This window comes from Triturus cristatus, chromosome 4_2, assembly GCF_964204655.1.
Source record: "Triturus cristatus chromosome 4_2, aTriCri1.1, whole genome shotgun sequence".
Lineage (NCBI taxonomy): Eukaryota > Metazoa > Chordata > Amphibia > Caudata > Salamandridae > Triturus > Triturus cristatus.
In genome coordinates, this window is record NC_140586.1 from 52,136,065 (window position 1) to 52,280,243 (window position 144,179).

A 144,179-nucleotide genomic window follows, 5' to 3' on the forward strand; every position below is an offset into this window, starting at 1 on the left:
TCTAACACAAATCACTGAGGAGGAACGAGAGGGGATTTTGTCTGCCAAGGAATTGATTTCCACTGCTGAGATAACTGGCAATTCTTCCTCACTTGGGGGCATATCAACATAATTATCGCTAAGCGCACTTAGCGCTAGGATAATTATCGCCGGCTAGCGTTGATTTTTATCGCTGAGATAGCGTGCTATTAGCAACGCTTATCTCAATAGCGATAAAAATCCTCACGCTAGGTGGCTAACGTGAGATTATCGCTGGAAACCCAGCGATAATCTCACGTTAGCTTGTTGATAGGGACAGACAAACTTAGCCATGATATCCTCCTTCCATAGGATATCATGGCTAAGTCAGAAAAATACCAGATGTAAAAAAGCAGCGTTAACCGCGGTTAGCGCTGCTTTTTTTGTCTCTAACAGGGTTAGCGATATTCTTGATAATAGGAGAAATGTCGCTTAGCGACATTTCTCCTATTATTTTACTCTGGAACGCCCCCTTTGCATCTCATTAGAGATGCAAGGGGAAGCGTAGAGTTAAAGGGTGCTAACATGCAAATTTGCATGTTAGCACCCTGTTGTTGATAGGGTGCTAGTTTTATCTCTGCTTTTTTGGCTTTTAAAGCCAAAAAAGCAGAGATAAAGCCCTTGTTGATATGCCCCTTGGGTCTTCCTCTGCAACCATCTCCACTCAGGCAGTCGGGCCTCTTATAGTAAGGGGGTCACTGTCGGTCTGGAAACTGAGAGGAGGGGTTTGCAGAATAAAGGCCTTTAGCTGATGTGGTTCATAGGTCTCTAAAACCTTCAAGTTTAAAAGCCTACGCTAGACATTGGACTACCAAGAGGGCTTCTGTTTCTAGTCGCTTTGTCCAACTTCCACTTGGGTCTTTTTGAATATATTTAAACATTACAGACTTCAAGGCATTGAGGCAAATGGAAAAAACTTTGGTATATTGAGGTAATACATCTCATTCCATGATAAGTTTCTTCTGTGCTGTCATTTAATTATATTAAATCACATAGGGCCTTATTACGATGAGGCCCAGAAAGCCTGTGACAGCAGGTCGGAGGCTTTCCGAGCCTCATCGCGGTTTCAATTCCGACCGCCTAATTACAATCTAGGTGGTCGGACTTGAAACCGTCTGGTCATTCCGGCTGGATTCCGATGGGCTCAAGGAGCCCGTCGGCCAGTCGTAGACCGACCCGTAATCCCTATGGAGGTGCCTGCCACGTGGTGCAGGGATTAACACAATCTCCCATTTCTCTAAGGGAGATTGTGCTATGGCCCGTTTACAGCAGCAGCACAAGTTCCCATAGAGAAATGGGAGTTTGAGACCGCACCATGTGCAGTTGCATTGTAATTGCGGTGTTGAGATCGGCGACTGTGACAGTGTTGGTTGGAGGCAACTCCGACCAACATTGTAATCAAGCCCATAGTGTTGAATAATGAAATCATTTATGTTCTGTTGATCATTTAATATTCCTTATTTGCCAAAGACCGGTCTTGCTTGACTGTGCCTCAAAAGTAGTGACCAAATTACTTACAAGTAATCTTCATTGTTATTAGTTCTGATGTCATCACCCAGTCATTATGCCTCGACCAGCCCACTACCACCCCCTTCAATTATCTGATCTTTATCTAAGCGTGGGTATGGCCAGGTAATGCTCAGAACATCTAGCCTATTATAGCGCCCAGCTGGCGTGGATGGGGCTTGAATTTGCAGCATTTCCTGGATTTTCCTGTTCCATGGTGGCATCCACCAAGTCTAAAGTATTAACTAGTATGAGGACACCTGTACTAAGAGTGGTGATTATCAATAAGTAATCGGGGCATTTCCCCGTTTATGGTATGCTGGTCTGGTGATGAACGGGACAGACAAAATGACAAACAAGAGGTGTTTTTTGGCTTTGTCAATTTATTTAAAAATCACAGCTATGTCTCCTTCATTTTACTTTATGCATTTGTTATTCTCTGGCTAAATTTCCTGAAGTAATTCATTAAACGCTGGTGAAAAATCTGAGAAGTGTGTCCCTCTACTTCGAAGGACACAGGGAAACATGGTACGGGAGATGAGAATAAGGTACCAGCAAGGTGGGCAAAAGAGAGAGCAGGGAAGGTACTAAAAAGGGGGTAAAGTATATGGCATAGGGGGATAGACACATAGAGATGGTACAGGAGGGAGTAAAGGAGTTAACATATGCGGTGTGATGAGGCACATGGGTGGAGAGGACACATAAGCAAAGGGTTAGTTGATCGTCAATAACAGGCTGGGGGACGGGAAAGGGAGGTTCCCCGTCCCTAGTGCATTAATCATGTTTGCAGCATTAAATATGATTAGATAGGAATTGAGGTATATCCCAGACTACAGCACGAGAAGACAAGTATATATATATATATATATATATTAATGATGCCCTGGCATAAGTAGTTTTTATTTCCTTTCCCAAGATACTTTGCAGTTATAGAAAGTGGCAACATGTACTACTGGAAGCACAGCATAAAGGTCATATTTTGACTATCCCAGAACGCACTGGAGAATTAAAGGCTTTGCATCGTGCAAAATGCACTTGGGCTAGCAAAGGGCCTCATGCATTAGAATACCATAGGTTAAGCAAAAATCTGAATACCCTGAGACAGACTGTGATTAGGTATGTTTATCAGGTGGTTAGGAAAATGCATCTTGTATACCAACATTCCATGAGAACAGCGGAAAAAGTCTGCAACTTATGGAATGTTAAAGGTTCAAGGAAATGGATTTTGAATGACTGTAGGCCAGATGTACGAAGCTTAGTGTTTGCGATTACCAAATTGCAAATGTTTGCAATTTGCTATTTGGTTATCGCAAACACGAAAATGTGCAAGTGTGTTTTACACTTTCTGTGATTCCCAGTTTGTGATGATTGCTTTTATATAAAGTACTCTTTTTTGTTTTAAATGCAGCCCGTTTTCCTTAAAGGAAAATGGCATGCAATAAAAAAAAAATATGTTTTCTGTTTCATTTTTTAAGACACAGCAGTGGTTGTGGGACTACTGCCTGCTCTAAAAATTTATATTTTTTTCATTCTCATACAGGACGTGGTCCCAAGGGGGCCCCCATCCCTTTTGCAAATGGCTTACCACCAATTTCGAGTTAGTGGTAAAATGCGAATGTTTAGCGACGGCATTTTGGTCTCAAAGCATTTGTACATACCAATACAAATCTGTATTAGAAAGTGATGTCCAAAACACCCCCTTCCAAATACCGATTCGAAATCCCAAATTGCAATTAGGTAACAGGTTACCGAATCGCAATTTGAGCTTTGTAAATTTGAAACTGCCTTTTTGCATTCTCAAACTGCCTGATTCTGCAAATCGGGCAATTTGCAAACGCAAAAAATCTTTGTATATCTGGCCGTGAATTTTTGGGGAATAGGGAAAATGCATGGACTTCCCAGACAGCCGTTAGGTAATGAAGCATGTTTCCACATTCCCGAAGGCCACTGAGCTAAGGACATGACCTGGTGTATCCCAGAAAGCTCTATGCTCAGGGACATTGTTCACCAGTAAAGCAATCTAAATGTCCAAGGATATAACTGGTGTATAAAACTTTCCATCATATCACAGCATACCCTAGATAAACATAAAGACATGGAAACATGTTCATTAGGAAAATGTACTCTCTATTCCTGAGGTTAGGGAAAAGCCCTGCATACTTATAAAGCCATGGGTATAGGGGAAGGGGCTTGAGCACCCCAGAATTCCCAGAATGCATTGGACCTTTGCAGTGGATACAGGTTCTCATGAAAAATGCATTGTGAATAGCAAAAACAGGTTTAAGGAGGATAGTCTTGACTTTAAAGAAAGGTCATACTGTGCAGAATCTAGTTATCTGATGATGTTGAGGCTGTCGAGGTGCCTTGCGATTGGGCTCTATTCAATGTTGAGCTCTCTCTAGGAACCCTGCATGCAGACAATGGCAGGAGGGCAAGGTTAGCCTCCAGCTCTCTTCTGATGTTTTAGAAAGATGAGGAGTCTTGTCTGTGTGCCTTGACGGCATGGCAGTTCTCCGCCTTCATACTGAGGTGATTTGAGGATTCTAGCGAGTAGGCCATGCCAGAGGGCCAAACCCCAGGCCAGCAGTTCTCATGCGATGTCAATGCACCTCTCGATTAGTCTGTCACTGCAGAGATGTTTTCCGCGTGGGCCATACAGATGATGGTATGGTGTTCACAGCTCTTTAAAGGGGCAAAGGCTTTGTAATCATAGAGCAGATAAACACCGGCTGATCGTCTGTGGTCCTCAATCATCTCAGCCTAACCCAGGGGCAGCAAGCCAAGACTCCAAGGGGCACGGGCGTAACTATCATGCAGCCTGAGAGAAGAGATCGAGTGGTGGGCTGCTGAAAGGAAGTCTCCCTCCTTCTCCTGATTACAGGTCCCAAGAGAGCAGGGAGTGTTTGTCCTGGGTGGGAGCGACAGGAACCCCCTAGTCCTCCTCGTCTTGTGACTGCTGACTGGAAACCATTCCTGCTTCCCAACGCTGCACCAAGGCACTCTTCTGGCGCACCGTGCTAGAAGTCCTGCCCTCCTGCAAGAGGGAAGAAGTGACAATGAGGGGGGGCTTGTTAAAAGAACAACAACCAGAACACTGTCAAGAAACCAGATCAACTACTCAAGAACAAGAGATCTGAAATGGGAAGGGTCAAGAGAGAGAAGCAACAAACAAACCATTGAGATGAAACTAGACCAAACATCCAAGAACATGAGATGTGATAGTGAGATGGACTCATAAGGGAAAGTAATAAACAGAACATTGAGAAAAAAACGGATCACATATCCACGAACAGGAGTTGTGAAATGAGAGTGACCTTTGGAGAGAAGCAAAAACAAAATACTGACAACCTGAACCACGCATACAAGAACAGAAGATGTGAAATGAAAGTGCCCATGAGTGAAAAGTAACAGACAGAACACCAAGAACACCAAGAAGAAATTAGATCAAATATCCAAAAACAGGAGAAATAAAGAGGCATCAAGAAAAGCAACCCACATGGAACACCGATAAGAAATATGGCAAACTGTCCAGAAGCAAGAACCATGGAAAATGAGCCCAAGAGAACATTTAGAATAAGAAAGGTAACCAATGAACCAACAGCAGGAGATGTGAAACGAGAGGGCCCAGAAGAGAGATGCAATCAACAAACAGTGATAATAAACCAGACGGAATATGCAAGAACAGGGAGGGGTGAAGTGAGAGGAGCGTACATAGAGAAGAGAAATAGAATACTGATAAGAAACTAAACCAAATACTGAAGAACAGGTGATGTGAAAGAGGGGAGAGATGCATCACAGAAAGAACACTCATAAGAAACTAGACCTAATATCCAACAATAAGAGATGTTAAAACAGAGAGGAACCAAGGAAAGGACATAACAGGCAAAGAACAGACATTAAAAAAACACTAAGATCCAAAAACATGACGTGACACCAGAGGGGTTCATGGAGAGAAACAGCAAACAGACCACTGAGAAGAAACAAGACCAAATATCCAAGAACAGGAAATATTTAAAATAGAGGGGCAGAGTGAGAGATGCAATAATCATAGAACATCGATAATAAACCAGAACGTGAGAGGCGACAGTGAAAGGGTTCATGGTGAAAAGCAACAAACAGACTAGTGAGAAGAAACCAGACAAAAAATCTAAGACCAAGAGAGATGTGCAACAAGAAGAGCAAAGGGAGAGAAGCAACAAAAATAGAATACTGAAAGGAAAGCAGATCAAACATCTTAGAAAATGAGATGTGAAGTGAGAGGGGCTTGAGGAGGAGGCAATAAACATGGAACGCCTAGAGGAAATCAGATCAAATATCCAAGAATCTAATGTGACGGATCGATAGGACTTATGGGGAGAACCAACAACCAAACCATTGAGAAGATACAAGATGCAATATCTAAGAACTGGAGAGTGAAATGATAAGGGTGCAGCAAGAGGTGCAACAAACAGACCATTGAGAGGAAGCAAGACCAAATAGCCAAGAACGGTAGAGATATGAAATGTGAGGGGCGAAGCGACATACACAACAAACATAGAAGATAAAGAGGAAACTTGGCCAAATGTCCAAAAACATAAGATATTATTGCGAGAGGGTACCTCGAGAGAAACAGCATATAGAACATTGAGAACCGGGGCCAAATATTCAAGAGCAGGAGATGTGAAATGAGAGGGGCCAAGGGAGAGAAGTAACAAACAGAATATTGAGATTAAAGCAGATCAACTATCAAAGAAAAGGAGATGCAACAGTAAAAGAGGCTCACGGAGAGAAACAACAAACAAAAAACATTGAGAAGGAATTAGGCCAAATATCTGAGAACAGAAGATGTGAAGTGAGGAGAGGTCACAGAATGAAGCAACAAGCTTACAACACTAAGAAGAAACCAGAACAAATATACAAGACCAGGAGATGTGACGAAAGAGGGGCTGATGGACAGTACCGAAAAATAGACTACTACAAAAAAACTAGAACACATACCCAAGACCAGGAGCTGCTAAATGTGAGGGGTCAAGGAAGAGATGCAACTAACATAGACGACTGCAAGAAAACCATACCAGCTATTCTAGAACAGGAAATGTGAAAAGAGGGGGGCCCCAAGAGAGAAGCAACAAACAGAATGTTGTAAAATAAGACCAGATATCACAAAGCAAGAGAAAATGAAATTAGGCAATATTTCAAAGGCGATAAGGCAATGGGGCAAGGAGCACAGGAGGAGAAGCAGCAAATCTAGAAAATTCAGAAACCCCCAGACAAACTATGCAGAAACAGAAGATATGAGTAGAGTGAACCCCACAGAGAAAAGCCACATACCGAAAATTGAAGATAAATCAGGCAAAATATTCCAAAACAGCAGATTTCAAGTGAGAGCAGCCCGGAGGAAAAAACAATAGAAATCATTTTCAGAAGGAAGCCCAAATATCATATAATAGCAGCAGATGGAATGTGACATGATCTGTGGTCCCTAGAACATGCAGCTGCTGCCGCTGTTCATCGCCTGACGGCCAGTGCAAGCAGGGTCCTGTACATAAGTTAGTCTTTCTTTACATTTTATCCATGTCCTAGGACTACTTTCCCAAATTCTGGTCTCCCACCATCCCTGCACTTCTGCCTCATGGGTTTAGCCCTTAGTGTGGTCTTAAGTTCAAGGTAATGGATTCAAGACAAAGACAGTTGGGGTTTGTCACCAGGCCACCTTAGTAGAACGGTTATCCATAAACTCTGTTGAACATAACAGCCCTATTAGGCAAACACAGGGCTCCAGAACACCTTTTAAGTGATTGGTCCTTATTTGCTACAGTGACCATCCCTATCAATTTGGAGACTTCGCCTACAGTGGTCAGACAGTGGCATGAGGATATCTCCAAGGGCCGCAGTGAGGGATGTTCTCGGGTGCAGGTGTGAGAAACATGAGGGGTCCCTAGAGTCAGGAGTAAGGCACATGCTTAGATTTCTACAGGCAAAAGTGAGGGGCATCTCCAGGGATATTAATGAGGGAGATCAGTGCTGTCACAGGCGTAAAGGGTGATTAACAATCCCAGATACCTATAGAATGAAATTTTGAACATGACCTGGACTTAAAAGGCAAGAGAGAGGCACAGGACTAGGCAAAGAGGGAAGAGCAATATCCCTAGATCCCTGGGGGCAGAATCAAAGGGTATCCCATGATCACCCAGGGCAAAAAACAAGGACCTGAGGGGTAAATCTTAAAAACATGCCCAGCCCAAAGGACAGGATTGAGAGAAATCCCAAAGGTCAAATAATATCTCGAGGTGGCAGGAACTGTTGCTGCTTCATTACAGATTTCTATAGACAAGGCGGCCAGCCTAGGACCAGGAAAGCCGCATCCGTTCATTATCGCCGCTAACTATGTAAATGAGCTTCATTTAGATCAGTTGTATGCAAATGGAATAGCACTCGTTACAACCCATGCGTTATGTACGCATGCCATTACAACACAAGTCGTTACGACGTCTCGTTGTTAATCGCATGCCCTTACAACGCAAGTCGTTACAACAACTTGCTGTAGGGGGGGCGCTGGAGTTTGGAATAGTATAATTTACTATTCCAACTCCAGGTTGTGCAACAGTAGGGAATGTGTTGGAGTGAAAATCTAACAAATCCAACACCTTGTGCCCCCTACAGCAAGTCGTTGTAACGACTTACGTTGTAATGGCATGCGATGTAACAACGCGTCATTTTAACGACTTGCGTTGTAATGGCATGCGATGTATCACATGCGTTGTAAATGATGTTTCTCATGCAAATGTAGGCTATGTGGCTATCTTGGGGGACATCTTCAAAATTATGGGGACCCTGGGTCAAACCTATTTTGAGGGCCTCTGTTCCCAACAAATTTGAATTTATGATACATTTACAGCTAAATCATACCTAATTATCGAATCTTAAAACTAGGCAATAGTAAAAGAAAGAAGACAAATGAGAGGCAATCGCTTATTTAAAATAAGCACCTGTACACTTAAACATCCCTCCTTTTCTCGAGTTGCCCTTGGACTGCCTTGATCCACATGCAGCACACAGATTGGCATGGAAGTACACCATGGGGCAGCCCTGTACGAGGCAGTGGTATACTTGCCAACATTCTATGACCAAAAGAGGTAGAGGTAGTTATTATAGCTCGACTATTCAGATAAATTAATGAGAGGCCCTGTCCTGACCAAACAACAAGGGACCCCCTTGAAAGGTGGGACCCTAGGGCAGAGCCTTCTTTGCCCATCCGTTAAAATGTCTCTGGATATCTTCATAATTTGGCATGGACCTTGCCCTGAAGCTACGTTGGAGATCCCTGCCAGAGACATTTTTGTCTGATGAGGAGGTCAAAGGTCTCCAAGAGAAAGAAGAAATGCAGCATGGAATGGGCCATTGATGGAAAGTCCTCCTCTGTCTCACCTCCCAACCGTTCCACAGGTGACTTAGCACCATACATACCTGTTCAACCTCACTTCCAGCGCTTCTTGGTGGCCACATCACTTCCAACTTCCCAGAATATGGCCGTTCTAGAGAGAGAGAAGAGGTGGTCAGTGGAACTTCGTTTTAAGATCACCCCGCCTCGCCCCCCCCAACACAGACATACACACCCTAATTAGAAACATGCGTGAAGGTAATTTGTAGCAGCAACACAAAGCGGCCTTAAAGTAGGAAAATTGTTGTTTCAGAAGAAGCAATTCAGACCCAGCAAGAAGGTCTTTGGTTCTGAGAATATTCAAGCTTAACCACTAGGTATCAATTAAGCCATATATCCTATTTGCAGTTGCCTACAGCTCTAGGAAATGTTGGGCATTGTCCGGTGCTTAATTTGAGCTGGGGGTTACAGAGTGGGTCCACCAGCACTCATTATTGGGGGCCAGCACTTATATTTGCTCAACAGACTTGGTTCCAGAGCAACTGAATGGATAACATAAAAATTGATAAGAAGGAGGAAGAGAACGATGGAAAAACTGTGACAACGTGAGAAGGCAGGGATGAAAAACAAACTGCAAGAGTGAGATGAAGGTACATGCAGTGTCTAGTGGTGGATTACAGAAGCAAGAGATGGAATCAAGACTACGTAGCCTTGATATTTCGCATCCCAACCCTCGATAGTGCAAGGGGCTGATTCTGAGCAAAACATTGGGCCCGACACTTATTACTTTACAAATTAGGCACTGGCATCATCTACTTAAACGCACCACCCAACCATGAGTCCCTGCATGCCCTCAAGCTTAGGAACAGAGAAGACTGATGGGGGATTCCACATCAGCAGACTTCTTTGGCTGATTTAAAATCTATATACAAACCTCACAAATTATCTATCATGGATGAATGCAGAAGACTTACATTGGAATATTTACTTCCCTGCCTGCCTCCATAACTCTCAAATGTAACCTGGCTAAATCAGCTCAAAGAAAAAAATAATATTATCAGTCTGAATGGCAGGTTAGGACACACCTAGTCATATATCTGCTCCAGCAACAAGAAGTTGCCCAGGCAACGCAGCATAGCCTGGGAGTTTGCAGATCTTTCTTTTAGTAAAATGGGAAGCTGTGGCTAGATAACACTTTGCTGGGGAGCCCCATTGTTGTTTATACCACCATGTCAATAATTCTACTGCTCTGATAGATGAGGCTAAAGTTTGAAATGACCCATTGACATTGATTAGTTAGATGTAGAAAAAGCGTTTGATAGGGTTTTGTGGTAGGTTCTGTGTTTTTTCATTAATTTCTAAGCAATTTGGTAAAATCCCTTGCTTTGGATTAGGCCTTTTATACAACTTCATAGGTGACGATAATGTGACAGTCTGAGTGATCCGGGCTTCTAATGGCTGGAAGAAGCCCAGAACTCCAACATTCCATTGTTGTCCTTCACAGCTGTTGCTGTGAGCAAAGGCCTCATGGACCCTGAGGGGATTTCAGTCTCCTTGGGCAATGTGAGGAATTTGTTTTACTTGTTAGAACATTCTGTCCTTTAGTGGCGGAATGTTCTAATAGCTTCATAGCCCTCCGTAGATGGGCTATACTGGCGTTAAAGCCCGCTCCCTTGTTAAAGGCCCTCGCCTTCGGCTTGGGCCTTTAACGCTGGAGTGTGCCTTTAATGGCCGGTATAGCCAGCTACGGCGGGCTATAAGGCTATATTAGAACATTGGAATGTTGGAAGCTCCATTGAAAACAATGGAGTAGCTCCGGGCTTATAATGGCTGGTAGAAGCCCAGAGCTCCAGCATTCCAATGCTTCTTTGTTCACAGCTCTGGCTGTGAACAAAGGCTTCAGGGAGCCTGAGGGAATTTGAATCCCCTCGTGCTCCCTAAAGCCTTTGTTTTATTTGTTAGAACATTCTGCCCTCTAGTGGCAGAAAGTTCTAATAGCCTTATAGCCCTTCGTAGCTGGGCTATACCGGGTATTAAAGTCCCACTGCCTTGTTAAAGTCCCTCGCCTTCGACTCGGGCCTTTAATGCTGCAGCGGGCCTTTAATAGCCGGTATAGCGGGCTATAAGGCTATATTAAATGTGGTATTTGTAACAGATTCCCTTTTACATCCTGTATAATTGTGCACCAGTGGCTGGTGTCCTAACGATTTTAAAGACATTGTTTTCAATCATAGCATTCTAAACCAAGTGTTTTGTGAAAATATTGTAATTTATAAACTAACTTTAAGATGGCTATGGCTTCAATAATTTAAAAAGAGAGGAGATATTTCTGTGAGGGCGTTTCAGAGGCTCTACATAACAAGTTTAAATCACGAGTGATTCTGGCAGGCAGTGTATAATGGGTTTAGGCCTTTGTTGCTCAGAAGGGTGGGTCTCTTAGGGTTTAGATGGAACGATAGGTTGATCGAATTGCCATACATAACTATAAACCACTGTCGTACAATGTGGGGCTTGTTGACAAACATTGTACAACATTCTCTCCAACTGGGAGAAGCACTGTTCTAAAAATAACTGTTCTTTTCAAGTTATTGGCCTTATGTAATGCTATTGCCATGTATACACAAACTAGGTTTTTGTAGTGCTTGGTGGTAGCTTTTTATAACTTTATACAGAAGTATGAAAACTCTAGGTAGGCACTACTCTGTTTGGTACACCTAGTAATACTGGGAGATGGGCACCAGCTGGGTTAAATTTGCTTTATTAGAACCTTAGAAAGTTGCGAGCTCCATTGAAGAAAATGGAGCAGCTCCAGGCTTATAATGGCTGCTATAAACCTGGAGTTTATAGACCTTTTGCCTCGGGCTTTACCGAATGTTAAACGCCCTCGTCCTCGTTATAGGCCCAAGCCACTCCAGTATAACCCTCGTCCGCGGGCTTTGAGGCTATATTATGCAGCCTTGGGTTTCAATGTAACTGGATTGGTGAATTCCAATGTTCCGGGCTGTTCTTTCTTTGCCTTGTACAAGGGACTGCACATTCCAGTGTATTGCTTGTACACTGGCCCAGATCGCTGTACTGGGGTGAATGTATGACATTGTTCTGCATTCTGTCCATCAATAGTTCTTTTTGCAATTGTCACCCCGAGTGGGACGGGTATGCTCAGACGTGAGTCCCGTGCTCTCCATGCTACTGAAATCAAGCTATCCTGGCTGAAGAGGGGTGAAACCCTGACACCGATCCTAGGATGCTTGTTTCCAGTCTAGGGAGGACTTGGCCTGGCAGTTCGGGCTGGACTGTTCCCATTGGGCACAGGGGCTGATTTGCATATGGCTGGGTCCAAACTGGATTGGCATGGTGAGCAAAAAAACGATGGATTTAGGCCCAGATCTCTGTACTGGGGTGAATGTATGACATTGTTCTGCAGTCTATCAATAGTTCTTTTTGCAATTATTCACTGGCCTAAGGAATTTATTAAGGGGGATAAGTTAAAAATACAACGGAAAATATATATAATTTGGAAATGCGTGTAGCAGCTGTGGCAAACTCTACTTCCACTGTGCTAGCTTCTCTCAGGGAGAATTTGGTTCCTATCTGAAACCCTCAGAGGTACAGGGTTCAAGTACTGGAAGTTTCTGTCTATTCAAACTTTAGATAATTAATTCCACAACCGCCTACCAAAACATTTGGGTAATTATGCATCTTTTTCTTGGCATACGAGGGCAGTGAGTGGTTTTTGGACAGCCATTCCTCACTGATATCCCATTGCCTTGGATAGGAATGCATTCCAGTTAGCCACTATTCTGGGATAATACTGGTAAATGAGAGTACCCACACCGAATACTACCCAGTAATGTCTGACTGCTGCAGGACCTGGCGAAGAGGTCTTGCATTTGTGGCAGTGATGGGGTTCTAATCCATGCCTTTGAAGAGATTGAAGTAAGCTGTGTCTGCTCACCATGGCTACCCTTGGAAAGCCAATTGTAAACAAGCATTGGCATAGCCAATAGGTCTCGCCTTTGGGACCTCATAAGTGTTTAGCCATGCAACAGTTGCATAACTAAATACTTATAAGGTCCCAAAAGCGAGACGTAGTGGCTATGCAAAGCGGCCGTGAAAGTGAAAGTAATCGCGGTAAAGCGTGGCGCGCGCGCACATGCACAGTAGCTCTAGGCTGGCCTGGTAGCACTTTTTGGAGCCCTCTCAATAAGTCTCGCCAGACCAGCGCATGCGCTGGTTCAGGCAAGACCTGAAAAGGGAGACACTAGAATATGCAGTCAGGGTACAATATTACGACATGAACTTGGACATCAGTGGAAAGTGGCCGTACCCAGTGTGCAAAAGATAGTCCCCAGTAAGGACAGACTGCCCCAGAATATGGACAAAAAGCCTCAGCTTGTAAGGTCGATTCAATTACTGACTTTTGAAGGTACATAATGACACCCAATAAAGCCTAGTCTTTGTACTGTGGGAGACCATTTAAGAGATGCCTGACACCAGACACGCTGGGGGTCAGTATCAGTAATAGTGGGACATTCATCAGTAATTGACCTTAAGATGCTATGTGAAGCCACGAAAAGTCCTTGGGCAAATGTGTTTAAGAATGACAGGACAGCGAATGAAGCTGGATCTAGTAACAGGACCCACAAGTAAAGAACTGTTTAACTCGATTTTTCCCCACTCCTCTCCCGAAACAGTCATCTTTGCACATCCCCAGTTCCCTCCATTTTTCCCCCATTCACCCACCCCATACAAAGTTCGAGTGCCCAACATCTGAACTCCAGAAGATGGAGTTTGAGACACAGATAGTTCAGAGACACTCTGAGGTGCAGCATAAGCAGAGAGAGAGGAAAACACCTTTCAAGAAGGAGATACAGCATGTAATGGACCCAAAAGGCTGTTGAAGTAAGAGAAGGTAGTTAGTGCCCAGAAACTACAGGAGATGGAGCTAAGAAAGGCTTACGCTGCAAGTCTTGCATCAGGTAATGTCAGCCCCTCCACCCCAGTATCACAAAGGACCTGGAGGAGAACAACTCTGCTGGAGTAGGCAGTGGCGTTACAATAGCCCCTGCAGCCTCCGTGGTGCAGGCGGCCCGAGCTCCAGGAGGCCCCCTTCGGCAGTGTGTACGGGCGTGCCCGAGAGCTTGTGAATGGGCCTGGAGCATGGGAGGCCACCTTCATGTTCTTTGCAGGGGAGGCCCTCAAGTTTTTGTTACGCCCCTAGGAGCATGTATGGTGTTTGGTGAACAAAAGGCAGTGACTTTACTGAGTCAACTTTTTCTCAGATGGATGTAGGCCAATCTACAGTTAAAAAGGGTGACCAAGTGAAGTTGCACTGCATGGCGGATACGTTTATCAGTGGGTTTGGGATTAGCCCAACCCTGTAGAGTAGGAACTTTTTAAATGCGAACAAAAGAGGAGTCCCTTTGTAGATTTGCAGTTATTGGGTTGAACAGAACTTTGATGTATAGGTGTCTGGGAGAAAGACAACCACTTCTGATTCATTGTGCAACCTTTTGGACAAGGAACATGACTTGGATGATTGCTCTGTGAAGCAGAGAATATTTCTCTAGATCATATTTAGCAGATACCATGAAATGGTTACAGTGTGGATAATTCTCGAGCAAACTGGCAATGAAACAGTCAGAAGCAGACTAAGCCAGGTGGGGAGAAAATTGCCTGCAACATGGTCAGAAGCCTTTACACTATGGCCATGTTCATTCTCAGGGCTCCCAGCAGGGACATATGTCCAAGGGCAATTAGTTATTTTATCAAGACCAGAAAAGCAACAGAAGCAAAAATGTCCATCCAAACTCTTGGTTGGTTACTCTGCCTGGTGTGAAAAAAGCCACATTAACCCCTTCCCCACTCATGACGGAACCACTCCGTCATGAGCCACGGTCGCCGTGTGCTCATGACGGAGTGGTTCCGTCATGCTGCGGCCGTTGGCGGCCGCGCTGCCCACGCGGCGCTAATTCCCCGCCTGTGCGGGCGATTAGCGCAGTGGGCGGAGTCATGATGGAACCACTCCGTCATGAGCACAGCTCAACCGCGGCTCATGACGGAGTGGTTCCGTCATGAGCACCGCACCACCGTGCTGCCCCCAAACCCCCCCCCAGCGCTGCGGCGGAATTCCCGGGGCTCTCACGGTGCTTTTTCAGTATGTTTATTTGTGAAGAAGAGAGATTCGCCAGTGTCTCTGTGGAGGCGGACACGGTATCCCAGTTACATGCCTGGGAGACATTCTATGCAATTCTGCTGCATGTACCATCAAACGCTCTTCAGTGCCTCCACTTTTTCTTTCTAGAAATAAAGGCAGGCCTCAACTCAAAAGCAACAGAATTCCAACCTGCTTTTTCCCACAGGATAGGAGCTCACCAGTGTCCCAATTGAGGCAGCGTTGGTGCTTCTTGCTGCCAGGGAGGCAGAGCACCCAGTTTTCTTGTGTTTGAGCCCTTCAGTACTTCCACACTATTTGTTTGGGTGGTTAAATCTCTGCTGATGGAGATACCAGAGCCAGCTGCATCCTTCCATTGGATCCTTAGGTCAGAGATCTGATTGAGAAGGTCAAGGTGGGTGTGTGGGGTTGGACCTCAGTATAGACCCTGCTGTAGGATATTCTTGAGTTGGAGGTTGTGGATGTGATTCTGCTCGTTCCTTGACAAGCCGACTTGGAGCATCTCAGGTGGAACTCCCACAAAGAGCAGTGACTCAAACACGGTCCATGTGGGCTCAGTACCTGCACTGGGGCAGACCCCAGAGCTAACTGCACCTACCAGAGAGGAGTGTGATCACCCTGCAGGAGACCAGATGATGTCAGTGAGACCGAGAGAACTACAGTTGTTGACTGTGGAGTTTTGTGGAGCTCAGGCAGGGTATAGTATTCTAAATGTACAGTGAAGAGTGGCAGAAGGGATGTGCAAAAGAGTTACTCTTCAAGGTGGCATGGGAAGAGGGACTGCTTTACATTGAGTCATTTGATTCTAAACCTGGTACCCAGGGCCGAACTGGCCGTAACAGGCATCAGGCGTTTCCCCGGTGGGCTGGAGGTCATGGGGCTGATTTTCACCGACCAGGGCCGCTCTTATTAAGGCTTGGACTGGACACAGTGATTCCAAGAACCAGTGCAATTAAAATACAAGCCTCAGAGAAGCCGAGCAGAGCTGCCTGAGACTGACTGCACTGGGTCGCTCTTGCAGACAGTCAGTGCAGTGCTCAGTCATTGAGAAGCACTGAGGGCGAGGCTTGGTGTCTGGCATTGCCACCTAGCTTCAGTTTGAGGTCAGTCCTCATGCCTTCACAGAGGAAAATATTGCTTTTGTAACGTGCAGGTAAGGAGATTGTCCTGCATATTTTTTTTAAATTAAAATAAAGTATCCATTTAAAATGTGAAGCCTTGTGTTCACTGCACTGTTTGAGAAAACTCTGCTCTCTAAATGAGCCAAGTGCACATTTAAGTAAACTCTGCTCCAATGTGTGTTTGTTTTTCCATAATTTCCTGTATTCAAAGGCAAGAGAAGGCGCCACTCCTCTCACACAGGCAAATCATCCCCAGTCCCTTGTGCACAGATTAAGGGAGAGGAAAACAGAGGAGAGAACATAAACGGGTAGATGGAAAACAGAGAGGAGGTAGGGTGAGAAAGGGGTACTAAGGAAGAGCAGAAGAGTGAAGTTAGAGAGGGAAGGTAGGGAGAAAAAGGGTGAGAAAGAAAGAAGGAACGGAGATGAAGAAAGCAAAGGCGAAGAGAGGATTACTCAGGAGAGGGAAAGAGGAAAGACAGTGAGGGAAGCTAGGCAAAGGAGATGGGTAGAGAAAAAGGGGAGATGGAAGATTGAAGAAATAACAAGGGAGATAGACGAACAGTTAAAGTACGATGGGGAGCATAATTGATGAGGGGAGAGGGGGTAATCATGTAGACGTTATAGTAGGATTTGCAGGATTAAGAGAAAGAATAAGCAGGCAGAAGAAAGGATTAGTGAGGGGGAAAAGATGAGAAAAATTGTAGTATATAAGGAATAATGTGTTACAAAATGCACACTTTTTTCCCAATTTAAAAAAAAAAAGAGTGGCAAACCCCTCATACCTGCCATGCAGTGGCCATGGTCTCACACTTCCCTTCGCTCTATGTCTATGGAGTGAGGGGGCTTGTCTGACAAAGTTTGCTAGGGCTGCTTTTGGCTCTCAGTCCTGCCCTGCTGGTACCAGACGGGCTGCTTGTCCCCCCACCCATGGAAACCTTCTTTTGCAGTTGGCACATGAGGTAGTCTTGTAAGAGCACCATGGTGTAAAAGAAAACCGCGGGAATGCCTGTATGTCCCCTTCTAATGTCCTGCCATGGAAGCAGAGAGAGAAGATTTCCACTCCTCCCCAAGTTGCCATCTAAGTGGTACCCCTTTTACCATTTCATCATATTTATTCTGTTGGACCATCCTGGTACTTCAAGGCAGAAAGTCCATTCTTGGCATGGATTGCACTGCGAGGCAGTGTGAGGCTGTCTCATTTGTAAGTACTACTGCCCCTGTTTTTGCAGTGGCATTCATTGTGATCTTCTCTCGCGTCTTTCACGCCTCAAGATGCAATCTTTGAGGGACATTGACCTTCATGGAGGCTATGTAGGATGAATGTGTGGTAAATTATCATTACTCCACTTCATACCACTTCCAAACCAGTTGGCTGGCAGAGCGTTTCAACAAAATGCCGCAAAGCCTGATGGGTGAATTGGATAAACCACTGCGGTGAAGGTGGGGCATCATCCCATTATGTATGTTGTTGGTCTACCAAGAGAGAGCAGTGGGGTGCAACTCATTTTAACGTCAGTTTGGTCACCCTGTTTTGGCACTATAGTGAAAGAGGATTGAGAATAGAACGGATGACACCACACTCATAAAATGGTCAAATATGTGCTGATTCTCAGGAGGAGGATGGTCTAAATTAGGAATCAGGAAGTGAAGGATACATTTCATCCCATTCAAGAACTGCCGAAGGGCTATTATTACCACATGCCAAGCCTTCCTGATTACCTAGAGGCTCAGGAAGTTCTGGTCCTCGATCTGATAAGTGCTGGGGCCCTGAAAAGCAAATTAAACTGGTCATACCAGTCGACAAAGAGCAGAAGCAACATAAACAATTTGGTTGCCACTAGGGAACACACCAGGGTGTTAAATGGTAGGCAAATCAAGGTATATATCTAGAAGGAGTGCACAGCAGCAGTATCTGTGTGCACTGATCAGTCTGAGAAACTGAGTGAGCCTCTCCATAACAGCATGCTACATGGAGCCGAAAAGTTATAGAGGTGTGTAAAATTATGTTTTTTTTCTGGGAAATTTCACAAAATTTCACGAAAATACCTCCACTTACAAAAAAATGTTGCTTTTTTTCAAAATGTGGCTTGCTGGTATTTGACTTTTTCAGATGAAGACATAATTTGACTAAAGAAGTAATGAGATATCGACAGGAGACAGGTTTAAGTAGAAAATGTTTCTTAGCTAGTCTTTTTCAGCACGACCCACTCACCCAATACCCTCCTTTAGCCTCATTGCTGCAGGTGAAACCTTCCTCCTAGTTCTTACTTTCCCTAGTCTCAAGGTTGCTACCCTCAGAGATTACCTGAGAGAGGACCTGGGCCACAGCCCACAAGGCAACCACAGACAACGCAGTACCTAAGATGGACTCTCGCCTACCCTTCACTGTTGCTCATGGTCTGTGCCAACCGCAACTGCTTCTTGCCCTTACCCAGGTTTCATTCTGCCCCATCAATAAAAACTGGGACGCAAACCACTGCCCTCTTACGCCTCTTGGTCAACCTCCATACTACCAGGGGGAGCTATGGAGCGGAACACCCACTTCCTGCCTCTCCAGGGTCACACCTTACCTTCTTCATGGAACCACATCACTCTTTCCTGAGAGGCCAGGCTCTGAAGCCATCCTTACAGCACCTAAAAGAACCCTAGTTTGCATAGGGGCGCTAAATTACACTATGCTGCCATGCCACTATGGCTCCAGATCTTCACATGAAGGCCAAAAACCATGGGCTTTATTTACTAAAGTTTGCATTGGCGGGCGCATAACACAATGCAATAAAGCAAGTAGGCCTTTAAAAGGTAAGTAGATTGACACTAACTTTTGTGTTGCCTTTCAGCCTGCGAGCGCCCTTGCAAAACATTAATAAAAGAGGGTCCTTGCATCCACTCTCGGGCTTTCATTTTTACAAATTATAGTTATCAGGCATCTGATGACTACAATTTCCAGCAATACATTTTTTTAATAAACAACCAGGACAGGAAACACAGTGTTCCTCTCTACAGAGAGGCCATGTTCTACAGGAGGTTTGAGGCAAATTAAAAAATTGTTCAATCCACCCGTTCTCCCGAAAACCGATAATGTCAAAACATAGCGTTCACTGGTTAATATGTCGGATAATAATGGTTGAAATATTTTGTATAACTTGTGCAATTAACGTTCGTTTGAACAGCATGTAAAGACTGAGAGAGTAACCAAGAAGACGGACATGTCCTTTCTGTCCATGGGGGCTTTGCACCTGCCAGTCCAGGATATTTTACCCAATAGTTTGTTGCACTCTGGGACTTGTAGTTTTATAATTAACATAAAACTAGGCCCCAATTTTATAAACATTCTGTTGACTGAAATTTCAGGTCAAGCTGAAGGTGTCAAACATGAAATGGAGCCCTGTGACAAAAATGCATTCGGATTTCAGCAGGGCTGTGAGCTAAGTGAGTCGTGTCACCACAGCTGCCAGTGACACATTTCAATGGTTTCACCTTCAGAAAGATCTTGCTTTTGGTACCGGGACTTGTAGTATTGCATTTCCATATAGGCTGTACGGCTCCTCCTTGTGCCCACACAGATCCAGACAATGTATCTCAGTAGCCACTGAATACTGCATATACCATGCTGACACACCTAGGGGTGAGCAACACGTACATACCCCTCCGGAAGGTCTGCATCATTGGCTACTAGCCCCAAGTGATATGTTGCACATTTAGCCAGTCCTGTTTTTTGTCAATAGGTCTTTCCATGCTGGGGTATGAAACCTATACAGGTAACAGTGAAACTACATGTCCCATAATGCAACGAGCTGTTGGCTGAAACCCAGGGCTAGATGAAAGTCTGACATATAACATGGAACCGCTTGCCAGAACAGCAGATGGGATATTTACGAGCAATAAAAAGGAGATTAAATGCAGATGCTAGGAAGCAGAGGCCGATCTCAAAAACAGGAAGGATAGCGGGAGCTTGGGGCAGCTGTTAATAAGGAAGGAGAGGGGAAATGTCAGCGTGTAAACCTCCCGACATATTATTCGCACGTTGCATCATTCCCTCACCTGGCACCTTACTCCAGGACCAAGCCCACACCTTAAAGTATTGCACTCGCTTAGTCCTCGATTTATTTAGCTCCTCGTTCACAGAATCACTAATTAAGGTGCTCACACATGCACTCGTCCACCCATTCAGTTACGCTAAAACTCATACATACTCATTCAGTCACTCTCTTGTTCACTCAGGCATTCATTCACTCAGACATTCATGCCTACCTTCATACACTTGCTCACTAACTCAGTGACTGAATCGCAATCACATATGCTATCTCACTCACCCACTCATGCACATTTTCTCGCTCCCTTATCCACTTAGACATATACTGAATACCTCTCCTGCTCAGTGAGTACTCAGGCTCTCAGCCGCTTTCCTGCTTAGCCACTAACTCACCTAGGGGCATATCAACAAGGGCTTTATCTCTGCTTTTTTGGCTTTAAAAGCCAAAAAAGCAGAGATAAAACTAGCACCCTATCAACAACAGGGTGCTAACATGCAAATTGGCATGTTAGCACCCTTTTACTCTACGCTTCCCCTTGCATCTCTAATGAGATGCAAAGGAGGCGTTCCAGAGTAAAATATTAGGAGAATATTATCAAGAATATCGCTAACCCTGTTAGAGACAAAAAAGCAGCGCTAACCTCGGTTAACGCTGCTTTTTTACGTCTCGTATTTTCTTACTTAGCCATGATATCCTATGGAAGGAGGATATCATGGCTAAATTTGTCTGTCCCTATCAACAATCTAACGTGAGATTATCGCTGGGTTTCCAGCGATAATCTCACGTTAGCCACTTAGCGTGAGGATTTTTATCGCTATTGAGATAAGCGTTGCTAATAGCACGCTATCTCAGCGCTAAAAATCCACGCTAGCTGGCGATAATTGTCCTAGCGCTAAGTGCGCTTAGCGATAATTATCGCCGGTTGTTGTTGATATGCCCCTCAGTCTCTTACATTTCACTCATGCATGGAATCACTCGCTCTATCATCTCTTGTTTTTGTCACTCATACACTCCCTTTTTCACTCACTGAAGCATGCCCATACTCTTCTTCCAGTCTCTGACTGAATCACACACTCATTCACTGAGGCACCTACTCACCCAGGCATACTCGCACTGCCCACTTGCTCGTGCTCCCCGTCCTTCAGTCACTCGCCATGCTCCAGACTGCAGTGAGACTCGTTCTCACCTCACACATACCCACCTGCTTGTCCTGAGCTTGATTCGGGTTCAGCGAAGGGCTCATGGTCCGGACTGGGGGTGCCCTCAGTGACCTGCCCTCCATACAAGGTTCGCCGCAGCCTCCGCAGTTCACTCTCTCGCTCTTGCACCTCACGGATCTCCTGTTCCAGCAGTGACTGAGGGCTCTTGGACCTCAGTCGGAAGAAGGGGTTCTCTTGGACCATTTGATCCGCCCTGGGTGACGGGGGATTCAGTGAACTCCCAGTGGAGAGACTGGATGGGCCCAAATTGGCTGAGTTTTGGCTAGCGTTGTCTGAAATGCTGGCAATTCCATACTGAGTGCTGTTGAGCGAGTTTTGAGGCACATTGGTGGAACCTAAACGAGGGCCACTAGTGGAAACTGTGTGGGTCCCCGGCAGACCATTGGTCATTCTCTGGGACTCAATGGCCTGTGTGGGCCCCATGCTGCTTCCTTGCCCTTGGGTTTGGTGGTCCTTCCCTGAAGATGCTTGGTGCAGAAGCATATTGTAGTCCAAGATGATCACGTTGCTGCCGTTGGCCTCGGCATAGGAAGGGCCTTTCTTCTCCCAGTTGACCTGCTGTTGAACCATGGCCGCTGGAGCTACACCCTGGCGAGGTGTAGGCTCAGTCCCTCTGCCCGAAGCTCGGTTGGCTGGCTCGGCCTCCCCATATGATGGACGGTTGAGCTTCTTGAGCGAAGCTAGGTCCACAGCAGACGTTTCTGCCTTCTGCTCAAAGACCATCTTCTTCTGGTGAAGCTCCTGCGCTAGGCCACGGTCATAGGCACCCATCACCTTGCCAAGCTGCATCAGGTCCTCTTCCCGTTGACTCTCCAGGCGGATCTCGCGCTGCATCTGCGCACCAGCACGCTGGCGCTCCTTCTCCTTGGGTAGTAGTGTGTCAGCTGGCACCCGGTTTAGTATGGGCTTCATCTTCACCTCTACGTACTGTTGGTGGTCGGCTGTTGGGTTCATGCCACGCTCCTTGCGTAGCATCTCCTCACGCTCAGCATGGCGGCGGATCTCCCGCTCAATGGGTGTCTCGTTGGATGGTTCAACATCCATCTCCAGGGTGCTTCCAGGTGAGAAGTCTGCTGACACCCCACTGTCGCTCATGTTGTCGTCTTGTTCCACCTCCATTGGACCTTTCGTTTTGTGACTGGCAAGTACCTGGGCTACAGATGAAGCAGCAGGGACCTTAGGATTGGTGGGAGCGGTGGCGTCCTCAGCGGTGGCGCAAGCAGTTATGGTCTCAGCTTTACCAGAAGAGTCAGCATTAATAAACTCACCAGTGGGTGGGACTGAGATGCCTGAAGATGCTGAGGGACCAGAGGTGTCCTGTAGGGTGGCTGCAGGAGTGATTTCCTGGCTTGTGTTTATTGTTCCCAAGCTCTGGCCTGTATTGGTAGGTTCACTGCCTGCCTTTGTCAATTCAGCCCCTATCTCTTGACTTGGGGTCGTTCGTTCCCCGACCTCTTGTGGTTTTGCGTGGTTTTCGATCTCGTGGTTTGTTGTTGTAACGCTGATCTCTTGGCTTGTTGTCGTTGGTGCTCCAGGCTCGTGTCTTTCTGCTGGAGTTCCGCTCTCCGGACTTGCCGCCGCCGCTTCCTTCTCTCGGTCTGCCGCTGGAGGCCCGGCTTCTTGGCTCGCTGCTGGTGCTCCGTGGGCCGCCTCCGGTGCCCTCTCTGGCTGCCGGCTCTGATTTGCGGGCTCTGCCGGCGGTCCTCGCCCTAGCAGCTGGGATTCCTGTGGGCTGGCCGGTCGCGCCACCACGCCCTGCTCTCTATTATCTTGCCTCGCTCCACCTGTTGAACTAACATCCAGCCCTGCTGTCACCGCGCCACCCCGAGCCCCGTCATCGCTGCCAGGTAGTGTGGTGCATGTTGTTGCCCCGGGAGACGGGGCCTGTGCACTCGAGGGAAAGGCCGTGCCCTCCCCCTGCTGGAGACACGGTGCATCAGCTGGACTCGCCTCTGTGTGCAAGGCGGCTTCGCCCTGGGCACTCCCAGCCGTGTCGTCCTCAGTGACCCCAGGGCACATGTGGCTGGTATCCGAAGACACCTCACGCTGTGTGTCGTCATAGCAGCTAATGAGGGAATTTCGGAGTTGGGTGATGTCACTTGAATCGATGCTTTCATATGAGTGCCCCCTTTCGATGTTGTCATGGGAAGGGATGCTTGAGGCCACATGTCCATCTCGCTGTGTGTCGTCATGGGACCCGGTGCTTGGATTCGGAAGTTCTTGTTGTGTGGCGTCGTAGCAGCCAGGGCTTGCATGTGGGTGAACTTCTGTTTGCGTGTCGTCAAGGGACGCTGTGTTTGATTCTTGGGGTATCTCTTGTGTGTTGTCATAGCAGCCAAAGCTTGCAACCGGGTGCCCCTCCCGTTTGGTGCCATCCTGATGTTCGTGTGTAGCATGTGGGGGTCCCTCTCGATGGGTATCATCTTGGGATGTGTGGTTAGGGTCTTGGTTCCCCTCCCCAGCATCACAGGAGTTGTCTGGGCCTCCAAAATGTTCTCCAAGGTATCGTGCCCCCTCCGATCCACAGATGACCCCAGGTAGGGTCTTTTCCTGGCCTCCAGAGCATAGAGTCTTGGACAGGGTACCTCTGGGCTCACTTTCTGCCCCTGCCTGTTCAGGGGCCATACTCTCAGCAAAGGTTTCCTTCTTGGGGAAGTGGCTGGCATGGCCTGCTGAGGGCATCTCGCCAGAACATATTTCTTGTATTGGGTGTGTGTCCATGCTAGCAGTGTCAGAGTTGGACGTCTGCGCAGTTAATGAGGCCATTGGAGAGCCAAAGGGGGTGACAGGTGGCTCAGACAGGCAACAGGCAGGCACTTGGGGTCACAGGCACTTGGCAGGTGGTACTGGCAGGTGACCGTTGTCTCAGACAGGAAGAAGGGGGTGCCTGGCGAAACAGATGGGTGACAGGCGGGCAACAGGTACCTCAGGCAGGTGACAGGTGTCAGACGCAGGTGAGAAGTGACTCCGATGGATAACAGGTAAGCCGGTCAGGTTTAAGGTGAATCCAGCAGGCGACAAGTGGAAGAAGGGCTGAAATGAGAAGATTAATACAATGAGAGATTGAAAACCATGAGATGGCGAGCACAGGGCGTGGTATGGCTCAGTGCTAATACTTTAGGGCCCACCTCAAATTAGGACATAGAGAGTCTTCAGAAGGCAAGACAGAGGGCAGAGGAGTCATTCGAGGCTCGAGACAAAGGAAAGCGAGGACCTTCAGGAATCAAGCCAGAGCCTAGAAGGGTCTCCCTCAGATTACAACAGGGGCCATCAGGGTGCCTCAGAATCAAGACAGAAGGCAGCATGCTTTTTTTCAGAAAAGTCCAACATAAATGCAACACAATCAACTGGTTCTTCACAGGAAAACAAGATCAGGCTTCAAGTAGGAATCGAGCTACGATCCTGCCCCCATCCCAACACAACAACCTCAAGCAGACCACCTTCCAACCTCTTCCAGGCGCTGGCATTGGTACATGCTTCAAGGCAGCAACCTACCGTCATCGATAGGAAAGGCCCTCCTGGAGAAGCACAGCCACCTATAACATTGCCAGCTCCTCCCTCACCCAGGACGTTGTCCCAACACTCTCAAAGCTGGACCTGACCCGACTGCTCCAGAAGAAACCAACGTTGGACCTTGACAACCTCATCAACTACAGGCGTGATATGCACCAGTCGTTCATCAGAAAGGAAATCGAGAAAACTGGGTCCACCCTGCTGCAGATAAAACAACCTCTAAGCGCCTCCTGCTTGTAGTGACCACCTCACCACAAGTCATTACAATTCCTGATCGTTTCACCTGCAAATCATTGCTTTTCAGTGTGGGTCCATCTTAACAGAAGCAAAACAAGACTACAGCACCCACAATGCATTATGATGTTTCAAGACTGAAAGCAACGCGGTAATGACCTGGAAGGAGGTGGCCACCCTACTCCTGCACTACAATGTAGGTTGATGTCTCCGACAGAACTGAATTGGAAGCTCGTATCTGAAACTAAACCCATCAAATCTGCATGCCTCCTCTTAACAAATGTCAACAGACAAACCCACATCCGTCCAGGACTGCCTAGAGGGCATGCCACTGGAACATGGATCCGCATGAAGTTTGGGTCGGTGACAGATTTCCAAGACACCCACTTCAGAACAATTGACATATAATGACTCCAAATGGAACTCATTTAAATAGTGCACATACCGAAATTCTGCCTTGGCCCTGGCCCTCTTGAACCTAATCTGGGCGCCAAAAGCTAAATAGATTCACACCTAAGCTCACCGGTGGTGATAAATAACTTGCTTTCACCTTCTACATCAGAAAATAAAGGCAACATGGTACAAGCAGTCACTAATGAAAAAAATTAACCACCCTACCACTAATGAAAAAAAAAAGAACCCTCTACCACCCTAAAGTCAACTTCACAGCTACACCCATAGCCCTAGTTTCTAGGGTTTCTAAAAGAAGGTTCAGAGGGTCTCTTCCTGGACAAAAATGCCTTAAATCAGTTTTGAGAGAGGCTGTTCTCGAGGTATTGAACCTTTTATACCTCATTTTTTATGCACTGCTTCTATGTGAGACGTGCCTCCTCCATTTTATTTATTCAAAGAAATCCTTCTTCATGCTGGATGCTAATTTTCAAAAATCATTCTTTATTGATATATTTTCTTATAAATCCAATATCCAGAGTATAAAACCAAATTCATGAAAAGATCCTGCACAGCCGACACGTGTTTCGCCCTACAATGTCAGTCAGACCAAGGCTTTTTCAAGGCTTTCATAACAGCGATATCATCATGTTCTAGTCATATCTGTTGATTCACGATATCATCTCCATTCAAATTTAGATGCGGTCTGTACAGTGGCAATAATAGTGTGTACGTTCACGAGCAGTATATACTGGATTTTATACTCTGGATATTGGATTTATAAGAAAATATATCAATAGAGAATGATTTTTGAAAATTACCATATAGCATGAGGAATGATTTCTTTGAATAAATAAAATGGAGGAGGCACGTCTCACATAGAAGCAGTACACCCTTAGCCCTAGTCTGCTTGCAGAGAATGAACGCAACACCCAAGTACCTTTCTCTCTGGCCCGATACAGAGCATCCACTGCCTGTCTTGTGTGCCTACTCTCACCCCGTAGAGTCTGCGCTGGCTGAACCTGAAAAGCACATCATCTTCACAACCTGCTGCATCACCTACAAATCAGCAGGTATTAGCACCTCAGCATGCCTGGCTGAAAAATAAAACAATACAAGCAGTCAGTATAACACAAGGACCAAGGACTTTGCTAAGCTTGAAATAAAGAAGTGCAAACAAGAAAAAAACAGTACAGGCAAAACCATTAGGACTGGTGTTGGCTAACAGATTAGATTTGTCAATGCTTGTTTTGTCATAATTTTTTGTGAAACTGTATTACTGGGGGAGATGCTAGCCCTCGTCAATTTTAAGAAAACATTGACTAAAAGCAAAAATATTTTTTGGTCTCAAAAAGCATACATTTTTTGGGAGACTTTTATAAAACGCGAACGCAACCCAAAGGTATCAGAGCGCTTTACATGAGCACCAGTTGCCTAACAGATGGACACATTATTTTTTTTAGGCAACAGGGAGATTATGTGATTTGCCCAGAATCACAGGACGTTGAGCATCCCTGCCGCGACTCGAACGCGGCTCCCCAGCTTCATGTTGACTGCTCTAGCCATTAGGCCACATTGACATAGTAATCTCTGGACCTGAGGGGACTACTTTCTGTAGGGAATCTGCTCCTTGTGAAAGAGCAGAATGCTGTCACTGAGGAGAGGATGTGACGTAACAGCCTGAGTGCCAACTTCAGAGCCAGTGGGAACCAGGTTCGAGTCTCGGTGCCTGTGTCAACATCCTGTGATTCTGGGAAAATCACTTAATCTCTCTGTGCACAAATCCTGGATTTATTTATTTTATTTACTCACAGTGAAGGTAGCCAATAGGTGACATGGGCTGACTAGATGCCCCATGCTGTCAACTGTAGTGGTTGAATGGAAAACGTGAATGACACATAAACACACCATGGATGAAAAGAGCTGCCTGAAAATCTCTATCGGTTGGTTTTACAATATATATATATATATATATATATATATATATATATATATATATATATAGTGAAAAAACCATAGGTTTCACACACGTTATAGTTAGCGGACATTTTACTCATAAAAAACCAATGAAATTCCCCCGTTATAGTTAGTGCAGGCAACTATAACTCACGCGACCGCAATCCTCTGCTAATGACATATGTGTCTTTATGAAAAAAAAATATTTGTAATATATGTATAGCTAAAATTTAATGGAAGAAGACATGGGCAAATAAGTGTCTAAATACAGTATTAGCATCAGCAGAGGATTGCGGTCGCCTTTTGCACACGGGGGGGGGGGGAATGTGGATTTTGTTTTATTTTATTTAATTTTTTACCGTAGGCGTACGGTAAGCGTAATCGGCGTTTTTTCGAAAAAAAAACATATAAATTTTTTGGCCTTGGAGGGCCTTCTGGCAAACCATAACCAAGGCTGGGTGGTTAGGAGCTGTCTAGCCTGCCCCCTTTTTATGATATCCAACTTTGTTTTTCCTCCACCCCTCCGAGTGCGAGAGAGAAAATGGCGGCCGACACTTCCTGGTTTCGACCGATTCGAATGTTTACTAAGATCTATCAGCCAATCAGAATCGCGCTCGCGCACGGCACCGTACGCGTACGGTAAGCTTACGGTGCGCGCTCGGAGCGCGCTTACAGATATATATGTTGATTTAAATGCTATTTTCTCAGGAACTACTGAACAGATTTACACCAGACCTACAAAAGGCACTTTCGGGCTGTAGCTGTGTCTAAAGGTCCTATGGAAAAATGCAGGGGGGAAAACGCGTTTTGGGACCCCCCTTTTTTCTCAGCCCCCGCTTGACGAATCCCCCCGAGACTTTCAGGGTAGGAGCGGAGCGTAGCGCCCCATTAGTTTTGAAAATTTCGCGAGGATTCGTCGACCGGCGCCAAAGTTATTCCAAATAGAATGTTGCGGATTTCCTATGGAAACAGGGTCCTAACTATAACTACCTACTGGCGACCGCCAGTAGGTAATATATATATATATATATATATATATATATATGTATTAATATAGATAGATAGATAGATAGATAGATAGATAGATAGGGGGAACAACCTTTACAACGCAACTTTTACAACGCACTACACTTACAACGCATTTTTTACAACGCAAAATCCATTACAACGCATTCCATTACAACGCATGACACTACAACGCATTTTTAAAAAACTACCTTTACAACGCATTCCATTACAACGCATACTACCTTTACAACGCATACCATTACAACGCATAATATTACACTACACTATCCAACACTTACTCTACTGTTGCACCCCCTGGAGTTAGAATAGTAATTTTTACCCCTATACTATCCAACACTTACCCTACTGTTGCACCCCCTGGAGTTAGAATAGTAATTTTTACCCCTATACTATCCAACACTTACCCTACTGTTGCACCCCCTGGAGTTAGAATAGTAATTTTTACCCCTATACTATCCAACACTTACCCTACTGTTGCACCCCCTGGAGTTAGAATAGTAATTTTTACCCCTATACTATCCAACACTTACCCTACTGTTGCACCCCCTGGAGTTAGAATAGTAATTGTTACCACTATACTATCCAACACTTACCCTACTGTTGCACCCCCTGGAGTTAGAATAGTAATTTTACCCCTATACTATCCAACACTTACCCTACTGTTGCACCCCCTGGAGTTAGAATAGTAATTTTTACCCCTATACTATCCAACACTTACCCTACTGTTGCACCCCCTGGAGTTAGAATAGTAATTTTTACCCCTATACTATCCAACACTTACCCTACTGTTGCACCCCCTGGAGTTAGAATAGTAATTTTTACCCCTATACTATCCAACACTTACCCTACTGTTGCACCCCCTGGAGTTAGAAAAGTAATTTTTACCCCTATACTATCTAATGCTTACCTTAAATGCAATTTAATATTATGCGATGTAATGGTATGTGTTGTAAAGGTAGTATGCGTTGTAATGGAATGCGTTTTAAAGGTAGTTTTTAAAAATGCGTTGTAGTGTCATGCGTTGTAATGCAATGCGTTGTAATGGATTTTGCGTTGTAAAAAATGCGTTGTAAGTGCATGCGTTGTAAAAGTGTGCGTTGTAACGACATACATCCGATAGATAGATAGATAGATCGGGACCATATTTAATTTAAACGGCGCTCCTTTTCCAAGGGACTATACTATGTGCAACCAAGTCAAATTTTGGGAAATTCTATATAACTGTGTAAAATAACTGATATAATATTGAGTGGGCAAGAGGTAGGTGGTTTATAGTCTATTTATTTACAGCATATTTTGCACTCTTTTTGATTGATGGGTATCCATAATCTTTGCACTAAGCACTAGCACTTTGTTCTGTACGTGGTTCTGGGTTTTGTACATGATGGCATGTATATTTAGTGAGTGACAGACGTTTTGATAATAAGATTATACAAAGTTGATTTTAAGTTAGAATTATAAACATGGCACTTTAGAGATACCTAGGCACTAGCACTTTAGTCCATGAGCCCTCCAGTATTGGTTAAACCCATTACCCTTAAGAAATTTGTCTTATCATTTGCACTTTATATCATCACTATCTGCCACAAATTGTAAGTTCTAAAGGGTTAATCCGTTTGGATAGATATGCACTTGCACTTTACTTTGTGAGGCACCATTGATATTGCGGGGTGATCAGAAAAGATTTTTTTGAGTGCCTCTGTATGAGTGAAAACATTCTTTCCACTTTTGATATTTATCTCCGGTCCGCATTTTAGTTGGTAGATGCAAGACTTTGCAAATTTCACACTTGTGAAAAGTAACTGAAGAGGCAGTAATGATCAAAAGCATTTAATAGACTGTTTGTGGCAATCAAATATTAAGCTTTGATGTACAATGGATTTAATCATGGACTCGCTTTTCAAATGCAGTGCAAGTGGTTGTCTCGATATGACACGAGCAACTGATAGAAAGAAAAGGATTATATATAAATGAGAAACAAAAAAAGCAAAAAGATGTAAAAACAGTAAAAATGTAACATTTAAAAGGCTTGAAAAGAAACAGTAATGTTATTGATTTGTTGAATGTATGCAGTGATACACATTACGCTCTTTTAGTATGCTGCTTCTGTCTATGACACCATGTGACCCAGTACTCCCTATGAAGGGAGGAGAAAATTTGAGCTCTTTGTGTGAGCAAGGCAGATGATCCTGTCGAAACAAAAGAAACTTGAATTAACTTGAGTCAGCAGTGTCGGTGTCCGGTTTCTTCAGAGGACCCGGTGGTGGTTTGGATATCTATCTATCTATCTATCTATCTATCTATCTATCTATCTATCTATCTATCTATCTATCTATCTATCTATCTATCTATCTATCTATCTATCTATCTATCTATCTATCTATCTATCTATCTATCTATCTATCTATCTATCTATCTATCTATCTATCTATCTATCTATCTATCTATCTATCTATCTATCTCTATATATATATATATTCACTTAAAAAACCATAGGTTTCACACACATTATAGTTAGGAATTAGCATTTAAAAAACCTTGCAAATTCACTTAAAAAACCATAGGTTTAACACATGTTATAGTTAGCTGGACATTTCACTCGTAAAAAACCATTGAAATTCCCCCGTTATAGTTAGTTCAGATAACTATAACTCGCGCGCCCGCAATCCACTGCTCATGACGTCACATATTACATCACTCATTACATGGTCAGTGGCATCACTGATGACATCATCCTTGTGATAGAGTGGCGGTCGCGCGAGTTATAGTTATCTGAACTAACTATAACGGGGGAATTTCAATGGTTTTTTACGAGTGAAATGTCCAGCTAACTATAACATGTGTGAAACCTATGGTTTTTTAAGTGAATTTGCAAGGTTTTTTAAATGCTAATTCCTAACTATAACGTGTGTGAAACCTATGGTTTCTTAAGTGAATTTGTAAGGTTTTTTAAATGCTAAGTTATGTATGTTTTATTATATTTTTTATATATTTATTTTACAAAAAACTACCTATGTATATAGTTATAGATTTACTGTATCCTGTAATATGGAATGGCTCGTTGAAAATGTTTATTTTTTTAAGGTTTTTCACCGTGCGCGCACGGTGCATGCATGGTGCGCGCACCCTGCGATTTTTTGAAAAAAAAATAAAATGTTTTTTTCATCCTTCGGGGTCAAAGGCTAGGGGTCAGGAACTCTCTACCCTGCCCCCTTTTCACGTTCTCCACCTTTCTTTTTCACTGTCACACACAAAACACAGAAAATGGCGGCCGACACTTCCTGATTTCGACCGATTCGAACGTTGACTGACATGTAACCACCAATCAGAATTACGCTCGCGCACGTTAGGGTGCGCGCACGGTGTGCGCACGGTGCGCGCTTATAGATATTTATGTACTTTTAACTGCAATTTTCTCAGGAACTACTGAACAGATTGACACCATATATGCAAAAGGCACATGCCTGACCTGAGGACTACCTCTTTGCCAAATTTCAAGTAATTCTGTTCAGCCTTCGGGCTGTACCATCGACTAAAGGTCCTATGGGAAAATGCATGGGGAAAACGCATTTGGGACCCCCCTTTTTTCTCAGCCCCCGCTTTACGAATCACCCCGAGACTTTCAGGGTAGGAGCTGAGCGGAGCGCCCCATTAGTTTTGAAAATTTCGCGAGGATTCGTCAACCGACGCCAAAGTTATTCAAAATAGAATTTTCAGATTTCCTATGGAAACTCGGTCCTAACTATAACTATCTACTGGCGACTGCCAGTAGATAATATATATATATATATATTCACAGAAAAAAACATAGGTTTCAGGGGTGTTATAGTTAGCTGTCCATTTCACTCGTACAAAACCATAGAAGTCCTCCGTTATAGTTAGTTCTGCTAACTATAACTCGCGCGCCCGCAATGCACTGCTGATGATGTCACATATTGCATCATTCATGACATGTCATTTGAGATGTTATCAGTGATGTCATCAGTGATGTCACTGACCATGTCATGAATGATGCAATATGTGACATCATCAGCAGTGCATTGCGGGCGCGCGAGTTATAGTTAGCAGAACTAACTATAACGGAGGAATTTCTATGGTTTTGTACGAGTGAAATGGCCAGCTAACTATAACACCCCTTAAACCTATGGTTTATTCTGTGAATTTCTAAGGTTTTTAAATGCTAATTTCTAACTATAACGTCTCTGAAACCTATGGTTTTTTCAGTGAATTTCAAAGCTTTTTTAAATGCTAATTTCTAACTATAACGTCTCTAAAACCTATTTATTTTTCCAGTGAATTTGAAAGCTTTTTTAAATGCTAATTTGTAAGTGTGATAGTAGTTATACCTATTTTTTTTGGTACTGATTTTCTACAGTTTTTTAACTGTTTATTTATTAATATTTTATTCATTAAATAACATTATATATTTTTCAGAAAATTGCAAAAAAAGATTTTTTTTAATTCAAACTGAAATATTGATTAATTTTCTTGTTTTCATTTTGTATTTTAATATATTTATATTATTTTAATTTATTTTTTTTAAATAAAATTTTTTTCCGGAGTCGCGCACTCAAAGCGTACACATCACGGTGGGTGTGCGCATTCTAGCCGCCATTTTAGAAAAGTCGTGAAGGATCCGCGTACGGTGTGCGACGGCTGCGTGTTTTTCAGTTACATCATATACATTTAATATTACGTGATGTGCGCGATTGGCATGCGACCAGTCTGCGACTCCTGCTCCCGCGCATTTGCAACACATGCCCATTACTGTACGAGATGGTTGCGCAGGTGCGGGTCCCGCATGACGTCATATACGTGCTGGGGCGCGTTGTGTGCGCGACTCCCGCAAAAACATTGTATGCTCCAAAATTATATGCATGTGTCTTTAACATACATATTAGGGCAAGAGATTATCTAAGATATTCATAAAAATAATATATTTGTACTTATAATAAACTTATGTTATTTTTAAAATATATTTTCGCGAAGTCGGGTGTGTGCATCATGAGTGCAGAGAACCAGGTCAGCAGAGCTGCTGTAGAGCCAGAGAAACCAGGTCAGCAGAGCCGTTGTAGAGCCAGAGAACCAGGTCAGCAGAGGTGCTCTAGAGCTTAAGAAGCAGGTCAGCAGAGCTGCTCTAGAACCAGAGACCCAGGTCAGCAGAGCTGCTCTAGAGCCAGCGACCCAGTCAGCAGAGCTGCTCTAGAGGCCGAGAACCAGGTCAGCAGAGCTGCTGTAGAGCCAGAGAAACCAGGTCAGCAGAGCCGCTTTAGAGGGAGAGAACCAGGTCAGCAGAACTGCTTTAGAGCCATAGAACCAGGTCAGCAGAGCTGCTCTAGAGCCAGAGAACCAGGTCAGCAGAGCTGCTTTAGAGCCATAGAACCAGGTCAGCAGAGCTGCTCTAGAGGCAGAGAACCAGGTCAGCAGAACTGCTTTAGAGCCAGAGAACCAGGTGAGCAGAGCTCTTTAGAGGGAGAGAACCAGGTCAGCAGAGCTGCTTTAGAGCCAGAGAACCAGGTCAGCAGAGCTGCTCTAGAGCCAGAGAACCAGGTCAGCAGAGCTGCTTTAGAGCCAGAGAACCAGGTCAGTAGAGCTGATTTAGAGGGAGAGAACCAGGTCAGCAGACCTGCTTTAGAGCCATAGAACCAGGTCAGCAGAGCTGCTCTAGAGGCAGAGAACCAGGTCAGTAGAGCTGATTTAGAGGGAGAGAACCATGTAAGCAGAGCTGCTTTAGAGCCAGAGAACCAGGTCAGCAGAGCTGCTCTAGAGCCAGAGAACCAGGTCAGCAGAGCTGCTTTAGAGGGAGAGAACCAGGTCAGCAAAGCTACTTTAGAGCCAGAGAACCCGGTCAGCAGAGCTGCTGTAGCTGACACTGACTGACTGACACTGACTGATTGACACTGACTGACACTGATTGACTGACACTGACTGACACTAACACTGACTGATACTGATTGACTTAAACTAACTGACTGGCACTGATTGACTGACACTGATTGACTGACACTGACTGACTGACTGACACTGACTGACACTGATTGACTGATACTGACTGACTGACTGACATTGATTGACTGACACTGACAGACACTGGTTGACTGACAGTGACTGACTGAGTGACACTGACTGACTGACACTGACTGACACTGACTGACTACTCTCTACTACTCTACTACTCACTCTCTACTACTCTCTACTATTCTCTCTCTACTACTCACTCTCTACTACTCACTCTACTACTCACTCTACTACAAACTCTCTGCTACTCTACTACTCTCTACTACTCACTCTCTACTACTCACTCTCTACTACTCTCTACTTCTCACTCTCTGCTACTCACTCTCTACTACTCACTCTCTACTACTCACTCTCTACTACTCTCTACTACTCACTCTCTTCTACTCTCTCTCTACTACTCACTCTCTACTATTCACTCTCTACTACTCACTCTCTAATACTCTCTACTACTCACTCTACTACTCTCTACTACTCACAACCACTCACTCTCTACTACTCTGCTGCTCACTCTTTACTACTCTCTTTCTACTACTCACTCTCTACTACTCTACTACTCTACTACTCACTCTCTACTACTCTCTACTACTCACTCTCTACTACTCACTCGCTACTACTCTCTACTACTCACTCTCTACTACTCTCTACTACTACTCTCTACTATTCACTCTCTACTACTCTCTACTACTCACTCTACTACTCTCTACTACTCCCTACCACTCACTCTCTACTACTCTCTCTCTACTACTCACTCTCTACTACTCTCTACTACTCACTCTCTACTACTCCCTCTCTACTACTCCCTCTCTACTATTCGCTCTCTACTACTCACTCTCTACTACTCGCTCTCTACTACTCTCTCTCTACTACTCACTCTCTACTATTCACTCTCTACTACTCCCTCTCCACTACTCGCTCTCTACTACTCTCTCTCTACTACTCACTCTCTACTACTCTACTACTCTCTAATACTCTCTCTACTTCTCACTCTCTACTACTCACTCTCTACTACTCACTCTCTACTACTCTACTACTCTCTACTACTCTCTCTACTACTCACTCTCTACTACTCTCTCTCCACTACTCTCTACTACACACTCTCTACTACTCACTCTGTACTACTCACTCTCTACTACTCTCTACTACTCACTCTCCACTACTCACTCTCTACTACTCGCTCTCTACTACTCTCTACTACTCACCCTACTACTCACTCTCTACTTCTCTACTACTCTCTACTAGTCTCTCTACTACTCACTCTCTACTACTCACTGTCTACTACTCACTGTCTACTACTCTCTACTACTCACTCTCTACTACACACTCTCTACTACTTGCTTTCTACTACTCGATCTCTACTACTTTCTACTAATCACTCTACAACTCACTCTCTTCTACTCCCTACTACTCACTCTACTTCTCACTCTCTACTACTCTCTACTACTCACTCTCTACTACTCTCATTCTACTACTCTCTACTACTCTCTACTACTCACTCTACTACTCACTCTCTACTACTCTCTACTACTCACTCTCTACTACACCCTACTACTCACTCTACTACTCACTCTCTACTACTCTCTCCTACTCACTCTCTACTACTCCACTACTCTCTACTACTCACTCTCTACTACTCCCTACTACTCTCTCTCTCTACAGCTTACTCTCTACTACTCACTCTCTACTACTCTCTACTACTCACTCTCTACTACTCTCTACTACTCTCTCTACTACTTACTCTACTACTCCCTACTACTCTCTCTCTACTACTCACTGTCTACTACTCACTCTCTACTACTCTCACTCTACTACTCTCTACTACTGCTCTACTACTCACTCTACTACTCACTCTCTACAACTCACTCTCTACTACTCACTCTCTACTACACCCTACTACTCACTCTCTACTACTCTCTACTACTCACTCTCTACTACTCACTCTCTACTACTCACTCTCTACTACTCTACTACTCCCTACTACTCTCTCTCTCTCTACTAATCACTCTCTACTACTCACTCTCTACTACTCTCTACTACTTACTCTACTACTCTCTACTACTCACTCTCTACTACCCTCTCTCTACTACTCACTCTCCACTACTCTCTCACACTCTCTACTACTCACTTTCTACTACTCTCTACTACTCACTCTCTACTACTCTCTACTACTCACTCTCTACTACTCTACTACTCCCTACTACTCTCTCTCTACTGCTCACTCTCTACTACTTTCTACGACTCACTCTCTACTACTCTCTACTACTCTCTCTACTACTTACTCTACTACTCTCTACTACTCACTCTCTACTACTCTCTCTCTACTACTCACTCTCTACTACTCTCTCACACTCTCTACTACTCACTCTCTACTACTCTCTACTACCCACTCTCCACAACTCACTCTCTACTACTCACTCTCTACTACTCTCTCACACTCTCTACTACTCACTCTCTACTACTCTCTACTACCCACTCTCCACAACTCACTCTCTACTACTCGCTCTCTACTACTCATTCTACTACTCACTCTCTACTACTCACTCTATACTACACCCTACTACTCACTCTACTACTCACTCTCTACTACTCACTCTCTACTACTCCACTACTCTCTACTACTCACTCTCTACTACTCACTCTCTACTACTCACTCTCTACTACTCTACTACTCCCTACTACTCTCTCTCTCTACTGCTCACTCTCTACTACTCACTCTCTACTACTCTCTACTACTCGCTCTCTACTACTCTCTACTACTCTCTCTACTACTTACTCTACTACTCTCTACTACTCTCTCCACTACTCACTCTCCACTACTCACTCTCTACTACTCGCTCTCTACTACTCTCTACTACTCACCCTACTACTCACTCTCTACTTCTCTACTACTCTCTACTAGTCTCTCTACTACTCACTCTCTACTACTCACTGTCTACTACTCACTGTCTACTACTCTCTACTACTCACTCTCTACTACACACTCTCTACTACTTGCTTTCTACTACTCGATCTCTACTACTTTCTACTAATCACTCTACAACTCACTCTCTTCTACTCCCTACTACTCACTCTACTTCTCACTCTCTACTACTCTCTACTACTCACTCTCTACTACTCTCATTCTACTACTCTCTACTACTCTCTACTACTCACTCTACTACTCACTCTCTACTACTCTCTACTACTCACTCTCTACTACACCCTACTACTCACTCTACTACTCACTCTCTACTACTTTCTCCTACTCACTCTCTACTACTCCACTACTCTCTACTACTCACTCTCTACTACTCCCTTCTACTCTCTCTCTCTCTACAGCTTACTCTCTACTACTCACTCTCTACTACTCTCTACTACTCACTCTCTACTACTCTCTACTACTCTCTCTACTACTTACTCTACTACTCCCTACTACTCTCTCTACTACTCACTGTCTACTACTCACTCCCTACTACTCTCACTCTACTACTCTCTACTACTGCTCTACTACTCACTCTACTACTCACTCTCTACTACTCACTCTCTACTACTCACTCTCTACTACACCCTACTACTCACTCTCTACTACTCTCTACTACTCACTCTCTACTACTCACTCTCTACTACTCACTCTCTACTACTCTACTACTCCCTACTACTCTCTCTCTCTCTACTAATCACTCTCTACTACTCACTCTCTACTACTCTCTACTACTTACTCTACTACTCTCTACTACTCACTCTCTACTACCCTCTCTCTACTACTCACTCTCCACTACTCTCTCACACTCTCTACTACTCACTCTCTACTACTCTCTACTACTCACTCTCTACTACTCTCTACTACTCACTCTCTACTACTCTACTACTCCCTACTACTCTCTCTCTCTACTGCTCACTCTCTACTACTTTCTACGACTCACTCTCTACTACTCTCTACTACTCTCTCTACTACTTACTCTACTACTCTCTACTACTCACTCTCTACTACTCTCTCTCTACTACTCACTCTCTACTACTCTCTCACACTCTCTACTACTCACTCTCTACTACTCTCTACTACCCACTCTCCACAACTCACTCTCTACTACTCACTCTCTACTACTCTCTCACACTCTCTACTACTCACTCTCTACTACTCTCTACTACCCACTCTCCACAACTCACTCTCTACTACTCGCTCTCTACTACTCATTCTACTACTCACTCTCTACTACTCACTCTATACTACACCCTACTACTCACTCTACTACTCACTCTCTACTACTCACTCTCTACTACTCCACTACTCTCTACTACTCACTCTCTACTACTCACTCTCTACTACTCACTCTCTACTACTCTACTACTCCCTACTACTCTCTCTCTCTACTGCTCACTCTCTACTACTCACTCTCTACTACTCTCTACTACTCGCTCTCTACTACTCTCTACTACTCTCTCTACTACTTACTCTACTACTCTCTACTACTCTCTCCACTACTCACTCTCTACTACTCACTCTCTACTACTCACACTCTACTACTCTCTACTACTCACTCTCCACTACTCACTCTCTACTACTCGCTCTCTACTACTCTCTACTACTCACTCTACTACTCACTCTACTTCTCTACTACTCTCTCTACTACTCACTCTCTACTACTCTCTCTACTACTCACTCTGTACTACTCTCTACTAGTCACTCTCTACTACTCTCACTCTACTACTCACTCTCTACTACTCTCTACTACTCACTCTCTACTACTCACTCTCTACTACACCCTACTACTCACTCTACTACTCACTCTCTACTACTCTCTACTACTCACTCTCTACTACTCCACTACTCTCTACTACTCACCCTCTACTACTCTACTACTCCCTACTACTCTCTCTCTCTCTCTACTGCTCACTCTCTACTACTCACTCTCTACTACTCTCTACTACTCTCTCTACTACTTACTCTACTACTCTCTACTACTCACTCTCTACTACTCTCTATCTACTACTCACTCTCTACTACTCTCTACTACACACTCTACTACTCACTCTCCACTACTCACTCTCTACTACTCGTTCTCTACTACTCTCTACTATTCACTCTACTACTCACTCTCTACTTCTCTACTACTCTCTACTACTCTCTCTACTACTCACTCTACTACTCACTCTCTACTACTTTCTACTACTCACTCTCTTCTACTCCCTACTACTCACTCTACTACTCACTCTCTACTACTCACTTTCTACTACTCAACTCCTCTCTACTGCTCACTCCCTACTACTCTCTCTCTACTACTCACTCTCTACTACTCACTCTCTACTACTCACTCTCTACTACTCTCTACTACTCTCTCTATCTGTTACTCACTCGCTACTACTCACTCTCTACTACTCTCTACTACTCACTCTACTACTCACTCTCTACTACTCTCTACTACTCACTCTCTACTACTCACTCTACTACTCACTCTACTACTCACTCTCTACTACTTTCTGCTACTCTCTACTACTCAGTCTCTATTACTCTCTCTCTCTACTACTCTCTACTACTCACTCTACTAATCACTCTCTGAGGAAAATAAAAATCTATGAGGCCTATGTGTCCCCATGTGCCCCCCCCAAACGCTTATATGCACATACATGTAACCTATGTATTTCCCCTCCATGGCCTTTCTATCATGATGCTTATGCTATAACGTGGCCTGCCATCATCCAGTCTCCCATGAGAGAAACGACAAATCTGTATTGAGGCCTACACGTTTTTCATCATGTTTTCCTGCATTTTCATGAAGCCCATGTTTATGGCTCAGTCAGAGCCGAAAAGAGGTTTCATGCCTCAGAACGCTCTGAAAGCTGCAGCTACGTCTCCTTGGCCTTGCACACTTGGGCCTCAGCCAAAGGGGCCCCGACCGAGGTGCCGAGACAGTATTGAGCACGGTTATCTGCTTACTCTTACTGAAACCACATTCTTGCCTGGTGAAGGAGGAATGAACGCGACCCATCTGCAAGGAGGGAGCCCAGCCCTACTGTCTCCCTTTGTGAGATTGCAAAGCTCACGTCAGTAAAAAGCCCATAGCCCCCATGTAAGGCCTCTGCAGTAAATGAAGTAAATGAAGAAATAGATGCCACATCGGCTCTTGGTGATGAGCAACCTATGTCACAAATCAGTCCCTGCTCCAGACATCGGATATCAGATAATACAAGATGTGCTGGTCGTCCTGACACTGAAGGCCTCACTCACTGAAGGCCTCACTTCCAGACTTGTCCGGTTGCATAGCAACCCTCCCCACGTCAGTTACACGTCATGCTCGAGTTGAGCACAAGTAAGGCAAAGTTCCAGTACAATTCCAGCAGATCACGCAACCCCCTCCAGGTATCCACCCACACATGACAAATTACCCATTATCATCAAGTGGACGCCCACATGGACGCCCACCTTCACGCCTACTTACACGCCCACATGCTCTTATCTCATTCTCTCTTGCTCTTTTGCTTACGTACAATTGAGAAATGTATATATACTGTACTCTGTGAATAATGTTTTGAGAATATTGAGAATACTTTTGAGTCCCTTTCCAGATCCTTTTTGGTGATGGTAATATTCTCCCTTTGACTCGAGTTATTGGAATAAAGCCCTTTATGAACCTGATACCACAGACTCAGCCTCTTGCTTTATGCATGATCTTATTTATAGACTAAAAATTCTGAGAGCGTAATATTTTATTTACCACACTACTCTCTACTAGTCACTCTCTACTACTCTCACTCTACTACTCACTCTCTACTACTCTCTACTACTCACTCTCTACTACTCACTCTCTACTACACCCTACTACTCACTCTACTACTCACTCTCTACTACTCTCTACTACTCACTCTCTACTACTCCACTACTCTCTACTACTCACCCTCTACTACTCTACTACTCCCTACTACTCTCTCTCTCTCTCTACTGCTCACTCTCTACTACTCACTCTCTACTACTCTCTACTACTCTCTCTACTACTTACTCTACTACTCTCTACTACTCACTCTCTACTACTCTCTATCTACTACTCACTCTCTACTACTCTCTACTACACACTCTACTACTCACTCTCCACTACTCACTCTCTACTACTCGTTCTCTACTACTCTCTACTATTCACTCTACTACTCACTCTCTACTTCTCTACTACTCTCTACTACTCTCTCTACTACTCACTCTACTACTCACTCTCTACTACTTTCTACTACTCACTCTCTTCTACTCCCTACTACTCACTCTACTACTCACTCTCTACTACTCACTTTCTACTACTCAACTCCTCTCTACTGCTCACTCCCTACTACTCTCTCTCTACTACTCACTCTCTACTACTCACTCTCTACTACTCACTCTCTACTACTCTCTACTACTCTCTCTATCTGTTACTCACTCGCTACTACTCACTCTCTACTACTCTCTGCTACTCACTCTACTACTCACTCTCTACTACTCTCTACTACTCACTCTCTACTACTCACTCTACTACTCACTCTACTACTCACTCTCTACTACTTTCTGCTACTCTCTACTACTCAGTCTCTATTACTCTCTCTCTCTACTACTCTCTACTACTCACTCTACTAATCACTCTCTACTACTCTCTACTACTCTCTCTCTGCTACTCACTCTCTACTACTCAATCTCTACTACTCACTCTCTACTACTCTCTACTACTCTCTCTCTCTGCTACTCACTCTCTACTACTCACTCTCTACTACTCTCTACTACTCACAACTACTCACTCTATGCTACTCTCTCTACTACTCTCTACTCTCTATTACTCATCCTCTACTCTCTACCTCTCTCTACCTCGCTCTCTACTATTCTCTACCTCTACCTCTACACCTCTACCTCTCTACCTCTCTCTACCTCTCTACACGCACACATATGCACATATATATATATATATGCATATATATGCATATGCATTTATATATGTGTATATACATACATATATAAACATATATATATAATCTGCATATCTATATAAATACAAATATAAATGCATGCATACATATACATATATGCATGCATATGCATGTTATGTACACGAAAGTTTGAAAAACACTAATACAAGCAAAGCTAAAAAGCCACCTAATTACAAACAGAATTTCTTTAACTTAAACGAGGGCGAGACCTATTGCATTTTCAATACTTGTTTACTTTGGTTCCATCAAGAAGGCATTCAGATGTGTCACACATTTGCCGTAAATTCTGAATGGTAGCACTCTAGTTGCTCATTAGATCACTGTAGTAAAGCTACTGCTCACCAGGAAAGTCTGCTGCTGGTATTGAAAGTGCATGGTTCAGTCTGCATGTCAGAATTTTTTAATGAAATAGAAGCGGATTTTAGAAGTCACTCAAAATGTGCCCTAATTTTTCTTTCTGCATCACTAATCATACTTTCTATGGCAAAAAGAACCCCCTCATTTTGTTCCTTTTTAAATTAAATGTTTTAAGAGATACCACTTTATTCCAATCAAAATGGCTTCAGGTGTGCCATACGTTTATCATTAGTAGGACTGTTAGCGCTCTAGTTGTTCTTTGGAACACTCTGGGAAGCTGCAGTAGAACACAAAGGAATCAAATGACAGTCTCTGCCCTTGTTGGATGTACATGTTTTACTGAGAATGTCAGACTTCATTCTTACATGACTGAGAAAGATAATGTGAATTTACAGAAAATATGTTCTCAGTTTAGCTTATAGATGACCTTCCAAACCTCTGTGGGAAAAGCATGAGAAAATAGTTTTCTCTCAAACATGATTCATGATATCCCAGCAGAAGGCTTTTTCACATGGTAAAATCACCTTAGAGCACACCACAATTCGTAAAATGAGTATGGTGCCATCAACAAATGATTTATAATGTAACTAAAGTCTTAAAACTTTCTATTAACTGCAATGCTTTTTAATGAGGTGCTATCATGTATATTGGTCCCAAGATGGCTGCCAACACTTCTTGGATAAAGTGCTGACAGCCAATCAGATCTCACGATCAGATGTGTGGTTAGGTTACCCCCAGATATATATGTGATTTTACTTTTGATTTTTTCAGGAACTACTAAACGGATTTACACCATTTAAGCAAAAGGCACGACTCTGAACCAAGGTCTACCTTTCTGCCAAATTTGGTGTAATTCCGTTCAGCAGTTCGGGCTGTAGCTGCGACTAAAGGTCCTTATGGAAAATTGCATGGGGAAAACACGTTTTGGGACCCCCCTTTTTTCACGGCCCCCGCTTGACGAATCACCCCGAGACTTTCAGGATAGGAGCGGACCGGAGCGGGCCAAGAGTTTTAAAAATGTCACGATGATTCGTCAACCGGCGCCAAAGTTATTCTAAATAGAATGTTGCGGATTTCCTATGGATAATAGGTCCTAACTATAACTACCTACTGATGACCGCCAGTAGGTAATATATATATATATATATATATATATATATATATATATATATATATATATAGATATACATATATATAGCTATATATACATCTATATCTATATCTCTCTCTCTCTCTCTCTCTCTCTATTACCTACTGGCGGTCGCCAGTAGGTAGTTATAGTTAGGACCACGTTTCCATAGGAAATCCGCAACATTCTATTTGGAATAACTTTGGCGCCGGTCGACGAATCCTCGCGAAATTTTCAAAATAGGTGGGGCGCTCCGCTCCGCTCCTACCCTGAAAGTCTCGGGGAGATTCGTCAAGCGGGGGCTGAGATAAAAGGGGGGTCCCAAAACACGTTTTTCGCATGCATTTTTCCATAGGACCTTTAGACACAGCTACAGCCCGAACGGCTGAACAGAATTACTTGAAATTTGGCAGAGAGGTAGTCCTCAGGTCAAGGAAGTGCCTTTTGTAGGTTTGGTGTAAATCTGTTCAGTAGATTCTGAGAAAATAGCCTTTAAATCAATATATATATCTGAGCCAGCTTACGGTGCGCTTACGGTGCGCTTACCGTACGCGTACGGTGGCGTGCCCGAGCGCGATTCTGATTGGCTGTTAGATCTTAGTAAACATTCGAATCGGTCGAAACCAGGAAGCGGCGGCCGCCATTTCGTGTGTTTCACTCAGAAAAAAAAGGGTGATATCTTGAAAAGGGGGCAAGGGAGAGAGTTACAGACCCCCTAACATTTGTAAAGGGGTCAAAGAAGGACAGAAAAGTACAAAGAAAACATTTATTGATTTTAAAAAAAATCACGGGGTACGCGTACGGTAAGCTCAACGTACGGTAGAAAAAAAAATAAAAATAAATAAATGAAATTCATATTTAAGAGTTTAGATATTAGGGGGCTCTAAAAAGAGCCGTTGTGTTTATGAAGTGATTTGATTTTTTAGTGGTACCTACAAGTAAGTACCGATGCAGAGTCTAAGGTTCAAGAGGAAGACTCTGTTCCCTTCATCATTGAAGTGCACACCATCTCCTCTATAAATGTCTTGCATGTCGTAACGCAAGTTGTTGTGGTAAATGGAACCCATACCATAGTCACGGAGGAAAGCAGAAACAGATTTGTTGACGTGCTTTCTTGCTTTCTCAATCTGCGGACAGAAATGATTGGACCAGTTCCATTTTTGCCTTTGGCATATGTTAGAAAAGACAAAGGCAGTTTTAGGGAAAAGTGAAAACAGTTGTGCAAAGGTGTCCTTCATAAGCATTTCCAGACCTACCCCAGTCAAAGTGCCTAGGCCATTGCCACCACAGTGCACTATTATGAGGTCAGGGTGTTGGATTTGCATGAAGGATTTCACCAATGGCATCAATTGGTGCCACTTTAACCCTCTCTGACCAATCCATTTAATATCTACATTTGGCAAAGCAAGGTCTCTCACCATATCTGTTTTCTCTGCATACTTTTCACTCCAGAAGACATAGCTGTGCCCTACAATCCACACTGTGAACATCTTCAAAGGAGAACTGGATGCACTCAGGAGGTGAAATTCAGTAGAATGGTAAAAAGAAATGAAAGACAGTTTGGAAATGGAGGCATACATATTTTTTTATAAAAAAAAGAACTGATTGGCTGTTTCATACCATTCTAGAATAAAAACTAGGCTGTATGTGTAAATTAATAGAAGCATGTTTTGTATTGGTACAGAAAAATGTGTTACCAAAGAACAGTACTATGGATTTGCTGTTAGGTTTGAAAAGTCAAGCACTCTTGCTCTGTGGAATTGAAACATTGTTTGGTGAACTTCTGACCTAACTCCACACAGCAGTGTTCCATGAGCTGTTGCTATGGTAGCAGGCAGAAGTCAAGTTGGGGGAAGGGTACTAGGCAGAAGTCAAGTTGGGGGAAGGGTACTTTTGGAAAAGGGTTGGTTTTCAATCAATAGAAATGTGTGATTACATTTGAAAAAAGGGGGAAGCACTGAGATTTGAAATTAACATGTATATGTGTGGAAAAAGAGAGGGAAAGTTTGCCATTATCTGGTTCTGCTGAGAGGAGAGAGGTGTAAAGAACAGAGATCCTGGCTCTGATAATCTGCTGTTTGAGTGCCACATTTCTTTCACAACTAACTAATTTTAAAGGTGAGTTTAGAGTTTGAGAGGGGATGTATATGGTAAATTAAGAAATGAATAATAGAAATGGAATTCCTTTTGTTGAAGTTGTGTTTATCATTTTCTGTTTTGGGAGAAATTTAAATGTGAGGAACATGTAAAATAATATGGACTATGTTTTCACGATAAATTAAGGTGTACTGGTAAAAATAAGGAATACTTTAAGGGTTTGAGGTTGCACTCAGTAATGCAAATACATACAGCATCAGTAAGGCTGGTTGCCCTTGCTGGAGTGTAGGCAGTCACCCAGGTTACAAATGGTGCTGGTTTGAAAAAGCAGTTTGGACATGTGCTGTTTTCAGAATCTGAAAAGTGGATTCAAGATGTGTCAGTCTGTAAAAGTGTTTATCACTTGCCAAAAAAAAGAAAAGTAAGTGTGCTTTCAAATTGGCAAAGAAATTTCGTTTTGTGACTAATGTGAAAACATGACTCTGTGTGCAAAGAGGAATTACAGGCAGAGATTTATTGCGTATTGCTCTGGTGATTTCACAGTTGCATTAGATGGAAAGGGTGAGCCATTTTTTTTGTGTAGAAGCAGACTCCTAGCACACACCCAGCTGCTTATCCTCTGGAATCATGCACAGTATTCACAACCGAGTGGGGTTTGAGGTTTCAGTCAGTAATGCAAATACATACAGCATCAGTAAGGCTGGTTGCCCTTGCTGGAGTGTAGTCAGTCACCCAGGTTACACATGGTGCTGGTCTGAAAAAGCAGTTTGGACATGTGCTTTTTTAAGAATCTAAAAAGTGGATTCAAAATGTGTCAGTCTGTAAAAGTGTTTATCACTTGCCAAAAAAAAGAGTAGTAAGTGTGCTTTCAAATTGGCAAAGAAATTTCGTTTTGTGACTAATATGAAAACATGACTCTGTGTGCAAAGAGGAATTACAGGCAGAGATTTATTGCGTATTGCTCTGGTGATTTCACAGTTGCATTAGATGGAAAGGGTGAGCCATTTTTTTGTGTAGAAGCAGACTCTTAGCACACACCCAGCTGCTTATCCTCTGGTATAATGCACAGTATTCACAACCGAGTGGGATTTGAGGTTTCAGTCAGTAATGCAAATACATACAGCATCAGTAAGGCTGGTTGCCCTTGCTGGAGTGTAGTCAGTCACCCAGGTTACATATGGTGCTGGTCTGAAAAAGCAGTTTGGACATGTGCTTTTTTAAGAATCTGAAAAGTGGATTCAAAATGTGTCAGTCTGTAAAAGTACTTATCACTTGCCAAAAAAAAGACTAGTAAGTGTGCTTTCAAATTGGCAAAGAAATTTCGTTTTGTGACTAATGTGAAAACATGACTCTGTGTGCAAAGAGGAATTACAGGCAGAGATTTATTGCGTATTGCTCTGGTGATTTCACAGTTGCATTAGATGGAAAGGGGGAGCCATTTTTTTGTGCAGAAGCAGACTCTTAGCACACACCCAGCTGCTTATCCTCTGGAATCATGCACAGTATTCACAACCGAGTGGGGTTTGAGGTTTCAGTCAGTAATGCAAATACATACAGCATCAGTAAGGCTGGTTGCCCTTGCTGGAGTGTAGTCAGTCACCCAGGTTACACATGGTGCTGGTCAGAAAAAGCAGTTTGGACATGTGCTTTTTTAAGAATCTAAAAAGTGGATTCAAAATGTGTCAGTCTGTAAAAGTGTTTATCACTTGCCAAAAAAAGAGTAGTAAGTGTGCTTTCAAATTGGCAAAGAAATTTCGTTTTGTGACTAATATGAAAACATGACTCTGTGTGCAAAGAGGAATTACAGGCAGAGATTTATTGCGTATTGCTCTGGTGATTTCACAGTTGCATTAGATGGAAAGGGTGAGACATTTTTTTTGTGTAGAAGCAGACTCTTAGCACACACCCAGCTGCTTATCCTCTGGTATAATGCACAGTATTCACAACCGAGTGGGGTTTGAGGTTTCAGTCAGTAATGCAAATACATACAGCATCAGTAAGGCTGGTTGCCCTTGCTGGAGTGTAGTCAGTCACCCAGGTTACACATGGTGCTGGTCTGAAAAAGCAGTTTGGACATGTGCTTTTTTAAGAATCTAAAAAGTGGATTCAAAATGTGTCAGTCTGTAAAAGTGTTTATCACTTGCCAAAAAAAAGAGTAGTAAGTGTGCTTTCAAATTGGCAAAGAAATTTCGTTTTGTGACTAATATGAAAACATGACTCTGTGTGCAAAGAGGAATTACAGGCAGAGATTTATTGCGTATTGCTCTGGTGATTTCACAGTTGTATTAGATGGAAAGGGGGAGCCATTTTTTTGTGCAGAAGCAGACTCTTAGCACACACCCAGCTGCTTATCCTGTGGAATCATGCACAGTATTCACAACCGAGTGGGGTTTGAGGTTTCAGTCAGTAATGCAAATACATTCAGCATCACTAAGGCTGGTTGCCCTTGCTGGAGTGTAGTGAGTCACCCAGGTTACATATGGTGCTGGTCTGAAAAAGCAGTTTGGACATGTGCTTTTTTAAGAATCTGAAAAGTGGATTCAAAATGTGTCAGTCTGTAAAAGTACTTATCACTTGCCAAAAAAAAGACTAGTAAGTGTGCTTTCAAATTGGCAAAGAAATTTCGTTTTGTGACTAATGTGAAAACATGACTCTGTGTGCAAAGAGGAATTACAGGCAGAGATTTATTGCGTATTGCTCTGGTGATTTCACAGTTGCATTAGATGGAAAGGGGGAGCCATTTTTTTGTGCAGAAGCAGACTCTTAGCACACACCCAGCTGCTTATCCTGTGGAATCATGCACAGTATTCACAACCGAGTGGGGTTTGAGGTTTCAGTCAGTAATGCAAATAAATTCAGCATCACTAAGGCTGGTTGCCCTTGCTGGAGTGTAGTCAGTCACCCAGGTTACACATGGTGCTGGTCTGAAAAAGCAGTTTGGGCATGTGCTTTTTTAAGAATCTGAAAAGTGGATTCAAAATGTGTCAGTCTGTAAAAGTGTTTATCACTTGCCAAAAAAAAGAAAAGTAAGTGTGCTTTCATATTGGCAAAGAAATTTCGTTTTGTGACTAATGTGAAAACATGACTCTGTGTGCAAATAGGAATTACAGGCAGAGATTTATTGCGTATTGCTCTGGAGATTTCACATTTGCATTAGATGGAAAGGGTAAGCCATTTTTTTTGTGTAGAAGCAGACTCTTAGCACACACCCAGCTGCTTATCCTCTGGAATCATGCATAGTATTCACAACCGAGTGGGGTTTGAGGTTTCAGTCAGTAATGCAAATACATTCAGCATCACTAAGGCTGGTTGCCCTTGCTGGAGTGTAGTCAGTCACCCAGATTACACATGGTGCTGGTCTGAAAAAGCAGTTTGGACATGTGCTTTTTTAAGAATCTAAAAAGTGGATTCAAAATGTGTCAGTCTGTAAAAGTGTTTATCACTTGCCAAAAAAAAGAGTAGTAAGTGTGCTTTCAAATTGGCAAAGAAATTTCGTTTTGTGACTAATATGAAAACATGACTCTGTGTGCAAATAGGAATTACAGGCAGAGATTTATTGCGTATTGCTCTGGTGATTTCACAGTTGCATTAGATGGAAAGGGGGAGCCATTTTTTTGTGCAGAAGCAGACTCTTAGCACACACCCAGCTGCTTATCCTGTGGAATCATGCACAGTATTCACAACCGAGTGGGGTTCGAGGTTTCAGTCAGTAATGCAAATACATTCAGCATCACTAAGGCTGGTTGCCCTTGCTGGAGTGTAGTGAGTCACCCAGGTTACACATGGTGCTGGTCTGAAAAAGCAGTTTGGACATGTGCTTTTTTAAGAATCTGAAAAGTGGATTCAAAATGTGTCAGTCTGTAAAAGTACTTATCACTTGCCAAAAAAAAGACTAGTAAGTGTGCTTTCAAATTGGCAAAGAAATTTCGTTTTGTGACTAATATGAAAACATGACTCTGTGTGCAAAGAGGAATTACAGGCAGAGATTTATTGCGTATTGCTCTGGTGATTTCACAGTTGCATTAGATGGAAAGGGGGAGCCATTTTTTTGTATGCAGAAGCAGACTCTTAGCACACACCCAGCTGCTTATCCTGTGGAATCATGCACAGTATTCACAACCGAGTGGGGTTTGAGGTTTCAGTCAGTAATGCAAATACATTCAGCATCACTAAGGCTGGTTGCCCTTGCTGGAGTGTAGTGAGTCACCCAGGTTACACATGGTGCTGGTCTGAAAAAGCAGTTTGGACATGTGCTTTTTTAAGAATCTGAAAAGTGGATTCAAAATGTGTCAGTCTGTAAAAGTACTTATCACTTGCCAAAAAAAAGACTAGTAAGTGTGCTTTCAAATTGGCAAAGAAATTTCGTTTTGTGACTAATGTGAAAACATGACTGTGTGCAAAGAGGAATTACAGGCAGAGATGTATTGCATATTGCTCTGGTGATTTCACAGTTGCATTAGATGGAAAGGGGGAGCCATTTTTTTTGTGTAGAAGCAGACTCTTAGCACACACCCAGCTGCTTATCCTCTGGTATAATGCACAGTATTCACAACCGAGTGGGGTTTGAGGTTTCAGTCAGTAATGCAAATACATACAGCATCAGTAAGGCTGGTTGCCCTTGCTGGAGTGTAGTCAGTCACCCAGGTTACACATGGTGCTGGTCTGAAAAAGCAGTTTGGACATGTGCTTTTTTAAGAATCTAAAAAGTGGATTCAAAATGTGTCAGTCTGTAAAAGTGTTTATCACTTGCCAAAAAAAAGAGTAGTAAGTGTGCTTTCAAATTGGCAAAGAAATTTCGTTTTGTGACTAATATGAAAACATGACTCTGTGTGCAAAGAGGAATTACAGGCAGAGATTTATTGCGTATTGCTCTGGTGATTTCACAGTTGCATTAGATGGAAAGGGGGAGCCATTTTTTTGTGCAGAAGCAGACTCTTAGCACACACCCAGCTGCTTATCCTGTGGAATCATGCACAGTATTCACAACCGAGTGGGGTTTGAGGTTTCAGTCAGTAATGCAAATACATTCAGCATCACTAAGGCTGGTTGCCCTTGCTGGAGTGTAGTGAGTCACCCAGGTTACATATGGTGCTGGTCTGAAAAAGCAGTTTGGACATGTGCTTTTTTAAGAATCTGAAAAGTGGATTCAAAATGTGTCAGTCTGTAAAAGTACTTATCACTTGCCAAAAAAAAGACTAGTAAGTGTGCTTTCAAATTGGCAAAGAAATTTCGTTTTGTGACTAATGTGAAAACATGACTCTGTGTGCAAAGAGGAATTACAGGCAGAGATTTATTGCGTATTGCTCTGGTGATTTCACAGTTGCATTAGATGGAAAGGGGGAGCCATTTTTTTGTGCAGAAGCAGACTCTTAGCACACACCCAGCTGCTTATCCTGTGGAATCATGCACAGTATTCACAACCGAGTGGGGTTTGAGGTTTCAGTCAGTAATGCAAATAAATTCAGCATCACTAAGGCTGGTTGCCCTTGCTGGAGTGTAGTCAGTCACCCAGGTTACACATGGTGCTGGTCTGAAAAAGCAGTTTGGGCATGTGCTTTTTTAAGAATCTGAAAAGTGGATTCAAAATGTGTCAGTCTGTAAAAGTGTTTATCACTTGCCAAAAAAAAGAAAAGTAAGTGTGCTTTCATATTGGCAAAGAAATTTCGTTTTGTGACTAATGTGAAAACATGACTCTGTGTGCAAACAGGAATTACAGGCAGAGATTTATTGCGTATTGCTCTGGAGATTTCACATTTGCATTAGATGGAAAGGGTAAGCCATTTTTTTTGTGTAGAAGCAGACTCTTAGCACACACCCAGCTGCTTATCCTCTGGAATCATGCATAGTATTCACAACCGAGTGGGGTTTGAGGTTTCAGTCAGTAATGCAAATACATTCAGCATCACTAAGGCTGGTTGCCCTTGCTGGAGTGTAGTCAGTCACCCAGATTACACATGGTGCTGGTCTGAAAAAGCAGTTTGGACATGTGCTTTTTTAAGAATCTAAAAAGTGGATTCAAAATGTGTCAGTCTGTAAAAGTGTTTATCACTTGCCAAAAAAAAGAGTAGTAAGTGTGCTTTCATATTGGCAAAGAAATTTCGTTTTGTGACTAATGTGAAAACATGACTCTGTGTGCAAAGAGGAATTACAGGCAGAGATTTATTGCGTATTGCTCTGGTGATTTCACAGTTGCATTAGATGGAAAGGGGGAGCCATTTTTTTGTGCAGAAGCAGACTCTTAGCACACACCCAGCTGCTTATCCTGTGGAATCATGCACAGTATTCACAACCGAGTGGGGTTTGAGGTTTCAGTCAGTAATGCAAATACATTCAGCATCACTAAGGCTGGTTGCCCTTGCTGGAGTGTAGTGAGTCACCCAGGTTACACATGGTGCTGGTCTGAAAAAGCAGTTTGGACATGTGCTTTTTTAAGAATCTGAAAAGTGGATTCAAAATGTGTCAGTCTGTAAAAGTACTTATCACTTGCCAAAAAAAAGACTAGTAAGTGTGCTTTCAAATTGGCAGAGAAATTTCGTTTTGTGACTAATCTGAAAACATGACTCTGTGAGCAAAGAGGAATTACAGGCAGAGATGTATTGCATATTGCTCTGGTGATTTCACAGTTGCATTAGATGGAAAGGGGGAGCCATTTTTTTTGTGTAGAAGCAGACTCTTAGCACACACCCAGCTGCTTATCCTCTGGAATCATGCACAGTATTCACAACCGAGTGGGGTTTGAGGTTTCAGTCAGTAATGCAAATACATACAGCATCAGTAAGGCTGGTTGCCCTTGCTGGAGTGTAGGCAGTCACCCAGGTTACACATGGTGCTGGTCTGAAAAAGCAGTTTGGACATGTGCTTTTTTAAGAATCTAAAAAGTGGATTCAAAATGTGTCAGTCTGTAAAAGTGTTTATCACTTGCCAAAAAAAAGAGTAGTAAGTGTGCTTTCAAATTGGCAAAGAAATTTCGTTTTGTGACTAATATGAAAACATGACTCTGTGTGCAAAGAGGAATTACAGGCAGAGATTTATTGCGTATTGCTCTGGTGATTTCACAGTTGCATTAGATGGAAAGGGTGAGCCATTTTTTTTGTGTAGAAGCAGACTCTTAGCACACACCCAGCTGCTTATCCTCTGGTATCATGCACAGTATTCACAACCGAGTGGGGTTTGAGGTTTCAGTCAGTAATGCAAATACATTTAGCATCACTAAGGCTGGTTGCCCTTGCTGGAGTGTAGTCAGTCACCCAGGTTACACATGGTGCTGGTCTGAAAAAGCAGTTTGGACATGTGCTTTTTTAAGAATCTAAAAAGTGGATTCAAAATGTGTCAGTCTGTAAAAGTGTTTATCACTTGCCAAAAAAAAGAGTAGTAAGTGTGCTTTCAAATTGGCAAAGAAATTTCGTTTTGTGACTAATATGAAAACATGACTCTGTGTGCAAAGAGGAATTACGGGCAGATATTTATTGCGTATTGCTCTGGTGATTTCACAGTTGCATTAGATGGAAAGGGGGATCCATTTTTTTGTGCAGAAGCAGACTCTTAGCACACACCCAGCTGCTTATCCTGTGGAATCATGCACAGTATTCACAACCGAGTGGGGTTTGAGGTTTCAGTCAGTAATGCAAATACATTCAGCATCACTAAGGCTGGTTGCCCTTGCTGGAGTGTAGTGAGTCACCCAGGTTACATATGGTGCTGGTCTGAAAAAGCAGTTTGGACATGTGCTTTTTTAAGAATCTGAAAAGTGGATTCAAAATGTGTCAGTCTGTAAAAGTACTTATCACTTGCCAAAAAAAAGACTAGTAAGTGTGCTTTCAAATTGGCAAAGAAATTTCGTTTTGTGACTAATGTGAAAACATGACTCTGTGTGCAAAGAGGAATTACAGGCAGAGATTTATTGCGTATTGCTCTGGTGATTTCACAGTTGCATTAGATGGAAAGGGGGAGCCATTTTTTTGTGCAGAAGCAGACTCTTAGCACACACCCAGCTGCTTATCCTGTGGAATCATGCACAGTATTCACAACCGAGTGGGGTTTGAGGTTTCAGTCAGTAATGCAAATACATTCAGCATCACTAAGGCTGGTTGCCCTTGCTGGAGTGTAGTCAGTCACCCAGGTTACACATGGTGCTGGTCTGAAAAAGCAGTTTGGACATGTGTTTTTTTAAGAATCTGAAAAGTGGATTCAAAATGTGTCAGTCTGTAAAAGTGTTTATCACTTGCCAAAAAAAAGAAAAGTAAGTGTGCTTTCATATTGGCAAAGAAATTTCGTTTTGTGACTAATGTGAAAACATGACTCTGTGTGCAAAGAGGAATTACAGGCAGAGATTTATTGCGTATTGCTCTGGTGATTTCACAGTTGCATTAGATGGAAAGGGGGAGCCATTTTTTTGTGCAGAAGCAGACTCTTAGCACACACCCAGCTGCTTATCCTGTGGAATCATGCACAGTATTCACAACCGAGTGGGGTTTGAGGTTTCAGTCAGTAATGCAAATACATTCAGCATCACTAAGGCTGGTTGCCCTTGCTGGAGTGTAGTCAGTCACCCAGGTTACACATGGTGCTGGTCTGAAAAAGCAGTTTGGACATGTGCTTTTTTAAGAATCTGAAAAGTGGATTCAAAATGTGTCAGTCTGTAAAAGTACTTATCACTTGCCAAAAAAAAGACTAGTAAGTGTGCTTTCAAATTGGCAAAGAAATTTCGTTTTGTGACTAATATGAAAACATGACTCTGTGTGCAAAGAGGAATTACAGGCAGAGATTTATTGCGTATTGCTCTGGTGATTTCACAGTTGCATTAGATGTAAAGGGGGAGCCATTTTTTTGTATGCAGAAGCAGACTCTTAGCACACACCCAGCTGCTGATCCTGTGGAATCATGCACAGTATTCACAACCGAGTGGGGTTTGAGGTTTCAGTCAGTAATGCAAATAAATTCAGCATCACTAAGGCTGGTTGCCCTTGCTGGAGTGTAGTCAGTCACCCAGGTTACACATGGTGCTGGTCTGAAAAAGCAGTTTGGGCATGTGCTTTTTTAAGAATCTGAAAAGTGGATTCAAAATGTGTCAGTCTGTAAAAGTGTTTATCACTTGCCAAAAAAAAGAAAAGTAAGTGTGCTTTCATATTGGCAAAGAAATTTCGTTTTGTGACTAATGTGAAAACATGACTCTGTGTGCAAATAGGAATTACAGGCAGAGATTTATTGCGTATTGCTCTGGAGATTTCACATTTGCATTAGATGGAAAGGGTAAGCCATTTTTTTTGTGTAGAAGCAGACTCTTAGCACACACCCAGCTGCTTATCCTCTGGAATCATGCATAGTATTCACAACCGAGTGGGGTTTGAGGTTTCAGTCAGTAATGCAAATACATTCAGCATCACTAAGACTGGTTGCCCTTGCTGGAGTGTAGTCAGTCACCCAGATTACACATGGTGCTGGTCTGAAAAAGCAGTTTGGACATGTGCTTTTTTAAGAATCTAAAAAGTGGATTCAAAATGTGTCAGTCTGTAAAAGTGTTTATCACTTGCCAAAAAAAAGAGTAGTAAGTGTGCTTTCAAATTGGCAAAGAAATTTCGTTTTGTGACTAATATGAAAACATGACTCTGTGTGCAAATAGGAATTACAGGCAGAGATTTATTGCGTATTGCTCTGGTGATTTCACAGTTGCATTAGATGGAAAGGGGGAGCCATTTTTTTGTGCAGAAGCAGACTCTTAGCACACACCCAGCTGCTTATCCTGTGGAATCATGCACAGTATTCACAACCGAGTGGGGTTTGAGGTTTCAGTCAGTAATGCAAATACATTCAGCATCACTAAGGCTGGTTGCCCTTGCTGGAGTGTAGTGAGTCACCCAGGTTACACATGGTGCTGGTCTGAAAAAGCAGTTTGGACATGTGCTTTTTTAAGAATCTGAAAAGTGGATTCAAAATGTGTCAGTCTGTAAAAGTACTTATCACTTGCCAAAAAAAAGACTAGTAAGTGTGCTTTCAAATTGGCAAAGAAATTTCGTTTTGTGACTAATATGAAAACATGACTCTGTGTGCAAAGAGGAATTACAGGCAGAGATTTATTGCGTATTGCTCTGGTGATTTCACAGTTGCATTAGATGGAAAGGGGGAGCCATTTTTTTGTATGCAGAAGCAGACTCTTAGCACACACCCAGCTGCTTATCCTGTGGAATCATGCACAGTATTCACAACCGAGTGGGGTTTGAGGTTTCAGTCAGTAATGCAAATACATTCAGCATCACTAAGGCTGGTTGCCCTTGCTGGAGTGTAGTGAGTCACCCAGGTTACACATGGTGCTGGTCTGAAAAAGCAGTTTGGACATGTGCTTTTTTAAGAATCTGAAAAGTGGATTCAAAATGTGTCAGTCTGTAAAAGTACTTATCACTTGCCAAAAAAAAGACTAGTAAGTGTGCTTTCAAATTGGCAAAGAAATTTCGTTTTGTGACTAATGTGAAAACATGACTCTGTGTGCAAAGAGGAATTACAGGCAGAGATGTATTGCATATTGCTCTGGTGATTTCACAGTTGCATTAGATGGAAAGGGGGAGCCATTTTTTTTGTGTAGAAGCAGACTCTTAGCACACACCCAGCTGCTTATCCTCTGGAATCATGCACAGTATTCACAACCGAGTGGGGTTTGAGGTTTCAGTCAGTAATGCAAATACATACAGCATCAGTAAGGCTGGTTGCCCTTGCTGGAGTGTAGGCAGTCACCCAGGTTACACATGGTGCTGGTCTGAAAAAGCAGTTTGGACATGTGCTTTTTTAAGAATCTAAAAAGTGGATTCAAAATGTGTCAGTCTGTAAAAGTGTTTATCACTTGCCAAAAAAAAGAGTAGTAAGAGTGCTTTCAAATTGGCAAAGAAATTTCGTTTTGTGACTAATATGAAAACATGACTCTGTGTGCAAAGAGGAATTACAGGCAGAGATTTATTGCGTATTGCTCTGGTGATTTCACAGTTGCATTAGATGGAAAGGGTGAGCCATTTTTTTTGTGTAGAAGCAGACTCTTAGCACACACCCAGCTGCTTATCCTCTGGTATCATGCACAGTATTCACAACCGAGTGGGGTTTGAGGTTTCAGTCAGCAATGCAAATACATTTAGCATCACTAAGGCTGGTTGCCCTTGCTGGAGTGTAGTCAGTCACCCAGGTTACACATGGTGCTGGTCTGAAAAAGCAGTTTGGACATGTGCTTTTTTAAGAATCTAAAAAGTGGATTCAAAATGTGTCAGTCTGTAAAAGTGTTTATCACTTGCCAAAAAAAAGAGTAGTAAGTGTGCTTTCAAATTGGCAAAGAAATTTCGTTTTGTGACTAATATGAAAACATGACTCTGTGTGCAAAGAGGAATTACGGGCAGATATTTATTGCGTATTGCTCTGGTGATTTCACAGTTGCATTAGATGGAAAGGGGGATCCATTTTTTTGTGCAGAAGCAGACTCTTAGCACACACCCAGCTGCTTATCCTGTGGAATCATGCACAGTATTCACAACCGAGTGGGGTTTGAGGTTTCAGTCAGTAATGCAAATACATTCAGCATCACTAAGGCTGGTTGCCCTTGCTGGAGTGTAGTGAGTCACCCAGGTTACATATGGTGCTGGTCTGAAAAAGCAGTTTGGACATGTGCTTTTTTAAGAATCTGAAAAGTGGATTCAAAATGTGTCAGTCTGTAAAAGTACTTATCACTTGCCAAAAAAAAGACTAGTAAGTGTGCTTTCAAATTGGCAAAGAAATTTCGTTTTGTGACTAATGTGAAAACATGACTCTGTGTGCAAAGAGGAATTACAGGCAGAGATTTATTGCGTATTGCTCTGGTGATTTCACAGTTGCATTAGATGGAAAGGGGGAGCCATTTTTTTGTGCAGAAGCAGACTCTTAGCACACACCCAGCTGCTTATCCTGTGGAATCATGCACAGTATTCACAACCGAGTGGGGTTTGAGGTTTCAGTCAGTAATGCAAATACATTCAGCATCACTAAGGCTGGTTGCCCTTGCTGGAGTGTAGTGAGTCACCCAGGTTACACATGGTGCTGGTCTGAAAAAGCAGTTTGGACATGTGCTTTTTTAAGAATCTAAAAAGTGGATTCAAAATGTGTCAGTCTGTAAAAGTACTTATCACTTGCCAAAAAAAAGACTAGTAAGTGTGCTTTCAAATTGGCAAAGAAATTTCGTTTTGTGACTAATGTGAAAACATGACTCTGTGTGCAAAGAGGAATTACAGGCAGAGATTTATTGCGTATTGCTCTGGTGATTTCACAGTTGCATTAGATGGAAAGGGGGAGCCATTTTTTTTGTGTAGAAGCAGACTCTTAGCACACACCCAGCTGCTTATCCTCTGGAATCATGCACAGTATTCACAACCGAGTGGGGTTTGAGGTTTCAGTCAGTAATGCAAATACATACAGCATCAGTAAGGCTGGTTGCCCTTGCTGGAGTGTAGGCAGTCACCCAGGTTACACATGGTGCTGGTCTGAAAAAGCAGTTTGGACATGTGCTGTTTTCAGAATCTGAAAAGTGGATTCAAGATGTGTCAGTCTGTAAAAGTGTTTATCACTTGCCAAAAAAAAGAAAAGTAAGTGTGCTTTCAAATTGGCAAAGAAATTTCGTTTTGTGACTAATATGAAAACATGACTCTGTGTGCAAAGAGGAATTACAGGCAAAGATTTATTGCGTATTGCTCTGGAGATTTCACATTTGCATTAGATGGAAAGGGTGAGCCATTTTTTTTGTGTAGAAGCAGACTCTTAGCACACACCCAGCTGCTTATCCTCTGGAATCATGCATAGTATTCACAACCGAGTGGGGTTTGAGGTTTCAGTCAGTAATGCAAATACATTCAGCATCACTAAGGCTGGTTGCCCTTGCTGGAGTGTAGTCAGTCACCCAGGTTACACATGGTGCTGGTCTGAAAAAGCAGTTTGGACATGTGCTTTTTTAAGAATCTGAAAAGTGGATTCAAAATGTGTCAGTCTGTAAAAGTACTTATCACTTGCCAAAAAAAAGAGTAGAAAGTATGCTTTGCAATTGGCAAAGAAATTTCGTTTTCTGTCTAATTTCAAAGCATGACTTTGTGTGCACACAGGAATTATTTTTAGATATTTAATTTGTGAAGGTGTTATTGTGATTTTCATTTATAGGAAAGGGGTTTATAGTATTTTAAGATTTCTAAAGAACATAAAAAATGTAGTAATATATTTAAATAAAATAAAGGAATTTTTTTTTAGTTTTTTTCAGGTATTGCTGAAGAGCAGTGAACAAAATTTAAGATGCCTACAAAATCCAGACTAAAGAAAGACCACAAAAAAAACCTATATTTGAAGACAACTGGAGGACCTAAGTTAGTTGGAGATGCTCATGTTGGGAAAAAGAAAAAATCTTCTGGTAAGCAGACAAAAGATTTTTTAAAGAACATATTCAAAAAAAGGAAAAATGTACAAAATGTCTGTACTGGAAAGAATGTTTTCAATAGAAAAGGACAGGAAAAAATTGAGAATTTAGTTAATGCAAATATACCTTCTGTAATTATAAAGATTAACTTAAACAGAAAAACAGCGTTTAAAGAGATACGTAGAAAAATGTTTCAGAGAAGAGTTATGTCCAATTTGATAAAGGATGTGAAGAAATATAAGAAAAAGGCTAAATTTTATAAGAGAAAAAAAGAAATTGAAGCCATTGCAGCAAAGGCATTAGAATTAAAAAGGAAACTATTCATTTTAATTTTGAATAGGATGCGTACATTAGATAAAATGGTTAATGTACTGAAATCACAAAGCAAAAGGAAAAGAGTAGTGAAAAGAACAAACTTTTGTAAAGTGTTTTTAGGAGAATGGATGCATAGTTCAAGTAGTGAACCTTTTTTTAATGAAGAGAGTTATTTTCAAAGTAATAGTTTGCTGCATGCAGTTGACACCAGAGGTCGTGCTTATGAAGTGAAAAATGGTTGTATAATGGAGAAGGAGATAATGGTTCCAAGAGATGAGGTACAAGTGATGGCGGATGAGGCTATGGGGAGACGTCCTAAAGCCCCAGTGTACACTTGGAATTGTAGTAGTATTTGCACTGTGCGTCAGGAATCTATTGATAAATTTCGTGAGTTTCTAAGAGAATATAGTAAAAAAAGTGTAAAACAGAAGATTAAGGTGCTTCAAAGTCTAGATCCATGCAGAGTGAGAGAGAATACTGGTTTGCAGGGTCATTCTCTGGCTTGTCTATCTAGAAAAGTGTGTAATAGTGTTTTCCATCATTTTAGGATGCTGGCTGTTCATCATACTGAAATGAGAAAGTTTGCGAGACGGTTGTATTTTGCTAAAAGTCCAGCAATAAAGTTAGATGAATTGAATAGGGCTCTGTTCCGTGGATCGGTATCAGATGTAGAGAAGGTTGTTGATGAAATTCAGTTTTGTTACTTTGGTCCTGAACAAAACAGTGCAGAAAAGGACACAGTAAATGAGGAAGAAGTGGAAGAGAATGTAGAACCCTCTGTAAGTAAGACATTTAATGATCACATAACAAAATTTGCAATAATCTCTAATGAAAGACCAAATATTACTTGTATTTGTTGCCGCAGAACTCATTATAGAAAACAAACTAGGAATGTTGATCTCTACAGAAAGAGTGAAAATGAAGATAATTATAAGTGGAAGGATTTTGCCACATATATATTTCTTGAAAATTGTTTTGAATTGGGTGAAGATCAGCGTATTTGTAAATACTGTTACAACAAGTTAGAGGAAAATAGAATGCCGACCAGAGCTGTACATAATAATTTAGAATTGGATGCTATTCCTGCTGAACTTTCTGAATTAAATACATATGAGTCTATACTCATTCAATGTGTTCATCCGTTCCAGACCATAGTACGTATGGAGCCCAAAACTGGTAAATTACCTCCTTCAGATTTACTGAGAGGTTTAAAAGGTAGAGTGGTGTATTTGCCCTTGGATTTGAAAAAAAATATGGAAACTATTGATGCGGATACTTTGGAAACTGAACCATTAATTATTCTGGTTAATGGTGTACCTACAAAGAATAAGAAGATTTGGCAGGAGCTGGTAGATGCACGGAAAGTACAAAGAGCAAATTTGTATTTGAAAAGGAATAACAAATGGTATGAATCAATTTATATAGAAGAAGAAGAAGAAGAAGATTTACAAGAAGACACAGAAACACCAACTGGACAAATTGAAAAAGTGGACAAGTCAAAGGAAGAAGAAATTTATGAACATTTTAGCATACATCCTCTTCATTCAAAAGAAGTTATGGGAGACAATATTGATCTGTTTCAGATGAACAAAGCAAAAGGAACTCCCGTGAGTGTATGGGAGGAGAGCTTGGAAGCTCGATGTTTTCCCCAGCTGTTTCCTAAAGGAAAAGGAGGACGATACGATGAACGTCCAGAACAGATTCCAGCTTCTGAGTATCGGACTACAAGACTATATGCTGAAGATCCCAGATTTCGACAAAGTATTCCTTATTTGTTCCATCTTTTATTTGAAAGCGACTTGTCTGCACTGTCTTATGCAGTAAATCACATTTTAAAAAGTGGAGTACATTTACAAAATGTGTCTGCTAAGGATTTTATGGAGAAAGTGCAGCACCGAGATGATCATTTGGAAACACAACTGATCAATCTGATGGCTTGTCAGCGTGGGACAAATGAATATTGGTACCGACGCCATGGTGAATTAAAATGCATGTTACGGAATTTAGGAACACCAACATGGTTCCTTACCCTAAGCTGTGCTGAGTACGCTTGGGATGATTTACTGGATTTTCTACGAGAGGCAAATTCAAACATTAAAAACATCGAATACAAGACAGCAGGAGAACTGTGCTCATTGGATCCGGTTAATGTTTGCAGATATTTCAATCATAGATTTGAGGCTATGATGTCCTTCATCTGCAATAAAAAAAATCCCCCTCTAGGAGAAGTAGTGGATTTCTTTTGGAGAAAAGAGTACCAGGCAAGAGGTGCTCCTCATATTCATATGCTGTTGTGGATCAAGGATGCCCCAAAGTTTGGAACAGATGCTGATGAAGCAGTGTTATCTTACATTGAAGGATATGCAACATGTGCTATACCAAAAAGCACAGAAGAGAAAAAGTTAAAGGAGCAAGTTTTACGTTTCCAAAGTCATCGGTGTGGAAAATACTGTCGACGGAAATACAAGAGCAAAGATAAATACTACACTAAGGTGCCGATCACGATCCGGTAAAAAAATTCCCCGTGCGACTCGTATCCGGTCTTTTTACCGTACGAATCGTACAAGTGCCGTACGAACTGGCAATCACGATTCGCATGGGAAAAAGACCATACGAATCGCATTGGGAATAATTCCCCACACGTCCTCGGGTCGGAAAAAGTGTCCGACACGTCCTCGTACGATTTACCGTACAAACGTGAAAAGCGAAGTCCGACCGGGGAATCACGATCCGTCCCGGGCGTCCGAATGTACAACCGTATGGTTAAAAGACCGTCCGCACCGAACTCCTATAACAACCATGGAGACGTCCAAACAGGTGCCCGGTACGTGCCGTACCCCCCCCAGCCCCCGCATGTACGCGTCGTACCCCCCCCAGCCCCCGCATGTACGCACCGTACCCCCCCCAGCCCCCGCATGTACGTGTCGAACCCCCCCGTGGACGTACACCCGAGTACGTGTCGAACCCCCCCGTGTATGTACACCCGAGTACGTGTCGAACCCCCCCGTGTATGTACACCCGAGTACGTGTCGAACCCCCCGTGTATGTACACCCGAGTACGTTCGAGTCGTACCCCCACCCGTGTATGTACACCCGAGTACGTGTCGAACCCCCCCGTTACATACACGGGTGGGGGTACGACTCGAACGTACTCGGGTGTACATACACGGGGGGTTCGACACGTACACGGGTGTACATACACGGGGGGTTTGACACGTACTCGGGTGTACATACACGGGTGGGGGTACGACTCGAACGTACGCGGGTGTACATACACGGGGGGGTTCGACACGTACTCGGGTGTACATACACGGGTGGGGGTACGACTCGAACGTACTCGGGTGTACATACACGGGGGGGTTCGACACGTACTCGGGTGTACATACACGGGGGGGTTCGACACGTACTCGGGTGTACATACACGGGGGGTTCGACACGTACTCGGGTGTACGTCCACGGGGGGGTTCGACACGAACATGCGGGGGCTGGGGGGGTACGGTGCGTACATGCGGGGGCTGGGGGGGGTACGGCGCGTACATGCAGGGGCTGGGGGGGGTACGGTGCGTACATGCGGGGGCTGTGGGGGGTACGGCGTGTACTTGCGGGGGCTGGGGGGGTACGGCGCGTACATGCGGGGGCTGGGGGGGGGTACGGCGCTTACCGGGCCACCTACTGTGGTCGTTTCACGCCGTACTTCGCATTTGCGGCACTTTTTGGGTGCCGTGAAAATATTGCCGTCCAGACTGCTGTTGGTTCGAATCGTAATTCCTGGGTCGTGAAACGCTGCCTAGCAGCGTCCCGACGTCACGTCGCAGCATTCCCGGATCACATTCGTATGCATATTTTCGTCGGTCAGTGTTTTTTACGATTCGTACGGAAATGGTGTTTCCGTGCGAATTGTAATTCCATGTTTGTAATGTTTTACAACCGGGTACGAGTCGGACGGAGAATACGCTCCGACCGACGGTTCGTACCCGGTTTTTACCGGATCGTAATCGGCACCTAAATGTCGATTTGGATTTCCTAGACCTGTTCTTTCAAATGGAAGAGTAAACAGTTTTATGTCATCTGTGAGACATACTATCATAAGAAAATCACCTAAGAATACCTACAACCTTAAAAGAAAAGAAGAATCAAAAAATATAAATGACTACAACCCAGTCATTTTATCCATGTGGAATGCTAACATGGATATACAGTATGTAGCTGACAATTCCATTGCTGTTGCTCGATATGTAACGTCTTACATTACTAAATCAGAAAAAACTGAATTGAAAGAAATGTGGGAAGAGATTTCTCACGAGAAGACTGTCAGTAAGAAGCTGTACAGTTTCAGTTTAAAGATGTTATCGCATCGAGAAATTGGATCCTACGAATGTTCAGATAGGTTATCTTCTGCAAGTCTCTACTCGAAATCAAGAAGAATAATTTGGGCAAGTTTAGGCCTTGCAGCAATGAGAAATCGGGTACTGAAATCTGTTGGAGAAATTGAATATTTGGCCGAGAATGACCCAGAAAGTACAGATATTTTGAAATCAAACATGTTGGACACATATTATCCCAAGAGAAGTCATCATCTGGAGAACATGTGTCTCTATGAAGTGCTGCAGAACTACATTTATTCACGGAAAGCCGCAGAAGACATCAACAATGGAAAATATAAAGTCATTGGTGAGGAAGGATGTTTGGTGAAGCAAACAAAAGGAAGTTTGATAAATCACAGGAAGCTGAGTTGCGACACTACTGACAAAAAGGAATTTTACTACTTGGCTCTTTTACAGCTGTTTAAACCATGGCGTACAGAGGACGAACTACTGGGAGAATTTCAAAGCTATGAAGATTCTTTTAATGCTTGCAAAGACAGCATAGAATGCAGTACTTTCACAAATTATCTGCAAATGTTAAATGAAGAAATTGAACAGGAAACTACAATTGCAGCTGAAGTAGCTAGAGACAGTTCTCAAGACAGCCAAAGTTCAGGAACCCTCAGTCAAGATCCCCTAGGACAACCAATCGTTGAAAATGAAGCATCAATAGCCATGAATGAAGTGGAAACGGCTATGAATCAAGCTCAAGAAGAATTTATAGACTTACAAAATTTGGAAAGACAACTGAATGAAGAGCAGCAACAAATTTATGAAGAGATCAGAAGCAAAATTGATCACGGATTACTACATGAAAAAAAAGAGTGCTCATGCACATCATTTCATCCAATCAGGATGTATGTAAGTGGACAAGCTGGAACTGGAAAAAGTTTCCTAATAAAAGTCATCAGAAGCTACCTACAGCAAAAAACGGATTCTACTTTGTCTTGTGTGGTTACTGCTCCAACTGGGTTAGCAGCCTATAACATAAAAGGAATCACCTTACATCGTTTGCTAATGTTACCAGTGGAGCATGAGAACAAAATACAATACAACAAGCTAACTGGAGAAGCATGCTTGGAAGTTTCAAGAGTATTGAAGAAGATGCAAGTTCTCATTATTGATGAGGTGAGCATGGTATCAAACTTAATGCTTGCTTTTGTGCATTTAAGAATGCAGCAAATTCTAAGGACAGACTATGACGTGTTATTTGGTGGAAAACATGTCATAGTTTTTGGGGATCTTCTACAGCTTACTCCAGTTAAAGGACAACCAGTGTTTAATACTGTGACACATGAAGACACAAAGAAGTCATTGGGAAGCATTGGTAATGCAAATATTTGGTCCTTCTTTGAGTACAAGGAACTTACTACTAATATGAGGCAAGCAAACGATGAAGAATATGGAAGTATTCTGAAAGATATCAGGATTGGACTACTCACTGAAGCAGGCACAAAAGCATTACAGAGTCGGTTGCTACATAATTTATTTCCAAAGGAAGAAATAGTTGCAGCGAAGATATACAAGAACATTGCAGAAAAGAAAAGTGTCATCTGCTTAATGCCAACTCTACGTGAATGCTCAATATTCAATGAGGAGCTTTTGAAATTGGAAAAGGAAGATATCAGGAAATTGGAAGCAGTGGACAAAATTGAGGATGGAAGAATTACTATCACATTAACAGGCACACTGAAAAATAAATGGGATTCACTAGAGAAGAACATTTCCAAAACAGCTGGATTAGAAAAAAATCTATATGTTTGCATGAACTGTAGAGTATTTTTAAGGAGAAATTTGGATGTTGAAAAAGGTTTAGTTAATGGAGCTATGGGAAGAGTTGTGGGTTTTATTAATTATCAGAAAAAAGATGGAATTGAATGTTTAAAAATAAAATTTGATCAGATAGAAGAAGTTAAAGACATTTGTCGTTGTTCAGTTCGTTTCATGCTTGTGAAAGACTTATATGTACGTAGGAAGCAGTTTCCGTTTTCTCTAGCATATGCTGTAACTATTCACAAGTCTCAAGGATTGACTGTAGATTGTGCATTTGTGAACATTGGTTCAACTGTGTTCAAAGAAGGTATGGCATATGTTGCTTTGTCACGAGTGAAAACATTATCAGGTTTATTCATGATAGACTTTGATGACTCAAAAGTTAGTGCTGATACAAATTGTGTAAAGGAGTATAATAGATTAAGAAGAAGCTATGCTCCTCATTTAGGTCAGTATCCTGTGTTGGAGAAACGTGTAGTTTCTCGTAAAAGGAGAAATGAGAATATATGTATTGAAGATGTAGAGAGGAGGAAAAAAAAGAGGAGTGATGTAATTGCAAGCAAAAAGAAAAAGGAAAATGAAGAACAGGTTGTAGGATGTCATTTTGAAAATAGCTCTGGTGTCAACTGCTACGCTAATGTAGTGCTGAATGTTGCATTTTATCTGGAAAGTGTGCAAGAGCAGATAATAGTAAATCAGGGAAAAAGATTCTGTTCTGAGTTGAGTCTCCTTTTTCAAAAGCTGAGTAATGATAAAACTCAAATAGAAAGTGCTACTGAAATTAGAACACTTTTAGATGTATGTTCAGGACGAACACAGTTTTCTCAAAATGTACAGCAAGACGCACAGGAATTCTTGATGTTTTTTCTTCAGGCACTGGAAGAAGAAGGGGTTCCCATTGAAAATGTATTTGGTCTCTCTTATAAATGGGAACATAGTTGTGAAAACTGTTACAATATATGTGGCTCTAATGTTGATTCTGAAAGGTTTATTTATTTAACATTGCCAGAAAGTAAAACAGTCACTTTTGCTAAATTAGTTAAAGATGCTAATCATAGCATGGAATGCAGTGAGTGTCAATCTGATATGTTTTCAACGTTAATTTTAAAGGAATACGGACAATATGTAATTTTAATGATGCAACGCTGTAAAGCTGATGGTTCAAAATTAGATACTTTAATAAAGAAGTTTACAGGACAGCAATTATCAATTTCAGGAAAAACTTTTGTAACAGTTGCAATAATTTTCCATGAAGGACCTACTGTAACTTCTGGACATTACACAGTTTATCTTAAATGTGAAAAAGGCTGGACACTGTGTAATGATTCCCAATTGATTTTTAAGCAACGTTTGCCTTTTGATTTAGCAAATTCCTATCTAATCTTCCTGAAACCTAAATTTTAGAGAGATTTGGCAACATCTGTACAAAACAATTTTACCATTTTATTGGATTACCATTGGAATTTTCAAAAAAATTTACAAATTATCATTTGGCCTAATGGAAAGGTAACCAATTGTAATGTGGACTTTTTCAATTTTTAATGAAACTTTGGAAAACCAAAAATTTAGACAAAATCGGTAACATCTGCACAATTTAAATTTTGGAATGTTATTGGATTGCCATTGGAAATTTATTCAAAAAAGATTTTTAAAATTACTATTTGGCCATGCGGAAAGGTAAACAATTCTATTGTGGACTTATTTAATTATTAATTAATCTTTCGGAAACCAAAATGTTACAGACAATCGGTGAGATCTGTACAATTTAAACTTTAGATTTTTATTGGATTACCATTGGAAATTTAATCAAAAAATAATTTTAAAATTACTATTTGGCCTAAAGGAAATGGAACCAGATGTATTGTGGAGTTATTTGAGATATATTTTTGTGATTATACTTCTGAAACAAAAATGTCAGACGGTATTTTAAAGAAATAAGTATTGATATTAGATGATATTTTTTAAGAATATTATGCATTTCTATAAAGTTATGTTTATGCAAAAAGAGATTGTGGGCTTTTTTAAAACAATCTTTGAGATTGTTAATTTTTTTTTTGCCCGCTGTTAAATGATGAATGCAATTGCTTTCACAATTTATAGTGAAATGCAATATATTCTGAAAACAGCAAAAAAAAGGCAAAAATTTTTTTTGAAAAATATGTAAATATGTGTACTGTATTATAAAATGTTTTATTAAATATTAATACTTTTTTCTTTTTTTTCAGATTGAGATAGAAAATTTTCGAAAACTAGAACCATTTTTAAAGCAATTAAAATTAAATTTAAATTAATAAATATTTTTTTGAGTGGGTATGGTAAGTCAAAAATGTCATGGTCCCTTTTTTCCACTTCTCCACAATCACATTTTCAGTTTTTCATTGTAGTCTCTCAAGGACCTTGTAATGTGATAATTGATTTTTAGTGTTTTTTAAAAAAAAAAAATAATAATTACGCGTACGGTAAAAAAAAAATCAAAAAAAAGTTTTAAAAACATATAGAAAAAATAGTTGAAAGGTAAGGTTGGCTCTTACAAGAGCCGTTGTGTTCATGCAGGGACAGAGGAAAGAAAGAATGGGAATATTTGTCGGTACGACAAATGTGCTGATCTATTTTATTGTTCACTAGGGAAACACTGGTCTCCCTATGACAAATTAGATCATGACAAGTGGCGCACCGTATTTCAACCCTCACAAACCGATGGTTTGTTTCCAGAGGAGTAGAAAAAGGAGATGCTCCCCCCACAGATGAAGGGCTCACCTGACCTGCCGAAGATGGACTCGGCCCTGCAGATGATGGACCAGGCTGAGCTGCTGTGGATGTGCTTGGTTGACTTACTGAAGGGTTACCTTCAGTATGTCGAGCATGTGTCCTTCCGTGTACATCTTTAAGGTGTCTCAACATGGTGTGATTCCCGAAGGAATACTTCTTGTTGGGATTCCCTCTTGAAAGTACACGGCCACACAGCTTACAAGTCACTAAGGGTGCATTTACCTTTTTCTTGTCCTCTGGAAAAGTAAAATACTCCCATATGAAAGAGGTCTTTTGTTTCCTCCTTCTCTGCCTCAAGGTAGTGCTGCTAGCCTCACTCTCAGAAGAGCTCTGCTGTTCTGCCATCGTATCACAAAGACAACCCAGCTCCTTCTCCTAAGGGATCACAAGCAGAAATGAGGGGAATGGGTGTGGTGTAGGAGAGTTCTAGAACTGAAAGTAGTTTCAACCAATCAAAAGTTGTGTTTCATGATCACATGACCCACCGTGCGCGTACGTTACGCTTACGGTGCGCTTACGGTGCGCTTACGGCAAAAGTACGCATGCGCGTAAAAAAGACACGTGCTCGCGCGCATGCGCATAACAGTCACTCCCCAACACTTCCGCGTAACGTGCGCGTGTAGCGTACACGCCTACGCACCCCACGCGCAGTACGCGCGGCTACGCAAATTGCGTAACTATACACAAACAGAGTAGATAAATTACGGACATTGCGTAAACCGTACGCTTACCGTACGCTTACCGTACGCGCACTAAAAAAAAATATATATATATATTTTCAAAGTTATACTAATATATCTTACCTGTTTGGTAAAAAAAAAAAGAGAAAACTTGATATATTGCAGATTTTTTAGAAAAAAAACATAGTGTTTAAAGAGAATAAAAAGTTTTAAAAAAACTTGTTTTTTTAAAAAAAAAAACACACATTTAATATAAGAATTTATAATAAAAAAATCATAAAAAATCAATAAAAAAAAATATGGGAATCACATATGTTATAGCTAAGAATTAGCATTTAAAAAACCATACAAATTCACTGAAAAAACCATGGGTTTCACACAAGTTATAGTTAGAAATTAGCATTTAAAAAACCTTGCAAATTCACTGAAAAAACCATAGGTTTCACACATGTTATAGTTAGGAATTAGCATTTAAAAAACCTTGCAAATTCAGTGAAAAAACCATAGGTTTCACACACGTTATAGTTAGGAATTAGCATTTAGAAAACCTTGCAAATTCAGTGAAAAAACCATAGGTTTCACACACGTTATAGTTAGCTGGACATTTCACTCGTAAAAAACCAATGAAATTTCCCCGTTATAGTTAGTTAAGCTAACTATAACTCGCGCGCCCGCAATGCACTGCTGATGACGTCACATATTACATCACTCATGACATGGTCAGTGACATCACTCATGACATCACTGATGACATCTCAAATGACATCACTGATGACATCATTGATGACATCATCCATGTGATAGAGTGGCAGACCTCCTCTCACCCTAATATAACCTTTGATACACACATTCAAAAATAGAGACTGAAATTTTCAAAAAAATGGACATACCAATACCAATTACAACAACCTCTTCAATAATTCTAAGATCCACATAAACATCCACTTATTCACCAACAGTCCTGTACAGTCACTCATTCGTGTACTCACACATCATATGTACTCATACACCTATACATCCTGTAACACAATGCCTCTCATCCATAGAGTTACTCACACACATAGTTACTCATGCTAATAAAGAATCAAACATACATTTATTTGCATATACAGTTATACACACACCACCACACTTACTTCTACGGAAACTTACACATACTTAGTCTTTTAAACAATCACTTATAGAAACACATACTTATTCATACAGGAACTCTTTCAATCTCTCACTCTCACATACACTCACTTATATACACCAATAGTCACATATACTAGTTTAAAACATATGTAGTTACTCATAAAGACACTATTGAGACAGCCATTCACTCACTAACACACCCATACACACACTCTTCCACCCATACAGTCCTGCACATATGCTGTCTTCAACACATACAAACAGTGAGTCACTCATTCATGCACCTATGCACTACGTAATACCCCCCACCGAACCATGCAGACCCTCAGACTGATACTCAAAAAACCAACTAATAACCTATATAGACACCCATGTAGCTACTCACCAACCCATGCAGCCACTTATACACAAAGTGAGAGACTGATACAGATATTTACACATTTAAACATTACTCACTTAGCCATGTATTCAATAAGATACACTTAATCAGTCAGTAATACAATCAATTTTTCAAAAACAAATCATCCATTTAGACACTTATATACTCATTTATTCTTCCATCGACCTTGAGATATATAAAACATATTTAATTTTCAGAAAAACACACATTCACTGGATGATGTCATCAGTGATGTCATCAGTGATGTCATTTGAGATGTCATCAGTGATGTCATGAGTGATGTCACTGACCATGTCATGAGTGATGTAATATGTGACGTCATCAGCAGTGCATTGCGGGCGCGCGAGTTATAGTTAGCTTAACTAACTATAACGGGGAAATTTCATTGGTTTTTTACGAGTGAAATGTCCAGCTAACTATAACGTGTGTGAAACCTATGGTTTTTTCACTGAATTTGCAAGGTTTTTTAAATGCTAATTCCTAACTATAACGTGTGTGAAACCTATGGTTTTTTCACTGAATTTGCAAGGTTTTTTAAATACTAATTCCTAACTATAACATGTGTGAAACCTATGGTTTTTTCAGTGAATATATATATATATATATGTATATATGGACCAGATTTAATTTAAACGGCGATCCTTTTCCAAGGGACTATACTATGTGCATCCAAGTCAGGGGGTGAAAAGTAAATGGGGCATTGGAGCAAGTATAATCATTAAGGCTCCCAGTTTTCCGTTTTTACTAATTTTTACAGATAAATACAGACAGAAAACCATGTAATTTCTTGTCTGTATTTATTTTTAAATGTGGATAAAAACGGAAATTGGGTGCTTTTTGAGTGATTCTAAATACATTTGCCATGACTGCCAGGCCAATAACTGTGTGGAATGATAGGTAAGGGAGTTAACAATAAAAGGAATTTTAGTAAAGAGGCTGAAACAGCAGTAGATATGCATCAGGCTGATACTGTAATGTGCATATTTTCATATAAGTGCATTAATTTATCTATGTAGGTGTTCATATCCTGAAACCCGGCAGGCATTCAAGCGTGATTGCATATTTATTGGTTAAATAAATGCGGAAATATACCAGTTTCAGCTTTATTTTTTTCACCAAACCCATAATAAATATGGATAAATACAGATTATGTTGACCAAAAATAAATATGGATAAATACAGACGAGAATGTGAAAAAAATAAATACCATAAAACCGGGGTTCCTAATCATAACATAACTGCAGAAGCTCATTAAAAAAAGTTGTTTTTTGGTTAAGGTCTACCTTTGCTGCCAATTGAAGTCTCAAAGGTATGTTTTTTAAAAGATGTAAAAAGCAGCATTCTGTACTGTTTTAAGAAATCTACCTGCATGTCGTGAGAGGTGCAGTAGCCCCCCCCACACCGCTAGTCCCAAAGCCACTGCCTGGCGCAGGACCTGTGTGAGGTAGGAGTCCTTTTCAGCTTTTCAAAGGGGAAGCCTCCACACTTTAGGTCTGGTGGTAGCCAAGACCTTTTGATTTTACTAAAATTATATATATTTATTTCTTTGCAAAATTCCCCACTTAGCCGCTGCACTCAGGACGGGTGCATCCATTGGCGAGGCTGGAACTTATTTACTACACAGCAACTCATTTAATAAATTATGGAGCATTCACTGGGTCTTTTCAGATATTTATTTGCAGGGGTTACTTCGGCATGACGCATTTTGGCGTTTTGCCTTCTTCAAATGCCGTTGACTGCATTACACCCGGTACACTGTCTATTATTGGCTGATATGCCATATTGACCATTATCATTGTTTGGCCTTTGGTCAATGAGAGAACCAATATGCCAAATGTCTATGACACGTCTCTCCTCCCCTTGCGACATTGCTACGCCATCCCTTGTATAATCAATAGGGCTCCCGGTTTTATGGTATTTATTTTTTGGACATTTCCGTCTGTATTTAACCATATTTATTTTTTGCTAATTTTATCTGTATTCATCCTTATTTATTTTGGATTTTCAGGAAAAATGAAGCTAAAATTTGTATATTTCCACATTTATTTAGCTGGTAAATTTGTACTCATGCTTAAATGCCTACCAGGTTTCAATGCTTTAAACACCCACAGAAGATAAATTAATGCGCTTATAAGAAAATATGCAAATTTCAGTATCAGCCGTGTGCATATCTACTGTTTTTAACCCATTCCCCGCTCATGACGGAACCCCTCCGTCATGAGCCACGGGCGCCGTGTGCTCATGACGGAGTGGTTCCGTCATGCTGCGGCCGTTGGCAGCCGCTCCGCCCACGCGGCACTGATTCCCCGCCTGTGCGGGCGATCAATGCAAGTGGGCGGAGTCGTGACGGAACCACTCCGTCATGAGCACAGCGCGCCCGTGGCTCATGACGGAGTGGTTCCGTCACGAGCATGGCGGCGCCGCGCTGACCCCGAACCCCCCCAGCGCCACGGCGGAATTAGTGCCGCGGCGAAGGGGTTAAAGCCTCTTTACTAAAATTCCTTTCTTTTTTAGCCCCCTTACCTATCAATCCACACAGCTATTGGCCTGGCAGATAGTATTTATAATTACTCAAAAAGCAGCCCGATTTCCTTTTTTATCCACATTTTAAAAAAAATACAGACAAGAAAATAAACGTTTTCTGTCTGTATTTATCTGCAAAAATCAGTAAAAATGGAAAACAGGGAGCCTTAATTATGATATTGCTATAGACTTTCAGCATTGTTGTTGGTTTATTCCATCTGCTTGGATTTTGGGCAGCATTTACATTAACCCACTGAACTGCGCTGAATTACCGTTCCACATAAAATATTAATTGTCACTCACTGCTGGTTACTAGAATTCCCGTGGTCTATCGATTACAATCTAGACAGCTCAGGTACTCTGCTGTGTATCGGGTTAGGTGATCAAAGTGTCTCTCAAACTCAGCACACTTTTAGGCGCTACACAAAATGAAACACATGGCAGCCTCCAATCTGACATTAGCGACAATTCCGGATTCTATTTTTAGCGTAGCCACACAAGTATTCAGTAGCTACAAGTTTCTAATCGTATTACTAATTAATAATGGTAAAGGGACGTTGAATTTGAACTGACAATAAACAATAGAATTACTGGTTGCCCCAGTCCATTAGCATACTCTCATCACACGTAGTTGCTAATAAAGCTCTGGGAATCAATCAGTCTTCAACAACAATTATTTACAGTGCATTTCACATATCTAAATTCTGGCATGGCCAACTGAGCCTTTCATCTTTCTGGGGTCAATTTATTGTCTACTTTTAAATGCTATGTATAGTGCATATGAACAAGAATCACACTAGTAGGAGCTATATAAAAATATTATTTATAAAACCCTTAGTGTTGTACTTGAAAGCTGACTTGAGGAGATAGTAGAGATGTCTATGTTGGTAACAGAATGGCCCAGTTCAGCTTTTTTTCCCAGTAAACGGAACCTGACAGTGGCCTCTGTAGTCTCCCTCACATACACAGGTACCACATCTGACTACGGTGCAATAAGACACAAACTTTGTGGACCAGCCAATAATTCCACGATGAGGATGGTCCTTGTGTGAAATGCAGTACAGAACTAAACAAGCATTTGCATTGAAATAGGTCTTGCATTTTAGAGAGTTTGAGCTATTGGCATTGTAATGACAATACCGATAGCTCAAACTCTCTCAAATGCGAGACCTATTGCATCGCAAATGCAATTTGTGTAAAAGCGCCACATGCCATGCTTTCACATTAATGTCGACCACGACCCTTTCTTTAAACGAGCCGGGTCTACAGAAAGGGGTGGAGCCGCTATTAAAGTGAAACAACAGCGTGGGGCGCGTTTTACAAAAAAAGCATTGGTTTGTCAAGTTGACAAACAAATGCTTTTTTTTGTAAACGTGCCCCATGCTGTTGTTTCACTTTAATAGTGGCCGCGCACCTTTCTGTAGACCCGGCTCGTCTAGAGAAAGGGGCGTGGCCAACATTAAAGTGAAAGCACCGTATGGGATGCTTTTACAAAAAAATATTTGCAATGCAATAGGTCTCGCATTTGCAAGAGTTTAAGCTATTGTCATTTACAATGCCAATAGCTCAAACTCTCGTAAATGCAAGAACTATTTCATTTCAAAGAAGCGGGCAGTATTGTCCTGGGCTGCTTCGAAAGTGAAAGCGTGCATGGCGTGCTGAATGTTGCAGGAAAGCACCTCGTGCCTGCAGTAGGAGAAACTCATTTTTAAAGTAAATAGTGCTTACAGACTAAAATAAACATACCGTGTAACAACAGAAGTAAAAGGGCCAGTTCTTGTGGGAGGTTACAAATGAAGACAAGGTGGTACTAATGAGAGACTAACAAGCCTATTAACGAATCAGAAGCCAGCATTTACGAAGGACAATGACACATGCCAAGGAAAAATATGGGCGGAGAATGGGCGGGGCCTTAAGTCAATACTCTAATACAGCATGCCTCGCAGAGCAGTGCATGTGATGCCCAGGACAGACCTAAAAATGATGAACAGGAATACCATCCTATATTACCAGTGGCTGAGATTAATTCAAGCATTGCATCCATCACCTTTTTGCTTTCACAATATTTTGAAGGGCATAATACCATAGCACATAATTAATATGGGGCATTGAATTTAAAGGATGCAAAGCTTCTCTTACAGGTATCATTTTCCCTTATGCATTATATATGTGTGTTATTTTATCCTCTGCTGCTTAATGTTTCATTTTAACAAATGTTCTACTCTTACAAAAAGTTGACTTTTTTGCTGCATCTGCGCACGATAGGTAATAGGGATTATTAGATCAATTTATCACGAGGTCATGATTTGGGTATTATCCAGAATGAAGGTGAGAGGGAGTCTACATAATATCAAGAACAAAATCATGAGGGAATTACTGTGTTATCATTAAAAGGTTCCTCTGTGAGTTTTGGATATTATCGAAAGTGGATTTGCAGTGAGTGTGTCAATTAACAGGAGCCTAACTTTGAAGCAGGCTGGTGAGTATCATGATCAGTCGAACAGAGCATTTAGCTAGGCTGAGGAGCGCAGTTCTGAGGGACCTCTGGTGCACAGGATGATGACTCTGGGTATGAAGAGGGGAATTCTGAATGAATCTATTCTTCACATCCAATGTTTCAGTTGAGCACACAAATGTCTGATGAGCCACGTTCATACTTTTCTTTTAAAAAACTCAGGTACAGTAAACTGCATTCGTCAAAAAAGATCTTGGGGCATATTTACAAGCCCCATGTGCCACCCGTACGTCACTTTTCCCATGTTAAAAATTATGCAAAAGTGGTGCAAGGCACTTGTAATTAAACCCCCTTATTCTTAGGTCATGAAGACTGGGCTGACTTTCCACTAGTTCTTGCCCATTTATAGTATCGAGAGCCATTTCGCAGACAACGTGCTTTCTATAAAGATGCTTTTTATACCATGTAGAATTCATGTTGTGCAGGAAATGTTCTTTAAAAGGCCCACTTGTCCCTATTTTTTCCAAAAATACCAAAGGAAAGATGACAAAGGGGTCACCACTCTCATCCAGATGGGATTTGACACTTTCTGCACTTGCTTAATCATTAACACCTTAATTTTACAAAATTACTATAACTTTAGGGAGGTGGTACCAATGGCCAGCACCCCAATCTGAAAATCATTCCCACACCACTGACGCCAGAACTCCTTCAAGGAAGGAACTAAAAACCAGCTCTTCATGGATCTGGACCTACCAACTTCGAAGTCAAATTTGCTGTGTGGGGAAAGAGGCGTGGCCTAGGAGGGTTTGGAGGTTGATGCCGGGAACTGCCTGAGATGCATTTCTGCCCAGATCCTTGCCCCACTGATCTCCTTCCCCAGCCCCCAAAATAAACAAAAGGAGGTGCAGGCTGCTGCCGATGTCCTGGGGTGTGTTCATACCACTTAATGGACATCAGCTGCTTACACCCTCCAAAGACGAGCTGGAGGCCCACTGAGGCAAAGGTTTCTAGCTCGCCTTGCCTGCCACCTTTTGATATTGGCTCTTCACCAGGTGACCGTATGAAGGAAGTCGATATCGTGTGACACACACTGCTAAGAGTTGGCAGGTCTGTGGAATCCCTGAATGTCCCTCGATAAGGACCTTGTTCGAGTTCCTTCAGCACCTGGCGGGCTAGCTAAACTCCTGTTGCTTATTGTATATAATCTAGAACTGTTCCACCGTCCTGGATTATGCTTCCCCACAAGGTTTGTATTATAGAAATACCGACACAGAGGCACATAAGTACAGGGGAGATCAGGCTGCTTGGGAGACCTGAAAAGAGGGAAACAGGTTTCTCTGGAAATCAGAACATCAGGGCCCTGAAGAAACCGGGAGACGGTGAAATGTGACCGCAGGGATTCACAGGGGATGGCAGGGCCCGTCCTAACTTGGAGGAAAGGTAGAGGGACCTCAGAAGTCGAGAGAAAGCAGTGGCGTAGGAAGGGGGTGCGTGGGTCCTGGCCGCCCCGGGTGTCATCACTGAGGGGGGTAACAAAATGGCAAAAATATGTGTTTTAAACACATATTTTTGCCATTTTGTCAAGCCGGGGGTGACAAGAAAGTTTCCGCACCGGGTACCACCTGACCTTGCTACGCCACTGAGAAAAAGGCAACTGGTCCCTCGGGGACCAGAACAGAGGGACAGCAAAATGTCTCCAGGTTCAGGGCAAATGATCACCCAGCATGAGGACAAAGGGGAGCAGGCTCATTTAGATTTATTTTTTATTTAGAAGGGTTCCTCAAAAATTAAGGCAACAGAGTCCCACAAAATTGAGGACAATGGCCGGCAGGGTCACTTGGAGATCAATACAAAGGGCAGCTGCTTCTCTTATTGGTCGCGCAGGAGGGAGGCAGGATCCTTCGGAATCAATCAGAGTGATGGGGCACTTCATAATCCAGACAGAGAGCAGTAAAGAGCTGCAATCAAGACAAAGGGCATCAGAGATCAGGGCAGATGGGACAGGACATCTCAGGCCCTAGGACACAAGGGGCTTGTAGGAATCCCAACAAAGAGCAGCCGGGCCCTTCAGAATGTAAGGCAAAGCCTAGTGGTGTCCCTTAGGAAGCGGGAAATAAAGGAGCTGTATGTCAGAAATGAGGATAAGAGCCAGCAGGCTCCCTCAGAAATCAGGACACAGGCTTGTGTTCCACTCACTGGTGGCACCAGAGGGCTGTATGGTCACCAGAAATCAGACAAGGGGTGACAAGAAACCTCTGAGATGAGAGCAGAGGAAAGCAGAGCTCTTCAGAATCCAGGATTAAAGATCAGAGGGTCCTTGAAAATCAAGGCAGAGAGAACTGGGCAGGAGTCCACGCTCAAAATCATGACCTAGGGCTGGAGGGCCTATCGGACATCACGGCAAGGGCAGTGGGGCCCCTTGGAGACCGAGGCAGCTGCTGGGTGCCTAAGATACCAGGGCTAAGTCCATCAGAAACCATGACACGAAGCAGCAAGGTTCCTCAGCAGCGAGGACGGAAGACTGGATCCCTCAAGCACCAGGAGTGGCCAGGTGAGCTTTTAGAGAGACATCACTGTAGGGTGCAGGAGGGACCTTTAGGGATCAGCGTGTCCCCTCAGAAATCATCAATTACCCTGGATCCAATCTGGATCGGAGCCGCTCCATGCTCTAACGAGTGGTTTGCTTTGTGAAAGAATGTTCTTATCACTTCTTTTCACAATTGTATCAAAATTGTCCTTATTCCATTTCACTTCCATCATCGAAAACCCTTATTTGAAGCATGCCTAGTTACATACCCCGGCTCCAAACAGATGAAAGATAACCACGTCAGAATTACAAAGAAATCATCCTGCCCAATTTGTACTTTCCTTGTTGCTGATACATTTTTAGACATTTCATTCGAGCTATTTGATTGTTGTTGTGTGACATATATTTGACATCCTACAGCCTTTCCTTATACGCTTCCCATGGGCCAGCAGATTGTCACTTATTTCACATTACAAATGCCCCTCGCACAAGAAGCAGGGCCGGACTGGCCGTAGCGGGCACCGGGCAATCCCCAGTGCGCCGCAGAGGTGGGGGCCTGTTTTGGGCCCCTGGGGGCCGTTTTTGTTACAGGGCCGTTTTTGCAGCATAGCTGCAAAATCGGCCCTGTAACAAAATCGCCCGAAAACCGGCCCTGGCAAAGAGCTTGGCGTCATTCCCCCACCCCTGGGTGGGGGGAGGGGGGGCGGCCGAGCACTTTGCCAGGGCCGGTTGTGGTTCCCAGTCCGGCCATGTGCAGCAGCCGTCTGCTGAAATCCCCAGCCTCACCGCCCCACCGCTCTTACCTGCACAGGCCACTGCTGCCCTCGCCATGTGGATACAGAAAGTTAAAATGCACACACCAATCACGATGCTGAAAGAATAAGCATTTGCAATGCAATCGGTTTCGCATTTGTGAAAGTTAGAGCTAATGGCATTGTAAATGACAATCTCTTTTAGTTATGTTTATGTAGTGGATGTATGTGGTGTAGAGTTGAATTATGTGGGTTGGATTGAAATTGTTAGTTGTGGAATTGTCTGGCACGGGATAGTGTGGTGTGGAGTGGATTTGTGTAGTGGAAATATGTGGCATGGGGTGCAGTTGAATTATGTGGATCAGGTAGAACAGGGCTATGAAGAAGATCTGACGTAATGGCTGGAGCGGGCGACTTTTATGCGGGGGAACCAGGTTCGAGCCAGCGCTCTGATGCCATTGGAGTGCCGGTACAAAAGTTTTTTTTTTAAGTTACAAACAAGCAGTGCATAAAACATGAAAGGAACAGGCAATTACTGAAAGTTATGGAACAGTTTGTTTTCTGTATCTGTTTCTCCACATCGTGATGTAATCCGAGCAGCACTTGCTTTACAAAATATCAATGAAATTGGCATGGAATGGTTTGTTAACATCAAGGTATGTTTTTGGGCGACCGGCGCGCAACAAGACGTGCACCCGCCATGATTGATTATTTTAAAAAAAATAAACGTTTTGTGCGAGCTGCGCACAAGAAGATGCGCTGCCGCCATGATTTAATGGAAATTTTAAAAAACAACGAGTTATGCGAGCGGGTGCCTGCTGTCAAAATACATCTGTGGCCGCCACTATTTGTATTGCCCGTGTTGTTGTTTACATGAAAGGGGGCGCCGTGCTGAAACATTAACCCCTTGCCTGCTCATGACGGAACCACTCCGTCATGAGCCACGGGCGCCATGTGCTCATGACGGAGTGGTTCCGTCATGCTGCGGCCGTTGGCGGCCGCTCCGCCCACGCGGCGCTAATTCCCCGCCTGTGCGGGCGATTAGCGCAGTGGGCGGAGATGTGACGGAACCACTCCGTCATGAGCACAGCTCACCCGTGGCTCGTGACGGAGTGGTTCCGTCACGAGCACAGCGCCACCGCAACTGCTCCCACACCCCCCCAGCGCCGCGGCGGAATTCCTGCCGCGGCGAAGGGGTTAAGCATGGCGCCCTGTTCATGAGGAGCAGAGAGATGATAAGCGGTCCCCGGGCGATGAGGAGCAGAGAGTTTAAAAGTGTTCCCCTGCACGAAAGCATGTTCTCCTGCAACAGGAGAAAGTCATTTTTTTTTTTAAGTGCTCACAGACCTAAATGAAACATGCAGAGTAACAACATAAGTAAAAGAGCCAGTCCTTATGGGAGGTTCCAAAAGGTACTAAGGAGGGACTACTAAGCCAATTCACGAATCAAAAACAATCATTTAGAAAGGACAGTAACAGGAGCCAATTGAAAAGATGGACGGTAAATGGGCGGAGCTTCTATTCCATACCTCAATACAGCATGCCTCGCAGAGCTGAACATGCACTGCCCAGGCTCAACCTAATAAAGGGCAGTTTTTCAAATGGCACTGTCCGACATTTGACCTCTGTCTGAATGAAGACCAAAGGCGGCAATAGAGGATTAAAATCAAAGGCCTCATTCTCCTACTGACCTACAGGTTGTTTTTTCAGGGTGCTGCAGCACCTCCTGCACCCCTACTTCCAGCGCCCCTGAACGCTGCATGGTGAGTTACACTGATACAAACTGGATCGAGTGCAACTGATATTTGATTATAGGTAGGCTCCCGGTTTTATGGTATTTTTTTTTTGACATTTCCGTCTGTATTTATCCATATTTATTTTTTGTCAACTTTATCTGTGTTTATCCATATTTATTATGGGTTTTGTGAAAACAATTATGCTTAAAATGATATATTTCCATATGTATTTAACAAATAAATATGCAGTCATGCTTGAATGCCTGCCTGGATTCAGTGATATGAACACCCATAGAAGAGAAATCAACGCACTTATATGGAAATATGCACATTTCAGTATCAGCCTTGTGCATATCTACTGTTGTTTAACCCCTTGAGTGCCCCGCCCTTTCCCCGCCCTGTGCCAGCCCTTTCATTAGCGGGCGGGGTTCATGACGAGATAGTCTCGTCATGGGCACAGCGCAACCGCGGCCCATGACGAGACCATCTCGTCATGGGCACTCAAGAGGTTAAGCCTCTTTACTAAAACTTCTTTCTTTTTTAACCCCCTTACCTATCAATCCACACCGTTATTGGTCTGGCAGTAATAGCAAAGTGTATTTAGAATCACTCAAAAAGCTCCCATTTTCCGTTTTTATCCACATTTAGAAATAAATACACACAAGAACATAAATGGTTTTCTGTCTGTATTTATCTGTAAAAATCAGTAAAAACGGAAAACAGGGAGCCCTTAATTATAGGCCACCGGCTGAAGGGGGGGGGGCATGCACACCAGCACACACAACTTTCCAAGGACTGTTTGTTTACCAGCGAAAAGCAAATTATACACAGGTCCACTGGAATTATGCGGCAGGGGTGGGTCCAATTCTTGAGCCGGATAAACTAAATTATGTGGCAAGAAAAGGCCAATTATGTGGCGCAAAGTGGCACATTCTATAACAGTATTAATTATTTTCTCATTTTTACACATACTAACACTATCTGGACATAGGTTTCACCTAATTAGAACCTGTTTAACACCCAAAATGAAGACATAAGAAAAAGAAAGGTGACCAGTCAACCTTTCCAATTGGCCTTCCACTGCGCAACAAAACATTTTGCTTCGTTTTTAGTAACTTTTGAACCGTTTGAGCTAGAAACGAAATTTCTTTTTTGTTAAAATCTGCAGATTATGCAGCAGGTGACGGGTTGTGCGCAAATGTGTCAAATCCATAATTATGTGAATATAGCCGTGGCCGCACAATCACATAATTCCAGTGGCCCTGACTATGGGTGTGCAATCACACACCGGGGTCGTTTATTTGACCTCCCCCTCAAAAATCATGATAGAAGACACCAGGACACATAGTGGCACTGTTCCTAAGAGATTCGGGACAGGGTGCAGCATAGCTCACCAAGCACGATGACAGATGTAGCTAACCAGTGTGTCATGGGTCCCCGAGCTGTTGTCTGGATAGCTAAATATATTATTGATCAGGGTTCCATGCCCCCCCCCCCCCTTAGGTCCCTGTGCCCTGGTGCCACTTCACCTGTTGCAACAATGGAAGCTACACCCCTCTGCGACAGAGTTCACCAGGGTCCCCGGGAGACCACTGCAGAAGGCAGGAGGATATTGTAGTGATTGGAGCTGTTGGTCCATAAAACAGAATATTAAGGAACTAATGTAGTAAGGTTATCTGCAAATCGAGACGGAGAGCAGTATCGTCCTAAGAGATCAGGACAGAGGATCAGGTGGAATATGTATTCTATACCTGTATTCACCTAATTTTGCCACCTCTTATTTTATATTTAAATTATCCCGATTGTATTTGTAACTTGTGTGTAATTCTCCTTGTGTAACTTAGTTGGTTCTATTGTAAAGCGCTCTTACTCCTTTGGGTAAAATCCGCGCTATATAAAACAGCATTAAATAAATAAATAAATAAATTAATCCCTCAGAAATCCAGCCAGATAGCCGGATGGTGTTCTTGATAGCAAAAGCGTTCCTGCACTACCCTCTTGTGGCAGACTTTAAGAAAGCATCGCAGAGTCTCCGTCCATGTTGGTTGGCCTCTGCCGTTCTCGGGCTCATTCTTGCTTTCTTTCCCCTGATCTGTTCATAGTTTCTGTCTTTTTTTCAGTTTTATATAGCTCGACTCGACCCGAAGGTATCGTTGCGCTTTACATGAGCACCCGTTACGTCACACAAGGACACATTCATTTTTGGTAGGCATGGGGAGATTATGTGATTTGCCCAGAATCACAGGATGTTGAGCCTACACCACGGCTCCAACCTGGTACCCCAGCTCCAAATTCGGCAGTTCTGGTCGTTCGGCCACACCATCTCTCTCGTGAGCCCCCCCCCCCCCCCCCCCACACACACACACACACCCTTAATGGCATAATCTCAGAGCTCTCACTAAAACTAGCCCAGGATCAAGACATCACAGCTGCTGACAGCAGGGTAATAGTTAGGCTCCTGCACCCCTGTTAGACCAATTCCTGAAACTCACACTAGATAAACAATCCGGCCAAGTTTCTTAGGTTTCTCTAAGACTAGCTGTATCACTCCACCTTTTTTCTTCAATTCTGGGATTTGTTGTTTTGTTTAGGTGTACAAAATCGGGACTACAAGTCCCAGTGAGTAAAGAAAAAGCCTGGCCTGTGGCAACTAGTCACTCATGGACCTGGAAAAGCTAACACTTATCACGTTAATACTAAAGTGAGTGAACTCTAGATCAGGACACGCCAGCTGTTCGAACAGCTGCCCTCTGTGGCACATTGATCTAAGGCGTGCAGTCTACGGTCGTTATGCCTTTGGCCTCTGACACCAGTCCACTGTGCCTGACCTTGAGTCCAGCCTGCTGTCCATGACCTCTGGACTCACCCTGCGATCTGTGACCTCTGACCCCAGTCCATCTGTGTCTAACCTTGAGTCCAGCCTTGCTGTTCGTGGTCTCTGGCCTCCATCCTGTAATATGTGACGACCTCTGGCTCCAGCCCTGCTGTGTCTGACCTCTGGCCTGCACCCCGCTGACCTTACACTCATCGGCCTTGCTGCCAGTGACGCATCGGATCCGGTTCTGTTGTCTCTGAATTACCCCCAGTCTGTTGTTTGTGACCTCTAACCTCACGCTGCCTGCGTATTCACTCTGGCCAGGGCTGCTGTCCCAGATCCAGCGCTCCAATGACAAAAGAGGAGAGGGGGAGTGAAAAGGAGAGAGCGGGGGTCGGTACTCACCGGGCGGGGGGTGCTTCACGGATGACGCCTGCCAGGCAAGAGCTCGGGGTCCCCGCTTATTCCACCAGTGATTCTAGTGAAGACAGATGGTGCCCTTCCTGCTGCTCGAGGTCTACCTCCGCGCCCCTGACTGTTCTAGTGGTGACGTTCAGTACCTCAGCTGATTCCAGTGGTGACTTTCAGTATCTCAGCTGATTCCAGTGGCCCTTTCAGTACCTCGGCTGATTCCAGTGGTGACTTTCAGTATCTCAGCTGATTCCAGTGGCCCTTTCAGTACCTCGGCTGATTCCAGTGGCACTTTCAGTACCTCAGCTGATTCCAATGGTACTTTCGGTACCTCAGCTGATTCCAGTGGTACATTCAGTACCTCAGCTTATTCCAGTGGTGACTTTCAATACCTCAGCTGATTCCAGTGGTGACCTTCAGTACCTCAGCTTATTCCAGTGGTGACTTTCAATACCTCAGCTGATTCCAGTGGTGACTTTCAGTACATCAGCTGATTCCACTGGTGACCTTCAGTACATCAGCTGATTCCACTGGTGACCTTCAGTACCTCAGCTCCAGTGCCTTCAGTACCTCAGTTCCAGTGGTGATGGCTGGTGCCTCCAGCTGATTCCAGTGGTCAGCTCTGGTGACAGCTGGCAGGTGATAACTGGTAGCCCCTAGGCTCCGGTGACGTCTGTGGTGACAGCTGGGACACCCTAGGCTCCGGTGACAGCTGGTGGGGATCAGGTGGTGTCGGCGGGGCCCCGCTGACTCCGGTGTCGGTGGCACCCCCGGTGATGTTGGTGCCTGAGTAAGCTCTTGTCTACAGCCAATCTCCCGCCTCCAATGACCTCCCAGGATTAAAAGAGCTGAGAGCCGGAGTCTGTGTGTAGCACGGAAGAGGACAGCCAATCAGCGGCCAGCAGCCCACGGGCCATATCACCCCCACGCGGCGGCATTGCGCCAGCCACACACCGCTGCAGGCACACAGGCACACCGCCAAACACACACCGCTGCACGTACACAGACACAGGCACACCGACAAACACACACCGCTGCACGCACACAGACACAGGCACACCGACAAACACACACCGCTGCACGCACACAGACACAGGCACACCGCTGCAAGCACACAGACACAGACACACCGACAGACACTAGTAACGACAGACAGAGGTACACACAGGTAAGAGCGGGACGCGTGCGGGTAAACAGAGAGACGCACAGACAAATAGACACACAAGGGCATACAGAGGCCGAGACACACACAGAGCAGTCCGACAGACGTTCTCACAGGCAAAGACAAACCGAAGCACAAATAGGTAAGGCCACACAGACAACAGGACAGGCACTATGGCAAGGACAGAGGGACAAATCGAAAGGCGATAAAAGGACACGCAGACAGAGGGAAACACAGGCAAAAACAGACAGGAGTATGCACATGGAAAGACAGACAGGAGCCGTGCTTTAAATGGAAACGGGAGTGGGGGTACTCACTATGTAGAGTACCTGTTTGCTCTTGAGAAGTCCCAGTACTCATCCATTTGATGTATTGCAGCAGCGCTGAGAAGTGCAGGCACTCTCCCTTTCAAATGAGAGAAGTGCAGGCACTCAGTACCGGATAGCACACGCCCATTAAAAGCACTGGTCAGGAGTACACATAGGTGAGGACAGACAGAGCTGCACATATAGGCACACAGTTGCCCACGGGTACCCATGCATGTCCAGGTACACTCAGATACTTGCAGTCAAGCAGCAGAAAGGATAGGCGTAGCCATGCATGCGTACAGCGTACGCACAGGCATGGTTAGGATAGGAACACGCAGGCACTCACAGTAAAGAGCAGACAGGGATGCAAGCATACAAACAGGCACACACACAGACATAAATAGGCAAGTGCAGGTACACACAATTAAGCATGAGTTACGACAGCGATAGCTATACACAAGCACACACGCAATGGTTAGGTACATACAAGTACACACAATCACAGGTAAGCATAGACACAGGAATGGACAGGTACAAACATAAAGGCAACGTGTAATGTATGTGGTTAGATACAGCTAAGCAGGGGCAAGGACACTTGGTCACGGGTATGCAGTGACACACAAACACACACCAGGGGCGTAACACAGGCCCCCGCATCCCCCGCGGTGGGGTGCCCCGAGCTGCAGGGGGGCCCCTTGGCACAGTACCTATGCCTGAGCGCACCGGAATAAATCCGGAGCGGCGTTTATATTGCAGGGGGGGGGGGGGCTTGAACTTTCGTTACGCCACTGACACACACACATACAGAAAAAGTCAAGGTTAAGTACACACGAGCACACGCACTCAAGTACAGGTAGGGACAAGACACGTCTGCCTGGGTACACAGGCCATGATTGTGGACGGGCAGAAACTCCCAGTCAAGCACAAGTAACAACCATAAGTGGGCACGCAGACACGCAGGTGCACACGGCCCAGTGGCATGTACGTGCGCATGTAAACCGTCAAGCACAGGCAGGTCTGCGCTGACACACACATGCGTGGTGAGGGACATGGAGGTGCTCACAGACAAGAACAGGTAGGGACAGAGGTTTGCACGCGTGCACACAGGTGTATACCTACGCACGCAGCATCCTTTGAGCCTCTTCACCCCCGCACACTTGCAGAACGCATCACATGGATTTAATTCGTGAAAAACGCCCCACTCACCATAATACTTGTAAACGCCGTTGTTTCCAATGGGATCGCCGTACGAATCCCTTTCTGGCTGTTTTCGGAGACTCGAAAGTTAATAAAAAGGTAGGAAACATGCATGGGTTATTCCGTGCAAGTACTCACAGTCAAGCAGGGCTAAGGCAAACACAGGTGAAGTTACTGGTAAACACACTACGGCGCCGTTGGGGCACAGGGCACGCATTTAAGGACAGGTGTGCGGGAGTTTGCACAGGTACCCGCTCGCACTGGCAAGGACACACGCAGTAAGGCTGCGAGCCCTGGGGTGCCCGTGCCAGGCGCCGTCGGTTTGGAGGTCACCTTGATGGCTCGGCCTGGCTGTACCTGGCCCCAGCCTGCTCCAAGTGCGGGGGTTGAGGGGGAGTGAAGGAACATTCCAGAAGGGCCTGCTTGTGAGAGCGCCTCAGGCTGCCCAGGGACGCAGCGTTTGCACCGGTTCGGTGCTGTTTATTCCAGCACAGAGGACACCCAAGGGTGCCAGGAACGCAGAGCCAGACAGAGGCGCCACACAAGGACAGAGGGCAAAGCTGAACAGGAAACAGCCGTTTTCGGCACCCGTTAATCAGGCAGGCCCGGCTCCAGGAATTTTTGTTTGGGTGGGCCAAGGGGGCATTTGGGTGGGCCACTACCGGCCCAATTTGTCGCTTCAGGAGGTAGTCTACAAGCCATAGATTACATCATATCTACTTGCAAACAGTCAGTATGATACAAGGATTGCTTCTGTGTGTATACAGAGCATGTGGAGAGTTATTTATTGGCGCCCCACCACTGACCTCTTTCTCTGTAGATACCTTTACTACCACCCTCCAACAGTGCACTCCATCTATCTGTAGCCCCTCCCCCTCACGACCTCCTCCTCAGACTCCCTCACTACCACCCTCCAACAGTGCCCCTCATCTCTCCGTATCTCCCACCCTGCCCCCATGACCTCCTCCTCGGATTCCCTCATTACCACCCTCCACCAGTGCCCCTCATCCCTCCGTAGCCCTTCCCTCAATGAGCTCCTTCTCAGATTCCCGCACTACCACCCTCCACCAGTGCACCTCATCTCTCCGTAACCCCCACGCTCCCCCCATGACCTCCTCCTCGGATTTCCTGATTGCCATGCTCCACCAGTGTGCCTCATCGCTCCATAGCCTCTCCCCCTATTAACCTCCTCCTCAGACTCCCTCACTACCACCCTCCAACAGTGCACTTCATCTTTCCGTAGCCCCCCCATGACCTCCTCCTTGGATTCCCTCATTGCCACCCTCCACCAGGTTCCTTCATCTCTGTAGCCTCTCCCCAATGAGCTCCTTCTCAGATTCCCTCACTGCCACCCTCCAACAGTGCCCCTGATCTCTCCATAGCCTCTCCTCCTCAGACTCCCTCACTACCACCCTCCACCAGTGCACCTCATCTCTCCGTATCCCCCACCCTCCCCCCATGACCTCCTCCTCGGATTTCATGAATGCCATGCTCCACCAGTGTGCCTCATCGCTCCATAGCCTCTCCCCCTATTAACCTCCTCCTCAGACTCCCTCACTACCACCCTCCAACAGTGCACTTCATCTTTCCGTAGCCCCCCCATGACCTCCTCCTTGGATTCCCTCATTGCCACCCTCCACCAGGTTCCTTCATCTCTCTGTAGCCCCTCCCCAATGAGCTCCTTCTCAGATTCCCTCACTGCCACCCTCCAACAGTGTTCTTCATCTCTGAATCAATTTGCTGTATAGCGCTACTCAAAGTGTAGGTAGGGTGTCACAGTACTTACATCATGCACACATTATGCAGAGACAATTAATCCTACAAGTATGTAAATCAGCCTATAGGGAATGTCACATAAGCCAATGAGGATTACAAGGTGTAGGAATCACATGTCATCCATACTGGTGGGCAGTATGTTTTAAGAGGGTTTGGTCTGGAGACGCACAAACGCAGGATTTAAAGCATACCTCAGTGGTTACGGGGTTGGCTTTACTGATTAAAATGTATATCTGACAAAACAAACTCTTTATAGCAACATTAGAGTAATGAAAGACTGGGAAAATTCTAACTATATTGCAACACAAAAAAAATACGTTCTAATTATACCATTCATGGTTTGTATGCAGCTTTTTGATGTCAGTTCATAGTTCACTGTCCTATTTTAGGATTGTAACTTCTGTACTGCAAGTAACCCACTGAGCTATCCACATAAAATACAGTTTATCTGCATTTAAAAATTACGAACATACAAAATATTGCTCTCCAGCAGGATCATTAATCGCCAGAGTTATCTGGACATTTTAGTAGTTGTGTCTTGCATCCGTCATGATAACGATACAATGATATAAATTAAATATACATGGCATACACGAAGTATGTGTCTTGCTGGGCCCTCACAGATTTTTAAAAATATTAACTAATATACACACATCCTCGAAGCATAAACGAAGTATGTATCTACCTAGGCCTGTGCAAATTTAAAAAAACAGAACAATAGCCACAGCTACGTTCAAACTCTGTCACAGCTGATAAACAGCTGAAGGGGTCTGGAAAGGTGAATCAGGATCAACAAACTCCTTTTCTCCAGCTCTGAAAAGAAGGATATATCCACGCAGCAGGACGGTACGCACAGATTACAGGTACCAAAGAGGATTTCTCCTATTCGCCATGTCCCTGTACCTGCACCAGTGGGCGGGACACAACCCACCTTTCTAAAAGGAGATGCGTGATTGGGGGTGCCTGTGAGAAAGAGCCCATGCCCAATCACGCAGCTCCTAGAAAAATAGCGTTCAGAGTAACATTTTAATTGCAGTGGCCATTTTCTGTTGGCCTTCCTGAGGTCACTGCGAGGGCCACGGTTCATGTTTGGGTGGGCCAGGCTCATGTTTGGGTGGGCCAGGCTCATGTTTGGGTGGGCCTGGCCCACCCGCTAGAACCGGGCCTGTAATCAGGCAGTAAGGAAAATTGCAAACACAAGGGGATGATGGGAAATTGAACACGTGCATTCAGAATAAGCCATTCTAAAGACTGGACTAGACCCTGGGCCTTGACCCTTCCCCTCTACGGTCCAGGGACCTTGAGGCAGGGCTGGTGCAAGGGTGTTTGCTACTCTGGGTCGAGTGACATGTTATACGCACCTTTGGAGGGTTTGGTGTTGAGGGAAAGGCAATGCCTTGGCACTCCTGGGGCAACATGGCACATGCTTGCTGATTGCGCACCAGACAGCGACCGGTTCCAGCGTTGGTGACAGCACTACTGAGGTAAAACCTGCAGTACCCCAAATTGTTTTTTTTACCCAATTTCGACAATCTGTCAAATGATACTGAGCATACTGAAGTCAAAAGCTAAACATTGGCGATTGTTTTAACACACAAGTGCTTCTTAAACATTATGGGGCAGATTTATGAGCCCCTTGCGCCACTTTTGCGTCACTTTTCCCATGTTAAAAGTGACGCAAAAGTGGCGCAAGGGGCTCATAAATCTGCCCCTATCTATTTAGCAATTTCATCAGATAATGGCTAGCCTCATTCAGTACCTCAAAACATATACGTATTTTCAGGCTTTATCCTCGGAAATGTGATTTGTCAATTATGCAAATTGCCCTTTGTTGGAACAGAAAAGGTTTCCCCGCAAGGCTATGGAGAGCGCGCATCTCTGCATCATGTTCCCCATGGCAAGTTCTGTAGGTTTTTGATTTTTCAATCAATCAATCAATCAATCAAATAATCTTTATTTCGGTCATAGACCATCAAAGATGGTAAGTCATAAAAACATACATCATACAAGGACAAAGATAGACAGTTACAATTCATAATAAATAATATTTCATTGTAAATTACATTGATTAACAACACAATTATTTAAAAGCAGTATAAGAGAATAAAAAGTTAAAATAATTAAAAATAATACTAGTGGCGAATAAATATATCTGTTTAGATGACCCTAAAGATTAGATGAAATAAGGGAACATCTCCTCCGCCACACAGCGTGCCACTAACGTGATACCGAAAAAATTATAGGTGTTGAGGTATCAGTCGTCAAAATTCTATAGGCCGCATGACAGTGTATAGTGCCCAAATTCCTACAAAGTTCGACAAGCCAACGTTTTCTAATTGATTTGTACGTGGGGCAAAAGAATAGGACGTGCAACTCAGTTTCTTTTGTAGCTCCACAGGTCAGGCAGTCAAAAAGATTATTAGTCGACCGCTTTCCTGAGAAGGCTCTCAGAGGGAGTGTGCCATGTCTAAATTGCATATAGAGCTTTCTAGAGGCACACGGCTTAATCTGATCTAGAAAAGGCTCTATTTTAAACTCCTCCTTTATATTAAAAAATACTATGGTCAGTGGACCTAACCTATTATTGGATAACAGTTTGTTCTTGCTATTTGTCCAAAATATGTTAGCCAGTTCAGCTCTAGAGAGATTTGGAGCAGTTGTCTCTGGCTGATACCAGAGAGCAGGATTTCCCAATCTCGTGAACTCCTTTCTGATGTGTACAAGCCACGGTATTTTGTCTGAACCAGGGAGGGCCATTAGTGACTTTAAATCATTTTGATTTTTACTCTTAAAGACACATTATGATAATCGTGTGTGTGCGCTGAGGGCTTTCCATAGCATGGAATGTGACCCAGTGAGGGACTCTGTGGCCTGGGGGCACATCACGTACATCCTCCTTTTGTTAAGCGTGACTACTGCCTGTTCGCCAGGCTGAGGAGGGACATGGTGGTAACGCCAGCGGCCAGAGTATAGTGGCCGGGCAGGCCTTTTTACCTGTCACCTGCCAGGTAAAGTCTCATACGGACCTCTCCTGTATTTTTTAGGTCGAGCCTGGGCAGCGCAAACGCTGCTCTGAGCGGCATACTGTATTAGAGTATGGACTTGAAGCTCCACCCACTCTCCGTCCATATTTCTCATTGGCTTGTGTCATTGTCCTTTGCAAATGCTGGCTTCTGATTCGTTAGTAGGCTTGTTAGTCCCTCCTTAGCACCGGCTTGTCTTCATATGTAACCTCCCATCTGGACTGGCCCTTTTACCTTTCTGTTGTTACACGGTACGCCTTATTTAGCCTGTAAGCACTATTTTCTTTAATGCATTTCTCCTACTGCAGGCATGACACGCTTTCCTGCAACATTCAGCGCGCCATGCGCGAAAATCACTTTCCAAGCATCCCAAGACAATGACGACGGAGGTCTCGCATTTTCAAGAGTTTGAGCTATTGGTATTTTAAACGACAATGCCTTTTATTGATGTGTTAATTATCAAAACAGATAAATAAAAGCCATTTTGTCGTTTACAATGGCAATTGCTTAAACTCTCACAAATGCAAGACCTATTGCATTGCCAATGCTAGTTGAATTAGACTGTCAGTCCCCTGCAGCTGGATCCTTCACTTTATCCACATGGGACATGGATGCTGCATGTGTATGTGTAACTCCTGCATGTTGAGGCTGTGCGTGGAGTGTATCTGATGCATGTGGTTGCGGCCAGTGGCGTAGGGTGGGTGAGGCAACAGGGGTGGTTGCCCTGGGTGCAAAATTCTTAGGGGCGCAAAATTCTAAAAGAAAAATGGGACGATACTTGCTTTGCCCTGTGCGCTGGCAAACCATGCCACACTGTTGGCTGCCGCTTAACAGGAATCCTTTTTAATTTCCTGAAACCCAAGTGGCTCCTAAGATGAAGGTTGGAGACATCAATGGGGATTGCAGGGTTTCTCTAGGTCATTCCTGGGGTTCTTTGTGGTGGACCAGACTCCAGGGTATGGAGGAGAGAAGACATAGGCTCCTTATGAGGTATGGAGAAATTCCCCTGCTCTTCCGTGGGGTATTGTTCCCTGGAATGACCGCATCCCCAGGTTGACAGGTAGTTAAGTTGGGCAGCCTTTCCCTCTTTTGTGTCATTTTGGGTCTCTCATGACAGGAGACTCCGATCTTTCTTTTGGCACCTTCAGAGAAAGACTTTGGCTGGACCAGTCTGCGAGGAACAAGTAAAGGGCAGGAACTACCCAAAACCTGTGCCATAGCTGGATTCTTGGAATACACAAACCCTGTCTGCAACCTTACTATGAAGATAGGACAGAACTCCCCGGCCAGCCAGTGTGACAAGATTTCTCTGACACACTTCTCAAGGGCTCTGTACACAAGTTGAACAACATGGGAGCTAAGGCAGAACCATGTGGTGGCTGGTTAAGGTACAAGGGGAGTTGTTCATTCTCACCTGTTATTTACAGCCAGCTAGGAATGAGGCTGTTCAAACCCAGGACCTTGCCTGTTATGCCTGTGATTGGTTTATCGATGCGGAGAAGGCGCTCATGATCAAATGTGTCCAAAACCAGCATCATTGTTATTGGTTGTTGGTCTCTGCTTCCTTTGAAGCAAAGCAGGACTAAACTTCCAGAATACACAGATTTATCAAATAAAAATCCAGTAAAAGCAGTGTTTGGTGTTCTTTCGGCAAAGTGGCATCCCTCCATGTAGGGGCAGATTTACTACGATTTTGCATCAGGGTTGCGTTACTTTTGTAAAATCATGTTTGGTATTTACTAAAGAGATGCATGGTTTAGTGAATGCAAAGTAACACAACACAGCAACTGCCTTGTGTTTCCTTGTATTGGAAAGAGAAATATGCCTCTAGGGATTGTTTTAAGGAGTCCCTCCCTACACAAAAATAATCCTGCCTGTAACACAGGCACCCTTTCACTACAGCCACTGGAATTATGCAATTCTGCAGCGGCAGCTTTCCCCCCATATTTATGGGTTTGACGCATTTGCCACATAATCCATCAAATGCTGCATTATCTGCAGATTAAAAAAAATATATATTGTTTCTAGCTCAAATGGATCAAAAATTACAAAAACGTGGCAAAGTGTTTGTGTGGTGCGGAAAGCTATTGGCAAAGATTAACTGGTCATCTTTCAGTTGCTTATTTCTGTAGTTGGTTGGTAAACTGGTACTTATGAGGTGAAATCTTTGCCCAGACAGTGTTATTATGTGTAGAAATGACAAAATAATGAAGTAATATGATAAAAAAGGTGCCACATTATGCCACATAATTTGCCTTTTCTTGCTGCATCATCTAGTCAACACATAAGTACTCCACAGAAGCATAATTCCAGAGGCTCTGACTGTGGTGCAAGAGTGCCTGCATTGGCTCTAGGCAGCATACAGTGTGCCAGCGCAAGCAGAGAGCAGAATTGTTCCATATCTTGTAAAAATTGAGTATTTCTGCTCTCTCCATTTCACACAAAGTAGCACAACAAGTTCCCTTGCTGGGCTGCATAAAAAAATAGTAAATGTGCTCCCCAGTGCTCATGAGTCCCTACAGCTGTTTTAAAGCACCTCTGCGTTGCAGAAGAGAGAACAGAGTTATATCATAGCAGTGTAGCAAAAAAAGAAACAGCACGGAGTGCATACGAGAGATGGAAACATAATATTGTGTCATGTTGCATACTAGACTGGTGAGTATGCAGCACTAGCACAGTCTGAATGAGTTGTAGTGTAAAAAAGATAGGAGTTGGGGACTTGAGGTGGTAGGAGAGACTATGGAACAGGGAAGAAGAGAAGAAGGAGAGAAGGAGGGAACTGTAATCAGAACAGTCCTAAAGGGGCTTCACCTGGCCAGAAAAGTCACAGAGAGACATAACAATTCTCCAAAACGAAATTTCTTGGAAGAGTGGTAGAGGAGGAGAAGCTAGAGATATCTGACCAATCAGGAAAATAGATGATTTCCATCATTAACGAAATGAGCCCTGGGGAAAGAAGAAAATGTGGAAGACAGTAGCAAAATCATCTGCATGTAGATGGAGCGCGACAGTAAATGAGAAGATTTCCCCAAGGGAGGTGCTGCACCTGGGGAAACGTAGAGGTTTCATCCAAGGGTATGCGGACAATCAAAGTGGTCATAAGCAAGTACAGCATGCAGCAATTTTGCAATGTGATATCCCTCAGGGATGAGTGTTTGCGCTCTACAAATACTGTAAATAAATAAATAAAGCAAAGAGTGGTCAGAGACCAACAAGAAGTGTTTGGAGGGGTAGACTGAGACCTTTCTAATATTTTACACCCGCTGCCTCGAGAGGCAAGGGTCACAAGCATTGGTGGATGACTGGCCATGTTGATTTCTACAGAGAGGTGAAAGAGAATGAGAATGGTGAAAAATGCTTGTGGTGAGCAGATATCAAGAACCTAAAGGCACGAAGAGGTGTTTTAATGGAGAGGCAACTATGAAAGCTAGATTGCACTGCATTCATTTAATTGAAAGGCAACAGAGTGGAAGGTAGGTCTCAGGAATTTGATGAAGGCACATAGAGATCCTCTTCTGAGTAATGTTTATATGTAGAAGTCAGCTGCTTTGGGTTTTTTAGAGCAAGCACAGTCTTTTTTAGAGTGGCAGCAAGATAGCTCACGTAGTTAATGCTCTCCACTGACATCTGTGGTGATTGCAGATCACACCTTTGGTTTACTGCAGAGCAACTCATCCTTATAACGTTTATATACTGAGTACCATTAAACCCGAACAAAAGTAAGCAACTCATCCTTATAACGTTTATATACTGAGTACCATTAAACCCGAACAAAAGTAACACTTATTTACAGCAATTAGGGACAGCAGATTTGTGGCACGAAGTAGGTAGGACATATACACTGTATGGTATGTTTGTGTACTGGTAAGGAAGGGCACACCAAAGCATCTTAAAAATGGTTGCTCATCCTACAGAAAAAAACTTACTTTTTAGCTTTTACCTACAGCCCGCATGCACTGTCAGCGAAAGCTTTTGTTCTTAAAAAGAGCTTAAAAGGGTCTGAGACCCAACCCATTACTTACCTTTAGTTACCATTGGCTGGATCCTACACCACTCTTGTTTCCTTGGTTGCCATTGGTCGGTGCCTCCTGGCTTCCGCCTTCCTCCTGATCTTCATTCTTCCTCCCTTCCTCCCTGCCGTACAGGATGGGCCAAGTACTGCTTCTTGTGGCCAGTGTCCTTCCTCTCGCCATAGGCTCCTTAAGGTACTCTTTTTAGGTCAAAGCCTACCAGACAGCACAGCCGTTTGGTCTGCTAACGACATCTTGTGGACATTCACATAGCTTCCCTAGAAATGCATTCCACCTGTTGCTTACCATTGGCTTTGTGGTTCACAACTCCCATTTGCTTACTTTCTATTTGCTGGCTTTATTTGTTTTAGGCTGTGCAGCTTGAGTTCATCCCTTCCGAGGGCCATACTCTATTTACAGTATCTTTCCACCAGTGCTTGATTTCTGTAAACAGGCTTTTGAACCTTGTTCTTGTTTATCACATTTGTTGTGCATTGAAAGATTGAGGTAAGACGCCAGGCTCTATCTTCTGAGGAAGATTGGTGTTTTCTTTTCTTTCTCTGACTTCAAAAAAAGAGGATTCATGTGACAATCATGCTTCCTACTGGGGGGTGCTGGACGGAAGGCTGTATGATGTTATTTTTTTCTAGCCCACAGCAAACTTTAAATGTTTAAATAAACTGCAGATATTTTAGAATTTATCAGCATTAGGGAAACACAAATGAAGTACACTTTTGGTAAATCTGAAGTGTGGTGGAAACAAATATGTTAATACGATTAAAACAAATCAACACACCTTTATTAGTAAAACTGTATGTTTGTGCAAATCATATGGTCATTTCAATAGAAGATGTGTTGTCTGTAATGACAGTACACTAGCACGGTATGCATACTCAACTTTACCCTACTCCACTCTACTGTGCACCGTCTATGTCTCTGCACACTACTTTGCACCACTCTATTTAATGCCACACCACACTGCATCCCTGCACTCTACTCTGCACCACTCCACTCTACGCCACTTCACTCTATGTCTCTACTCTACTCTGCACCACTCTTCTCTTCGCCAATACACTTTATCCCACTCTACTCTACTATGCACCACTACACTCTTCGCCACTGCACTCTTCGCCACTTTAGTCTAGAGGCCACTCCACTCTCCTCTGCACCACTCCACTCTGCACCACTCCACTCTACACCACCCTACTCTATGTCACTCTACTCTGCAATACTGCACTCTATGCCACTGTACTCTACTCCAGTGCCCTCCACTCTGTACCACTCCACTATATGCAAGTGCACTCTATGCCACTCTAATCTACTCTGCACCACACACAACAAAAAAGTGCTATGGCGTGGCCAAAGGAGGCCCCACCGTAGCGTTTTATTTTTTAACTTTGAGCCATGTTGCATTGCAGTCCGCCCTTCTGTGTAACATCTTTAAAAAACATTGACAACGTGAATATGTCTTGCATGGGTGAAAGGTTCTCACTTTGCCAATGCTTGTTTCCATAGCATCCATTTTTAGATGCTTTTGTTAATGCTTTCACTTCAATACTGCTGCACCACTTGCCAGCTTATTATCAACATATCAGCTATCTTGGAATGCTAAAATAATAATAGAGTGTGTAGAACACTTCTCCAAGATGGCTGCCATATTCATAATCAGTCGGAAAGCAACACTGGGGTATGAGCGTTGACAATTTAATGTGAAAACAAAGCAAGCCTGATTTCTTGCAGCATCTATTTTCCAGATGCTGTTGTCAACACATTCTCCAGGGCTACCGGCCACTAGCAGTGTAGTATCGTCTCCAGACATTCTAATGGAGGTGGAAGTAGGAGCCTTAACTGCCAGTAGAAAACAGTGACTGCTGACTTATCTAAAATGTGATTGACAATGTCACAAGCCATTGACAGGGGGTTCCAAGGCAAAAGAAGCCAATGGCTCAAGAACGAATGGTGCAAGCACCTTAGACATCACATCTAAAAAGCCAATTAATGTCATGCCATTCAGGGTGGGAGCCGGAGAAGAGAAAACGGCTAAATAAGCAAGAAAGACAGGTCAAGACCTCAGTAGATATGACCAATGGTTATATTAGTGACTGTCACCACCCACTGATTGGAACCAGCATCGAGCAGCAGCTTCCACTGCGTTCCACCAGCCTCAACTAATTTCCACCAGCCTTTGCCATAAGCCTCCACTGTCTGCCATCAGTATCCTCTGACTGCGGCCAAGGTTCAATGACAGCCTTCAGTCTCCGTCAACTACAACAAGTATCCCAGCTACAGCTTCATCCGTCTGCTCTCACCAACTGCCACCAGCCTTTACAAGCAGGTCGGCAATTAAAGGTATATGCTTAGTAGGCTCCAGCTCTCCCTGTCTCCAACGATCTCTTCATTTCAGAAGTCTTTTTTACTTGCTAGGGCCTAGTTCTAATTATTGTAATCCCACACACCTCTGATAACTACTTCTTTTACTTGTGAGCACCCTCTTTTCCTGACCCCCTTAGTGAATTTAAGCAATAGTTGGAAGGAAGAGAACGTTGTGCGAGCAGAGGGCCAGATGTGCTAAGGTTCTGGTCACAAAAAGCGATCACAATTAGAAACCAGTCTTTTTACGACTAGAAACTTATTTTGTTAATGACCTTTCAATTACTAGGTCAGTTTGCAAAATAAGGACTCAGATTGAGTCTCAAGCCAACCTACCTATTTAATATTCATTATATAGGTCGCAAAGTGCAATTTAATTTGATTGGTCATAATCACAGAGATGGTGGTCTGCAAGGGTTATTAGAGCACCTTGTGTCTGATTGGATTTTAAATAAAGCAAACTTTATTTAAAACAGCTCAATTTCCTTAAAGGGCTATTTTAAAAATAAAACACACCACGTCGGGAAACCCAAAGTATAATTTGCATTTTATTCAAAATAGCAAGCAGCAGAGCAAAGAAATAACAAGATAGTTGTCATTTCAACTGACCAGAGCTTTTGCTAGAATAGGGTCAGTTCAAACATAGTGCTAAAATGCATAACAATTTGCCCAGTTTATATAGGTTTTTCTCTCAACACAAGTTTATGGAACCTAATCATGTGCCAGAAACTTCTTACTTTCAACATAAACTTATCTAAAAAGCAGGTGGCACAATCTTCTCCCTGAGGGAGTGCAAGACATCCTTGAGGACGAGATATAATTCAAAAATACGACACTGAGCTCATTATTCTCCCAAAATCCTCCTTCCAATTATCAGGCAGAAAAGCAAAATTATGATTTTCAAACTGTGCAAGTGTGTAACCTTGAGTAAGATGAGTTCTAGGCCTACTAGAGTATTGCAATTTAGAAAGTATAATAATGCCAATTGATGCTAAAAACCAATACAAATCAACATATCGCTGCACTCAATAATATTTTATATATATATATATATATATTCACTGAAAAGACCATAGGTTTTAGGGAAAGTTATAGTTAGTTGGACATTTCACTTGTACAAAACCAGAGAAATTCCCCCGTTATAGTTAGTTCAGCTAACTATAACTCGCGCCCCCGCAATGCACTGCTGATGACGTCACATATTACATCACTCATGACATGGTCAGTGACATCACTGATGACATCTCAAATGACATCACTGATGACATCATCCATGTGACGCATGGCACGTTTTGAGTTGGGGGATAAAGTCCCCTTGAATCCTGAGAGTCCCTGGGGTCCAACTAGCCCACCAGGTATCAGAATCGCGCTCGCGCACGTCACCGTACGCGTACGGTAAGCGCACCGTAAGCGCACCGTAAGCTGGCTCAGATATATATATTGATTTAAAGGCTATTTTCTCAGAATCTACTGAACAGATTTACACCAAACCTACAAAAGGCACTTCCTTGACCTGGGGACTACCTCCAGTATGCGCCAGGGAGCTGCGTTGCAGAGAGGTGTTCAGAGGCCACGCCCCTTTTTACACCACTCTGCAACGCAGCTCTGTGGCGCTTACTGTCGGTACCTGGTGGGCTAGTTGGCCCCCAGGGACCCTCAGGATTGAAGAAGAATTAATTCCCCAACTTAAAACGCGCCACCGGGCGTGTTTGCACACATGTCACCTCAGGCCCCGCCCCCCTCCCTTCACCACTGTGCAAACGTACCCCGTGGTGCGTTTTAAGTTGGGGGATTAAGTCTCCTTGAATCCTAAGGGTCCCCAGGGTCCAACTAGCCCACCAGGTACCTCCAGTAAGCGCCACAGAGCTGCGTTGCAGAGAGGTGTAAAAAGGGGCGTGGCATCTGAACACCTCTCTGCAACGCAGCTCCCTGGCGCATACTGGAGTTTCCTGTTGGGCTAGTTGGCCCCCAGGGACCCCCAGTATTCAATGGGAATTAGTTCTCCATCTTACAACGCGCCAGGGGGTTCATTTGCAAAGTGCTGCAGGGAGGGGGCATATATATATGTGTGTGTGTCTGTGTGCGTGTGTGTGCGTGTATGTATCTATAGATATGTATGTGTATATATATATATATATTCACTGAAAAAACCATAGGTTTCACACATGTTATAGTTAGCTGGACATTTTACTGATAAAAAACCAATGAAATTCCCCCGTTATAGTTACTGTAGGCAACTATAACTCACGCGACCGTAATCCTCTGCTGATGCTAATACTGTATTTAGACACTTATTTGCCCATGTCTTCTTCCATTAAATTTTAGCTATACATATATTACAAATATTTTTTTTTCATAAAGACACATATGTCATCAGCAGAGGATTACGGTCGCGTGAGTTATAGTTGCCTACAGTAACTATAACGGGGGAATTTCATTGGTTTTTTATCAGTAAAATGTCCAGCTAACTATAACATGTGTGAAACCTATGGTTTTTTCAGTGAATTTGCAAGGTTTTTTAAATGCTAATTCCTAACTATAACGTGTGTGAAACCTATGGTTTTTTCAGTGAATTTGTACGGTTTTTTAAATGCTAAGTTACTTTACGCCATTTGTGGCGTGCGCGCCCACTTAACGCAGTTCGTTCCGTGCGCGCACGGAGCGCTTCGCGCACCGCGTGCCCACGTTACGCTAGATGGGCCATGAACGCACGATGCGCTTCGCGCACCGTGCGCACATGGAGGACATATGATGAGCATCGTTGTGACAGGTAAAATATATGTTTTGTTTTGCAAGAATAAGCCATGCACAAATGATGCCCTTCGGGCACCATTTGCACACGGGGTGGGGAGAATGTGGATATTTTTTTTATTTTTTTATTATTTATTACCATACGCTTACGGTAAGCGTAATCGGCGAAATTTTCGAAAAAATTAAAATTGCCTTTTTTCACTTGGGGGATCGTTGGGGACTCCCTCGACATGGCTAGGTGCTTGGGAGCTGTCTAAACAGCCCCTTTACATGTTTTTGTACTTTGTTTTTCAACCCCCTGTCAGAGTGCGAGAGAGAAAATGGCGGCCGCCGCTTCCTGGTTTCGACCGATTCGAATGTTTACTAAGATCTAACGGCCAATCAGAATCGCGCTCGCGCACGTCACCGTACGCGTACGGTAAGCGCACCGTAAGCGCACCGTAAGCTGGCTCAGATATATATATTGATTTAAAGGCTATTTTCTCAGAATCTACTGAACAGATTTACACCAAACCTACAAAAGGCACTTCCTTGACCTGGGGACTACCTCTCTGCCAAATTTCATTAAATTCTGTTCAGCCGTTCGGGCTGTAGCTCTGTCTAAAGGTCCTATGGAAAAATGCATGGGAAAAACGCGTTTTGGGACCCCCCTTTTATCTCAGCCCCCGCTTGACGAATCCCCCCGAGACTTTCAGGGTAGGAGCGGAGCTCAATGGCCTACCTATTTTGAAAATTTTGCGAGGATTCGTCAACCGGCGCCAAAGTTATTCAAAATAGAATGTTGCGGATTTCCTATGGTAAGAGGGTCCTAACTATAACTATCTACTGGCGACCGCCAGTAGATAATGTATATATATACATATATATATATATGCACTGAAAAAATTAAGGTTAAAGTAACGTTATAATTAGGTGTGATAAAAAAGAACTGTTTTTGTTTAAAATAAACCATAGAAAATCAATGAAAAAACCAAAGGTTAAAATAATGTTATAGCTAGGTGAATATGTTAGTGACATTAACGTTTTCAACAAAACAAAAGATTCACCTGTTATTGGAAGCAGAGCTAACTATAACTTGCGCCCTCGCCATGCCATGCTTATGACTTCACATCCTACATCCCACATGACATGTTCTAAGACATCATTTATGACATCAGTGATGACATCTCAAATGAAGCTTTTTTTTATAGTTGGTCCCATTGACCTACAGTTCATGTAAAAAAAATAATTAGAAAGAAATGAAAAAAAAGTTCCTGGAACTATTTTTAAAATCTGTGTACTAAAGAGCTGGGTATTATTCCTAACTTTTAACTAACAGGTACTGGTAGTAATACATACAAATAAGCTGTAAAGGAGAAGGTAAGCTAACAGTAAGTTTCATAAAGTATTTATGTATATTATTTTAATATAATTGTTACTTTCGAATTAAGTGTTGTTTTAACTTATAGTAAAGCACTAAATTACAATACATATAATATACATGATTTAACATACATAGATATAAAAACAAACTTGTTTTGTTTAGTGTGCTTCAGACTGCAGTAACTGGAAAGTTGCTAATGTATCCTATTGTTTATCACCCACCAGGGTGCAGAATAACATTACATTTTGTTCATCATGAAACACTGGTGAAAAACTCAAATCAAATGGGTTGTGAAATACCCCAATATAATACTGTGCTTGTTCAACTGTGAGTTCCACCGTAATTGCTAAAGCTGTCCCTAATAAATAATTACATGTCTTACCTAAACCAGTAGATTCCCTCACAAGTTATCAATTGTGCCTGCCCACATAATGACGTATCTACTGTAGATAGTATGTAGTGTGAATATAAAGTCCATATTTCACAGAGGTTCTGTTTCTTACTTCCTATTAAAATGTAGAAGTTAGTATGTGAAGGTAACAGTTCAACACATGTGTGGGTAATATGTGTTTAAAGGTTAACTTAGTACCATCACATTTAGTCAATCCTGCAACGTTTTTTAAATAAATGGTGCAATGGCCACAATTAGCGTTTCTCCGTGGTGGAAAAAAATTGCAGGACAAGTGAAAGTGCATCCAGATATGGAAATTTGAGTAGTAGTGTCATCTGTAATTATGGTATGAAATTTTATATTATCTGGAGCACTTCTCTTATCATTAAACATCAATACTTATTCACCATAGTTAAGGAAAGCGCTGACAGAACTTTAGACCCACAGTTTGAACAAAAATTAGAGTGCACCACTTGCTATATCAATTTCTTAAATTATATTTATTTACAACCAGGAATAGGAAGGTATACAAATATTTCAAATTCCATGACTGTTGAGAAAGCATTTAAGCATCTGCAACATTATGGTTCACAAAAGTAGCTTATTGCAAAAAGATCTGGATTTGGGAAACTCTCCTTTGCTTCTGTTTCAAGAAGAGCCATACACAATTCCTGGGCATTCTGTTGCTCATTTTCTGAAAAATGAACATTTCCTGTACAAACATCGACTCATCTATGTTTTACAAAGTAAGTCTTTCACTAAAGTAAATATAAAACTAAATTAACAATCACATTACTATAGCAGTTAATGCCATTTACATTACTAAATTAAAAGTCTAACATTTCAAGTTTGTTATTTTTCTTTTTTTTACATGGCTCAACATTTTCCAAAGCCTCATTACTTTGGAAGTTTTCTTTTCTTTTCATTTATTTTTAAGATGTATTGGTGGATTACTCTTGTGATACTATAGTGTATTGGTTTACATGGTCATATGACCTTAAATTGCAATGAAATAGCTATAGCTCATCTATAGTATTTTCAAAGTTTAGAGTCTAGTCTGTTTAGCAATGCATTTCTTCTTTACTACTGTTTGGGCTATGTTCCTAGCCCAATCTCACATACACCCAATCAGCCTGTTTGTTTCATAACTATCATATTTTACATAAAAGGTGATTGGCCAGTGTTGTAGTCCAGTACATCCATGTTTTCCTTTACTACATTCACTCACTGTTTCTTGAAGGTGTTTGGTAGTGTGGAAAGAACATGATTCGTGTGAGATTTATTGGACACAGCTATATCTTTTGGATTAGAGAGTATGCTGAGAAGGAAGGAATTGAGCATAATTCAAGTATGGCAAATGTTGAGATTACATGGGTGGTTGAAAGAGGTTTCAGGTAGAATAACATCATAACTCTTATTTCATCACTTAGTAATTGCGAGCATCCCAATTTTGTAATTATTAATTGCAGAGGCAATAATATTGGTCAACGTACTGGTGTACAAATTGAAATAGAGAAAAAAGCTACTTTCAAATCTTTAATGAGTTTATTTCCTCACACTCATTTTGTATATTGTAATATTTACCAAAGGGTAAAATGGAATTACTCAGTTACAAATGCGGCAATGTATGAAAAAACCTGCAGCCATATCAACAAAATGGTGTCTGCCTTCCTAAGAGGTCACATCATGCCCTCCACATATCACCTGAACATTATGTTTTCCAAAGCTTACCTTTATCGAGCAGATGGTGTACATTTTACCGCAACTGGTGGAACATCTTCATTAAAAACTTTCGCCAACTCCTACTAAAGCATATGTAAAGCTGAAATACGCATTTGCAATAAAAGGCTCTTTTAAGAGCCAACCTAACAGGAGCATAAGTAAATGTGAATATATATGGTTTGATTTTTTCAAAATACTTTTACGGTACAGTGGTAATCTCAAGAGACCAGTGCAAAAGTACCGCAGTACTCCATAATTTGAAAAAAAGACAGTTATAACTTCCCAAACATTATTGACTTCATATCATTACAATACTGACCTTAGTACAATTACAATTGCAAGCCTGGAACACATTTTGCAGTTGTCTTGCAAAACACAATGATAAGGCTCTGTAAAAGAACATGGCTGCCATCAGGCTTTGGAAAAGTACACATTAGCCAATCAAATAATCCTTTGTCATCTCTATGTAATGAGGTTGTTCCGCTGTACTCTGTGGCCACATATAAAGCTAAAATAAATTCCTTATTTGTTACATTTTATTTACTGTGCTTGCCTGCACTACACCACAGAATCATCTTCACCCCCTATTACGTAACACTGCCAAATCACAGAAAAATCCAGCTCACGTTTTTGCGCTACGTAAAAAACAAAAGTCTATGGAAAATGCATTGGATTTCAACCCTATTTTGGGACCCCTCTTTATTTCTTTACACCTCCTTGACAAAGAGCCCCAAAACGTTCAGACCACCAAGAATGAAATGGGGGCAGCATGTCTGCTAAGTTTTGCGGATATTCGTTCCACAGGTGGAAAGTTATTAAGAGGCAAAAACATTTTTAAAAACCTATCTCTGGTCCGCCACTCTGTTATATATATATTATACATAACATTTGTACTGCAATATATAGGAATACGTGATTATGTTTTCACAAGTACTCTTTTTTCCTAAGAAGAAAAATTCTTTACAACAGTTCAATAGTAAAGAGCCTTTTTGATTCCTTATTTACATCTTCATTCTCACTTTCATCATCATCCGTGGGAACAGCAAGCGTAAAAGTATTGGCAGTGCCTTTACTTTACAAGACTGCTGGATGATGCACAGTATTAGTGTAATTGTAATATATATATTTTTATATATACAGCACATAAGCGCTATATAAATGCAAACCTTTTTTCCTCTTCTATACTTCCGAATCCAAATAACTGACTAACCTATCCAACACTTAAAATTTACTTTTATGTTCACTATACTAATTCAACACTAATCCGCTATGGGTCCTGGAGTAGCGTGCTACTCGCCAAAAAAGTGCTTTGACGCATCCTCAGGGGTAGTAAGCGCTATATAAATGCAATTACAATACAGTACAATATAAAACAACTACAATTTAAACAATTGTAATAATTGATTCATCATCATCGTAAAATTGTATTCAAATCTTTGTTTCGATCCATAAAAGTGCATACAATTAAAAACTTACTATCAATTAATATAGTATAAAACATAATATAACAGTTAAAACTTCATTTGTAAAGATCACCTTGTTATCCCCATGTAAATTATTTTTTACTTTTCAGCCAGGGGTCACCCTTGAATCAACTTCATAGACTAAATGGTCTAAATATACAAGGGATTTCCTTTTTTGTATAGCCCTGCTAATAAAACCAGCAACAGCTCGACAAGCTAATTAATTATCAAGGGTACAAATGCATTTCATAGCATCCTTGTAAAAGAATAATGTATGTACAATAAAAATTGGTCGTAGAAAAGCTTTTCTTATCTCTGGATAAAACTTACAAAACAACATAAAGTGCATCGTGAAGTGAATTGCTTTCCTATCACATGGGCATTTGTGAACTATTTTCTGCCATTTTTCCTGTTCATGTACTGTGCCCAAACACAGTCTTGTCATGTACAATCTGTCCTGAATATTTGTAACTTTGACCAAATAATTAGGTAGACTAGTCGACTCAATGCTAGCCATATATATCGATACACTTGTTTTTTCCTCATCTCTCCGAGCCCTAGTTTGGCTTTGTTTCTCCATGTACAATTTTTTAATTTCACTTTTATCAAATTGCGAGATGTCTGTGGGATATTTTACCGATAGATCTTTGTCAATAATCCTCAGCAACTTATCCATGAATGCTAGCCATGGGATTTTGTTAGTGTGTTCCAATGCTAGGCAGTCCTTAATTATATCTCTTGTAAAGTTTGGTCCCTCCTGGCACCAAATGTTGTGCCAGGGGCACAAAGCTCTTACTTGAGTTAGGTTGGCAACATATGGTACAGCCAACTCTTTATGCAAGAGATATGTGGAGGTGGATCTTGGTATGGCCAGCATACAACAAAAGAAATAGTTTTCACAAGATTGCAATGTGTTAAGATTGGCATTACCCCACACTACAGAGCCATAGGTTGCTACTGTTAGGCATTTACAGCCGTATATTTTCAGCATATCACGGATAGGTTTACTACCTATCTTGTTACAATATCTAAAGATCACCTCCATGGTTCTAATAATTGATTCAAATATTTTAACTCCACCTGATCCTAAGACGTTCCCTAGGAATGTCTGGAAGCCACCAGGGCTTAGATCAGGTCCACGCCATACCTTGTGTAGCTTTCGTATGCTTTCCTATCTGATATGTATGCTAAGAGAAGTATTGAAAAAACGGGTGCAACTTTCAGTACTTACAATGGTGCAGATCCCCCTGTGGCCACTGAAAAATAGTTGAATGTCATCCTATTTTAAATTTGCATCTTTGCATGGACATCTACTTTTTCTGTCCCTAACCCCAAAGCCATTGCAGTAGTATAAGCTAGTTCCTCTAAAATCTCTGAATTACTTTCTAAATCATCTGAAGGTAACAGTCATCCTATACATGGGAATTAAAGCAGAAAGGAAACTAGTAGTAGTTGAAATTGCCCTCTACCTCTTTTACATTCTAAAGGATGATCATAAAAGTGCCTCATAGCAGAATCAAGCAGCCAAGAGTAGGCTTGAGGCCCATAAATGAAATATCCTTGTCCTCCTTATAGGTGGTCTTCGTGAAACAACAATCCATGCGGAAGCAGTACTCAAAGGAGGTGATTTGAAAGGAATGTTCTCCACTGTTAAATTACATTTACTATCTCCAACTAAAACACAATCAAACAGTCATTTGTTTCTCGATGCTTGCAAATAAATCCTTGCTTAGTCATTGCAAATGAGCAACATCTGACATGTTATGGTTAAGAGCATTATTTAACTTTTCAAGGCCTGGGAAGGAAAAGGGAGAGATGTTGGCACACTTTGGCAGTCTGTACCCATAGTGCAAAAGATGAAGGCAAGTGTCATTATAACTGATGGGAACTCCAAAGGGATATTATCCTTCATCAACAGGCATGCGCTTGCAAATCCAGAAAGAGGAGGAATTAATCATCTGTCTGTACTTTTCCGACAACAATAAGTATAATTATCCTTACAAGCAGAGCGGCGGCTCCAAATAAGAGAAGCTTCAATATAGTTTAGTCTTGTGACAATTTCTCATTTTGTGGCAAGAATGTTTCTCACTGCCAGAGTGGATGCACTCATAGTAGGCCAGACACACAGCGGGATGCGGTATCCAGAAGGAGGAGGTTGCTTATCTCAGACGAAGGTAGTAGTGATGAGATGCTGCAGTGGCATAACCACATGGCAGTGGTGTAATAGGCAAGGATGATGAAAACAAAGAGCTTGGGCTGCAAACAGGCAGCTTTGCCTCAGCAGGAACAGCTCTGGCAGAAGATCTAGAGCCAGGCAGAAGCCCTCAAGAAGCAGCGGAAGTACTGTTGTTTCTAGGAGGAGCAGCTAGCTCAGAGTGAGAAGACTGGATCCAAGTTCCCAGACCACGACATTTTACAGTTGTGTTTGTGATAGGTAGGTTCTGATAAAGTCCACATCAGCAATGATGCTTCAATGTGGTCTTCCTCTGGTACAGACAAACATAAATACAATCCTGAGCAGTAGAGAATGGCAGGCTTCAGTTGGACACTCAGGGAAGGTCACTTGCACCTGAGAATGGAAACTGTGAAGACATTGTTAAAGCTTTCTGCAATATTGCAGGACTCCATCATTATTAAACTGTAAATCAATCTTTGCAGTGGAAACTGGGGAATTTGAGGGGAGCATAAGGGGTCAATCCATGATTATTTCATATGGGCTCAATTTTGGCTTCTGAGATGGAATTGCTCTGAGGAACCATAATTCTAATGGTAGGGCACTGGGCCATTTGAACTGTATGTCTGAGCATATCTTTGCTGCTTTGTTCTTAAGGGTAACATTGCTTCTTTCTACTTTGCCTGCAAACTGTGGATGATAGGTAGGTACAATCAAAATGCTGGTCTTCTTCTACGGCCTTGTAAACTGCCTGCACTGTTGCTGACATGAAATGTGTCCAGTGATCACTCAAGATCTAATTCAGTAACCAGAACGAGTGACACAGTCTCTGAGTAACCTCTTTTCAACTGTAATGACATATGCACAAGCACATGGGTACACCTCAAGCATCATGACAACATGCACATGATAACCAAGACATATGTGAAATGATACACATTTAGGACTCTGAATAAAATCCATCTGTATGTGCACAAAGGAGCCCGAAAAGGGATAATCGGCTGCAAGGGTGACCGTAATCCTTTTTCCAACATTGTGTGAAAGGCACATGGCACAGCACTGGCAATTCCTTTGGGCAACAGAAGAAAAGAAGAGAGCACCCTCATGGGTTGCTGCAGCACATATCATGCTATTGTTACCAATGTGAGCTATTCCATGATACAACCTTGTGAACTTAGGGAGTAGAAATTGTTCTGTGACCCCCAAGCCCAGAGGGTCTCTCTGTACCCCCATCAGGATCGATTTAACATTGCTGATTGATTCAGAACTGATTCTAATTTACAGAAGCTTACTTCTGCAATTGAGAAAGTTCCCTTAACTTTGGTACAGGAAATATATCAGTTTTCATAACATACATGGTAACATCAGGAGGTGCTACACAGAGCAGCATTTCTAGCAGCTGAATCAGCTATAGCACTGCCCTTTGAAACAGCATCTTGAGGGTGGTTGTGTGCAGCGTACTTTACCATTGCCAATTTTCTGATGATTGCAAAGGATTTAAAAGATTTTGGACATATTTCTGTTTCCTAATAGGAATTCTGGCTAAGGTTAGAAAACCTCTCTGCATCCACAGGAGCCAAAATTCATGTGTTACTCCAAATGCAAACTTTGATACTGTGTATACAATAGCAACCTTTTCTTTGGCTGGGTGCATGCTCAGGGGAGAGCACTAAGGTCTGCAGCTTGAGGTGATTTAAGAGTTGGTAGATGACAGATCTCCACAATTTGATGAACAGTGCACACATCATAGCCAGCAACCAGAACACTTTCATCCTTTCTGGAGATGATCCATCCACAAAATGTGTTAACTCACAGTCAATAATTGATACATCACTCAGATCAATACAGGGTTTGGTAACATAGATAGTAGCAAGGGCACAGCCGTGAGGACCCCAGCCCTTACTGGTGAGCATTAGAGTGGCAGGGTTCAAAGTGGGACAAAGGACCAGGGTAAAATCAGAAGCAGATAGTAACAATATTTTGTCTCAAGACACCCAAGCTGTGGAGAGATGCTGGGTTTCCATGGTGAGGAGAAGCACAAGCAACATTTAACGGGGAAATCAACACAATATTTTCAGATGCTTCGACAAGGTTTGTGGCTGTCGGCACAGACAGTATATATGGTGGACCCCGAATGCAACCTGGTTCAGAGTTCAAAAGTAATAAGCTAAGGGCTTTTTCTATTCCCCATGGCTCTGTACCAACATTCCACCAAGCGCAAATGTGTTCCGTTCATGACAATATGAAGAAAAAGGTTTGGCATAATTAGCAAGTCATAAGGTGGTGCAGAAGTTAACGCTTGTTAAATTTTCACAAATTTGTTTTCAGCTTCAGGGTACCACTGCAAGTATTAAGGTTGTCTTTTTGAACATACTCTTGCAAGCGCTTTTCCATTTCAGCATAGCCCCAGAATCCACTGTCTTCAGTTCCCTAAATGAAAACATTTACAAGACATGGCAATGAGATCTGCACAACTGTATATCAGTTATTCGTATTATTAACACTCACTTTATATCTCATCAAATTCCAAGGGTGCTCCCATAGTGCTATAATACCCACCCACCTTGGGTATAAATCCACTAGTCCTACAAAAGTAGTCTAGATATAAATGTCTAACATATGCACCAAAGCACACCAAAGCACTGTCACTTGTATCCTTAATTAATTATGTAGCGAGGAAAGCACAATCAATTGATACAGTTTGATGGTTATCTATAATGGAATACATGTGAATGACTGGACACATAAGCAGCTGTGGATAACTTATTGGAAAATCATCCATGAAACTGTATCAATTGATTGTGCTTTCCTCGCTACATAATTAATTAAGGATACAAGTAAAGTGCTTTGGTGTGCTCTGGTGCATATGTTAAACAACTTACAGATGGCTTCAACTCATTGTGAAGACAAGATATTTTACCCATGGAAGGCAGAACATCAGTTTCTCTTTTTTAACTCAGAATCTGTTTATTAAATTTTCAACAAACAGTACAATTCCAATAGCTTGGCATAAACTTGTACAACAGCGGCATCAGTGCATATACAAGCTTGAAACATACAGTCGCATAACCGTAACAACAGTCGTCTCCCTGGGCATGAATATAAAAACCTAATAAAGTGTCAGCCTTGGAGTCCAAATGGGGGGGAGACACAGCTTGAGGAAAAGACAGGGGGTGGCATGAAGCATGCAAACAGAGGTATAAGTGGAAGCCACAGTGTCTGCGTCGGCTAAGGTGAGGGTGCCAGGACCAGGCCCACTAGGAGATGTAGCCCCAACCCAGGAGACAAATGGCCGATAGTGGGGGGGGGTGCCTAAATGGAAACGAGTCAGGCCTTACCCGTCTATGGCCAAACAAGGGGACCAGAGGACCAACAGCCTCAACCAGTAAGAGAACAGGGGTGAAACTAGAATCAAAATTAAGAGGAAGAGGGATCCTCCTGTTGTGCAGTGCCAGTGAGCATGTAAATAGTCTGCAGGGGAAGAGACTATCTGGGAGGTCTGGGGGGACCCACACCGGTGGGGGGACTGTGGGGGAAGAGGGGGAGAGCCCCCCTCCTTCGCCATGACCCATCAGCATCCAGCACTCCACTACAGTGCCAGGGAAGGCTGTTAATCAAACAGGTAGAGGGGGGCAGGATGCACAGGTATTCCATTTGTGACATATGATCGATAAGAGGTTGCCAGAAGTGAGTAAATTTCTTGTCAGAGAACATAATCTTGTGTGACATTTGTTCCCTAGCCAGGGTATGCCATAGCCAAGTGAACCAAGCCACCACTGAAGGAGCAGATGGGGTTTTCCAGGCCAGCGCTATGAGTTGCTCTTCTGCTGCAGTCCTGTGTCCGACAAGGTACCAGTCAACATGGGTCGCTGCCTCGAGTGTGACCGGTCGATTCCCTAGTATGATTGTACAGCAATCCACTGGTATGGTAAATCCCAATGTTGTTTTAATGTGTCCCAGTATTTCCTCCCAAAACATAGTGATGGAGGAACATGAGCACCATTTGTGCTGGATGTCCCCAACCTGCATGCCACACCTCCAACCGGTACCTACGATGGTAGGGAACATGGTGTATAAGCATGCAGAGGTGTAGTCCATTGTAGAATTTGTTTATAGGCTGATTCTTGGTGGTAGATGCTCCTATGGGTCTTAAGAATCTCGCAACACAGAAGTTCCCACAGTTTCTGGGAGATGCCCAGAGTACTATCTTGTTCCCATTTAGACGGATAAGGGTGGCGGGGGAGTATGTGGGGCTGGTGGAGAACACTGAGGGGCATTTTTACTAGAAAATGTTGAAGCGCGCAGCTGCGCCATATTGGCAGGGCTGCACTCCAACATTTTCAAAACGCAGGGGATGCGCTGTATTTACTACAAAATGAAGCACCCCTGTGTTTTCCTAGCGCTGTCACTAAAAGTAGCTGCCTAGCACCAACGCAGGTACCCTTACATCATAGAGCAAGGATGCCTGCCTTGCAGGGAATGATTGTTTATGTGCAGGAAGTCCCTTTCAAATGCATGCAGGAGACCATTTCAAATGCATGCTGGATCACTGCAGGAAGGGATATTGCCTGCTCTGTTAGTGCCAGCAGCATATCATCAGCAAATAACAGGGACTTACGTTGCTGTTCTTCAAAGGGAATGGTGGCTAAAGCTCAGTCGTGCCTGAGGCGGATGGCCAGGGGTTCTACCACAAGGGCAAAAAGCTGGGGAGAGGGGACACCGGGTCATACAGGAGTTGGGTGTGCAAGTGCCAGCAAGAGGGAGGGCATGTGGGAAAGCCTTGCGCAGAGTGCATACAAGCTAAACATGAACGTGAGCCGAGATAGAGATGTCTGAAATCCGAGCCACTTCAAGGCCTCTTAGGAGGGAGTGTGTAAGCAATCTGTGATCAATGTGGGAATAGGACTGGTGAATATATGAATAAAAAGTGCTGTCCCTTGCATCTGGATGCAAGTATCGCCATATGTCAAACAAGCCTGCGTTGGAAAGCTCCCATCGGAGCTGTCCGAACATGACCCGAGCGCCCTAATATCGGGAGATGGTCCTGTCTAGTTCAGGGTCCCAGCCTAGGTTAAAGTCCCCCCCTACTTTAAGGTCACCCCTAGCCGAACCCAGGTGGTCCTTGAGTACCCGGCGTAAGAATGTTTCTTGAGCTTGAATCAAGGCATACAGGTTGAGGAAAGTCAATACAGATCTCCCCTCTTTACTGTCAGATTTAGGAACCGCGCTCGTGGGTCCTTGGAAGTCTTTAGCACCTTGTAGTAGAATCCTTTCTTAGAGAGGATAGAAATCCACACTGTTTTAAAGGGGGGCGTATGTCCAGTGTTGTCAGGGGTAGTGGGGATAAGCCATGCGATGGCAGTCCTCCCTGAGCAGGTGCGTTTCCTGTAAAAAAAATAATATCAGGTCCTGCTGGAAGAGGTAACGCCAAACTTGCTTCCACTTGCTGGGGGAATTGAGCCATCTGAAGTTTAGGGACAGGAGCTTAACATTGGTCAGGGATCCCATAGTCTACAAGAGGTGGGCGTCGCATCCTGAAAGCGAAGAGAGTCCCTGCAGAACTCAGCTGGGAAGTAGCAGAGTGCCCCATCTCCTCCCCCGAGAGCCCAAAAGGTGCATAGGTAGGAGGAGAGAGAAGGAAAGGACTAAACCAGGGTTGAACAAGCGGGCCAACAGGGCCCAACATAGTGGACTTCTCCATCGGTAGACGGGTACCAAAACCCATCTGTCCCAGTGGAGGCATCACCTTCGACTGAGCAGAATCCGGCGGGGTGGGGGAGGTGGCAACCGGGACAATGATTCAGCCGGCAACCCCTGTAGAACAAGGTGTTGTGGTATATGACAAGAGCTAGCATTAACAACAAATATGACAATGCAAACAAATGTATGTTGAGGTACTAGCAGGAGACAAAACAATGCAAGGAAGAGAGCCTGGCCCTGAGTCCATGGTCCCTGCTGTAGAAGAGAAAAGGTTCTTATATCACTGTGCTCCCAAATTGACATAATACAAAAATGAGCAATACTCACAGGTGGTCATGGTGGTTCAGAAAAAGACTGGGAAGTTTCCGGCTTCATATTCTGCAACTGGGATATTATGTGCACTTACACTGCGTTGAGAGCCTGTACCATGCGGTTGCGACCACAGCCACCAACTGAGCTCCAAACTGGGTGTCACCCATCACGTCTCTCCAATGGAGAGGAAGGGGGGGAAGGGGTCAAGGGCTCCCAGTTAGGTGACCACTGGGTAAGCCTAGCATATGTTTAGCTTCCACTTAGGACCATACCAGGTGTGGTTTGCCATTCCACTGATAGAGGAGCCCAAAAGGATGAGTCCATTGATATTTGAGTCCTTGCTTGCACAGTTTTTCAAGTACCTCCTCTTTGTGAGCGTTTGAGGGGTAAGGTCTTGGAAAATTTGTATTGTGTGTCCTTGGTAAACAAGATCGGCCTTACCTCTGGCTGCATCTTTCTCCTGAAAAAAATGGAATCTGGTCAGAATTTCCGGGAACTATTTGTGTGGCCAGCTATGGTTGCAATGCAGTCCACTCTGTCCAAGAGTAAGGGTTGGCCTTACCGGCCCCCTCGGATGGCTTGGAGTAGGTCTCTAGTAAAGGTCAAGATGTAATTTCCTTTCACTCTCCGAGTGATCCCCCAGATGCGGATGTTGTTTCTGCGGCTGTGATTTTCCAAGCCCAGTTTGTTTAGCCTGACATTCGATCTGTTGGTCTTCCAGAACAGCCATACGACACCAGAGCATTCTCTGATCCTCTGTTTGAGAGTCCATTGTGCGCTCAAGATCATCCACTCATGTGCCCACCACGGCAATGTCTCTAAGAAGATCATTTAGGCAGCTATTAAAGTCAGTCTTGAGGGAGCCGATGTCAAGCCTGATGTCATTTAGCAATTTCTTCATGTATTCTTGGATGATAGCCTGGGAAGTGGGCGCCATGAGGGCATGGGAGGACGAGTAGCCCTTGCTGCTCATGTATGCCAAAGAAGATTAGGACCAAAGAGAGAAGACGGAGCTGTCCCTAGAAGCCTTGCCCTATGGCATAGCACGGGGCAGTGAACACTTTGTTGGCACGCGGAGGAAGCAGTTAGTCCACAAGCAGAGTGCAGTCAAAAGAAGATCCCCTTAGGGCAACTCAGTACACCAAGATAAACACACTCATACAAACAATTATATCACCAGAACATAACACCACAACCATCAAATGCCAAGCGCTCACAGTTATAAAAATATTTTATTAAAATTAGCCAAACATATGATCAAAATACAATGTATTATTATACAATTTTAAAATAAGTTAAAAACATTCAGACATCTATTACACGAAAATGGTCCTAGGGAGAACCTGCAAGAAAAATAGTTTCTAATCATCAAAAAAAGGCCTATACATTAGATCAAGATCATTTGTTAAATATATATTTTTTTAATTTCTGTATGAAAATGACTTTCACAGTCAACGTAACAAGTGTCTACACAATCTACAGTACGCCTTTACACAGTTGCGTCGATGTGTTTCGGTGGGTCTCGCACAAGAAATTATTTCTTCCACATAAAAATATAAATCTATACACAATCACAAAGACAAAATACATATAAGAAATACAGTTAGCCCATGATAAATGTGCAAAATGTGCAGAAATACAGTGTTTATATCCTGGTGATTTACACGACAACCAGCACTCATTCTACGCACAGATAACATTTCTAATTTTTTTTCTATTTGTTGATAAATAGTGTTTCTTTTCCCCTTTTTTTCTATCGTCATTTAAACGGGGTCAGAGTGCACCTGAATCATGGAGGGCGCCAAATCATTCAGGCATGCCACAGTCTGGTGGAGGGTCAAGCGGATCGGCCAGGGAGTAGTCTCCACACAAGGTGGGGTGCAAGTCTCTCATGGTGGGCCATCAAGAGAATCAGCCGGGTCTCCCCGGACCATGTCCGCTGCCAGCAAGAGCGCAGAGGGGAGCGGACTAGGACCCCAGGGGCAGCAACGGTCATACTACTATGCCTTCCACAATGATGGGGAGACCATGCTACTGCCAACGTCCCTCAGTGTGACCCCAGTGATCTAGGGTATCCGAGAGTGACTTTGCCCCCATATAGTGGTCCTGGAATGTCTCACTGAAGGGGGTTGATATTAGAGCAGGCCCACTTCCCAAATATATATCGACTGCTCTCTCTGTAGGGGGCCATACACAGTCCCCATCTCCAGGCGCAGCCAACGGCCCTTCCTGCCGGCTCACCCGTTGGGCATGTCTTGTGTGTCCGCCCCACAAATCCCAGGCAAGTCTTGGGCTGCTCCCCACCAGGCCCGCCGCACCTGAGTACACAGCTCCCGCTCGTCTTGTGATATCTACACCAACAGGGGGTTATCCAGTCTCTGCGGGGGCCAGGCGTTCCCCGCTGTCAGGGCCCCAAGGGCATGATCCGGTCCATCGATGTGCGCCTGCCACAGCGCTCTTCCTTAGGGGATCTGTACTTTGGTAGCACAGTTAGCGTTCCTGCCCTAGTTTGTTTCCCTGGCCATCAGTGGTGTCCTCTTCACTGCACTCCCCAGGCCTGCCAGCAGTCATTGCCTAAACCCCAGCGATTGTTCCTCACCGTTCTCCCTGAGGCGGTGTCAGTGCTGGAGCAGAGTTTTCTGTTGAAAATGTATTGGGTTTTTAAGCTCCGGTTTGTCTATATGTCGAAAATTAAAAATATTAATTTGTAAACATTAATTATTTGTTTTGTGTGAAAATTCTGATTAACCAACACGAATTAACAAAGAGAAATTACACGTGGGAATGCATATATGTTGCTTAATAATAATGTGCAGGTTTAATTAAATGAATGTTGCTAAGTGCTGTTTGTTTTAAAGCACAAAACGCTTTTGAAATAACGTGTACTAATGCTTTACTGTGTTGCAAAAGGCTAGATAATTACATACACATAAGGGTATTAGTGGGGTTAACACTGTTCAATCACTATGCTGTGGTAACGTTGTTTTTGTCTCTTTTAATTAAGATGGTTCGTTTTGGCCTGTGATAAAATGGCTGCCGTTTACAGCCTGTGCTCGAGTAAAAATGAGATGACGGGAGGCCTTGTTGAAAGTCACCTGACTATGGCTTCTGCTGGAGTTTTGAAAGTTTCCGTGATGACAGTGACTCAAGGCAAGCGTCCAAGTAACCTTGGAGGACAAGAGAGCCACAATGAACTTTGTGATTACAGTGGTGGTTCCGAGGAAATGTGTGTGCAAAAGTAACATTTGCAAAACTCGAGTTTCCTTCTTCCGTCTTTTTATTTTTGTGATTTTTCTGAGCGGAGATTTTCCAAATGTAGCGATGCTACATCCTTTCCTGCTCGCTCTGCTCAGCGGTTCAACGGATATTCAGAACATTTTATGTTGCTTTAATTTGTAAGATTTTCTATAAGTATTGTTAGCCTAGAGAGGGTCTAAGGTCACTTCTTCCCAAACCTGCGTTGGTGAGGATCAATGCTGTGAGGACGGCGACTCGGGAGACTTCTACTGAGAGACCTGTCCTGACCCATTATGACATTTAGCTAGAATAGGTAATTATGAGAATAATGATTTGCTTTGATTGAATTTCTTTGAACTAATTTTGGATAAAGTACCATTATTTTAAATACAGTGTTGGTGATTATTTCTTGTCAATTATTGAGTACTCTATTTTGATTATTGTTGTTTAGATCATGACTCACTGTAGATACGGGGTGTTTAGGAGTTTTCTCTCCGCAGGTTCAGTGCTGATAGAGTATTCGAGCGTATGTTAGTGAAATGGGCCCAAGTGTATGATGAGTGCATGTGCGTATATCTGTGATATTACTCTATCCGTGGAAGTAGGGAGAATTTGTATGCCCTGATCTGCACCATCAGCCCTCCAGTCCCCCATGGGGGACTAGCAGGTGTTTCGGAGGCCAGGTTGACAGGCCTGAGAAAAAGAGAACAAAATGGTGGCCCACTCTCAGGGATCTGCTTCCCCTCACTTTATTGATGCCGCTAGTCCCCGCAGCTTGCGGGGCGGCCCCCAGCCGTCAGCAGCATCAGTTGCTGCTGCGCACTTCTGGACTCAGCTGCATCCAGCACCGCAGCCCCGACAGTTGCTGCTCCTCACAGCTGTCCTTAAAATGGCGGCGGGAGTCTGACCCGGCGAGATATCGAGCCAAGCTGCCCTTTCCACAAAAGGGCCTGGCTGAATCTTCAGAGCCTCCTAGGTGCAGGCCCCCCAGGAGAGATTGGAACCTTGCAGCAGGGTTGAATTGGACCCACTGTGCAAGCTGTAAACGTGCTAGAAGGCCCACAGGAACCCGGAGCTTGGACAGGCAGCGTCCTACTCCAATCCTAAGCCACGCCCCCTGCAGGTTTTCTTTTAAAGCCTTGTGCCCTTTACTAGCCAACTCAGTGAGGAGATGGACTGAGTCCTCCTTATACTGATCTAGAGTAACAGATGTCAACAGTAAGCCATCTACACATTAGATTAAAGTAGAACCTTGGGGGAAAACCAGCATGTCCAAATCTTTCTCAGAGACTTAGAAAAGATTGAGGGGACTCTGTAAATCCTTGTAGGAGTCAGGTCCAAGAAAGCTAGAGCCTCTTGAATGTGAACAAGAAGAAAAACGGACTCCCCTCATGTTTGGCTATGGAGAAGAAAGCAGAAGAAAGATTAACCACAGTAAACCACTAGGCATTTGGGGGATACAGGAAAAGACGGGGATAGGGTTGGGACCACTGGAAAGTTAGGGGTATTTTTTAATGGTCCAAATACTTTTGAAGAACCTGTACACATTGGCTTTCTCTGTCTTGAGTATCAGGAGATTCTTGGTTTGACATCAACCAACAAAAGTTCTCTTACTAAATGAAATTAGCTATTACATGCTGGATTCCTTCCTCTGCTTCAGGTTTTAACTGGTTTTGAAGTATCCTGGGTAGCTTTTTCCTGAGAGTTCATCTTCAACTTTAGGAGCTCCCTTGAGGAGATTAACCCCATATCATTAGCCTCTTTAGACCACAATGTGGACTTTACCTATGAAATCAACTAAGTTACAGGGGACATTGCCACCTTGCCCTATTCACCTGGGCAACTTAAACTTTCATATAGGAGTAAGAGTACCTACTTTATTTTAGTTGTTGATATATATTTACATCAACAACTTCTGGAGTAGAAAACACAGTATTTGAGCTAACACAAAACGTCCCTGCGTAACAAATTTGTTGGGGAGGTTGGACTAAACAAAAGGGAATGCTTATCACTAAAAGGTCTCATGGATACAGGATCGGTGATGTGGTGGGGAACTCACAGGTTGAAAATGCCAACTGTGTCTATGAACACCCAGAAGAGGTAAAGACGGGAATTCAGATGTTTTTAGAGCTGAGTGAATAGCACTCAGTCAATAAGGCAAATAGTACTTTTATTCCATCAATGACAAAATTAACATAAGGTCCTTTCTGATCTACTGGGATTAGGGTATACATGGCACAGTTGGAACCTCGAGGGCTGTCCTGAAATTCAGGGTTAGGATTCTGGGCAACTTGATGATAACCATGCTTGTCTGGGAGACACAGTATTGGGACAGTCCATTTTACAATATCCCAGCTGACCACAAGTGAAACAGGAACCTTCTGCTCTCATGGCCTCTCCCTAGCCTCTTTCATTTCCTCTCCCAAATCCTCTGCCTCTACGCCCTCCCCCTTCGATTCCCCCTTGAAGGAATACTTGTCCCAACCCCTTGACTATCTTCTGAATGTTTTGTAATTTCAAGAACATTAATTTTGATTCACCATTTTACTTCTTTTTCTCTTGTGAGGCCACACAGTGAGTGAGAAACTGTCTAATCAAAAGCAGCGCCTACACTCCGGTGAACGGGCTATACCTGAATACCTTTCAAACACATCCTTTAGTCCGTCCAAATAATCAGATAGTGTGTCACCCATATTTTCTTCACAATTCGAGATCTTATTCGAACCAGTTGTCAATGGGCACCCATTCACAATCTCATACAACGCAAACTTTGCAGCACTGAATTCCCCATCATTCACGGGCCCACTCTTGGCCATTTCGCTTTCTCTACCAATCTTCCTCTAACCTTACTTGGCATCACTAATTGTAATAACTGATTCACATCCACCCAATCAGGTCTATACAGCTCAAACACACGTTCTAACACTTATCAAAACTGAATTGGATTTTCCCAAATATTGGGGAATTGTTTCTTGATGGTCCTTAAATCAGAGGGGGTCCATAGGACGTGGACCATATTTCGACCCCCAGCCGCAGAGCAGTCTCTCAAAGGGAGAAGAGGAAGTGCCCTCATCATTGGCATCACTTGGATCGGTACAGGGGTTATGCCTTTGAGACAGTCATTCTGCAGTCTGTCTCAAGCTTTCTAGGGTAATGATGGGACTTCGATCTCTTCAATCTCTACTGTTCAGGAAGGAATGTGCGTTAATTGTAGACCAATTCACAGCCTCTGACCTGGTCGCTCTGCTGTCTGCCAATCGCACTGCAGTACTCACTTATGCAGTATCTCCTTGTTCTTCTGCATGTTCTGCTCCATTTCGGATGCATCAACAGGTAGATCCCCAGCCCCACCAGCCAACATGGTGTACATTTCCAACAGATCCGCGTCCCTTGGGTCCTCACTCTCATTTTCCAACTCTTGTAGTTCTGTGATCTGGGGAAATTATGAGGAGATGGAGCAGTTGGAGCACAAGCCCTAACTCATTGCCTAATGTGGCTATTTTGGTATTACGATTTCCCTTGAATATCTCATTGCTCATACCCCGGGCTTGGGATTCATGCTTACGTTTGTGTGGCTCCTCCTGTCATTGTATAATGAAGGGTCCATTGTTAAAAATCTATCTGATTTTTCGGACCCTTCCATTTTTTTCTGTAAATTAGCTAATTTTCCCATAACAAATGCACCATGTTCAGCAAAGTACTTCTTCCCATCCTAATTAGTGAGTCCCACTCACTCTTGTAAATATTTTCACATGCGTTAAGCATACTGTTGGTATATAGTACGGGCAGGAGTCCTTTTTAGTGGGAGCTTGAAATGTTTAGATTGTCTGGCCCCATTGCGGTTCACTCAGGCCCAGGTAACAGGAAAGGGTCTGTAGGCCTTGAGCCTGCAGCTTATCCTGTGGAGGGAGGTAGGGAAGGAAACAGGATAGGGTTCCCTTGAGTTATGTTTCTTCTAATGCATCTCGTGGAGGGGGAGAGAAGGTTTTGCAAGGTGGGTAGTGGGTAGTGTCCCATATAGGATTACCAGCTGATTTCTGGCCCATACCTACAGATGTCTCTCTGGTACCAGTGAGCACAGTACGCAATCTGGGGGTCAGTTTCAACGAGAAGCTGAATCTGGAATCCCATGTTAACAAACTGGTGGGAGGCTGTTACACTCTTATCCGGGGACTCCGGAAAGTGCAACCATTACTGCCAGCCCAGGCAAGAATTATGGTAGTAAGGAGCATTATTCTGAGTCGCCCGGATTAATGCAACGCCCTGCTCTTGGAGTCTCCGGGATATCTGATTGCTAGGCTTCAGAGTATTCAGGCGGCAGCAGCAAAGCTTGCTCTGACTCGGGCACGCCGCACCTCGACAACCCAAGCGCTGGCAGACCTGCACTGGCTTCCAGTGACTCAAAGGATTTTGTTCAAATCCTTATGTATAGTGTTTAATGCACTTCATGGATAGGGACCCAAACTGCTTCAAGGCAGATTCAAATGGTATGAACCTGCACGCAATCTTCGTTCGTCAACTGCTAATCTCGTTAGGATTCCCAGGATGAAGAAAGTAACTCTGGGGGGAAGAGCGTTCGGCGTGGAAGCTGCTCGCCTTTGGAACCGTCTTCCTCTGGAAATTAGGAGAATACAGGAGCTAATGATGTTCTGCAAGAAAGTCAAGACGTGGCTCTTCCCCAAGGCACGATCCTCTGGCCTAGCTCTGTTACTTCTCATATCAGTTTCCCAATGTCACAGCGCCAGGATGCCTGTAGGGTTACAGTGCGCTCTATAAATGTTAAAAATAAAGGAATAATATTGTTCACTCACTCTCAAAGATCCCCTCGCATTCGATGAACACCCAAGGAAGTCATCAAGGTATTTGGATGTCTAGCTCCGAGGGGTCTTTCACACGCTCATCCTTCAAGAGTCTGTGCTTCAGGTCCTGGCACTCATGCCTGACTTACACACTGTTACACTGTTTCTGGAACCCACTTGCTCTCTAAAATGGGTTGATACTCAAACCCACATTTTTTTATCTGGACTCCTCCCAGTACTACCTACCCAACAATTCTCTTCTTGCTTTCTCCATTGTCTCCTACCAGGATGACATTTGTGTGCGCCCCTTTTGACAATACATTAGCCACTAACAGTATAAGCCACACAAGCAAGCAACAAATGATCAGTAAGCGCAGTTGGACTTTACCTAAAGTTTTGGTTAAATTTGCACTCATATTTTTAGCCAATTCACCAGGTCCACCTGTGGGCCGTTCTCCACCTCTGTTCCCCTTGAGAAAGTTCTCTCTTGCCTCTGGCACCTGGGATCGTCGTGTAGAGCTCTGTCCAGCACTCCCTTGTGTTCTTTCTGTAAAGGCGATTCCCACCTCCACATGCATCATCTGTTAAAAATAAAACACAACACGTCGGAAAGCCCAAACTCTAGCTTGTGTTTAATGCAAAGTAGCAAGCAGCACAGCAAACAATTAAAAGATATTTCTAATTTAAACTGGCCAGAGATATCATTAGAATAGGGTCAGTTCAAGCATAGAGCTAAAATGCATAACATTTAGGATCTGTTATATCAGTGGCGTAACACAGGCCCCCGCAGTCCCCGCGGTGCAGGGAGGCCCCCGAGCTGATAGGTTTGGATTAAATCCGGAGCCTGGGCCCCACCAAGTACCTTGCAGGGGGGCCCCCTCAACCTTTGTTACGCCACTGGTTTATATAGGTTTTCTCTCAGTAGAAGTCTATGAAATCCATTCACATGCTAGAAATGTGTTACTTTCAGCATCGTTATATCTAATGAGCAGGATGCAGATCTTCTCCTGGAGGAAGTGCAAGGTATCCTTGGGAAGGAGGAGATATTATTCATAAATCCAATACTGAACTCTTTATTCTACCAAAATTCCACAGTCAGTTGTCAGGACTGAGAGCAAGGATATGGTTTGCAAAGTGTGCAAATGCACAGATTTCCATAACATGGCTTCTGGGCTTACTAGAGCAATGAAATTTAGCAAGTATGCTGGCAGCGGTGGTCCGTGCAGGTAAGTGCAGTAAGGCGGGACGGGGGGGGGGTGAGTTGACAGACGTTGGAATAGGATTTATTTATTTAATTCATTTTTCCCATTCCGTCGTCTGTCGACGTTCCCCCCTCCCTCCACACCCCATCGAGCTTACCTGCACAGACCGCCACTGGATTTTGGGACCTGCAGATACTAATCAAATAAACAATAATACTCTAATATATAGAAATGCATGATTATGTTGTCACAGGCTGCTTTGAGCAAAACAACAGTTTTTTAAAAAGTTTCTTTGAGAGGTGGCAGTGGTCACCTTGTTCACTGCCTACTCCCTCTAAAATGTTGTCAACAGTCCACAAAAAGGAAGGGGTCGAAAGGGAACCCCTTCCCTTTTGTGAATGAGTTACTACCCCAAGCAGGGGGTTGGTACATTTTCAATAGTTTATGACCAGAATTCCAGTTTGGAATTCCAGTCCAGACTTCTTCATCTTATGCTGATTCAGTATTTAAAAGGGATACCCAAAACACACCCCTCCCAAAAACCAAGTTAGTGGGCAGTTGCACTCCCATTTTAGGAGACGGTAAAATGTGTTTTTTACAGGTCCAGAAACGTTTTTGCAGTGCAAACTCTGAAATCAGAGTGTTTGTGATGGTATAAACGTTTTGTATGCTGAACTGCGAATGCGTCTAGCCGACTCCTTCTAGCATTGTGCGAGTTAAGTTAGCATTTGCGGCACCATTTTGTCTTTAGCTGCCATTTTGTACTGTGATCGGAAGTAAGCTTCTGTCTCATTGACTGTCTGCCTCAGCGAAAAGCTGCTTCAAGTTATTTCTTCTTATCGTATTCAAGGTTAAATCCTAATGCACTAATGAATAGCTTATACTGTCTTCGCATACCTTTCTTCTACCGTGGCCCTGCTCCCACACTAGAGAGCATTGAGCCTGAACAAGACAACCTTGAAAATGTGATAACATGTTCCCATTCTGCAGGTGGTAGCTTATCCTTCTGTACCTCCTTTGTTCATCAATTCCTGAGCTGGAAAATTCCAGTCTGGGCGGGTCTTTAGGGGTGTTGGAAATGCATATTATGTTTTACCAGGTGTTCTGAAGTCTGTCCCCTCGGTAGCGTCTAAGGAGGCTAGTCTAACTGGACTACGCTCGAAGGCAATTACTAATAAATAACTTGGTTTGTATTCGCTACTGTTTCACCCACTCTTCATTTCTTTTGGAAGGCTGAGAAGTGGTCGCGAGTGACCCAGGGGGCTCAATAGGAATCAACTCCTTCATGTACATCAGGCTCCATATAGAATACTACACAGTACAGACAAAAAATTGGTTCTGTCAGATAGTTATGAATTTAATTGTATACAGAGTTGCTTACATGATTATATCCCATACATGGATAGCAACAAAGAAAAGAAAAGGCATGCAAAAGAAAAAACATAGAGGTCCAGACAACTCAATTACTGAGAATGACGTATATTTAGTTGATACAATGATATAAATTCCTGTATATCAATCACTAAGGTGCTCTATAGGTGGAAAGTTCATCAGTTCATAATTTGCCCAGATCCCGGATTTGATTAGTACAGGCTGAATGTAAAACTGTTGATGTTTCAACCCTCTTAGGAAGCATGTGTTTTCTTTACATCAAAGTGGGTCTTCATCAGGACTGAACATGGAACAACATTTGCGTTAGAATGTGTCAGGTCGGCCTCATGTATGAATAATTTCTAAAAACCAATGTAAACTGAGATATCAGGTTTTGACTCATTTAGAGTCAGAAAAGGGCTGTATGTGACCTTCATTTCAAAAAGGTTCCCTTGTATCATAAAAAACTTTTGGTTTTAATGGGTCATAATCAAATAATTATACCCAAAGGTGGTAAAAATATGTAGACACTCAGCCGTGTCGGAAAGTAGGCAATTCCTCACAATGTCAGAACTGAAGGCATGAAATGCTCATTAAGTGTGTCCTCTAAAGCCTCTGTGTATTTAAAAAATAATACAACATGTCAATGAATGAATCTCACCCATTTATTTGGTGGGTAGAAAAATCATATGTTAACCACTTACCAGATCCAGAAGGATTCTGTGCACATTTATTGCATCACATCCCACTGCATATTACTAGTGGGGAAGAATATTTATAAGAAAGAATAAATCCTGAGACCTCATATGTTGTTATTAATGGAGACTGATAACTGGGCGTCCCCGCTCAAAGAGAACTGCTGCCGCTCTATGCGATGCTGTAAGAGGCGCGCAGCATCCTCTCCCCGATAGACAATGATGAAGAAGTGGTACCTTCAAGATATGCCTGTATATTGTGCACCTTGTCAAGGCACCACATAGGTCACATGAAAATAAAATGAAAACTGATACTCAGGTGGAAGAGTCGGGCATGACACATGGTGCGAGGGGAATATATGTGAACATAGAGTTTTTGTTCACATATAGGGATGAGGGAAGAGGTGTGGCACAGCGACCAGGGCGGCTGACTCCGGAACCTGGGAGCTCACGGTTTGATCCACGGGCGCTGGCAGCAGATTAGCCCATCACCATGTGACTCTGGGCAATAGCTTGCTTAATCTTCCCGATGGCCCCCAGCGCCTTGACACCCTCGGGTAATTGTTTGCGTTTTACTAATATTGGACATTTACATTTTAAAAGAACAACGTTGGATGTGAAAGTCACATACATGATTTCTCATCATGTGTAAACTGCATCGGAATTGTTATGTGTACATTTATTTTAAATGACCCCATATTTGCATTATGTACAACAGCTATGAGTGCAAAAATTTCACATGTTATATAAACATCACAAAACCTGGCTCAGTGTACAATTTCTGATTGTACATTGTTATTAACAAAATACTCTGAGAAGATTGTGATTGAACAAAGCATCGTTGTTTGAAGGTGATCCACATTACACAACAATGTCATTGTGAAATCAGCCAGAGGCATAACTTAGTATGCAGGCAAACCTTTATATGTCAGTCATGTTAACAATAACCCACTATTGGAAAGGGCAATCTGTTTGGTAATTTCCCCAAATTCATTGGGCACCCTTTGCACAGTATCTAACACGTGTATCCACTTGCATTCTCGCAAATTCAAAACAGTGCTCAAGTCTCCACCTCTTGTATTCCTCATTTCCTTCTGTAGAACCAACCACTTGAGACCATCAGCAGATTGGCCAACCTTGGCAAAATGTTTAACTTATGGGGCCCCTTGCATCTTACAATGCATTCTGCTGCAGTGCTGGAAAATCCCGGTCTTAACTTCCGGCCTAGTCTGACCAATGTATGCTAAATTGCATGGACATTTGATTATGTAAAAAACGTTGGTGCTGTTAAGATTGATATGATTGCCCAGAGTATACTTTCTATCATTTTGTACAAATTCCTTTGTCTCAACAGTCAGGTCGCACGCCTTACATGTCCCGCACCTAAAGTGCCCTAAAAATGGGAGGAAGACACCATTGCGATAATAGATCAGGTTGGTGGGGAGTCTTCAATAGGGAACTCACAACATGATCTCTGACACTTTTGCCTTTCTTATAGGCAAACTATGATTTGTCTTTGGTGCCAAGTTCATCACAGATCAGTCCCCAATGTCTGTTGTTGATTTTCTTAATGTCATTACTACAGGTGCAAAAGGTAGTTACACATATCATCCTTTCTTTTGTTGTTTGTTCTATTCCTGCGTTCCTACAAAGTCTCCCGTGGGCAATACCAGGCTCTTTTGGGTAAGTGTTTCAGTAGTCCTTTGGGATGACCTCTGTCTGGCAATCTGTTAACGAGAATGTCAGATTCACTAAAATAATCTGCCCTACAGTAACAATTCCTTCTAACCCTTAGGAATTGTCAATTTGGATGATTTTCATGCAAACCCTTGGGATGGTGACTAGTATACCTGAACAGCATGTTACACTCTTTGAATTTGCCGAATAGTGTAGTATAGAGTGTCTCATCTTCTACTTTAATAGTAATGTCTAAAAAGTTCAATTCTTGATTGCTGTGTGATATAATGAACTGTATGTCCGTAGACCTGTGATTCAACCACTGGAAAAAATGTTCAAGCTTGCCCACATCACCTGTCCAAATCATCATACGCCTCAAGGTAATGTTGTCCAGAAACAGATTATTGACATCATAGATATGGGTACATTCATACTTGTCGATAAAGATGTTTGCTAGGTCTGGGGCAAATCCTGCTCCCATTGCTACTCCATGCGTTTGGTAATAATAGTCCCCTTGAAATACAAAAAAAACTTGTTGATTGCTATATTGAGTAATTCCACTATGACCTCAATAGGGACTTTGTAGGTTGCTCTCTACAGTTTAGTTCTTGTATAACTACTTCCACTGCAACGTGTTTGGGGTTACTGGTGTAAAGTGAGTTTATGTCCATTGTTACGAGAACCTTAGTAGATGACATAAAGGGATGGTTCTCTATTAATTTGATCACATCCTTTGTATCTCAGACATATGATTTGGTGGTGCTGATCCAAGGTTTCAAAGACAGGTCAATGTATTTGCATAGCAGCTCCAAGACGGATCAACACCCAGACATAATTGGATGGCCAGGTGGTTTCTTAACTGTTTTTTGTATCTTAGAGAGAGCATGAATATTGGGCATCGGTGGGGATTTTTGTTAAGGTAGTCAAATCCAAGCTCTCTCAAAAATCCTTCCGTTAGCCCTATTTGGGCCAATTGTTTAATCAGTTTGGTGACTTCACTTGTAGGATCTGCTCTAAGTTTAAGTTAATTATCCTTGGATCCTAGCTGTAATAGTATCTCTGCTTTGTAGACCTGCACATTCTATACCATGAATGCCCCTCTTTTATCTGCTGGTTTTAGTACAATGCTGCTGTTCTTTATTAATGTATCATTACTCATGGTTTCTTCCTTATTGATGTTATATTTCACATATTCCTTTTTGGTAAGCAGCTGCATTACATCCCGGAGGACAACTTGCTCAAAGGCCAAAACTTTGTAGGTGGAGGTGTAACTATAGAGGGTTTCCTGGGTCCTGTACCTTCTATTCTATTCTTAGTGAAATTTTGATAAATTAATGCCTCTGCCCAATGTTTCTGAAAAACTGGTGTAATTCCATCCTTATATTAAAGGTATTATGCTTTGTTGTAGGTACAAACGAAAGGCCTTATAATAATATATCCTGTTCACCTTTAGATAGTACATGGTCCAAAAGATTGATTATCGGATTAGCATTTTCAAGTTGTACCCTAAGTGTTACCACTTGTAGTGCTGTCTCTGTTTCTCCATGACTTTCCTGAGGATAAAATTGCACTGCTCGTCGGCCTCTGCCTCTCTCTCTGTCCCAGCATTGGTTGCGTCCCCTCCCTCTGCTCCAACCCTGTTCCTGTCCTCTGACCTTGCTGGATGTCATCTGTCTTCCCCTCAAAAAACACCTTGTTGGGGATCTTGGTAGTCTTTAATCTGATTATGTAACCCTGAGCTAGTTCCTGGTTGTTCACTTTCACTCTCAGACCCACTAGGTCCAGAGGAATCTGAGAAAGTTGTGTACCCTCTTTGGAATGGTTTTCCAGTGTTTGGTATATCTGCCTTGGTTGTCCTGTTTGTAATAATCGTCCTGTAGGTAAGGATATGTTCCCTTTTTGCATAATATTTGATGTCTTTAGCTAATTTATCACGTTTCCTAGAATGAATGATGGTGTTAAAGTCTTAAATGTTTTTTTCAATCACTCAAGGGCCTCTTTAGCACTTGTTAGTGCTTCATTGTCAAGCATTTCCTTTTTGAAATCTGCTATGTCCTTTCCTAACATACTCAATCGCTGTGTCCACCCAAGCACAATCCATTGACTGGAGCATTTAAAACTGAAATTCTCCCTAAATTGTGGATCTTCTACATATATTGCTGGCTTATTCTTTAATTGCAATCCTACTGGGATAATATTGGATTGGAGGTACTTGTTCAATAAATGCCGATTGAACTTAGTTCTCACCAATTTCTTTTCAAGCTTCTCTAATTTGCTCCATTTCTCATTTAGCATGTCACTAACTGGTGTAGTGGTAGGATTTTGAAAACACAAAGTGGTTGAACCTGGATTCATTTAATAATGTAATATTTACTGTATTAAAGGGTTTCCTTATCAGACATGTCTCACAGAATTGTCTATGGAGTGTGGTGATACAATTAACACAACTGCAGTCCAGCTATAAAACACTAGCAGCTGCGCACCTGCTCACGATCAACGTGAAATATCAGTGGAGTGACCATGTGGTGCTCACAACCTGGGTATCATATACTGTACAGACAACAAATTGGTTCTGTCAGATAGTTATGCAATTAATCGTATACAGAGTTCCTTACATGATTAAATCTAAAAAAGAAAAAACATGGAGGTTCAGACAACTCAGTTACTAAGAATGATGTATGTTTAGTTGATACAATTATATCAATTTCCATAAATCAAATATTAGTGCACTCCATAGGTGACAGGTGAAGAAAAGTGCTTGTGCAGTGCATCAAGGAAATGGTGATCAAACATTTATACAAGAACAATTCAAATCTTCAACGGACCTGTTCAACAAGTTTAAATCTGTAATCTCTTATTGGTGGGCTATGTTATTCAGTTCTTTACTTGCCCAGAACCTGGGATTGATTAGTACAGGTTGAGTGTAAAACCATTGGCGTTTCAACCCTCTTAGGATGCGTGTGCTTTCTCTACATCATAGAGGTCTCCATCAGGACTGAATATGGAACAACTGTGTCATGCCAGGCCTCCTGTATGAATAATTGCTAAAAACCAATGTAAAAAGATATATTATAGTTTGCCTCACCTGGACTCAGAGAAGGGCTGTATGTGACATTTATTTCTAAAGGTTCCCCTCTATCACAAAAAAACTGTGGGTTTTAATGGGTCATAATCAAATAACAATACCCGATTGTGGTAAAAATATGTAGACACTCAACTGTGTCGGTAAGTGGGCCATTTCTCACAGTGTCTTAACGGACGGCATGAAATGCTCATTAGGTGTGTCCTCTACAGCCTCTGTGTATTCAAAAGGAAATACAACATGTCAATGAATCAATCTCACCCAGTGATTTGGTGGGTAGAAAAATCATCTGTTAAACACTCACCAGAACCAGAAGGATTCTGTGCCCATTTATTGCATCACTTCCCACTGCATATTACTAGTGGGGAAGAAGATTTAAAAGAAAGAATACATTGTGAGACCTAATATGTCTGAAAATACTTTGTTATTAAAGGAGACTGACAATTGTGCGACCCTGCTCAAAGAGAACTGCTGCCGCTCTATGCGGTTGCTGTTAGAGGCGCTCAATATCCTCTTTGTGAGGATCTGAGTGTACTATATGATATGGCTGCGGGGCCTTATCGTGTAATACACTCACAGATACCGTTGTGGGTCCAGTCTGTATCGTTTACTTAACCGTAGCTCAACCCAGGGTAGCTGTGGCTACGAGCAAAAAGTCTTGGTAAAGGAACTTAGTGTGAAGCATTTAACAGCACCAAATAACAGAATAAGAAAACCACAGACCAATAAAAAGACACAACAACAATGTTTAAACATAGAACATATATTTATTAATTTTATGGACCTTGGTCATTAAATTCCACCAGAGGGTTCAGGAGATACAGATTTTATAATTTGTTATCACTTTTAAATGCAACCACAAACAAGCATTGGCAAATGTAAAGTTTGAAAGGTTTGTAAAAGTTAGTATGACTACTCCGGCCCAGCTTGGATGACCAAATCCAGCAGGGATAAGGTCTAGGGGGCCAGAAAGGATACTTTGGGCAGTTACCTGGCCACCAGAATTCTTTTAGAGGAAGATCAAAACTTTACAGGATGATCACCGTAGACGACAATGGAGTGGTCCTGATGCTGAGGGATGCAGGCTGAAAGATGCTCAAAGGTGCACCTGATGCTGTGCGGTTAACTGGGGTGAAGTCCGATCAAGTTCCCAATCCACAGGCGAGTGAGGGCAAGTCTGTCCATGGATCTCAGGGTCCCATAAAGTCCTCTATACAGTATTCCAAGGGCTGCAGACCTTGCACTTTTGCAACATAGCAGTCATGCTGTAAATCTTTGGGGGAGGGTGGTGTCACTCTTAGGCAACAAATTCAGTCACAACCAACACCCACAGGCCCAGCAGACACAGGTGCAACTTTTGGCTTTCTCCACATTGTCCTTTGGTGTGCTCGGTGTCCAGTAGTGGCAAAACATCTGCGGTGGCTACCAGAGATGTGACTTGGACTCTTTCAGCATTCATGTCCCCAGTGTCATGCTGGGAGGACAGCCAACTGACATTTGGAGTCTCTGCTTCAGACTGGGGCCAGGCAGGAATCAGCTTTTCCCTAAGCCATGCACGCAGAACAGGGTCCAGACTCAACTAGCCCCAAAAACAGCAGGTGCATCCGCTCCGGAGTAACAGCCTCACTTTGATCGCTTCCAATGAGTGCAAAGTGGTCTTCTTTTCATCCTCCTTTCAAACCCAGTGACTACTGAGGGGCACGGTACCAGGGGTGCTCTACTTAACCCAGTAAAGTGCTCCAAGGGGACCACGTGGTCACTAGACAATTGATACTGGGTACCCTGCTCTCTAGTGACGTAGTTCCTGTGATGTGTGGCATTTGGCTACCTCAGAGTTCCCCATTTTTGCCTCCTTCAAGATGGCACAACCCTTCCTTGGTCATCAAGAGCAAAGTAGCCACCCTAAAGGTGTAACTACCTGAGGGCAGCACGCCAATGGTAAAACCAGTTTGGGGCAAGTATCCCCTCTCTGGACATGTCTCCATGCTGTCTACAGGGACAAAAGGTATCCTGTTCAGGGGTATTGGGCCGGGCTGCCCGTCAATGGCTTCTTCCCCATAGAAGCATGTCTCTGAACTAAGCCCCCCAAGTGGCAATCCTGGCAGAGGAGGTGACACCTCACTGCTGCGGCACTGCCTATGGTCCTGAGCCTGGGTGTAGTTCACACGTCTCCCCAGGCAGTCCGAAAGATGTCTGCGTGTGTATGCCTTTGTGAGGCTGTTAGACAAGCAGAGCACAGAGTGGCAACTTTTTAAAAGTTGTCAACCTTAAAAGTGACATACATGTTGACTACACCATTGAGTTGCATTTAATGTCCCCTTTAATTTGATCCCTTCCAGTACCTTGTTTGATAGTCCCAGTCAAAAGTTAGCCAGGTTGTGATGCCACCCGGTAACCCTTTGTTAGCCAAGGTGCTACCAACTGTACCCACAGCAAAATGACAGTTTGTAAGTATTGCTGTTAATCTCAAAACAGAGAGGTGCTCCTTCAAACCAAAAGAGGTAGAGCATCAAATCGACCCAAGTCAAAGACCAAATTCCCTTTTTGGTAGAATCAATCAATTCAGTTACATCCACACAATTAATTCAGTTACATCCACACAATATAGCCATCTATTGTTTTCTCCCACTCTTTTTTGTAAAAATTGTGACATTTCTATGTGTGTTTTTTATGTGACCCTCTCTTGATACAATATAGGTTTTTATGCGTTTTTAATATATATAATAATTGATTGTGTTAAAGAAATGCAATGGTTTACTGAAGGCTTTTTTAGAAAAACATTTTTAAATTATTGTAATAAATTGTCTTAATAAAATTTAATAAAAATCATTCTTTAGTATGTTAGATTTGTGAATTTATGTTCTGATGATGCGGCATGGCTATATTGTGTGGATGTAACTGAATGAATTGTGTGGATGTAACTGAATTGATTGATTCTACCAAAGAGGAAACTTGGTCTTTGACTTGAGTATTGCTGTTAAGACATTACTTTAACAGAAATATAGTTCCCTGCCATAGGACTCAATAGGCCTTCCTTAGGGGAGACTTACATATAAGGTTAAGGGGCAGGATGGCTTTGCCATTGGTTTGAATAGCAAAGTCAAACTGGCAGTGAAAACACTGTGCTTCCAGTCTGCGGTGGCTGGCTGGGAGCCATTTTGTACCTTGTCACACGAAGGGTGGCACAAACGGTGCTGCAGCCTTCAGTGGACACTCTGTCTTACCAGCCCTGGGTACCATATACTAGGGACTTATAAGTAAGGTAGGCCTTGCCAATTGGGTGTATCGACTATGACAGATAATTTGTATAGGGTTGGAAAACTGGCAAAGGGGTCTGGACAGCAGGCCTTAATGCACACTCAGAGTCGAAAAACCAGCAGCTAATAGTTCAAATGTAGGCAAACATTGGGGGGAATCCTTCTCAAAAGGCTGCTTCCTTACACTCTTCCCGATAGAGTATGAAGAATCGGCACCTTGGCATAACATACATTCAACTAATAGGTGCTTTGGGTAAGCACCAAAACTATCCTCAGAAAAACAGAGGGAACCAAATGCTGAACAGAAAAGCCAAACATGCACATGACCATACACAGCACAAGCATATATGGACATTAACAGAACTAAGGCATTCCATATGCCAAGGAAAGCATAAAGGGACGTAAAGTGTAAGGAGAATAGACACACAATGCACCACACTGCAAACAGAAAGGCTAGAAAGCTGCTTAAAGTGTGGATTAAAGAGGCATGCAGTAAATCACAGGTGCCCACAACATACAAAGTAGCCATGAACTGTACCTGGGTCAGCCTCACAGGTGCTAGATCTAACCCCAGATACTCAGAAATTTCAGCTTTGCCCAGACACTAAACAGTGCTCTGAATGCTACCCGGGGACCCAAGCCGTTCCCAGAACATCCATAAAATGGCCCACAAGTTCCTCAAAACAGCCAAAAGGAGGCTTAAATCATTCCCAGTGGGGCGCGGCTTGGAGCGTCAAGATGGCCGTCGCACTCTAAGAGTGCTCCGGACCCCTCCGTCATCCGCTCTATTCCCGCAACCCCTGCGGAGAAAATCAACGCCCCCGACGGCAGGCCCCAGCCACTGACACCGGGGTCAGCCCGCCTTGTCGTGCGAGGCTGCTGAGGCGAGCACCCGGGATCGGATCAGCGCGGTGGTGGACGTGGCGGCTTCACCCAAGATGGCGGACTCAGCTTCTTGGCTGGCTCTGTAGGGAATTTAGCCACACTGACCGCCCAACGCTGCAGCGGAAAGATGCCCGGTCTCCCAATCGAGAGTCGGGTGCAACCCAAACCAAATACACCCACCTGCTGCGGCCTCTGGTGGTGCGGATGGAGCTCAGGGTCGAAACAGGCAGGAGAGCCCGGGTTGCGCAGCACTGGACGACCCCAGAGGACCAGGCGGGGTGTACAAAACAGTCACAGCACGTCCGTGATGGGCCCGAGGCATCGGGCCCCTTCATGGCCAACATCGACAGAGCCCCCGCTACCGCCTGAAAACCCGTGGTGGAGCAGCCTTTCAGATCCGTCGGGAGCACGAGGTCTGTGACTCGGTGCCTACCCAAACAAGCAGTACTGGAGGCCGGGCCCCTTAGCGACGGGCCTCTCGTCAGAGCCCGCTGGAAGAGCCCAGAGCCCTGTGGGCCGCCCGCAGCAGCAACTAGAGGTGTCAAGTGAGCGGCATGGGGGGGTCAGGCGGACCATCGGGGCGGGAGGCCGGAGGTGTGGTGAGGGACTGCCATGGGCCGGCCCCCCTCACTTTTCGACCTAAGACACTACCAAGTGGGGCAAGTACTCAGACCACACAACAGCAGGCCTGGGCTCTCCCTGCCAACCCCACCAGCAGACTGCCCGCTGAGGGCCTGACACAGCAAGCGTCGGAAGGCTGACGAACACAGGACCATGGCCTGGCTCTCCCATTGCACGGCAGTGGCCGGTGTGATAGCAACCTTTGGTGGAGGGCTGGCCAATCCCGAAACTTCACCGGTCTGCTGCCACCTACTGGAGTGGGGGTGACTGTGGTCCGTGGCTCGGTGCCCCCCTAAACACGCAGCATTGGAGACTGAGACCCCTGGTGACCGGGCCCACATCAAGGACCGCCGGAAAAGCCTAGAGCCCTGTAGGCCGTTCCGCAGCATCAAGTAAAGGCAGTAAGCGAGCGGCCCGGGGCGGATAGGGTGGCCAGACAGGGTGAGGGGCCGGGGTCTGGGGAGAGACTGCCGTTGGTTGGCCCCCCCGCTCTTAAAGCCGGGATACTACCAGGTGGGGCAAGCATTCAGACTGCATCACATCAGGCCTGGGTCCCCACCCAGGGACCTGCAGAGGACCTAACCACCGACCTCACCAACACATTGCCCGCTAAAGATAAGGCACAGCGAGCATCGGAACACCGATGAACGCGGGACCAAGCCCGGGCCCCCTTGCAACACAGCAGTAGCCTACGGGGTGCCAATGACCCGAGAGAGAGGGCAGCGAAAACCCCGAAACCCCACAGGCCCACAGCCACCCACCAGAGTGGGGGCAACAGTGTTAGTGGCGAACGGCCCACGCCTCTCCAGCAGCCGAACAAGCGGCCTAACTCGCAAGCCTACACCCGCCTTAATGAGACAGGAGATTCCCCTGTCCATTGAAGGGCCTCAGAACCTCATCCGTACGCCGGTCAAGACACACACCAGAGGCTGGTCATCAGCCCCGGATTAGCGGCCTACCAAACGACCCAGAGACATTCCGGAGGCAGGGTCTCCCACCTCGCTCCCACTCAACCATGGGGAAAGATCGAGGGCCGAATCCACCTCAAAGCAAACCAAAATGGATAAATTCACATCAAATGGACCCGGACCCGTGGAGGGCGCCATGGAGAAGCCGGCTCTCCCCGAGGGGGACCTCACCACAATCCTCTAGGCTATCAGCTCATCACAAGCCTCAGTTGAAAATAAAATCAGTGAAGTCCGGGTGGACATGGCCCTTATATGGCACGATGTCCGTAATGCCACCGCCAGCATCACAGAAGCGGAGTCCCGTCCCTCCACGGTCGAAGAGGAAGTCTATCAATTAAAAGAGCAAGTATCCCAGCTGCGGACCCACACAAAAGAACTACATAGAAGGGCCAAAGATGCCGAAAATCAATCGAGATGCAATAACCTCCGATTGGTGGGTTTCCCCGAAGGGATTGAGCAGGGCCAAGCAGCAACTCTCGTCAAGAAATGGGCCAAGTCTTGGATGCCGAAGGACACACTATCGGCATTGTTTGCGGTGGAGCGGGCACATGATCCTGGCACCCAAACCACCACCGGGTGCCCTGCACCGACCTATCATCGCCAGGAAATTTAACTTTAAGGACAGAGATGCAACCTTCAGGGAAGCCCACTCCCAAAGCACCCTGACCTACCAAGGACACAATATAATGATTTTCCCAGACTATACGAGAGAGGTTCAGGCTCAACGATACTTGTACACCGATGTCAAGCAAAAGCTATGCACCCTCAACCTCCAATACAGATTGCTCTTCCCGGCCCGCCTCCGGGTCGTTTACCAGGATGCAGCCCACTTCTTTGAATCTCCAGAGTCAGCCTGGACCTGGCTGACTGAGGAACGTCACCTCAGGCCTCGGGCCACAACCTCCCCTCCAAGACCCTGGGCTGGAACTGTTCCACCAGCATCCTCTGGAGCCCGGAGAAGACGCACGCGCTCATGCAGAGGCCGTGGCACCCGAAGAGATGCTTCAGCATCGCGCAACGCAGCCACCCAAGGCCCTAGGACCCAGCATGAAGCATCAGACTCCTAGACTCAACAACGGAGTCAATCTCTGGAACGACTGATCGCGGGGGGAAGCCCCCCCATGACTCTGAACATTGCTTCCTTAGACACAGACCTCTACCGAAGCCCAGTGATCTGAAAATGGGCGGTCTGACCTTAGCAACACATGGAAACGAAGCCTGCCAGGGAGACAGAGACCAGATGTCACAATGACTCAGTGTAATTAGACACTTTCTGCAGATGCAACGGAGATATCCAGATTTAAGGAGGGGTCCACCATGCAACTTCTACGCTAAGCGCAACAGTTTAGTTTGTTAACTTTGATGTTGTTAGGGTGACAGATGCTTCCGTTCCAGAAGTATAGGGTGGGTGGGTCAAGGGGGGGGGGGTGCGGGACTGTTGTCCTGAGTTTTGGTTCACCTTTGTTAGGTTTTCACAGCACACATCCCATTCCACAGCGCAACTGCACACGAGGCTTGCGAGGCATATGCCAAGAGACCAGTACACACCTGCCCAACCCATCCCTTTGGGGTGGCGGAGCCACCTGTTTCCCTGGCCCCCATGCAATTGAGAAAGGGACGGATTGTCCCATATAATTATCCTGAGATATCCCTACCACTTAGCCAGCATGAAACCCCTGTGTAGGCCCTTCTATTCAAAATGTAGGCCTCTGTTAAATTGACCATAGCTCTGCCATTTTACTGTATTGCAGGCTGATGGCAGGTCTGACCCAAATCATAGTCAGCTCCTCTTTCTGCGAGGCCTCCTGCTCCAAACTAGTAGCCCCCACCCTACCAGAGTGCTCAGTTCACTGTATCAGAGTTCAACATCCCCCTGAAACTTTCGACATACAGTGGGCTGCATCCTGGACTGGTACATGCTTCCTGGGCTGGTACATGCTTTTAAGAAAGTGGCAACCGCAGACGTGTCAAGTTAGAGAACAGATGAGATTTATACACGTATATATCGAATTCCCGCACAATATCCACTTATTTTCTGCTTGCTCTATGCAACTTACGACAAGCGATTGGCCTGAGAAACTGATCTTTTCACCTAGTTTATTGTCAGCATTAAGTGGGTAAATGACGAGATGTCTGGTAAAAATTGCAGACAAAGCTTTTTGGGGTAGCCTGACGTAGGTATAAGTGGCGTGAGATTAAGTTATTGTAGGCGCCTTTCATAGCCTAAAAATGATATAAAAGGGGAGCCCACACAGTCATCAGCGGACTACCTTGCTGTCTGTATGTAGGTAACAGACTGTGTATGTTTTTCCCCAAGAGCTAAGAAGCTCTTGTGTTTGAAAGTGTCTTAGTCTGCTTAGTTTAGTGTTTTGTTTTATTTTACCAATATGAAATGTTGTGTTATGTTTAATCATTGTATTAATCACTGTTGCATTTAAAATGTTTGCATTGTAATTTCAGGAATGCTTGCTCTAGACTAGAGTAAACGTGAGTGTTCCTAGGTAATAGTGTTTTTATATTCTGAAACATTTTCCTTGGTGTAACTTGTTTCTCATGATGCATTTATAAATGTGTTTTCTCTCTCTGACAGTACAATAATTGAGATACAGAGAATATCATAAAATTCATGTGATTATCTGGATTCTGTATTTTGTATTTGATGCCTTTGTCTTGCAGTTTCTTTGAAGTTGCATCTTCTCATTAAACTGCCATTGTATTCTGCCTACAATTACATGTCTCAAATGTCTGTTTTCTTCATTTTTAGAGCAAGCGTTCCTAGGCACCCCGGCTCAAATTAAGGTGCCCCTTTTGTCCCTAGCTCACTCCCTTGCTCATTCCGTGGTGACTCCCAGGGCTCTGTGTTCCGCCCTTTGACCCTTGCAAGGAGCCCCTGCGGGTCCTATCATGGAATGTCAATAGCCTGTTAGATCGAGTCAAACGCACAGCGGTCCTGAGGCACACCCACAGACACGCACCCGACGTACTATTGCTCCAGGAGACTCATCTGATGGGGAACCACTGTCCCTTCCTAGCGAGATATGGGTTTGACAGATCTTGGCACTCTGGCTTTGAGCGGGGCTCACGCAGGGTGGCAATACTCATCAGGCGGAACCTTTCCTTCGTACTCACCCATGCCACGAGGAACCCTCAGGGCCGATTTGTGGCTCTGTCCGGAACACTAGGAGGAAACAATATCAATCTAGTATCAATATATGTCCCAACAGCCACCCTCGCAACCACTTTGAGCAACGTTAGCAATGTTGTCACCTCCCTGTCCTTGGGTGAGACAGTGATTGGGGGCGACTTCAACGCAGTTATGCACTCAGACCTCGACACAACAGGTTTGTCCTCCACTAACAGGAAATTGTCCGCAAAGAGAATAGTAGATTGGGCGTGGCCCCTGGGCATATGTGACGTCTGGAGAACATGGAACCCTAGAAGCACTTACATCACCCACACCTTCAAGCATTTACTTGTCATTTACTTCTTGAACAGAGGTTATGTTGAAATATCTAGGAATTACATGCATGTTTGCACTTTATAGCATTTGCACTTTAATTCTGCCCAGAACCCATGCAGGAAGTACATTTTTTGTTTATTTTGAATGTAGTGTTCTAGCATCTGTAGTATTCTATTCCTTGCCTGGAACCTATACTATCCTCTGTTTTAAATGTACAGATTAGAAAACCAATTATTCATGCAGGAAGTTAATTTTTGGGTTGTTTTAAATGCAGTGTTCTAGTAACTGTAGTATTTTATTCCCTGCCTGAAACCTACATTACCCTCTGTTTTAAATGTACAGACCAGAAAATCAATTATTGTTTTTATTGTATTTTACTTGTTTTACTGAGCTATTGGTCTTTACATTATAATGAAAATCTAATATATATATGACTTGTCTAAGGACTGAGTATGGAGACGATTAATGTAACTGTGGTTAGCTATAATGTTTGATCTGTTATTAATCTGTATCTTTCATGGATTTTTAAACCGAATAGAGATTATTGAATGAATGATATATCTAGCGCTCTAACTATAAGCAAGGATTGGAAAACATTGGTTAGTTTTTGTTCATATTGGTACAGACCAATTTCCAAACAAATAATTAAACATAAGAGTAAATCTGACCCAAATTAACAGATTGATTGTGCGCATTAATATATCAATTTGTTTAAAACAATAACAGTAAAGTTCTGTCAAAATGAATAGGTCGACAAGTGCACACAATAAGCGCCTATTTGGGCATATAATAAAAGCAATTCTGTACCACGAATAACAGTAGATTCATTTATATGTGCTCACTTTCTGCCCCCAATAGAGTTCAATTTGCGATCATGGTCTTAGCTAAAATATAATTTATTAACAGTAAGTTTATGTTGAAAATCAGAGTTAATTACAGAACAAAATAGTGGCCAAGATATGCTGAAGAAAGTGCTTGGTTATCACTAATAAAATATTGGGCTTATTTTATCATGGATTTGTCCATAAATCAATAACGAATGTTTAACCAAAATCAGATCAATTTGCAAAAAAATGTTTTGTGAATTTACACCCAAATAATGGTCAATTTGTATCCACAAATGGCCTATTTAACAAACAGAATAATGGGTGAATTTTGTCCCAATGTGTGGTTAATTCATGCTCAAAGTAATGCTTAAACTGAGCACCTAGAAAATAACTTGTTCCAAACTTCTGTTACTTTTTGGTAAAATAATGCTTGTATATTATAAATCAATCACCAGTTCTTCCCAAATGAATGACCAGTAGTCAACGGCCTTGAAAAATTACAGAAGCTTTGAACTCAAACATTGCTCACTCTTTGACCAGAACAATATATCCAAATATTGGTTGAGTATCCCAAATATTACTTGTTGTTTTTGTAAAAGTGTTAATGGTCAATTTATGCCAAAATAATGACTTCTTTCTCACTACAATTATGGTAATTGTTTCTAACATATCAATCAATCTTCTACCCATGAATGCCAAATATTGCAGTATTTTTGTGTTCAAGTAATGGTCACTGTGCCATTACAAATCCCATTAACTTTGACCAAGAAGATTGTCAATTAATTTGCAAAAGTATGGCTATGTAAGTACAACTATTTTTGATAAAGGTAATGCTAGATATTTACCCCCAAAATATTTAATTTATGCTCCTAATAACAGTCGATTTGGAAAGAAAATGACGGGTAATTTGTAGTGGAAATCATAGATATTCCTCAGTTAGTAGCTCTATAAATGGGTGAAATGTGACTAAAATATTATGTTGTAAAGTGCCCTTTTTGGAGGGTCACGCCCACTTTTTGCTACTAGATGCTATGGTAATTGATCTCAAAGTGTTCTGGGCCCTGATAACCAGGCCTCAGCACTAGTGCTTTTTCCCTTAAACTGTAAATGTGAATTGGTACACCCAATTGGCAAGAACTTTTACACCCCTGTAAGGCCCTAATATATGGTACCAGCGGTACCCAGGGCAGGAGTGTAAATGGGGCATCGGGGCTGCAGCGCTTTCTGTGCCACCCTGAGTGACCCGAGTGAAACCCGAGGCTGCAAGCCTGCCATGTCAGCCCTGCAACAGCAGCTTATCTGCTCAAATTCGTCCCTGTACACACCACACCATTTGTGACAGGGTCACCACACTGCATTTAATATCTTTGCCTGTGGTTGTTACAGTTTAAAATTGTAGTTTTAACCTGCCCTTGATTGCATAATTTATCACCTGTTTTTGTGTTTAAACTTGTGGTTTTTACTGCCCATGACTGCTTCCATTTAACCTGTTGAATTGTGGGATTTGCAGTCCAAACTCTGTAGTTTTCCCTCTCATTCCCCGTGACTATCAGTTTTTCCCTCCAAATTTCTCCTTTGCTCTGTGCCCTGTATGCTAAGCACCCCCAACCACCATTCTGTGTTTACAAGTCAGTGAAACCAGACCCCCCTTCCCCACCAGCAACAGGGATAGTCTACATCTGAGGGTGCTCTGAGACAGCAGTAATCTGCCGTGACCTGTTAAAACTGTGTTTAATAGGGACTGTGCATTTTGTTTTTTATCCAGGAGAGTGAGTAAAGTTTTTATACAAACAGTATTGTTGGAGGACAGTTTGTTAGGCCCTTACCTGCAGAAGTCCAAAGTGTGGATTGAGCCTGTCTGTCTCCTAGGAGATTTCCGAATAGAGGAGCAGGTCCCCAGTCCCAGCTCCATCCCCAGGCCAGCAGGCTTAGGACTTCTGATTGGTTCCCTAGCTCCAAGCAAACCTGAGCCCTCCACTCCCACCTGCCCAGGCCCCTTAAGGCTTTGCTGGGTGCACCCCAAATCAGTCTCCTCCATCTTGTGAGTTGCAGGAAGTGGTAAGGAGGCTGACTAGTGCTGTCTCTTTCCTAAAAAAGTTAAAAAGCGATTTTCCCTACCCGTGATTGCATCAATTTAAAAAAAAAATTTAAAATTTGTTTTATTGATTTTAAACCATCAATGACAGAAGCAGCAATATAAGAACAATCGATTGTCAATAATACAATATATCTCAAGCCGCTTCCCTCAATACCCTCCACCCTCAACCCTCCCCCCACCACCGGTGTGCCTGTAGATCCTGTACTATGACCAATAAAGTGTATCTGAAGTTAGTACGGTAACAGTATTGAATAACACAAATGTGGTACAGGGAATAGATGGCCCTTAGAGATTACCATTCGCCATATTGTTCCTGTATTGGTTCAGTCTTCTTGCTCCAATGCGTTAGTTGGATCCCCCCGATCCTCCAAGATTGACCCCTCTTCCGAGTCTGTGTCTGGAGCCTGCAGTATTGCAACTAAGGCCTCCCACGCCCTCGCCGCCTCCTGTGCCTTTTCGTTATTAGTACGTAGGGCTTGTTGCAACCTAAGTGTACCTTCACTCTGTGCCCATTTGAGTAATTCCGCCCGCCATCCCCCCACACTAGGCCCCCTCCGTGACTTCCAATGCTCCCTCTTGGCTAAGACGAGGCCCAGGTCGAGGAATTTACTGGTCACTTTCTTTTTAGCGGTGGTATGCGGGAACCAGTGCAGTGAACAAGTACCCAGTTCTAGATCTAATGTACGGTCAGCTATACTACATAATATTCCAGCACTTCCTCCCAATATGTTCCCAAGCTCGTACATACCCACATCATTTGCTGGAAATCAGCCCCTTCCAAACCACACCGCGGACACTGAGCAGCCGCCGCCTCGAAATATTAGTTAATCTTCGCTGGCGTCAGATATGCTCTATGCAGGACATAAAAATGTACCAATTGAAACCTGGCATTCCTCGTGCTCTTCCAGTCCCTTCTAACCAACTGAGCCCATGTCTTCTCAGGAATTTCCCTACCAAGGTCCACTTTCCAGTTCCCCTGCAATGCTCGCAATGGTTCCAGGGTCTCCATCAACATACGCCTGTATAGGCACGTAATAGCCTTAAAAGTCCCCGTAGCCATTACCACATATTGGCACGCCATTGAGGTTCGTGGTTCCAACAGTCCCATCCCCCAATAGCGTTGGATGGCCGAAACAAGCGCTGAGTGCAGCAAATAATCCCCTTGCGGGAGGTCATATCTGTGCTGTAGGGCCTGGAATGACAACAGGGTTTCGTTTTCGTAGAGGTCTCCTAGCACTTGTATTCCCAGGTCCTCCCAGTTAGCCAGTGCCGTCTAATCCCCGCCATGAGGGAAGGCTGTGAATATACCCAGCGGTATCTCCGGGGCATACGGGTGGGTGAATCCAGCCCCACGCTGGCTCCGGTTCCAGCACATCCTCAGCGTCCGCTCCTCAGCGGTGAGCGGTTCAAGTCGCATCTTCTGCTGGACCACAATGAAGGATATAATATAACACGGGATCCAACGACCCTCTGGGCCATCCGGGCCCCGAAACTCTCGAGCCACCACTTGCGTGAGCCACTGCAGCTGAGCTGCCAAATAGTACCACTCAAAGTCCGGTACTGCCATACCCCCATCCGCTCTCGGTTGTATCATTGTAGCCATTGCAATCCGCCTCCTGCCCGTCCCCCAGAGAAACCCGCCAGCCATAGAGCGGAGCTGTCGGAAGATGGATCCCGGCAACCAGAGCGGCAATGTCCGAAAATAATATAATAAGCGCGGTAGCGCCACCATCTTCAGGAGCGCCACCCGTCCCGCTACCGATAACGGCAACGTACTCCAAAACGCCAAACTGCCCTCAAGTCCGCGTATGGCCCGACCCAAATTACCCTCCAGCAAATCCTTGGGGGCATGATAAATGTTGGTGCCTAAGTATGGTAGACAGTGGGGCTCCCATTGAACACCCGCCACCTGCGAAGGGTTCATCGCAGCCGGCACCACCGGAAACAAGCAGGTCTTTGCCCAGTTCACCCTCAGCCCTGAGTACTGCCCAAACATATGGAGCAAGTGCCGCGCGCCCTCCAAAGCCGTAGATGTGTTCGCGAGAAATATTAACAAATCATCCTCATAGAGAGAAATAAGTTGCATGTCCCCGCAGAGGTATAAACCAGGATAATGTCCCCCCAACCGGGCATGGGAGGCCAG

The 144,179-nt window shown here is 43.4% G+C and overlaps 1 protein-coding gene across 4 annotated transcripts; it reads right to left on the minus strand.

Annotated features, from left to right (window-relative positions):
* Window positions 1-3,634: 3,634 nt before the first annotated feature.
* MISP3 (MISP family member 3) lies at window positions 3,635-87,117 on the minus strand. Of its 4 annotated transcripts, XM_085600442.1 has the most exons (5): window positions 84,131-84,998; window positions 26,515-26,671; window positions 21,419-24,470; window positions 8,971-9,038; window positions 3,635-4,558 (listed from the first exon to the last, which is right to left on the minus strand). In XM_085600442.1, the coding sequence occupies exons 3-5, from the start codon at window positions 24,201-24,203 to the stop codon at window positions 4,457-4,459; spliced, it is 2,955 nt and encodes a 984-aa protein (XP_085456568.1). In that variant the 5' UTR covers window positions 24,204-24,470; window positions 26,515-26,671; window positions 84,131-84,998; the 3' UTR covers window positions 3,635-4,456. The 4 variants fall into 4 exon arrangements, with proteins under 4 accessions (XP_085456568.1, XP_085456569.1, XP_085456566.1 ...); XM_085600443.1 differs by lacking the exons at window positions 26,515-26,671; window positions 84,131-84,998 and adding an exon at window positions 86,942-87,117; XM_085600440.1 differs by lacking the exons at window positions 26,515-26,671; window positions 84,131-84,998 and adding an exon at window positions 86,813-87,117.
* Between the last annotated feature and the right edge of the window lie 57,062 nt (window positions 87,118-144,179).

What these genes read in the sequence shown, in the direction of transcription:
- MISP3 (XM_085600443.1), bottom strand. Translation starts at nt 24,203, where the DNA reads ATGGCCTCATTAACTGCGCAGACGTCCAACTCTGACACTGCTAGCATG. An exon ending in ATCAAGCTCAGGACAAGCAG is followed by an intron (nt 9,039 to 21,418) that starts GTGGGTATGTGT and finishes CTCTCTCTCTAG; the next exon opens with AACGGCCATATTCTGGGAAG. An exon ending in CTGGAAGTGAGGTTGAACAG is followed by an intron (nt 4,559 to 8,970) that starts GTATGTATGGTG and finishes TCCCTCTTGCAG; the next exon opens with GAGGGCAGGACTTCTAGCAC.